Source organism: Pelmatolapia mariae, linkage group LG22 (genome assembly GCF_036321145.2).
Source record: "Pelmatolapia mariae isolate MD_Pm_ZW linkage group LG22, Pm_UMD_F_2, whole genome shotgun sequence".
In the NCBI taxonomy this organism is placed as follows: domain Eukaryota; kingdom Metazoa; phylum Chordata; class Actinopteri; order Cichliformes; family Cichlidae; genus Pelmatolapia; species Pelmatolapia mariae.
Window position 1 is genome coordinate 20715681 of NC_086245.2, and position 142264 is coordinate 20857944.

At 41.3% G+C, this 142264-nt stretch overlaps 10 protein-coding genes across 14 annotated transcripts; 5 read left to right on the forward strand and 5 right to left on the reverse strand.

Annotated features, from left to right (window-relative positions):
- The first annotated feature begins 251 nt into the window (after positions 1-251).
- Positions 252-26056, forward strand: snx13 (sorting nexin 13). Of its 4 annotated transcripts, none has more exons than XM_065471024.1 (25): positions 252-410; positions 10229-10341; positions 10463-10565; positions 10698-10787; positions 14241-14362; positions 14453-14571; positions 14710-14814; positions 14908-14996; positions 15227-15310; positions 15424-15562; positions 15710-15798; positions 15940-16039; positions 17290-17483; positions 17681-17785; positions 17880-18050; positions 18140-18209; positions 18686-18864; positions 19190-19297; positions 19394-19504; positions 19738-19899; positions 20000-20071; positions 20348-20493; positions 20607-20675; positions 20758-20870; positions 22011-26056. In XM_065471024.1, the coding sequence occupies exons 1-25, from the start codon at positions 399-401 to the stop codon at positions 22244-22246; spliced, it is 2901 nt and encodes a 966-aa protein (XP_065327096.1). In that variant the 5' UTR covers positions 252-398; the 3' UTR covers positions 22247-26056. The 4 variants fall into 4 exon arrangements, with proteins under 4 accessions (XP_065327096.1, XP_065327097.1, XP_065327094.1 ...); XM_065471025.1 differs by having other exon boundaries at positions 18722-18864; XM_065471022.1 differs by lacking the exon at positions 252-410 and adding an exon at positions 625-752.
- Positions 26057-30001: 3945 nt separating this feature from the next.
- Positions 30002-34580, forward strand: LOC135932913 (biotinidase-like). The gene is made up of 6 exons (XM_065470663.1): positions 30002-30247; positions 31042-31191; positions 31298-31449; positions 33358-33535; positions 33631-34215; positions 34308-34580. The coding sequence occupies exons 1-6, from the start codon at positions 30002-30004 to the stop codon at positions 34578-34580; spliced, it is 1584 nt and encodes a 527-aa protein (XP_065326735.1).
- Positions 34581-37630: 3050 nt separating this feature from the next.
- LOC135932923 (biotinidase-like) lies at positions 37631-43197 on the forward strand. Its single transcript, XM_065470686.1, has 6 exons — positions 37631-37864; positions 38594-38743; positions 38850-39001; positions 41950-42127; positions 42223-42807; positions 42925-43197. Exons 1-6 carry the CDS (start codon positions 37631-37633, stop codon positions 43195-43197), a joined length of 1572 nt encoding a protein of 523 aa, XP_065326758.1.
- A 4818-nt stretch (positions 43198-48015) lies between these two features.
- LOC135933119 (biotinidase-like) lies at positions 48016-51553 on the forward strand. Its single transcript, XM_065471037.1, has 6 exons — positions 48016-48415; positions 48845-48994; positions 49780-49931; positions 50237-50414; positions 50510-51082; positions 51170-51553. The coding sequence occupies exons 1-6, from the start codon at positions 48179-48181 to the stop codon at positions 51440-51442; spliced, it is 1563 nt and encodes a 520-aa protein (XP_065327109.1). The 5' UTR covers positions 48016-48178; the 3' UTR covers positions 51443-51553.
- On the reverse strand, positions 51536-70012 carry LOC135933117 (serine/threonine-protein phosphatase 6 regulatory ankyrin repeat subunit A). 2 transcript variants are annotated; one of them, XM_065471029.1, is made up of 29 exons: positions 69911-70012; positions 62122-62205; positions 61334-61412; positions 59892-59962; positions 59197-59397; positions 59027-59114; positions 58783-58925; positions 58567-58674; positions 58380-58484; positions 57760-57838; positions 57470-57584; positions 57202-57284; positions 57057-57120; positions 56788-56856; positions 56491-56631; positions 56261-56372; positions 56135-56161; positions 55647-55721; positions 55157-55358; positions 54986-55073; positions 54759-54876; positions 54427-54646; positions 54253-54340; positions 54082-54165; positions 53828-53976; positions 53643-53725; positions 53093-53175; positions 52909-53000; positions 51536-52820 (listed from the first exon to the last, which is right to left on the reverse strand). In XM_065471029.1, the coding sequence occupies exons 1-29, from the start codon at positions 69935-69937 to the stop codon at positions 52522-52524; spliced, it is 3177 nt and encodes a 1058-aa protein (XP_065327101.1). In that variant the 5' UTR covers positions 69938-70012; the 3' UTR covers positions 51536-52521. The 2 variants fall into 2 exon arrangements, with proteins under 2 accessions (XP_065327101.1, XP_065327100.1); XM_065471028.1 differs by lacking the exon at positions 69911-70012 and adding an exon at positions 63886-64573.
- An 8059-nt stretch (positions 70013-78071) lies between these two features.
- Positions 78072-81256, forward strand: LOC135932251 (mucin-2-like). Its single transcript, XM_065469628.1, has 2 exons — positions 78072-78181; positions 78782-81256. The coding sequence occupies exon 2, from the start codon at positions 79698-79700 to the stop codon at positions 80769-80771; it is 1074 nt and encodes a 357-aa protein (XP_065325700.1). The 5' UTR covers positions 78072-78181; positions 78782-79697; the 3' UTR covers positions 80772-81256.
- A 3368-nt stretch (positions 81257-84624) lies between these two features.
- Positions 84625-85499, reverse strand: LOC135932935 (progranulin-like). The gene is made up of 3 exons (XM_065470713.1): positions 85350-85499; positions 84959-85261; positions 84625-84795 (listed from the first exon to the last, which is right to left on the reverse strand). The coding sequence occupies exons 1-3, from the start codon at positions 85497-85499 to the stop codon at positions 84625-84627; spliced, it is 624 nt and encodes a 207-aa protein (XP_065326785.1).
- A 5339-nt stretch (positions 85500-90838) lies between these two features.
- On the reverse strand, positions 90839-93073 carry LOC135933120 (progranulin-like). Its single transcript, XM_065471038.1, has 5 exons — positions 93023-93073; positions 92772-92921; positions 92394-92696; positions 92087-92260; positions 90839-91394 (listed from the first exon to the last, which is right to left on the reverse strand). The coding sequence occupies exons 2-4, from the start codon at positions 92919-92921 to the stop codon at positions 92093-92095; spliced, it is 621 nt and encodes a 206-aa protein (XP_065327110.1). The 5' UTR covers positions 93023-93073; the 3' UTR covers positions 90839-91394; positions 92087-92092.
- Positions 93074-112986: 19913 nt separating this feature from the next.
- LOC135933121 (progranulin-like) lies at positions 112987-113801 on the reverse strand. Its single transcript, XM_065471039.1, has 3 exons — positions 113652-113801; positions 113270-113572; positions 112987-113154 (listed from the first exon to the last, which is right to left on the reverse strand). Exons 1-3 carry the CDS (start codon positions 113799-113801, stop codon positions 112987-112989), a joined length of 621 nt encoding a protein of 206 aa, XP_065327111.1.
- A 24365-nt stretch (positions 113802-138166) lies between these two features.
- LOC135932252 (progranulin-like) lies at positions 138167-139795 on the reverse strand. Its single transcript, XM_065469631.1, has 5 exons — positions 139769-139795; positions 139555-139632; positions 139101-139403; positions 138794-138967; positions 138167-138339 (listed from the first exon to the last, which is right to left on the reverse strand). The coding sequence occupies exons 2-4, from the start codon at positions 139630-139632 to the stop codon at positions 138800-138802; spliced, it is 549 nt and encodes a 182-aa protein (XP_065325703.1). The 5' UTR covers positions 139769-139795; the 3' UTR covers positions 138167-138339; positions 138794-138799.
- Positions 139796-142264: the final 2469 nt, after the last annotated feature.

Here is a 142264-nt window from a genome sequence, read left to right on the forward strand (position 1 = left end):
TGGAAACTGTTAATGCTGTTGTTAACTTGATGGTTTATTCTTTTCTCTATTTCATGAGGCCTGGTGCGAGATAACAAGAGATAAAAAATATTGGCTGAAAATGACTTACAGTTTGGTTACAGTCTGAGAATATATCAGAAATTTGTGAACTAATAATTTATTTAGGTCAGCCAATCGTGATTCTCGCTGCATTTGGCGTCATCGCCTTCCAGCCAATGGCGTGACGACGTCCAGAAACGGGGCACCCACGACGTAAACCTTGCAAACATGGCGACGCTCCGAAGACAGTACGGAGATTGGAAATACGATCGATTTTAACCAAGAAAATCACCTCCTCTTCGCATGTTACAATGTGGTGGGGTTAGCCAGAGCCGCCGCAACTTACAGCCTTTTAGACGATGTTTGCAGAGGTAAGTTATCTCCCGTGAAAAAGACTCGCGTGTGTTGGTACAGTAGTTTGTGGCTGACATAGCTAGTTAGCTTGGAGCAGCTAGCGCCTAGCCCCGCAGGTAAACACGGGAGCCGGGAGAGAGGACGGTTCGCTGCCGCTGTGTTTTCACAAAGCATGTCAGCTATAAGTGGCAGTCAGCGCGGGATTACACCGTTAACGCTAAGTTAATACGACGGGCTTAGGATATCCGCACTGTCAACACTGCGCTGGAATTAGCTCGACACAGGCAATGTCGGTAGTCTGCGTTTATATTATGAGTGAAGACCCTCACAAGCGAATTTCTACATTACAACGAACACAGGTGAGCTGGGCGTTAGATTGACTGACGGCTAGAGAGACTAACTAGGGAAAGTTACATTTTTGTGTCGGCGCAGTTGCGGTCCACTGTTGATCAATCTGCATTGGATGCAAACATTTATGTCGATAATAAACGTGTTGCGCTGTTACACCTAGATGCAGACAGTGTGAATGGTGTGGGAAATACATTTTCTGGCATTAATGACTGATGTTAAGTTGAGATGTAGTCGATAAGCTTGTCAGTCATACCGGCTTCTTCCCTCCTTTCATACACATCTAAACGGCCTAAAGCAGGTTTGTCTTGAAATATTAATAAAGGCCATTGTTGTTGATCAGTGGTTGCAGAGATTTTTTTTTTTTACACCTCACGGGATGCCCCCCAGTTTAACGACCTGAAAGGACAGCTAACAGAGCAGACCCACCTCATCTGAGCTGCAGGTGAGGTGGGCAGTCACGTGTTACACTTAGTTGGCTTAGTTGCTATTTGGAAATGTTAGTCTCTGGTAACCTTAGTAAGAAATCAATGAAAGATATCGCTTTGTTTTATGTAGTCCTTTGTAGTTTAGTTGCTTATGTGAGTGAGTGGCCTGTCTGCACAACTTGATCAATTTACCTTTGTATATTGAGTTTGATGGGAGTGCATGTGTGCTCGTCCACAGTCACACAGCGTTATCTCTGTGCTTTTTACCACTTGCTAAACCTCGTTAAGCTCCCTTAATCAAAGCTTGGTAGATATTAAGTCCAGCATGCTGTCACATCAGGCCTGCTAGTGTACCTCCCCTTCCTTCTACGTGCTGTAGCTGTACAAGTTGTTGTCCTGCCAAAGAGGCTCACAGCTCTCATGAATTAAGCTGTGTTCAGACCTGTTTTTTCCATCCAGATATATGTACAGTGTGTCTAGGTCATGCCGAGACAAGATGCAGCTCACATGATTCATCAGATTTGGAGTTGTTAACAGTCATGATTACTGCAGTGCCTCGATAAGGCTTAAGTTCAGTTCCCACCGCATGCTCATTGGTTGTGTGTTCCAGTTTCAGTTCTAGTTGGGTTACTGCCAACCTGATGATCACTACTAGCTGAATATATAATGAGTATAAATACCCAGTTATTGCCTTCCTGGAGCTGCTTCTCACTGGAAGGTGAAAAGTAGCAGCTGGGGACACTGTTTGTGACAGAGGAGGGGTGTGGCTCACTTTACCCTCCCCAGGGTAATAACAGTATCAAACCACAGCTCAGGGGAACTAGACAAAACAAGCCATGTGCTCATTCAGTTTTCAGGGTCATTAGTATGCTGTTATTAATTTGTAATAAAGTTCAAATCCTGGAGAGAAGTGAACTACAACATTTATTGTCCTCTCTGGAAATTAACATCATTACTACTTCTGCCTTTTTGATCCTAAGGTTAATATAGCAGCTCTTTGCATTTCAGTGGTCCTGGTGGATTAGGCCAGCATGATCAGTCAGACCCATTTACTTTCTCTCTCTCTCAGGCATGATCTCCCACAGGAGAGCTTTAATGGGCTGAGTTAACCTTTCACCTAATGACTACACTGCCCAGGGTTTGCAGCTAAGCACTTGAGGACTTACATTGATCACAAAAATAGAAATAGCCACCCTTGAGTAGTTCTTCATGCGTGTGTGTGCACGTCCATGGTGGAAAGTTAGGGAAAAAATATTCTCAGACACACTGATAAGAGGCTACGTGTGAATATCTGAATGTGCCCGGAGTCAAGGGCATCCAGAGCGTTCTTCAAAACACACTGCCTCTGTGTGTTTGACTCCTTTTAAATTCTAGATTGTCTTCTACTTCTTTGTAAGTAAATTTGTAAGAAATATTAAAACACAAATATATGGATTCATTTCAAAATATTTAATTGGTTATATTAAAGTTTAGAAAATAAAAATATGTCTTTGTTTGAAGCCTAGTAAAGTCCACAATTATATTTTTGTATTTGATCCTTGGCCATCATATTCACACAGGTAATAATTTTTATCACTGAGCATCCTCTCATGATGATGAAGCAGGTTTTGACAGATGTTTTTAAACATGTCTTCTGAAATTCTCTTTGAAGCCATGCTGTAACATCCAGCCACTTTTTAACAATTTGAAATGCATGAGAGCGGTACTTCAGTGCCCATCTGCATCTGTGATCTCGCCCAGTGCCTTAAATACTGTCACTTTTGTGTTAATGAGTGTCTGTTTAGTGTGTATTACATAAGGAATTGCCTAGATATTCAGATGTGAGGATCCCTGATGGGCTTGGGTGTTAATCACTGGAACAGATGGTTCATGTTTTAAGCCCTGTGTAAGCTGTAATGACTCAAGAGTGTCAGTTATCATCTCTTCTACAGAGCCAAGCCTCCACAGTCTCATCACACAGTCCTACTGATAGCGTGCACATTCACTGCTGCTTACTAGCACCACTGACGTCAAACATATACTTGCATTACCCTTTTGAACTCCATTCAGTCTCTTTCTCAGGAATCACAGAATTTTAAAGGGTGTAATTGATCAGACTGTATATGCTTCAGTACATCTAAAAACACTCTTTCTCATAAGTGTACTCATTACTTACCTTTTATGTTTTTAATTTATTAAAAAACATGTTTAAGATGATTAATAAAATGATTTGCCTAACTAACTGCTGGATGCTGCAGTAAGCACAGCATAGCTTGTGGTTTGCTCTGGTGAGTACAGTTACATATGTCACTGTTTTGGTCCTATTTTAGTATAGACAAAGCACAACACATTACACTCTGCACCAGCTGGAGGGAAAACACAAATATATATTATGCATATCTAGGAGCTGAAATGCAAATGAAATGCTTCTAGCTGGCTTCAGCCAAGTCTGATGTTGGCTCTGTGTTGACAAGCTGCTGTAGTTTAGTGAAGCCACTTGATAGGGAGGCACCTTCACCAAATACAAAGTCAGTGGAAAGTTGGTTGGCCCTCCACTGTGGGCTAAATTTAGTTGCACTCTGCCTTTATTCAGATGTTTGTCACAAGCATTAGCTTTGCTAACTTTGGACCCGGATCTTATTTAGAGAAAATTTTTAACAAAATCCGTAAGTTGCTACTACACCATCACACTGTTAGCGTGTGTGATAGTGATGTATTATAATTGTTCTTTATTACCATCAGGCTGAGCATGTAGTTTATGGTAGTAAATATGACTTTGTTGGTTTGGTAAAAAGTTTGCGAACACTCCTGAAAATGTACCTGCTTGGTTCCCTGTGATGTAAGTGTGGGAGGAAGTTGAACAACAGTTCAGACTGTTCCTTTGTTTGCATGGCAGTTCAATTTGGATCTCCTTTAAATGATAAAAGCATTCTGGCTGATATGTTATAGTTCCCTTGGTTGTGTTAGATATCAGGACACGTGGATCTGTTTTAGATGGTCACATTTTGTGGCAACCTTTCTGAAAAGCATTCCTCTGTGTTGCTACACTCCTAGTTAAATTGTAATAATGGTTCTCTCTACTGGCCAGCCCTATTTCTCCTCCCAACCCTGCAATCAGTGACTTTGTTCTCGCCCTTTATGACTTAAGGAAGAGGGTTAGTCTAGCCAGTTTGGACACATCACATTCTGCAGCCTGGACTTCAGCTTATTCATATAAGTTTGAGACATTTTATTATAGTCAGTGTTCGCAGTAGTTTGATTTCTTTACATCCATATAGATCAAAATTGTGCTTTTTTATAGTAGAGGCAAGAAATTGAGGTAAAGGTTGGAAATTGTCCTTCCTGTGTTTGTGTAGTCAGTTAAGGTGTTTCAACAATAAGAAAAACTGCAATGTCTTATGCAACCAAGATAGTGAAATTATGTCACCCTTGGTACAAGACAGGGTGAAATATAGGGTGGAGAACTGCATGTACCCAACAGGGTTATTACACTGCATATAAATGTCCTCTAATACTTCCTGCCTCTCCCATAACCACATTTGTAAACAAAGTGACAGGCAGGTATGCAGCATTTATTCCAAGGCACTCTCAGAGATGCTGCTGTTCTGTTAATGTGACCCATATGTCTTGGCCTGCACACTGTCAGTGCCTGTCTAGTTGACTCTGATGAGTAAGCAACTTCAGGGTCAGAAGGTCCTCAGTGACAGCCATCAGCCTCAGGTTTGAATTTATCCTATTTACTGTGAAACTAGCCTCAGCTGATGTGGTGAGGAGGGACGTCACAAGTTCACCTCAAGTCAGATTTACTTATGTAACACTATTTGTGCGCATATGCGGTCCAAAGTGCTTCAGAGTAAGACTTTTAAAAATGCTTTGCTTTAAGATCTGAACCAGTACTAGTGAAGTTATTGTTTCAAATTGCCCGTTATGAGCTTTTTCAAACCTGATCCAACTGGGAGGCTGTGTTTGTTCTAGTTTTATGTGCTCCAGTTCTGGACCAGGACAAACAATTATGGCCAGTTTTAATAAAGACGTTCATGCTCACAAGGTCAAGTCAGCAAGCACACCCATCTGAATAATAGCAACCAGTATTAGACTACCTAGTTTCAGAATCTATAAATTCAGAGATATTGTATGAAGTAAGTGGGCAGTGCATACTAAAATTGACATATTTCACATTTTTTAACATGAAAAACATTCATAAAAATATTGGGCTCTGTAGTAGACAAAAAAGAGAGTTGTACATTGTACTCCTCACTGAGCATTCCTGCATCTAGGAACTTTGTTTTGAATGAAAAGAAGCGTCACAGTTGTCTTTAAACCTATCATGACCCAGATGTTAGGATATCTGTCCCTTTCTTCTTCTTCTTCAGGCCTGTCCCTGTGGGGTCACCACAGCAGATAATCTGCTTCCATCTCACCCTATCCCCAGCATCCTTTTTAGTCACACCAAACCTTTGCATGTCCTCCTTTACTGCATGCAGGAATCTTCTTCTTTTCCTCCTGCCTGGCAGCTCTGTATAAAATTTTAGCATGTTCAACTCTGCCACCTGCAGTTCGGTCTCCTGTCTTTTTTTGTTCAGTGCAGCCATCTCCAAGCCGTACATCATAGCAGGTTTCACTACTAGCTTATAAACCTTCCATTTAATTCTTGCTGCTAACCTTCTGTTATATATATACCTGTGACTGAAACCAGTCTATGGTCAGTTTACTTCATAGTCCAAATGTCCTGTTGTCCACTGTGGCATCGCTGATGTCATAAAATTCACTGGATCTTTCCTTTTTCTTTTTCATTTATTTATTTAATGAATTTATTTTTTTTAAAATTAGAGTTCTGCCGTACAAACAAAAATGTCAGGCTGAAGTTTGAAATATCCTCCTGTTTCCTCTAATTACCTCCTCAGTACACCGTGCAATAATGTGTGTGCACTTACCTGTGTGCTCTGGAGCTGCATGTGCGACATCAAACTATAGCGAGACAGATTAAATTTATTATGAATGATATTGAGTAATGCATCAGTGGGGAAAAAATACCTCTCCATTGCCAATAGCTCTGACCATTGTTGGTCCTTAACGTCATAATCTGTCAACACATCACAGCAGCTCCTCCACAGTAGCTTGAAGCTTGATTTATAGTCTTGAACTCCTCCATAGAGCCAATATTGCAGTGGGCAATGTGCTGGTGTTTGTGTATTCTTCTGCTATCACAAATGTCACAAACGTAATGAATATTGTGCGGTTTGTTTTGTTGTTGTTGTTTTTTTAAAACTGAAATGCATAAAACCGGTGACACCAGAGCTAATTAAGTTAATAAACAGATCGGTGCCTCACGGTCTTCATGGGCGGTGGCTGTAGCTCAGGTGGTAGAGCAGGTCTTCTGCTAATCGGAAGAAGTGAACAAACATGTTCACTCCTCTTTTATCATAATTTATCTAGATCACCGATTCTGTTCATAGTTGTTATGGCGTAGTCAAGTGGCGGAGGACTTCCACTTGGGTGGTCTCAGAATCTCGTCTCTGCTTTTCATAGATGATGTGATTCTGTTGGCTTTATCAAGTGGTGGCCTCCAGCTCGCACTGGAGCGGTTTACAGCCGAGTGTGAAGCACCAATTCTGAGGCCCTGGGACAGACCTAGAACACGCTGGAGAGATTATGTCTCTCGGGTGGCCCCCGAGTACTTTGGTGTTCCCCCAGATAAACTGAAAGTCTAGGCTTCTGTGCTTGGACTGCTGCCCCCAGAACCAGGACTTGGATGAACTGAAGAAGATGGATGTTTGGATAGCTAAGTTATCTTTTAGCGTTAAGCAAGAAAACTGTGCATTTGCATGTCTGTGGAGCCACAGATTACTCTTCATTATTCTTTTCATTTGTCCATATGCCTTAATAGTATTTGGCACTAATTAGTAGGGCTGTGCGATATGACCAAAATCTCATATCCCGATATAAGACATCTATCATCCGATAACAATATAAATCACAAAGATTTAACATTTTATGTAAATTCTGTGAATCTCGGGCAGCTCGACTTGCGTGAAGTGTTTCCAGCTGGGCGTCGTGTACCTGGAGTCGAGTGTTTTAACCGATACATTAAAGGATGCTTTTTTAGACACAAGTTGTAACGGTCGCCGTTTTCTTTGTGAGTATTTATTACACAGCGTGCTGTGGGGAAAAGCCTGTTCTAACGTTTGAGTCTAAGGTTTATTTTTTAGCACCTGACGGCTCTTTTTTGCTTCTCATCCGTAAACACTCTGTATACTCTTTCACTTGATTCAGTTTATTTTGAAAAGTCTCAACAGATCTTGAGCTTTATTGTGAAAGGTTTATGTGGAATATAAACAAGCGGACACGCGATGGTTTTACCGTCATTGTTGCTAACGACAATGCATAAAAACAGGCGCTTGTCCGTCTGTAGTGTGGTTATATTAAATATAAGAGAAAGAGAGAACTTTAAGAAATTAATATAGCCACTACAGTGACCATCAAAACGATGAAAAAATATTGCCGTAAACAGTTTATTTTGTGACACCATGAAACAAACGATAGCGTAAAATGAAACGATAGACGTTTTTATATCGTCATCCGATATATATCGTTATATCGAACAGCCCTACTAATTAGTCTAGCTCTGTATATATACACAGTAAACTGACTGGCCTCTGTTTATGGATGTGACACTGTTGGCAGCTAGTCTAATGTGTGTCATCCGACTGGTGGCAGTCGACTGTAACAGTGAGAACAATGTCTCAGTGTCCAAAGGAAGCTCTGTGTGCTCCAGAGGATTTGCTTATCTAAGGAACTCTAACATGAATGTAAGGCAGCCAAAGATCATCACCACTGATCATGATGCCCGTCAGTGACTCTGATGACTTCACAGTGAGAACATTTTTGAAGGCTTTTTTTTCCTTTAACATTTAAGGATCCTTGTATAAGCAGCTGTAACTCATAACAACACATTCACAGCCATTTTCTAAGGTGCGCGCGGCCTGGTTTAATATGTGCAGCAGACCCCTCCTGAGGTTTGATACTTGCTATCACGACCTTAAGCATACACTTAGGGGACATAACTTATCAGTATAGCTTATGTTTTTGTTTGTTTTGTTTTTTAAAAAGCTTCATCTGTACCTTTTAATATGATAAGGCTAAAAAAGGAGATACTCAAGTAACTATGGGCTAAAGTTGGAGCTGGAAAAGGGTCGAAACGAGCTCTATTTCCTGTACTGACAACAACAGGAACACCATAGGATGTGATTGTACAGGATTATATACGCACACACACACACACACACACAGTTTCTGTCTGATACTCTTTTATGTAATGTCTTCCTGCGCAGACATCTACCTCCCCTCTGCTCTGTGGAGGACCATTGATGGTCATTATACAGTGGGGCAAAAAAGTATTTAGTCAGCCACCGATTGTGCAAGTGCCCCCACCTAAAATGATGACAGAGGCCAGTAATTTGCACCAGAGGTACACGTCAACTGTGAGAGACAGAATGTGAAAAAAAAAATCCATGAATACACATGGTAGGATTTGTAAAGAATTTATCCGTAAATCAGGGTGGCAAATAAGTATTTGGTCACCTCAAACATGGAAAATCCCTGGCTCCCACAGACCTGTAACGTCTTCTGTGAGACGCTTTTCTGTCCCCCACTCGTTACCTGTATGAACGGCACCTGTTCGAACTCATCATCTGTATAAAAGACACCTGTCCACAGCCTCAAACAGTCAGACTCCAAACTCCGCCATGGCCAAGACCAAAGAGCTCTCGAAGGACACCAGGAAAAGTATTGTAGACCTGCACCAGGCTGGGAAGAGTGAATCTACAATAGGCAAGCAGCTTGGTGTGAAAAAATCAACTGTGGGAGCAATCATCAGAAAATGGAAGACATACAAGACCACTGATAATCTCCCACGATCTGGGGCTCCACGCAAGATCTCATCCCGTGGGGTCAAAATGATCATGAGTACGGTGAGCAAAGATCCCAGAACCACACGGGGGGACCTGGTGAATGACCTGCAGAGAGCTGGGACCAAAGTAACAAAGGTCACCATCAGTAACACACTAAAACGGCAGGGAATCAGATCCCGCAGTGCCAGACGTGTTCCGCTGCTGAAGCCAGTGCATGTCCAGGCCCGTCTGAAGTTTGCCAGAGAGCACATGGATGATACAGCAGAGGATTGGGAGAATGTCATGTGGTCAGATGAAACCAAAGTAGAACTTTTTGGTATAAACTCAACTCGTCGTGTTTGGAGGACGAAGAATACTGAGTTGCATCCCAAGAACACCATACCTACTGTGAAGCATGGGGGTGGAAACATCATGCTATGGGGCTGTTTTTCTGCCAAGGGGACAGGACGACTGATCCGTGTTAAGGACAGAATGAATGGGGCCATGTATCGTGAGATTTTGAGCCAAAACCTCCTTCCATCAGTGAGAACTTTGAAGATGAAACGCGGCTGGGTCTTCCAACATGACAATGATCCAAAACACACCGCCCGGGCAACAAAGGAGTGGCTCCGTAAGAAGCATTTGAAAGTCCTGGAGTGGCCTAGCCAGTCTCCAGACCTCAACCCCATAGAAAATCTGTGGCGGGAGTTGAAAGTCCGTGTTGCTCGGCGACAGCCCCAAAACATCACTGCTCTGGAGAAGATCTGCATGGAGGAATGGGCCAAAATACCAGCTACTGTGTGTGCAAACCTGGTAAAGACCTATAGTAAACGTTTGACCTCTGTTATTGCCAACAAAGGTTATGTTACAAAGTATTGAGTTGTATTTTTGTTATTGACCAAATACTTATTTGCCACCCTGATTTACGAATAAATTCTTTACAAATCCTACCATGTGTATTCATGGATTTTTTTTTTCACATTCTGTCTCTCACAGTTGACGTGTACCTCTGGTGCAAATTACTGGCCTCTGTCATCATTTTAGGTGGGGGCACTTGCACAATCGGTGGCTGACTAAATACTTTTTTGCCCCACTGTATGTGTTTATAGAATATTATCATCAGTCTAGCTGAGTATGGGGTGAATTGAATTGTGTATTGAGTATTTGTTTTTTTTGTCTTGTGTGTTTCAGGCCAGTCTGTCCATCTGGGGATGGGGGGGTCTTGGAGTTGTGCTGTTCCTCGTCACTTTTGGACCCTTTGCCATATTCTACCTGGCCTTTTATATCTTCTGCTTCATTGGAGGGTGAGCAGTGAGACCTTTGAAGCCAGTCTAACCTCTTTAAGCTTCACAGTTAACCACAACATATCAGGAGCTTGGCTCATAAGTTTTTAGCTGATTTCTAAATTGCACTTCTGTTTTGCAGGGGCTTTGCGGTCACTTTGCTTTATGGAAAGATTAACTCGGAGAAACACCTGGAAAAGTGCGAGCACTCGTACTTACCACCCACACAAATTGGTATACTGAAGGTAAAATACACGCACTTCGACCTTGCCTGCACAAACAGATGACCCGGCCTGCCAGATGTCACAGAGGTCACTAAAGTTTTCTCTGATTACTTTACTCCTGTCTCACTGTGGGTTATGTTTTGTCTCTTTCAGACGTTGGATGAGATGAAGCTCGAAATGAAGCCTATAAAAATTGACAGAAGACTCACAGGCTCTAGTTTCATAGATGAACCACTACAGCAGGTGTGTGTTTATGTGCCTGTCTTTGTGATAGGTCTTGTGATTCCCTGTACATGTGACACTTGTTTCATAGGTAGGGAAGCATAGATTACCAGTTTTATTGTATGGGATACAACACATGGCCAAAGCTCTGTGTCAATACTAATTGTATTAATTTCTTTATAAGCACACCTTGCCCCTTTCATCATGTCACTACCACAGCAAGTGCATGTTTACATTTGATTAACTAATGATTAACTAATAATTTGCAAGAAATTGGTTGAGTGTTGATAAGTATTATTTTCTAAATTCAAAATTTTATATTACTTTTAATGCCTTGATAGCACTGCCTTTAAAGGAGCTGGGTCTAACTTCAGAAAATGACACTCATGATCATTAAAGCCTCTTTTCCGCTAGCATCTACTCAGTACTGCTGGACTTTGCTCTACTCAGTTTTGGTTATTTTCTGTTAAATTTGAGTACCACCTCAATGTGGGTGGAGTTGTTCAGCAAGGTGGCCCGAACATCCTGTGACGTCATTTGATAATTACACAAAAACGGAATACATGAAGATGTTATACGTGCTGCTCAGTGTATGGCTTTTTGTCAGACTTCCTAAAATTAGAGAGCCAAGGAGGCGGCATGCATGTCCATATTCCTCAGTGCCAGGTTTGCAGAAATGGCAGGTTTGATTCTTGTGAAGGAGTCATGATTCATGCAGTGACGCCACTCCACTCAGTCTGTTGACATCACATTTTTGGCTCAGCTCATTACATTAATGTCTCCAGCCCACTAAAAAAGGGTCTATTATTACCTCAGTGAGACTAAGTGTCAAAAATCATTATAAGAAATTACATACAAATTAGCCCAAAGACAGTTACAGGAAACTGAAAGAATTATCGTAGAACACTTCTTTTTACTTGTGTAACATTCAGACATTTACAATAAAAAGTTTTAGCTAATGTGGGTTTAAGAGAGGTTTAATCACTGCCCACTTGACCCAGCTAAGAGTGGGTAGTGCACTTGTGATAATGGGACAGCAGCTACAGGGAGAAGCTTAGAGAAGGTCCCTGCCTGACAAATGCTAATACTCCAGACTTTTTGGATTCTGGCTCCTTTAAATCTCTGTCTGACCCATCAGCTCAGTTGGCCCAGGTCAGTGACTTAATGGCATCAAGCCAGAGAGAAGTACTGGCTGTCAAACACTGCATGACCCAGTAGAGCATTTCAGGTGTTTTCTTCTGTGAGCTCTGTGTCTTTCTTGTGATGAAATGTTTTGTCAGAGCAAAATTCATTTTTCCAACTTGCCAAAAGCAGGAAAATGTGACATGATTCAATTATAAAATGACTTAATTAAATTATTTTGTGTACCAGTGTCTTGCTTTGTAATAGAAACCATGTTGGTGGTACATGCTTGCAGAGGCATTCTTCACATTAAGCAGAATGAAGCTCCTCCAGTGTTGTTAAATGTTTATTTTCTGGCACAGCTTGCAATGTTTTGTCTTTTTTTCCCCGGTCAGGTTTTATATAAAAATCCTTACATCACAGTGAGATTCTTTTTATTGTTTTATTAGACAACTAGTCTGACTTCATTGGAAACTCTCTGTACGATTACACCAAAGCTCTTTGTGTAATTTGTCCTTTGTAAACTGTGGACATTGTAGACTGTGACATGTGATGCAACAGTGTTTGTACTGCTTTTTTTTTTTTTTTAAACTCATCTTGACACATTTGCAAGTTGATCGTCTAACTGATGGTTCCTATGCAAGCATTGCAGAATGGAAAGAACGACTTTGTGGCTTGTGTTTATTAGTCAGTTTTTCTTTCCATGCCGCTCTGTGGTTACCACACTTGCAGCAGAAAACTTTTTAGCACGTCTTCAGCAAAGTGGTGTGGCCGGCAGAGTTAAGTGCAGACACAGCAGTTAGTGCCGGTCAGATGACGCTAACGGCTCTAGCATGGCATCTCCCCTCGACCGTTCCTAGGAATTCTCATTTATCTTTTCAGTTCCGTGTGAACCTTGAGATCTTGCAGAGAGAAATGTAAAGTCGCACAATGCTGCATCTTGCGTCCTGAAATAAATGTGTGGTCATTATTTTCTGACACATTGTCTGGGCATTTTTTTCCCTCTCATATGTGCTCACATAAGCACTTTTTTCATTAGTCACGGCTCCCTCTCATCCTGTATTGCACTGATTCATATTGTAGCTTGAGCTGATGGGACTTCCACACCCTTTCATTTTAAAACCTGTAACTTTTTACGTGGTTTGTACTTGGCATCCACAACTCCAGTCAGAAACATTGCTGGTGCAGTTGTAGTTAGAAAAGTCCTGGTTTGTGTTTTATTGCAGAATTGGTGTCTTTTTTTTGTAAATGATTTCGCAGACAATCGTGTCATCAAGGAATTTTAATGTTTGATCTTATCGGTCAGGTTGAGGTTTGGACTTTCTCTGACTTTCTCTCCTGTTGCATGACCCAGTTTGAGCCAGGCTTAAGTGGCTTAGTTGTTGGACAGATGACACCTTTAACTAGAATACTTGGGCATGCAGAGGAGTTCATGGTCGACTTAGTGGCTGCAAAACAAGCCAATATCCTCACCCCTCCACCACTGTGCTGACAGATGGTATGAAGTGTTTGTGCTGATTTGCTGTATTTGGTTTTCGGGGCCAAATGTCTCCACTTTGGTCTGGGCTGTTCAAAGCACATTGTTCCAGAAGTCTTGTGGTTTGTTCAGATGCAACTTTGCAAACCTAAGCTTTGCTGCCTCACATGGCACTTGATTAGCAGCACCTGGGTGCTACTGATCCTCAATAGCTATGAAAGCAGTAAAGTTGTACTTAGTTTTTGGCAGCTGTGAAAACTACCTTTTGCACATGACTGCTTGTTCCCTTTACTGTAGCAATATATATGGTTATTCACATTTCAATCACTCCCAATTTCTTTTATACCAACTGAGCGGGTAATGTGGTCTGTTTGAGTTCAAGTGGCATAGATATTGTCATCAAAGGGTGAATAAAAACCACTATATCTGTATCCATGTACCCCCATCTGTGCATCTTAAGAGAGTATAATCCCGAGCCCTATACTTACAGTAATACTTTCATCTCATTGTTGATTCAAACGAAGAAGTCTTCAGTCTTCCATTAATATTGTGTCTCTGTAATGTTTTCCACAAACAGCCAGCCCTCTGCTTCCTGTTTACTCAGCCCCTGTGTAATTGAGCTGTCATGTGATTTCTGCTTACCGGCACTTTATCAGTGGAGATTATTTCAGAAAATGTGATTAAAATGGTCACCTTGGCATTTTGACTTTTAATCATTGTTCTTATCTACTTCCATGTTTGTTCGATGAATCAGAGGGTTATCCAGGTTTGTGACAATTCAGTCAGATCCCTCTCTCTAGTTCTCACTTCACTCAGTCTGAATTGTCTTTACAGAATTTTGCCTAACTGCTCACTTTTTCCTTATGTCTCTTTAGGTGATCCAGTTTGCACTGAGAGACTACATCCAATACTGGTACTACACCCTGAGCGAAGATGAGTCCTTCTTACTAGAGATCAGACAGACGCTGCAAAATGCCCTTGTCCAGTTCTCCACACGGTACAACACCCACATTCAAACACATTTTCTGTCTAATATATTTAGCAAAAAATCAAGCAATCTATATTTTGTGTATATTTGTATGCAAAGGTCCAAAGAGGTGGACTGGCAGCCTTACTTCACCACTCGCCTGGTGGACGACTTTGCCACACATTTACGTGTTTTCAGAAAAGCCCAGGATCGCCTCGGTGACAGAGAAGACAAACTAAGTACGCGCATACATCACACTCCCTGCAGTTATTAACGTGTTTGCCATGCCTTGAGAGCTGATTTTTCTTTTTAATGAACCCAGAGTGATCATTTCTAAGAATAGTGACGACTGTAACTAAATAGTGATTTCTGAACAGGGGACATAACAGACGAACTGATGGAGTCTTTCTTTGAGGCTGAGGTGGAGATGGAAAGGAAGATTTGTCGAGATGTTGTGTGCACCTCACACAAAGATGAAGAAGGTAAACACACCTCTGTTTCTGGCCTTACATTTCACAGTTATGAGGAACTTTTTTTGTTCTAGCTTGTAACCCTGTTCTGCATGTGTGTGTCAGGGTTTCTTCGGGACTTGTGTGAATTGCTTCTCTACCTGTTACTACCTCCTGGAGACTTTCACAATAAGAATATGAGATACTTCCTAAGGGTGAGTGCATGAAAAAAAACTAGTGTGAGGTGCAAATAAGAGATAAAAAAATGCATATGTATGCCATTAACCAGTGTTTGTGTATTCATCACAAAAAAGCCACATGCCAAATGCTGCCATGTTGGTTGCCAGGCCGCCACGGCATCCCCCTGAATGTGCTGTGCAGTGACATGTTTGTAGTGTAAATTACAGCGAGCATGCCTGGAAATACACTGTGGTGTGTTTTTTAGGAGGTGCTGGCACGTGGTGTGCTGCTTCCTTTGATCAACCAGCTGAGTGACCCAGACTACATCAACCAGTTTGTCATATGGATGGTGAGGTTTAACACCCCTCCAAACTGTCCAAGAAACAGTTTAATTTAAGGGTTGGGAGACAAAATGTGATTTGGTGCTGGTGTTTGTAGCTGTATGTCCTGTTTTATGTGTAGATCCGGGATAACAGCTGTAACTATGAAGCCTTCATGAACATCCTGAAGTTAACAGATAAGCCTGCTGAGCTGGAGGCCGTTAAAGACAAGGTGCTGGAGGAGCTGCAGTTTCTCCGCTCCCTGGACACTGCTGGAGACGGTGGGCGCTCGCTTTTTTCTTTCCATTTGCATCAGGCACACACACTCAAAACTGATTGTTTTCATTCAGTAACTACAGAATGTTTATTGAAACAGCACACTGCTTTCCTCTTCTGCCCTGATGGCTTTTTGTTTCCCTGTCCTTCAGACATTAATGTGATCAAGAACCAGATCAACAGTCTTCTGTTTGTGAAGAAGGTGTGTGAGACCAGGATCCAGAGACTGCAGTCTGGCAAGGTGAGAAACTGCAGGGGAGTAAACATGCATCGCACAGCCTTGTCTGCACAGCTGTCAGCTGGTTTTTTTTCAAAGTCCGCGTTGGTTATGTTAATGCTTTGCTCTCTTCTTCTTTACTTATTCGGTTCCTGTGTTGTGTAGGAGGTTGATGCCTTTAAGCTGGCAGCCAACTTTGGAAAGCTGTGTGTCATCCCGCTGGATCACATCCTCGTCCACAACATAGCCCTGCAGTTCTTCATGGGTAAGTGCATCAACACCTCACGTGTCACATAGACGCCAAAGGTCACTGTAGTTATAACTCTGAACTTTTCTGTTAATCATATTTTTTAAAGCCCTAACACATGAATGTTAGGGCTTTAGTGTATGACTCCAGCCTCTGTTTTTTTAAGACATGCTCTTTTGCTGTCGCTTATGTCGGTGTGAGAGTCTTTTAAAGGTTGGAGAATTTCCATTAGCCTAAACATAATGACAAAAACAATACAATAGAATACAACCTTATTTATAGAGCACATTTAAAAACCAACAATATACCAAAGTGCTTCACATAACAAAGTACCAAATATGCTAACAGGTGAATGTCACTAAAACACAAGAGTAGCATAAAATGCATATCAAGTAAAAACATGTTAAAAGCACAAAGCCATAAAAGATATATATAAAAGGGAAAATAGAGTAAGTGTAGGAATCAGATACAGGCGTTAACGAGCAGGAAAGGCGAGGTTAAATAAATAGGTTTTTAACCATGATTTAAATGATTGGATAGAATCGGATGTGCGGATAGCAATAGGAAGGTTATTCCACAAATTGGGTGCAGCCAAGGCAAATGCACGGTCACCTCTAGACTTCAGCTGATATCTTGGCTGCACCAAGAAACAAAAACAAAAGCATGCTAACGTTTACGCTGCCTAAAATGTTTTAATTTGTGACACAGCATAGGAAAAGTCAGATTGAAAATCCCAGCTGTGCACAAAAACAGCCAAGCAATGATGCAATTCTGAACAGTTGGACTCTCCAATATTTCCAATATCATAACTTCACCGTCTCCAAATATCTCTTAGAACTGTCTGACAATTGATCAGTGTCTGATCCATAAACTGTCAATAAATCACTCGCCTTTTTCACCCCAAATGCTCAATCAGCAAACACTCAGCTGTGAGTAATCTAGAAATTTTGAAGGAAAGATAAAGTTAAAAAAAGTTAACATTTTGTGCTGCTATAGCTTGGTTTTCAAATGCTGTGTAACATTTTTTTACTTAGATCAAAGCAAAACTCAAAACTGTAAACAAGTAGAAGTTTGATATCATAACTTGATCCTTAGAAACGAGGCTGCCAGAGACCAGAGGCTGCCAAAAATACTGAGTATAAAATTTACTGGCCGTGATTGCTGTGTATGTATGTGTAGCCAGAGTCTTAATCATAAGCAGACACCTGTGAGTACACCATTGCATCATATGATTTAGGAGACTAAATGCTGTCTGTGTGTTGACCCAGACTTCATGCAGGCAGCGGGGGCCCAGGCCGAGCTGTTCTTCTGGCTCACAGTGGAGGGATACAGGGTGACGGCGCAGCAGCAGCTGGAGGCCATGCAGAGCTGGCAGAAGGACGGCAATAAGCAGCCTAGTGCCACTAAAGGGCTGCTGAAGGCAGCTGCACTGGGTGTCTATGAACAATACCTCTCTGACAAGGTAGCTGAAAATGTCATGCATCCACAGCCTCCTCAGATATTTTAAGCCAGACTCATTTCAGCTATATTTTACACAGTGTCTGAACTTCTCTTTTAGAAACAGGGACATTTATTTATAGATAAATTTAAAGAGCTGTCTTTCATCTCTGTAGTTATAAATGTGAAAAGTTAACCTCTTTGCTCTGTCTGCTCTAACAGGCGTCCCCCAGGGTGCAGGTGGACGAGGCATCACTAACAAGGCTTGGGGAGAAGCTACGGAAAGACGACCCCACGCCAGAGATATTTGATGAAATCCAGAGAAAGGTACCCCACTCCCTTTCTTTCTTTTTTTTTTTCCTGCTTACGCTGCATTTTTTTCCCCAGTCTAACAAATACTACTGCTTGTACTTTACAACAGGTGTATGACATGATGCTACGCGATGAGCGGTATTACCCGTCCTTCAAGCAGAGCCCTCTCTATGTCCGCATGCTTGCAGAGCTGGACATGTTGAAAGAGCCAAGCTACCGAGGGTCTGATGATGGTGATGGAGAGTCCTTTAATGGTTCTCCAACAGGAAGCATAAACCTAGTGAGTCCTTTTCATTTAATATTTATGGGTTATCTGTCTGTGCTGTTTATTATTACTAGTTTATGATGATTTGTTTCCTGCGATTTCAGTCTTTGGATGACTTGCCCAATTCCTGCCATGATGAATCTATGCACCTTCATGCCTTCATCTCTGACACAGGTACGCCAACCGAGTGGTTTAGTTTTATATCATTCTAACATGTTAAATTGTGTGTGTGTGTGTGTGTGTGTGTGTGATTTTTCTTTTGGATATTGGGTATCTGTTACTTCCTTTTAGTCTTCCCCTGCATGTTTTCTATCAGCATTTCACCTCTAAGCTCATTTCATCTGCATGTGCCTGCTGTCTCGTGCCACACTGTTCCAGTATTCTTTATTTCTATCACTCCATTACCTTCACTATTTTTCTGTTTTTCCTTTTTCCCTCCCTCCCTCCCTCTCTTTTCCTGCCAATCTGTTACACTTTTCCTCCCTTTTATCCCATTCATACACACTTTTTCCCCTCTGCTTGCTCTTTTACTGCCCTATATTACACCTGCAACACTTCCCTTTTGTCCACTTCCTCTCTTTCTGTTGCTCTTTTCAACCCATCCCCCATTTTCCAATTCCCTTTTTTGGATGTATTACCGGATTGGGTAGCTGATGCTTGTCTCCCCGGCTTCTGGGGTGCTGCAGGGGTGTGCAATGACCACGGTAAGACCTACGCACTGTACGCCATCACTGTGGTTAGACGCAACCAAGATGGCAATGATGAAGTCTGGAAGACCTACCGCCGCTACTCAGACTTCCATGACTTCCATATGAGAATCACTGAACAGGTGTGTGTGGGACTTAACTCTATTACACCAATTTTACACGATTTAAAGTAAAAAACAAAGGCCGGTGGTGCCTGGTGGCTGACGTGACCGTATCGCCATATTGACGGCAAAAGAGAAAAAAATGTTGGAGGCAAGTTTGTAAGCCTAAACGTCAGGCTCACTGGAATTACTGATAGATACACTGACCTCATTATTTATATCATAGAAACTCTGGCCTGGCATCCAACATTGTTACAATAAATGTAAACGTGACAGAAAATAAGGGAAAGTCATCAGCTGCATTTTCTTCTTCTGAATCTCAGTTTGTAATCTTGCTCTGCTTTAGTTTGAGAACCTGGCATCAATCCTCAAGCTGCCAGGAAAGAAGACCTTCAATAACATGGACAGAGACTTCTTGGAGAAGAGAAAAAAAGACCTCAATGCTTACCTACAGGTAATGTTGTTATGCGATAGTTTATATATGTTATTCTTTTTTTATTGTCATGCATTTTCCCTTCCATTAATAGTTGTTGGTGCACATTTGTTGCAGTTGCTGCTGAACCCAGAGATGGTGAAGGCCTGCCCAACTCTGATCCCTTACGTGTATGACTTCCTAGAGAACAAGGCCTATAGCAAGGGCAAAGGAGAGTTTGCACGGAAGGTATTTCCTTTTCTCAAATGCAAATACCTGTTTAACTGTTGTGCAGTTTTTTTTTTTGTTTTTTTTTATTTTAATTGCTACATATATTATAGTAGATATTATATGTAGATATTGTGTTAGAATCTTTTAGTATGTTGGAGAATCAGTCATTACTGATCAGCTGTTTATTCACCATGTGACTGGCATTTTGTCTATAAAGTACATTTTCTGCTTTTTTTTTATTCCCCCATCAGATAGACACATTTGTGAACCCTCTGCGGAGCTCCATGAGAAACGTGTCCAATGCAGTAAAAGCCTTCCCAGACAGTTTAGCAGAGGGAGTGAACAAAGTCTCCGATAACATGGGCCGCATGTCAGAAAAACTGGGTCAGGATATCAAACAATCCATACTGAAGGTAGAAACGTTTAATACTGAAAGTGTTTTGAATTAACGTTATGAAGCACGGGCTTCGCTTGATCCTCTGTAGTCGTTAATCTAACCTCTGATTTTCCCAGGTGCCTCCACTCCTCCCCAAGTCTGAAATCGACCCTGAGCACTGTCGAGTCTCTGCTCAGCTCGACGACAATGTGAGCAAAGTCCTTCCAAAGTTTTCTTGAAATGCCTCAGAGTACAAACATCGGCTCATCAGTTAAATATGATGAGAAACTGCTTAAAAAGTTCCCACTAAAATGAGGATTTGAAAAGCTTTTATACTTCTGCCATTATCTTTGCTGTTAGGAATAACCCTGTAGATTTTAATTCAGCATTCTTTGCATTGACATGTCTCTGGAAAAGTCTCTGATGTGAGTCAGTGTGCTGCTGTTTCATTTCTTTAACTGTGCTTTAAATTAAACTGCTTCCAGGTGGATGATAATATCCCACTCCGGGTAATGCTGCTGCTGATGGACGAGGTGTTTGATCTAAAAGAGAAGAACCAGTGGCTGCGCAGGAATATTAAGAACCTTCTGCAGCAGCTCATCAGGGCCACATATGGAGACACAATCAACAGGTGAGTGTCACATTAAACCCGCAAAAAAGACTGACATACAGTTAAAGGTGGGAAAATGTTGTCACTTCTACAAATAGTAGTTTGAAATATTTAAAGTTTGCTTCTTTCTGTAGGAAAATCGTAGATCATGTGGACTACCTGACGTCACCAGAGCAGGTGGCAGATTACGTCAAGAGGTTCAGGTAACTCATCGCCATTTGTTTTAAAGACCTCTGATTAGTCAGAGGAGTATTGTATAACTTTTAGTGCTCCGCCTCCGAACAGGGATTCCTACTGGCCCAATGGTATTCTAGCTGAGACCCCACCCCGCCGGGACAAGAGCATCCGCATGAGGACACGAGTAGCTGCCAAAACCAGCCTTCTGGGAATCATGCCAGGTGAATGCGCACACACACACACACTCACACTTTATAAAGCTAGCACCTAGCCATAAATAGAGACAGCCACATCTACTTACTCATTATCTTTGAAGCATTCATACTTAAAATGAAAAGCAGTTCTCAGTTCACTTTTTTTCCTTAATTTATATTTCATACCTGCTCGTCCCACTGAATATGAAAGTAAAAGCTGTGAGGAGGGAGGAGTCGGTGATGTCTTTCTGGGTGTCACCAACAGCTTTTTAATAAAGGGGTTTCTCAGTCTCATATTAGGAATCCACTGCTCTTCTGTGTACTGCCACTCCAAACTATGACAAACAATTTCGATGTAAGATGATATCTTGTATGTGTGAAGAAACGATTGAAGTACGGCACAATAGTATTCTAGTTTAGGAGTGTGAGAATCTGGAGTAAGTTAGTGAGAACCACCCAGAGACTGACCTCTGTGTGATTTGTCCAAGTCTGCTTTTAAGAAATGACTGAAATGAACTCATTGCCCCCCTCTTGTGTCCAAAGGCGGTATAAATGCTGTTTAACCATCAGTCGTTCAATAAGCTAATTATGAGTCAGTGCACTAGAATGAGGCAGAGAAGGCATATTGGAAAACTGAAAGGGTGACATCAAACTAGACGATTTGCCAGTTACACACTTTCCTTGATGGTTTGCACCTCTGATAAAGCACACAGCTAGAAATATATTTTTACACAGAGAATACAAGAATTGAGTCTGTATTAACAGGTGTCTATGTGAAGGTAGCCAAGCCCTAATCAGGTGCAGTGAGGACATCTGTATGACTCATGCTCACTTTTCTTTAATGCCATCTCTTTACTTTGTTTCTGCTGTCAGACTAAAAATTTCAGTTGCAATATTATTGCGAACCAAAGGAAAGGTGGAATTCTTTGCAGTGCTGTAAACTCATACAAAAAAAATCAGTTACATTCAGTTTTAATTATTAAGCTCCAAATAACTGTCGCCTTAAAAGTAAAGATGCTAAAGCGTTAGAGAGAACAATAAAAAACGACAGTCAGAAAACTCCCCCTGAGCAAGCATTTGGTGACAGTGGGAAGGAAAGACACCTCTGACAGAACCAAACTTGTTCACACTGCTGATATCTATGTCTCCCTCCCCCTTCTTCCTCAGATGAGCTGAAGCACATCATCGGAGCCGATACCACGAGGAAGGGCATCCTCCGCGTCTTTGACATGTTTCAGTACCAACCCATGAACCGTCGCCTAGTCTACGTTTTCCTGGAGGGCTTCCTGGAGACCATGTTCCCTCAGTACAAATTCCCCGAGCTCTTTGTCAAGCTGCACTCCCGTTCGCCACGCATCCACAGATACAACCAGAAACTGAAATCCACCTCCCTCAAGAGGTGACAGGAGAGGACAGAGGCAGCAGGACAAGGGCCGATAAGATACACAGAGACTTGAGAGCTGAGGGTGTGAGTGGCAGTGGTGGGGATTGATATGACTGTTGTTGAGGTGTGTGTGTGTGTGTGTGAGAGAGAGAGAGAGAATTCTGCCCTTCCTCTTCCCTCACACATTGCTGAAGGCGAAATCACTCCATTTTATCTGGCTGATTATTTCTGTCAAGACAGAAACGAAGGATGTGTAACACTCGTACACACGCGCAGACACAAATCTCATAATTTGCACCAAGACTGAACTTGGCTGTGTTTTCTTTTTAGTTCCCCTGCTCCATTTGAGACTTTTTTTTTTTTTAGTTGTGTTGAGGGTCATTCTGGGCCAGCTGATGCTGCTTTTTCATGGCCCAGAGAGCCCAACCACAGATATCGTTGTTTTTAAACTGCAGGACTCAATAGCATTAGACCCACACCTTGCCTTACCTTCCTGCTTCTATCTGTTGGCCAGTGCGGTCCTCCTCCACGTCAGCGAAGTGGCCGCACAGCTGTAATCAAACCCACCCTCATGCTGTAGACATCTAAGCTGCAAAAATCACTTGCAAACTGTGTTTTCGCAACCAAAAAACGTCGATTGCACTGGGTTTAAGAGCCGCTGTTTTTAAAATGTGACAAATATCTTTTTTTTTTTCCTCCTCAGCCTCAGTGCTTGTCTTGACTTTCATCCACCCTTTCTCTCTCTCTCTCAAGTCTTAGATCACCCGTACTTCCCTCGATCATCCAATCAAAGAACCCTTTTTAATGCTACTCTCATATCCTGCAGCAACCAAAGCTCATGCTGTTCGTATGTGTGTGTGTACTGTTCTGACATTGGGGAAACATTACTGTGTTTCATATCACGTAAAGAAAAAGAATGCAACGTTGACCTTTAATGACCTGTAAGGTGAGGCTGTGACGACACACTGAGGTGTGTTATTGTCAGGAACGGCGCGCTGACTATTCAAGAATGTACTCTCTGGTCTGTTCTGTATCTGGCTCGAGCAGAAGTCTGTGTGTGTGTGTGCGTGTGTGTGTGTTTAGCACAAAGATGCAACCCTCTTCTGTTGGAAACTGTGCCAGTGTGAGCTAGGGGAACCAGCCTTAAGTCTATATACAGTGTACACTGACCAAGAGATGCACGCTAGAGGTAGCTCTCCTTCACATGACTGAACATAACAAGGAAATCAGGATAGAGATATGGAGATGTGTCCCTAACCACCTTTGGTCAGAGGAAAAACGACTTGGATTTGGTGCAATATTTTTTTGTTTTCTTTAAGGCATGTGCATTTTTGAATCATTGTATTACTGAAAATTGTTTTAATAGTAGAAAAAGCGAGAGCTCTTTTCCCAGAGATGTCCTCTTACCCCAACAACTTAACATTCCGTTGTTATAAAAGTACAATGTTTAATTTTACAGACTTGTTTTATAAGTCTGATTTTTCTTTTTTAGATTTTTTTTCTTTTTCTTTTCGGTGTGCAGGGGGTTATTTTCCCATTTATCCCCAGCCGAGTCTTGCAGAAATAATCAGAGATGATTATTAGACTGTGGTGGGGGGACAGCTACTTCAGAGGTGGCCTTGAACAACTGCTCTTTCTTTCATGCATTCAAGCCTGTGAAGTGTGAAAAGAGGTTTGTTATTATGAACTGACCGCTGAAAAGACTCCCCCCCACTCACCCCACTTCGACACCCAAAAATTGGGTGAGACAGGTTCACAGAAGAGCTGTGTCTTGTGACCACTAGAATCACTACTAATAAGCACTTACTGTAGCAAGTGTGGGAGTCCCACTCCCCCATTGACTAAACGGCGCCCCATTCTGCTGCAGTCATTGGATGGAAACTTCCTCGTCTGCTGTGATTTGCTTGCACCGAGCTGCCCCGATGGACTCTGATTGGCTGAGCCGGACAACATGGCTTGGACTGGACTGGAGCCTCTCTTACTAGGAGGTGAATAATGTGTCCCTTATGATGGCGAAGGCGGTATCACCTTTAACTTTCTGCACACCTCTCCATACAGGAAGGCTCATGTTTTTTTTAACCCCAGTATATATGAATATGATAATGAAAATTGTGCATATCTGTGTACAGTATGTGTTAATAGTGTGCCTAAACGTACTGTCAACTCTATTTTCATATTTTTCTTTAACCTACAAAAAAAGAAAACATCAGAATGTCATGATCATTTTAAGCGACTGAAAAATGACTTTAGGGTGTTTTGGTTTATTTTGGCATCATGCTTATCAAAATTTTCCTTGTGAGCATTGTGCTCAGAACAGTATAACACTAATAAAAAGGTAACTCAGACTAACTGAACCACAGTGTGCATGGTGTGTAAGTATTTGCTTGCAGCATTTCTTTTTTTGTAAAGATTCCATTCAATTGGATACGGTATGTAACTGCTATTTTTTTTCACACTGCTGAAGGGTTTCCTAACAGCTTCTGGAAGATCAGTCACATGAGGCGGACTTATTGGTGCTCTGGCAATTGGAAAGTCCTCCAACAGGTGTGAAGAGCTGTGTGAGCTGCTATAGTGTGATAAGTGCAGTCCTGACACTTTTGGGCACTGTTTCTTTATCAGTAACACAGATGGCTGCCGCAAAAAACACAAATGCAAAGTATGGAAAAACAAAAGGTAAACAATCACAGGAGCAGCAACTGACGAGAAAGCTACAGAAGTTAAAGTTAAATCAGGGTCATGTGCTTTACTGAATTAACTCCATGTTTAATAATCTTTTTCATAATCACCATGTCGACTCTGTACGGTGAACGCCTAAAAGGTTTTCCAAATCTGCCAGTCCTTGAAATTCCACAACTGAGAAGAAGGGAAAAAATAAAACAGACTGCCTTTTTTTTTTTTAAATCACACAGTAGGAGTCGGCCCTGCTGTCTTTTTAAAACTGGTTATTGGCTTTGTTTTTACAGCAGCTGTTTCAGTGTGTCGTTTCAGGGTAAACATAAGGATAATTATTAACATTTATTAATGTCCTGTTCCACCAAGATGACATGAGACAGCTCACTGGCATGTTAGATATACACAACAGGAGCTCAGTAAATCTTATCAATACTGGTGTTTACCATGCTGGGATAAGATAGAATGTCTGTTGTGAAAAAGGCCTATTTAATATTGCCACACACTGAAGAAGTTAGAGATTAGCTACAGAAGACTTAAACTGTTTTTAATACTTGGGAGGTTGTCCTGAGACATCAAGGCAGTTTGACCTGATTTACTGTTTTTATAGTAACTACTTAGTCGCAAACTGTGTACTACCTGCAAAGGTTTTGAACTGTAATCTCCAGGTAGTGTTCCAGTGATATACTAGTGAACCAAGATGCAAAATGGCACGGTTTCATGCACCCACTGTCAGTTTAACTGTGCTTTTTCTGTTTTGACATTTTAAAAAGTGTAATGTGAAAAAGGTCAGTCAGTGACAACATAATGATGAGAGCTGAGTATGCAAGTAGTGTGCATCACCATTGGTTTCACATTATTGTACTACAATAAATCATCTTTAATGCAGGTAATAAAACGAGTCAACATTATTTACCACACACGTCTGATGCTGACAGAGACTTAAACTCACACATATAGACAAATAGTTGTTTTAATTTAAGAAGTCAGCAGCTTCCAGCAGTAGAGCACATAGTCCAGCCATACAACGTCAGCACACATCCACTGTCATTACAGGTCTCTGCAGGCTGTCGAGAGCAGTGTCTTTGCCTCGGTGTCCGGTGAATGGCCCCACGCAGTCCTGAGCTCATTTCCACGCACGCTTTCTAAAGAGTCCTCAAGTCTTCCTCTGCGCTTTTCCTACAGGATCCGTGATGACAACTATCCCCCAGGCAGCCAAACCTTGAACACAAGTGCGCATTTCTTCATTAAAAGATACCTGATGCAGCAAACAGTCAGAAAACTGATTGACTTACTTGCAGCGAAAGTGATCTGTGCCACTGTCCCCATAGAGGTGGGTCCTCCCTGCCGCATCACCTTCCGCGCTGCGTGAAAGACATAAGCTCCGGACAGGATCAGCCCGCCTCCGGAGATAAGCCTGCAGCTCCAGCAGCTCTTAAACATCTGGCTGGGTTTGGACACGGGGGCATTTGCTCCTCCTGTTGGCGGCTCTGGCCCTGTTGACATTGTACCACAGGATGCTGCTAATGCTAATGCTAACGCCCTTGGTTAAAAACTCCTAGAAACGTCAAACATGAAAAATAAACCGGAAACTGCTCCGGGTTTAGTTCGAATAACTCGCCCAAATGAAGAACAAAGTTAGAGACTTAACAGATTTTCACTGGCTGAAGAAAGGTCGGATTTAGCAAAGCGGTTCCAGGTCATCGCACTAATGTTTCCTATCTGATATTTTCAAAATAAAAGTTGTACTTTACAACCACCACTCAAAACCAATGACTGATTTGTGCTGTTTTGGAAATATGTTTTATTAGGTCTAATTGTCCGAAGACAATTCAACATTGATAACAGATATATGATTAACTTGTTAATTTTAATGGCTAAATTTCATATGCACAAGTCCAAATGTTTAGGAAGACATCCCTCTTTTTATGAATTCTCCTTTGAACTTGTACAGTATCTTAATTCAATTAAGAACTCCACTAACCCAAAAGCTATAAAAACTATGTGTGTTTGTGAAAAAATCAAGATCTTTCAGTCACTTTATTCTTTGGTTTGATCAGTTACTTTTCCCCCTAGCATGTTTATATCGTAGGTTCTGAATATTGTTCATTTATTTGTTTGTCTATGTTATGCAATCTTTTTTTTGTAAGTACAACACCATTAATGTGGTACTGTTTAATTCTATTTTGTATTGTACTGTTGTTTAAATAAAGGTTTGAATGGAAAAAAACAAAACAAACAATGACTGTAGAAAACATGGACGACGCGACAGCTCCCCAAAAATGAAGCCAAAACGTCTCTATCGCCCACTGATTTCTGGCTGCAGAATAGGTCATAAACCCTATACTGCAGCGGAGAGGAGAGCTGATGAAGATATTTTCTACAGTCATTGCTCAAAACAAACGGTGGTCTTTGAAAAAAAAAGGGACAAAGATCGACAGAAAACAGAAAAACATTGTGATAAATATTCAACAATTGTAATTTTCCCATTAATAAAACCAAATTATCTTATTTCATCTATTTCTAATAGGAAATTTCTTTCCAAAAGAAGTTGCAATTTAATTTTAAATGTGAACTTACCGATCTAAAGTTATATTGTATTCATATTCCGTATTCAGTTTGGTGAAGTGACAGATCTCATTATACAGGTGCATGTGATACTAAGAGGAAAAGCCTGACTCACAAAAAAATAACTGCCAGATTTATTGAACCTTCTGCTTATTGAAACAGATGCTGCTTACTTAAGAGACCTGCAGCATAATCTGGAATCATCTAGAGCTAATGTCCATAGTTTAAGACATTTAAGACATAGTTTTTATTGAATCAAATACATACCTAAAGTGGAAATAACTTAAAGTCCTCTAGCATGTTGAGGTCACAGAAACAAGAAAAGAAGCTTGACTTCACAGTAATGTTTGGAGTCTCGGTCATCCTCTGTGAAAAATCCACCTAAACGTTTGACATTTATAGTAATAAAAAAATATTATTATTATTGTTGTTGTTGTTGTTAATAAACCTTCTGCCGAATACATTTTTGACAAGCCAAGGTATGAAAAATTACATTAAAAAAAATAGAGACTCTGAATACACTGAAGAAGAAATCAAATATGAGTTTTTATTCAAAAAGGGAAAGTTGGTGGGGTGACTTGCATATTTGAACATTTCTCTCAAAGTAAGTTTTAGTTTCAAATCAAGGTGAATCACAAAGTCCTCTTAAGTCAGGGACTGACCATATTTAACCAGAATCATTTTAGAGTGGCTACCAAAATGCAGCAAAATAACTCCTGCATAAAATACTGTGGACTGGTTTGTAATTTCTCTAGCAACATATGCAGCAAACTTAAGAATCTTAAGACATACCATGCCAAACAAAACTTACTCTTTCTCTTCTTATTTTCGTGTTGGCCACCCTGATTTAAAGACTGGGAGATGGCATGGCTTGCAGTTGGATGAAGAGATTGCAGAGATGGCTGGTCTGTGGGTTTAACAGGTGGTGGAAAAGTGGTAGAGGTTGTTGGAGAGGTGCTTCTCTCTCTTCTTATTGTTTTGGAAATACTGGGAGCATGGAACAGAAGGAGGAGATAAAGGAACGAGACCTAGAACAAAAAAAACTCTCAGTCTGCTCATCTGACAGGCTCTTTGGATGATCCTCCAGGAGTCTAGAAGCTTGATGCTCCTTGGTGAGGCTCTCTACTTCCTTGTTGATCATGGTCTCTGCTTGTTCTTTGACGTGGGTCTGTTTGTCCCCACTTTGCTCCTTGGTGCCATTCTTTGACTGCACATACTGCTGTTCTGTGGGGTTGTCTAGTTGCACTGGTGTGGAGGTTCCTATGAAACATATTTACTTTTATAAAACTCTTGGACAACAAAAGTCCTCATATTGAATAGTTTATCTTATTTCTCTATAGTTGTATTTCGTCACACTGTATACTTGAGTGTATATTGTTGGGTTGACAATAAAACTCTACTTGACTTGACTTAAACTTGTGCATCAATGAATGAGGAAACGCTTGATAGCCCACTCCAGGGCACAGAGACTGTGGGCGAATGGAGGATAAGACACTGAGAATTTGGCCCCTTGCCCATTGTTTTAAGTGACTTTTTTCCAACAAATGCAAAATACACACAAACACACACATTGAAATCTTGAAACAGAGACAGGTTAGAAATGGGATCAGATTAATCTTTGCACACTCAAAAGCAGATACCTCCTGTGTTCAGTCCGTCATATTAAAAAGGAAACTGTAGCACGCTCCATGTGCTTTTGCATCCACTTCCAAATAGTTGTCAAGCAGCCCCCTCTCAGAAATGGGTCACAGAAATGTGACATCATAAAGGAAACTCTAACATTTATGTAAACCTAATTTGAAGAAAAAATGAACAGACACTTCATAGATAAGAAAGGATCTGAAAACAACACTTTTTAAAACAGCATTGTGTGGTGTAGGTGGTCATCAAAATAGAAAACAGAACTGAACAATTTCCGATAACAAACCTTAGGATGGACTGAAAACACAATTTAGACACTTTGTCCTCCACTCTTCTGAAAGATGTATTGGACATTGTTGGCCCAAGTATCCTCTCCATCATCAACAATTCTTTGTCTACTAGTGTTATGCCATCTGTCTTCAAGCAGGCAGGTAGTTGTTCAGACTCTGCAAAAAATGATCAACATATCTCTAAACTTTAATTCCTTTCATATGTTTTGGAAAAAGTCATTCTTCATTAACTTTGTCCTCACTTACAACAAAACCTTTTTGAGAAGTTTCAGTCAGGTTTCAGGGTCAATCACAGTACAGAGCCCGGCCTACTACGTTTCTAATCATCTGACCTTGAGTGCTGTTATTTATTTTTGCATACACTTAAAGTCTTGACGGTACAAAATAATCTTCTGCTGTATGGTATTGCCCTAAATAAAGTTGTTTTGCTCTTGTTTTTTTCAAGTTTCCAGCTAATGTAACACATCCTCAGGTCTGTTTTTGGAAAATCACACTGCTTGGCACGAGGAGTTTCTTATAACGTCTTAACTAGAAAATTGAGCTGAGTCATCGTGCCTCGTGGAGGACTTTTGCCCTCTTATGGTGCGTGTTAGCGCACAGCCGGCATGCATCGTGTGAAGGAAACTGGAAGAAAGATGTTGTTCGTCGTAGCTGTTGTCAGTGTTTATTTGGCATCTGTCATCAGTCCAACGGACTCCACTGCAGAGTCATCGTATGTTGCCGCTGTGTACGAGCACAAAGTAATCCTGAACCCGGACCCCCACACACCCGTGTCCCGCCACGATGCTCTGCAGCACATGCAGAAAAACCTGGATATCTACGAGGAGCAGGCAGCCCGGGCAGCCCAGCAGGTATGCACACATTTAAATGTTGTGTTTCATGTTTTTAGTCGCATGATAGCATTACTCAGTGAATTGTAGCAACTTCTGTTGAGATGTTCTTCAAATGAATGAACTTGTAATGGACAAGAATTAATATAGTTAAGGCTACTGCAGAAGAAAATCAAGACAAACATCATTCAAAAGCCTTACAGTAAGGCTTCCTTTATCTCTGACTTTTTACTGAACTGGTAATTGCTGTTCATATGGTCTAATATGACAACTGTCCACCCTTTAGTATCACTTTATATCTGCTGGTTGCTCATAAATATGGGCATTATGTTCCACAGCTATTAATGCTTCACCCTGTATGAAGGAGCATTTACTGTCACTACCAGAGGTGTAGTCCTGGCATAACGCATGGGAGCAGACTATTTTGCAAACTATACATATATATGTGTGTATACACACACCTATATATATGTTTGTGTGTGTGTGTGTGTGTGTGTGTGTGTACATACATGCATGTAAAATGTTTGTATGTAAATGTGTTTATGTAAAATTCTGACTTTAACAGTACTGTGAAAAGTTCACGAGAGAATACCTGAGGGAGAAAGATGGAATCAAACGTGGAGAGAGACAGGCAACTATGCCCCAGGAAAGAATGAAAATCAAAAGACATCCAGAGAGGAGAGCTGATGAACATCATCACACAGATCACTTTATGTTGTTAAATTCAGTGTGACATTTGATCAAGTAGAAATAAGTAACTCAAAAGTTACTGCAACAGACCTCATCTCTCTCTGTCATCTTCGTTTCACTCTCAGGGGGCCCAGATCCTGGTGTTTCCAGAAAATGGTATTCATGGATTTAACTTCACTCGGTCATCCATCGTTGGCTACCTGGAAACCATTCCCAACCCTCAGGAGGAGAGCTGGAATCCGTGCACGGAGCCAGAAAGGCACAACAACACTGAGGTTCACAATCATATATTTAGATTTTGTGATGGCAAGAAAACTCTACTCTCACAACATCTCACTGTGTCTGAATCTCATCATATTTGATTATGTTTGTGACTCAAAGGTTCTCCAGAGATTGAGCTGTATGGCTCATCGTAACAACCTCTACCTGGTGGCCAACATGCCCGACCTGCAACCCTGTCCCCTGAAGACCAGCCCCACCTCCACCTGTCCTCCTGATGGGCGCTGGCAGTTCAACACAAATGTGGCATTCGGGTACATGTTAACTCTTAATAATGAAATCAAGAGAACAGACAAATAAAGGGTTTATTTTTCTATGACTTCTTGTCCACAGATGCAGTGCTTGTGCCTAAATAAAAGACCAGTTCTCCACATTTCCATCAAAAAATGTTGGCACTACTGCCAAAAATACCACAGAGTCAAAGTTGAAACTTCTCTTGTCAGTAGCTACTGGAGAAGCTACTGCAAGAAATACCAGCTACACTGAATACAACAACTACAGTGGTGGAAATAATTATTTGATCCCCTGCTGAATGTGTAATTTTGGTCACATCCAATCAAATAAATGGAAAGAGACAGACTATTAACCAAAAATCCAGAAAAAATGTTTAGTAATAAATTGATTTTGATGGCATTAAGTTAAATAAATATTTGATCCCCAAGCAAAACATGACTTTATGATTGGCAAGCAGTGGTACAACATTTGTTGTAGTTGGTTACCAAGTTTGCAGATTTCAGGAGGGGGGTTTGGCCCACTCTTCTATACAGAAACCTTTGAAATCCTTTAGGTTTCTTGGCTCCTGCTTGGCAACCTGCAGTTTCAGCTCCCTCCTCAGATTTTCTATAAGACTGAGGTCTGGAGCCTGGCTAGGCCACTCCCTGACGTTAATGTGCTTCTTCTTCAGCCAGTCCTTTGTTGCCTTGGTTGTGTGTTTTGGGTCATTGTCATGACAAGACGACCCATCCATGACCCATCTTCAATGTTCTAGCTGAAGGAAGGAGGTTATCGTCCAAGGTTTTACAGTACATGACCCTGTTCATTGCCCCCTCAGTACAGTGAAGTTGTCCTGTACCCAGACAAACAGCCCCAAAGCGAGATGTTTCCACCTCTGTGCTTGACTGTAGCGATTGTGTTCCTGGGTTTAGAGTTAACATTTCTCTTTCTCCAAGCACAGTGGGTTGATTTTGCTTTTACATGACCATAGCGTTTTCTCCCAAACGTTCTCTGAGTCAATTAGATGCTCACTCGCAAACTTAAGACAGACCTGTACATACGCTTTCCTGGGCACTATGCTACTTCCTGCCGTAGTGTGTTTCCAATGGTGTTCTTGCTGACATTGGTCCCAGGGGTAGACATCCATACAGGGTGGCTGTGGTTTAGGAGGTAGAGCAGATCAACAATCTTTGAATTAAGAGATAACGCTAACAGTTGTCACCTTCTCACCAAGCTCATTCCAGCCTTGTGCAGGTCTACAATCTTCTCCCTACAATTTTAATCTTGTTCACATTTTATAAACTAAGTTTACTCAGTTGACTAAGAAACAATTCTTAGGAATGACGTGTGCTTCTCATTATGGTGATTCAGAACCAGAATTTTCTGGTTTAAAATATTTCTTCAACATTAAAGTAATCCAGTGACAGTTGTCAGTATTTCCACTGCTGCACAGCAACGATAACGGCTGATAATTAATTTGGCAAACTTTACTTTTCAAATTGTAAACAAATATGGCTTAAAACGGCATTTCTGTCGTTGCCACAGTGTAACTCGGTTTAACGCAGCAGCCTGAAGTGTCCATCAAAGTCACTAATCCCATTAGGAACCCGTCCTCCTTTGGGCTCCGCCTTCAAACAAAGTTAAAAGTGAGTTGATTCGCACGAACAGGATTTCTCTCCGATCGCAGAGAGCTGCCTGCCAGAGATTGAAACAGCAGCAGCGCACGCAGAGCAGACACTCGTGTGTGTGTGCAGCTGCAGAGTTCCACGCGCACAGTTGTCGAATTTACGCGCGAGGAATTTCATTGTGCCCGAAATTATTTGCTCGGATTATGTTTTTGCTCGCACCTTTGTTATGACATAAATATAATTCAGTTATATATCCTGAACTGACTGCATCAGTGAAAAAGAGCTGTTAGTGACCTGTTTAAAATATCCTCTTTCATACAGGTCAGACGGCCTTCTAATTGCACGCTACCACAAACAAAACCTTTTCTTTGAGGAGTCCTTTGACACACCTCCAGAAGTTGAAGTCATAACATTTGATACACCTTTTGCTGGGAAGTTTGGCCTCTTCATCTGCTTTGACATCCTCTTTCATGATCCTGCAGTGGAGCTGGTGGAGATGGTATAAAATATAATCACATACGCACACAGAATATATATCCAACATTGCTGGAATTGACTTTGATAGCCATCGTTTCTTCTTTGTGCCTTTTTAAGGGTGTGCGTCAGTTGATCTTTCCAACAGCATGGATGAATGCGCTCCCCTTGCTGGATTCAGTTCAGTTTCACAGTGCATTCAGTCTGGGTGCCAACGTCACTCTACTAGCTGCAAACATTCGCAATGATCAACGCATTATGAAAGGAAGCGGTATCTACACCCCTTTTTCTGCCACCTACCACCATGCCTGGAAAGGAGACCCAGAGGAGGGCAGACTGCTGGTTGCCAGAGTGCCAGTTTTGGAGCCACTGGAGGTAAAACAAAGTGCAGCCAAAGAGGTGGAGGCTGGTGGTGTTGAGTCTGCATCATCAGTGGCTACAGACTCTGGACGCTGTCATCAAGACAGCTGTGATGATCACTCTCCTGATTCAGTCCATCCCTCTCACCCCACCTTCATCTCCTTCATGTTCCACGACCCGTTTACATTTGTCCTCTTAAACGAGACACAAGGTGACGTTAAAGTGTGCAACGGCACTTTCTGCTGCCGCCTGCAGTACAGGTGGTTACTGCAAGACCATAAAGAGCTCTATGCTCTCGGTGCATTTGCAGGACTGCACATCGTTGATGGACGTTATGCACTGCAGGTAGGAATAAAAGAATTTGTAATATTTATAAACTTTTAGAAACTGACCAGGACCCTGCTCACTTTTATTTGCCACATGTCAAATATCTACAGGTTTGTGCGGTAGTCCGTTGTGCAGGTTTGGATCAGAACTCCTGTGGACAAGTAGTAGAAGAAGCAGAGTCTAAAATGGACTTCCTGTTGGAGGGGATCTTTGACACCAAATACGTGTACCCATCCATTCTGACAAGCCGAATGGTCCTGGAGCAGCCCGAGAGTCTGAAGAAAGCTCCAGATGGGAGAGTGACCATGAAACATTCAAACATGAAGGGTGGCCTGGTCACTGCCTGCCTGTATGGACGAATGTACCACCTGGACAATGAATAAAGTTTGGAGGGATCAGGAAAATAAAGCTCAGTGTTATGGTTAAGAGCTGCTCTGTGTTCTCCATCTGTATCCATTCCCTTCTACTTATGCTTATCGGGGTAGGCTGGAGTCTGTCCCAGCTAAAGGAAAATAAATGTCTTTAGTCATCTGTTACTTGATCTTTTCTGGGTGTTCTTTTCTCAAGGCACAAAATATAAGGAAGAGAATATTCAAATGAATCATTCAAATTGATTTAACAATGTTTGTCTCATGCAACTTAATGCTAATTGTGCATTTTTATTTAACCCCCCCCCCCTCCCAATCATTTTTTTTGCACTTTATTTTAAAATGACCTGACTTTGCCTGTGTTAATAAAAAAAAGCCTAACTTTAGTGAATCACCCATAAAACTAACCACACCTATGACCACCATTTCAGGATTGCGCTCACACTCTATTACACTCCATTTAGTAAATGAGACCCACACCTTACAATACCCGACATCTAAAATTTATAGGCTGAGCATCTTTTAAAGTTACATTATTAGACGCAACTACAGTAATGTGGTCACAAAGAAGACTGCTTCGTGTTAAGAGACAGATGGTTAATATAATTGGTTTTATGGATACTATTTGATTCCTTGCATTAAAATAGATTTTGTTGTTTTGTCCTTATTAGTGGAAACATATTAGTAGTCGTGCACATATTTGTGTAGTTTTTAGTCAAAAGATGACTCGTGTATTTCCATGGACCTGTGAATTATCAAGGAAAATGTTAAAAGCGTTAAAACTGCCCCCAGTCTGAAACTGACTCATTCACTTCACTGTCTGCAGAGGCAGAGGACAGCAGGTGCTCTTGCTTGCTGGAGGAGGTGTGGTCAGGCCCTCAGAGGGCAAAGTATCATGAAGCTTTGTGCTTGTAGTTGGAGATATGGTGGTGAGTGATGTACTAAGAGCCAGCCCATTCCAGTTACCACTGTTCATGCCAAGTATTACTAATGTGGTCCTTCTCTGCGGTTTGAAATACAGTATATAAAGCAATTCTGCAGGGTTTGAAAGCCACTAATTAGCATGACCACCTTTATTCTTCAATGCGCCTGATTCTCTTGTTAGCACCATCCAGCAAAAATGCAAAAAACTTCCAAATCAGTCCCTGAAACTCCATGGCTCAGATGTAAACATGGCAAATAAATAGTCTCATAACACAACAGTAAGAAATACAACAAAGCTTTTTTTGAAATTAATGTCACATAATATATCATGAAATTCTGTCATGGGGTCATTCTGTTACCATGATCCCTCACACTCACGCAGTCCTGCTACACAAACAGGTGATGTTTTTTAGTGTGGACACTGAGACTGGACCCTAGTCTTGTTTTAAAGCTGCTGATTGGCCTTTGTCACAGCAGCTGTTTGAATGTGTCCTTGCAGTGTAAACACAAAGTCACTTATTAACATTTATCAATCCTCTGCTCCACTGAGATAAACTGGTTCACTGGTATGTCCAATGCACTTATCAACAATTTATCGTACCTGTGTTTAAAATGCCTTTTGTTAAAAGAAAAATATATTATGATGAGAGCCGTGCACTTTATTAAATATTCCTGTTTGCGTAGACGATGATTATTTACCAAAATTGTCAGCCAAATGAGCCCTTACTGTCTACATTTACATGTATTTTGACAGTTACATAACTGTCTCATTATTATAGCCACACTACACATTTACAAAAGGAAATTCTTTTATAAATGCTGTCATTTTATTTTTCATTTGCAGTGCATTATTTTTCTATCTGTCATTGTCACCCATTAAGAACCACTGATTAGGTCTGGAGTCATTTCTCAGAACTGAATACACAGTTTGTTACTTGCTAGTTCCTGTTTGACAACTACACTCATGAGTCTAATCTTCTAAATGATAGTTCACAGTGAGACATCAGCTTACTTGGTGACATAAGCTTGGCTTCATTGTGTACTTTAGACCTTTTTTCCCCCATCATGATTAATATTCACAGTGAAAATACCACATAATCAATATAATCACCTGTGTTCTTTTTAAAATATATACACATTTTCATAAACACTCTGGCAAGATGTGCAGCTATAAATTACTTTGTGAAATTATTTGGAAAAATCATAAATACTGGTGGTAAATAACTTTATACCACTATGTTTATTAAATATGGCTAATTAATTAACAGACAATTCATCTCTTAAAAACATTATACATGTATAACTATACATAGGCATTTTTTAAAAAGAAATTCTAGTATACTTCTAAAATTTATGACAGGAAGCTTTTGATTAACAAAATGGTTGAATAATTACTAAAAAAGAAATAATTTGATGATTCCTGAAGCTGGCTTGACATCACTCGTAAGGATATTCACAAACAGCATCAACAACAGCAATATTTCATTCTCTATCCTTAACCATCCCAACCTGCTGCACATCCTTTCCAGCTTGATTTGTGCTGAGGCGATCGACAAAAGTCCTTTTCTCCTGCCCAGCCTGACATACTGTAAGCACTTTTCTTTGCCACCTCTCTTTGCCGTACACCTGGCATCCCAGCGGTCCTGTCTACTTTCCTTATCTCCCTGACTATCCCACTTTTTCTTTCTTGACATTCTTCCTTAGAATACTTTCCTGTACTTTCTCTTCTTTATATCAAATTCAGTGCTGCCTAACTACACTCTTCTGTGACACAACCTTGTAGTCTTCTTCACCTTTTTCATAAGCTGTAGTCAAACTATGCGCACTTTCCTCTTCCTCTACTCTGATAAATCATCCCTTGTTCCTCCCTCTTCTTAAAGTACATGTAAATTATGTGTTTAATTTTTTTTAATCACATTTTAATTAAAATTCATTACTGAATAGTTATTTATTTCATTTTGACAGTCTTGGTACTCCATGATTTAAAAGGATCTGTTTGGGGAAAACCCCACTATTTGGCAACAGGAGCTTTTTGTCACTTTTCAACTAGAAAATTTAAATGACTCAGCAAGATTCACGGACATCCCTCATGGTCTGACCTCTCAGTTGTTATTTACGGTCTGAGCTTGTGCACAGCTGTAATGGCTCATATGAAGGAAATGAGAGAAAAGATGTTGTTGGTCATTACAGTTTTTGCCAGTATTTATGTGGTGTCAGCAGTCGCTGTGGACGCGTCATATGTTGCCGCTGTGTACGAGCACAAAATAATCCTGAACCCAGACCCCCGAACACCCGTGTCCCGCCATGAAGCTCTGCAGCACATGAAGAAGAACCTGGATATCTACGAGGAGCAGGCAGCCCGTGCAGCCCAGCAGGTATACACGCACTAAAATGTGTTTTAAGTCTTTAGTTGCAAAACAGCATGACTCATTAATTTGTACTTCTTCATAATTCAATGTAGTATATCCTTCCAATTATTGTCCTTCTAATGAACAATAGTGGATTAAATTAAGCTGACTGCAGAAGAAAAAAAACTATTCAAAAGCATTACATTTATTTTAAATTCTATTAAGGTACTTGATAGAATTTTTTGCATATTTTTTGCATTTTCCTTCATAAATCACAGACTACTCTAAAAAAGTATTTTAGTTTTTTTTTTAATTTAATTTCAATTTTAAAAAATAATTTTAAATTGAAATTTTATGAAAAATTGTACTTTTGCCCCCAGTTCTCTACAAAAATTAACAAAATGGAGGCTGTTAAGACAAACAGTATTCAAAAGCCATATATTACCAAACACTTTGATCACTTGTCCACTTTTTTTTTCCTCGAACTGTTGAGCTTTTTACTGAACTGCTTCAGTGCAGTCTGTGATGCCACTTTACATTAATAAAATCTGAGCTCCTATGACAAGTGTTTCCCTATAAGTATCAATTTTTGATTCATAAATGTGAAAAAATAAAACTGAATGCTTCATTTTAAATCAGATGGTCAAAAATAATCATTATTTTCTTCAGTAAACAGCCACTGACATGGCATTGTAACGGATAAATAAGTCCTTATCTGTCCTTGACTCTACTCTGTCATCTTCATTTCACTCTCAGGGGGCCCAGATCCTGGTGTTTCCAGAAGATGGTATTCATGGATTTAACTTCACTCGATCATCTATCGCTGGTTACCTGGAAACCATTCCCAACCCTCAGGAGGAGAGCTGGAATCCATGCACGGAGTCAGAAAGACACAACAACACTGAGGTTCACAATCATATATTTAGATTTTGTGATGGCAAGAAAACTCTACTCTCACAACATCTCACTGTGTCTGAATCTCATCATATTTGATTATGTTTGTGACTCAAAGGTTCTCCAGAGATTGAGCTGTATGGCTCATCGTAACAACCTCTACCTGGTGGCCAACATGCCCGACCTGCAACCCTGTCCCCTGAAGACCAGCCCCACCTCCACCTGTCCTCCTGATGGGCGCTGGCAGTTCAACACAAATGTGGCTTTCAGGTACATGTTAACCCTTAAAATGAAAATAAAAGGGGTGGACAAATAAAGACCTTCTTTCCACAGATGCAGTGTAAATGCCTAAAAAAGACTAGTTTTTCACATTTCCACCAAAAACATGGCTCTAGTAGTAGCTACTGGAGAAGCTACTTCAAGAAATACCAAATACACTGAATGGTGAATAATAGCGTGGTGAAAACAGTTATTTAATCTCCTGCTGAATTAGTAAGCTTGCTCACATCAGGGGCGATTCTAGGATCAGAGCTTTGGGGGTGCTGAGCACCCAGAGAGCTGCCCAGCCAGGCAAGATAAACTTTACACGTCACAATGAGACTTCTTCCCTGTCTCTGTGAGTCCATGCATCCTTAAATGTCTCCAGTTGTCCCGAGTTCCCTCTGACTGTCTCCTTGGTGCATTTAAACCCCTGTTCCTCCCTGTCCTCATCGTCTGTTGTCTTCATCTCCGCTATCAGTCATCATAATTTTACCATCTCTGTGCAAGTCTGCAAATTTCTTTATTAAATCATAAGATTCTTAAATTCATCAAGTCTCTCTGTGCCTGGGTCCTCGTCACAAAACATGACATCACTGTTTTGTACATTTTAACACAATTTAACCCCCACATTTGTGAAAGAAAAGCAAAACACTTTTTTGAGAAGTCTGTAACAAAACCATCTAATCTGATAAAGGTTATTTAAATGATGCTCATAGTGAGTAAGAAGTAAACTGAGTGCATGTTTTGGACAGAGATTCACTTTTAATGTGTATGTACAATATAATACAGATACATAAAAAACACTCCCAAAACAGAATAAATTATTACAAAATATTCATAAAAAACTATAAAAATGGAGGCAACTTTGCCTGTGGTAGAATGTATACAATGTATGAAAAAATCTTTACTGCAGATACTAATTTAACTAATTTAATAATACTAATTTTGTGTTGTAAGATTTATGAGTTTCATGCTTTCATAGTGGTACTTGGGAGAGCTTGACATTTTTCTCAGGTGGTACACACTGTAAAAAGTTTGAGAAACACTGATAAGTGTTTCTCTGCCGCATAAGTCTGTATGCGGCAGTCATACAGACAACTGGACGGTCCAAAGGTTGGCCTACCTATTACTGGCTGAGGTTTTAGTAGAGTTGTGGCTGAACCACATAAAAATATATCATTAATTTTAATCTCCCCAATCAATGATAATGTTATGTTGGAATGTTGTTAAAGAGGGTCAAAAATGTTTCAACCCAGTTTGTTTTGCAGATTCTGTATAGCAGCTTTAATATAGGGAGGACACAACTTCCAGACTGTATGAGTAAAATCAGGTTTTTTCTCTTTGTCAGTTTAACAGTTTCTGTTTTGCCTGTCACTGTTCCCTGTCTGTTTTCTTACCTGGTTCTTCCTGACCTTGTACTTTCTCCTCACGTTCCCCTCTTTCCTCTCTCCCTCTTTGGACTGACAATCATACACAAATAGATTGTATTCAATTAGATGAAAAAATTACATTAATATGAAAAAAAAATTATTAAGATCACTAATGAAAAAGTCTTCTCTCAGTGTACTTTCAACCAAAAGGCAAATAACCAAACCACATGAACATCTAATAAAAGATATAAAATATTGAAACACTGAGCCAACATTATCCTTTATTGATGGATCATTTGTTCTTACACTTTTACCTGAATGTGGCTCCTGTTTTTGATAAAACTTCCTTATATCCATTATGAACCTGTCTGTCTCTCTGTACACACACACACACCGGAAGTTATAAGGTTAATGGGCATCCAGTCAGTTAGCTAGTTAGTATCCATTTCAAACAGGACAGTGGTAACAACAGCAGGCTACGGACAATTTTAAGTTTTAGATTTTAAATAGGCTGTATAAATTTCAGTGGGAGCAACAGGATGGTCACATGTCGCTGAATTTACTACAGAGTAGGACGGATTGTAGGGTAGCAAACATCATTGGAAAACACGTTTTCAGCACTGCAGGTTACCTGGGTGTAAGGTTTTTCAGCTAAAAAGAAACATGACTCCTATCTAACTACATAAAGAGTAACTGAAGGTTAAATGCTGCTAATATGTCCTGTTTTAATCCAGGCACGCCACCTCCGCTCCGCTGCGTCTCAGCTACCATCGCTGTGGCAGCAACGACCCTAGAGCCAGAGTGGGGGCGAGCTGGAACAAACCATTTTGGGAGGGGGGAGGGGTTCTCTATACTTTTGTTGTTAAAATGTTCCGTCTCAACCAAGTACTGTATGCTTTTTATATTTTTAGTAGTGTGTCACACAAACAGCAAATATTGTCAAAAAAGTAAGAAATCTTTGGGGGTGCTTTGATTCATTTTGGGGGTGCTGAAGCACCCCCAAAATGGGCTAAAATCGCCCCTGGCTCACATCCAATTAAATGAACAGTCTCTAACTTTATGATAGTTTTTTTTATGAAAAGAGACAGAATATTAACCAAAAATCCAGAAACAACACTTTACATAAGAGTAAAAATCTAGAAAAACAGCCCCAAAGCATAATGTTTCCACCTCAGTACTTGACTGCGTGATAGATGGATTAGGGCACCATCGATGTCAGTGTGAATGCTGTATTGATCTGTTGTGATGATGAGAAACCAGAGCATGAAAGTGAAGCTGTTGATGTACCAGTCAGTCTACATTCCTACCCTCACCTACTATCATGAGGTTTGGATGCTGGTTGCAGATGAAAGCAGTGGAAATGAGTTTCCTTTGAAGGGTGCCTGGGCTGTCTATTAGATATAGGGTGAGCTGCTTTTTCATTTGAGAAGGAACTGTTGCTTCTCCACATAGAAAAGAGCCAGTTGAGGTGTCCCCATCTCAGATACGTGGTAGAAAATGTAAGGATGGATGGCAATAGTGAAATGTGTACTGGCAGCACTGGCTACCTATTAATCTGACCTGTTTAAAATATCCTCTTTCATACAGGTCAGACGGCCTTCTAATTGCACGCTACCACAAACAAAACCTTTTCTTTGAGGAGTCCTTTGACACACCTCCAGAAGTTGAAGTCATAACATTTGATACACCTTTTGCTGGGAAGTTTGGCCTCTTCATCTGCTTTGACATCCTCTTTCATGATCCTGCAGTGGAGCTGGTGGAGATGGTATAAAATATAATCACATACGCACACAGAATATATATCCAACATTGCTGGAATTGACTTTGATAGCCATCATTTCTTCTTTGTGCCTTTTTAAGGGTGTGCGTCAGTTGATCTTTCCAACAGCCTGGATGAATACGCTCCCCCTGCTGGATTCAGTTCAGTTTCACAGTGCATTCAGTCTGGGTGCCAATGTCACTCTACTAGCTGCAAACCTTCGTAATGACAGGCTCATCATGAAAGGAAGTGGTATCTACACCCCTTTTTCTGCCACCTACCATCATGCCTGGAAAGGAGACCCAGAGGAGGGCAGACTGCTGGTTGCCAGAGTGCCAGTTTTGGAGCCACTGGAGGTAAAACAAAGTGCAGCTAAAGAGGTGGAGGCTGGTGGTGGTGACTCTGCATCATCAGTGGCTACAGACTCTGGACGCTGTCATCAAGACAGCTGTGATGATCACTCTCCTGATTCAGTCCATCCCTCCTACCCCACCTTCATCTCCTCTATGATGTATGACACATTTACATTTTTCCTCTTAAACGTGACACAAGGCGACGTTAAAGTGTGCAACGGCACTTTCTGCTGCCACCTGCAGTACAGGTGGTTACTGCAAGACCATAAAGAGCTCTATGCTCTCGGTGCATTTGCAGGACTGCATACCGTTGATGGACGTTATGCACTGCAGGTAGGAATGAAAGAATTTGTAATATTTATAAACTTTTAGAAACTGACTGAAATATTTCTAAAAAGGGTAAAACTGACAACCCACTACTTTTATTTGTCACATGTTAAATATCTACAGGTTTGTGCAGTAGTCCGTTGTGGAGGTTTGGATCAGAGCTCTTGTGGACAGGAAGTGGAAGAAGCAGAGTCTAAAATGGACTTCCTGTTGGAGGGGAACTTTGACACCAAATACGTGTACCCATCTATTCTGACAAGCCGAATGGTCCTGGAGCAGCCCGAGAGTCTGGAGAAAGCTGCAGATGGGAGAGTGACCATGAAACATTCAAACATGAAAAGTGGTTTAGTCACTGCCTGCCTGTATGGACGAATGTACCACCTGGACAATGAATAAAGTTTGGAGGGATCAGGAAAATAAAGTTCAGTGTTATGGTTAAAAGCTGCTCCAACCTTCAGCTGTTACACATTTGTTTTATCTCTTATAAAATAAACCAAAACAAATGTCTTTATTCATCTGTTACTTAATCTTTACAGTACAAACATTGCACCAAGTAGCATTCATCCTCTGTTTGAATGTTGCATATTCCTCAAAAAGGCATATGCAACACCCTCTAATGGCTCATATACATAAGGATGAACTAAATGAACAACGCTCATTTAGTTCATCAGTTGCATAGTATACTCATTATACATGCACTGAATGATTCAACCTCCACCTTTGTGTCAATATGGAAACCATGTCGGTTTCCATATTGACTTTCTCTCCTAGGACTTATGAATGCAGCATTACAAGTGACAGTCAGTGGCTGCTGTAAAAGGTCAAGGAACTCTGAATAAAATCTCAGTACAGTAGGTAATAAAATGCTTCTCCAGCTGGTCACTTAAGATTGTCCCTCAATTTTTTTATTCTCAAAAAAAAAAGTCCTCTGAGCTTTTCTTCACCAGATGCTTCTCTAGTAAATGTGAATCAAAATCTCTAAAAATATTCAAAACAGAAGGAGCTTAATTTAAAAATGAAAACATTACTTTAAATGTAAAAAGACACTGGCCATGTTACTGACTGTACAGCGACGCTGTCGAAAAATGCTGTTTTCAACTTCTTCTATGTTTTAATACCTCATTATATTTGTGCATCTTCTTTGGTTTATGTACCTGGAGGAAATATAACTGACTCTATTCTATTCTTCACAGAATTGGAGCAGCAGGGAGTACAAGTAGAACTGATGTTCTACAGAAACAAGGACATCCGTAAGACTGCTTGGACTAGCGTATGAATATCCTTATACTCCGTATATTTTTGGACATTCAAAGTGATACATAAATGTTCCACAGTCAATATGAAGCTGACATGCTCAGATTCCAAAAGTTATGAAAATACAAAACCTGAATTGAAAATACTTAAACTTAATATCTGGGACATGAAAGGCTAAAAACAACCCCACTGTACATGTGAACCCAAATGATCTGCGTTTCTGGGCTGAATGAGTTCCCTTTAATCTTCCTGAACACCTGCTGATCTAACAACACCACCACACACAGTGTGATTTATTTGCTTGTTTTTTTTTTTCTAAAAAAAACAAGCTAATAATTTTGTCACTGGTAAGTTATACCTGTGTTTACCCCTCTGGGATAAGAGCAAATGGCTGTTGTGAAATGGCCTTTTAATATCACCACTCATTTAAGAAGTTACAGATTGCCTTTTTACAACTTGCTCAATCCTTTTGAACTAACATTATGATGAACGCTTGGCACTTAACGAAATATTATTCTGTTTAGGTATTTTTTAACAAATATCTTGACATTCAAAAAGCACAGGAAAGCACAATTACTTTCATTTACCTATCCCAGTAGCAGGGCTCTGATATGCAGGTACTGTGCATGCAGATTTACTGACAGAAACTTGAGCGGGGAAGTCATTGTTTGATTATTTATCTGTAGTTTCACCTTTTACAGTTTCAGTTTTTATTTGTCATATGCAAGTTAGCACAGGGTCAACATTGCAATGAAATGTGTTTGATGAGTAGAAGACAAGTCACTCAGCAGTATAGTACAGTAAAAAAAGAAATATTACAAATATTAAAAGACTAAATATTACATATGTTAACAGACAATATATATATATATATATATATATATATATATACACACACATATACATATATATATATACACACATATACATATATATATATATATATATATACATATATGTAGTTGTGCTATGGGCCAACTCCAAGCCCATAGCACAAGTCACCATCAAGTGCGGGATCTACCAAGGAGATGCTCTGTCCCCACTGCTGTTCTGCATAGGCCTGAACCCCCTCAGTGAGATAATTGACAAGACTGGCTACGGATACTGGCTACGGATACCGACTACGGAACGGAGCAGTTGTCAGCCACCTCCTGTACATGGATGACATCAAGCTGTATGCCAAGAGTGAACGAGACATCGATTCACTGATACACACTACCAGGCTATACAGCAATGACATCGGGATGTCATTCGGACTGGAGAAGTGTAGTCGGATGGTAACAAAGAGAGGGAAGGTAGTCAGAACTGAGGGGATTGAACTACCAGAAGGCAACATTGCAGACATAGAGGACAGCTACAAGTACCTGGGGATCCCGCAGGCGAATGGGAACCATGAAGAGGCCGCTAGGAAAGCTGCAACCACCAAGTACCTGCAGAGGGTCAGGCAAGTCCTGAGGAGTCAGCTGAACGGTAAGAACAAGATCCGGGCTATCAACACCTACGCCCTGCCCGTGATCAGGTACCCTGCTGGGGTAATAGGCTGGCCAAAGGAGGAGATAGAAGCCACTGACATAAAGACAAGAAAGCTCCTTACCATGCATGGAGGGTTTCACCCCAAGTCCAGCACCCTGAGGCTGTACACTAAGCGGAAGGAAGGGGGCCGAGGACTGGTGAGTGTCAGCACCACAGTCCAGGATGAGACAACGAACATCCACGAATACATTGGGAAAATGGCCCCAACTGACAGCGTGCTCAGTGAATACCTCAGGCAGCAGAAACCCAAGAAAGAGGAGGGAGACGAGGAACCATCATGGAAGGACAGGCCCCTGCACGGTATGTACCACCGGCAGATAGAGGAGGTGGCTGATATCCAGAAATCCTACCAGTGGCTGGACAAAGCTGGACTGAAAGACAGCACAGAGGCACTAATCATGGCAGCACAAGAACAAGCTCTGAGTACAAGATCCATAGAGGCTGGGGTCTATCACACCAGGCAAGACCCCAGGTGCAGGCTGTGTAAAGATGCCCCTGAGACAATCCAGCACATAACAGCAGGGTGCAAGATGCTAGCAGGCAAGGCATACATGGAACGCCATAACCAAGTGGCCGGCATAGTGTACAGGAACATCTGTGCCGAGTATAACCTGGAAGTCCCGAGGTCAAAATAGGAGATGCCCCCAAGGGTGATGGAGAATGACCGAGCTAAGATCCTGTGGGACTTCCAGATACAGACGGACAAAATGGTGGTGGCTAACCAACCGGACATAGTGGTGATAGACAAACAGGAGAAGACGGCCGTAGTGATCGATGTAGCGGTTCCGAATGACAGCAATATCAGGAAGAAGGAACACGAGAAGCTGGAGAAATACCAAGGGCTCAGAGAAGAGCTCGAGAGGATGTGGAGGGTGAAGGTAACGGTGGTCCCCGTGGTAATCGGAGCACTAGGTGCGGTGACTCCCAAGCTAGGCGAGTGGCTCCAGCAGATCCCGGGAACAACATCGGAGATCTCTGTCCAGAAGAGCGCAGTCCTGGGAACAGCTAAGATACTGCGCAGGACCCTCAAGCTACCAGGCCTCTGGTAGAGGACCCGAGCTTGAAGGATAAACCGCCCGTAGGGGCGTGCTGGGTGTTTTTATATATATATATTTACACACTTGTATAAATAAGTAAAGAAATCTTAAATAGAAATGTGACCGTTGACATGTATTGGGGGGCAAATGAGATATTGCACATGGGATAAAGTGGCAGGAGTGAGCAGCAATGCAAACTGAGCAGTACAAGGATTTTGGAGTGTTAGTGTTATTTTGGAGAGTTAGTACAGTATTGCACGGAGTATGGGTTTTTATGTTTATTTAAATACTAATAAAAATGGAGTGACCAGTGCAGAGTGCAGTATGTACTTGTGAAACTGTAGGACAGCTTCTGTGGGCATCCTGTGAAGTGTGGTGTGTGTGTTCAAGTGCTGTAGTTCAGGTGTCGAACGGCTTGATGGTAAAAAAGCTGGGGGGGTTGGAGTCTTGTAGTCCGAGCAGACAGACTCCTGTAACGTCTGCCAGATGGTAACAAGGAGAACAGCTGACGTGCTGGGTGGCTGTGGTCCTTGATGACGATGTGTGCTTTCCGGAGGCACCGTTGAAGAGAAATGTCCTGAATGGTAGGAAGCCTCATGCCAGTTATGTGCTCTGCTGCTTTCACCACCCTCTGTAATGATTTACGGCTGCTGGCAGAGCATTCCGTACCAAACTGTCATTTTTGTGCTACAATAAATTACCTGATATTAAATGAGTCTGATAATAAAATGAGTAATAAGATGTTTTAATTTAAGAACTGGATTTAGCAGAATTATCATAAGTTTTGTCTAAACTTTAACATAACTGCTCCTTTCAATGGCTGGATTTATCGGTTATATCCTAACGTTTCCGCTGTGATAGTTTCAAAATAAAAGCTGCATGTTTATGCCTTTTTTTCTAATGAAATCATGTTTTAGTAAAATAAAATAAAAAAATGGACTCAAATAAACATATATTTGTTGTGGTAAATATTCAATAGTCCAAATGAATTCAGTTAAAATGTTTATTATTATTATTTTAGCCACACTTTAAATTCATAAAAGGAACCCCCATCCTCGTAAAAGAAAGTTACAATTTTTACATATAAACAAACCGATCTAAGCATACATTTCAAACATTTCCATATTCTAAAAGTAAACGATTAATATATGTAATATTTAGTATTATTGGATGGTTACTTGGTTATTTAAACCTCTATAGTTGTCTATTTCATAGATGAACTTTTCTTTGTCGGTACTAAAAATTTTGTTATTTATTATCATTGATACTTTAACTGTACTTTAGTCTTAAAGTTACATGTTACATAAATGTTTAATATTTCTTTAACGTTTTTCTGTCCGGTTACATGCCAATAAAGTTATTTGAAAAAAAGGGGAAAAAAAGAGGTCACGAGATAAACCGCAGCGTAACAGGGGCTGTTTGTGGGGAAATAACACTGCTTGGCACGAGGAGCTTCTTATCACTTTTTAACTAGAAAATTATTGTCTGAGTCATCATGCCTCGTGGAGGACTTCTGACCACTTTTTTATGGTCTGTGTTAGCACATAGGTGTCATGCCTGACGGTGGAGAAACGATGTTATTCGTTATAGCTGTTGTCAGTGTTTATTTGGCGTCTGTTGTCGGTGTAACTGACTCCACTCCAGACTCGTGGTATGTTGCCGCTGTTTATGAGCACAAAGTAATCCTGAACCCGCACCCGCGCGTGCCCGTGTCCCGCCACGATGCTCTGCAGCACATGCAGAAAAACCTGGATATCTACGAGGAGCAGGCAGCCCGGGCAGCCCAGCAGGTATGCACATATTTAAAACTGTATTACTCATTGACCTTTACATAATTCTGTTGGCATGTCCTTCAAATTCACGAATGAATTAAATTAAGTCGACTGCAGAAGAAAGTGAAGACGAACAGTATTCAGAAGCCTTACAGTGCCAACCTCTTTTAACCTTGTCACATTTTTCTGTTTTTTATGAAAACTGTCAAACTGTGCTCTGTCATAGTCAATTTTTAACAGACTTTTTACTGAAGCAGTCATTGCTGCTTCAGAATAGGTATAAAAGCTGTCCACCCTTTAGTACTACTTAAAACAAGAAATTCTTTATATTGTATCAGCATTATGTTTCTAAATAAACAACCACTGATTCTTCCCCTGTATAAAGGTGTTTACTTTCACTGCAACAGATTACTGAATCTTCCTCTCTCTCACTGTTGTCTCTCTCAGGGGGCCCAGATCCTGGTGTTTCCAGAAGATGGTATTCATGGATTTAACTTCACTCGATTATCCATCACTAGCTACCTGGAAACCATTCCTGACCCTCAGGAGGAGAGCTGGAATCCATGCATGGAGCCAGAAAGACACAACAACACTGAGGTTCACAGTCATATATTTCGATCTTGGTGATGGCAAGCACCACAGGCTTAACACCGCTGTGATGTTTTTTTTTCTTGATCAGCACCATGGACTACTAAGCCAATGTTTGTAGTGGTAAAAGCTAAAAAAAAAATTCATAGATCCATTCTTTTCCACTTATCCTTTTCAGGGTCACAGGGGGGCTGGAGCCTTAGGGCAAGAGGCAGGGACAGGTCGCCAGTCTGTCACAGGGCTAACACATAGACACAGACAACCATTCGCACTCACACCTATAGGCAATTTTGGGTTTCCAATTAACCCAACCCCACTAACTGCATGTCATTGGACTGTGCGAGGAAACCGGAGTACCCAGAGAAAACCCACGCAAACACGGGGAGAACATGCAAACTCCACACAGAAAGACCCCGGCCTGATGGTGGAACTCAGGATTTTGGTTTTTTTTGAGGCAACAGTGCTAACCACCATGCCAACCACCATGCCACCGTGCTGCCCTAAAGAAAACGTATACAGGATAAATAAAGTTAGACTTACGTTCACAAGATAGAGTGCTGACTTAAACATATAGTGGAACTAATAATTTGTCCACTTTACTGTAATACTCTGAATATGAGAATCCAGTTTAAAGTATAGGAAGAGCACCTTTGATAGTCTTTGACTGGGCACTCTTATCTTCAGGGCCCCAGGGGAGCTGACCCATCTACTCTGTTGGATGTAACATGCCCTACTCTCACAACAAGCCAATGTGTCTAAATTTCATCATATTTGATTATGTTTGTGACTCAAAGGTTCTCCAGAGATTGAGCTGTATGGCTCGTCGTAACAACCTTTACCTGGTGGCCAACATGCCCGACCTGCAACCCTGTCCCCTGAAGACCAGCCCCTCCTCCACCTGTCCTCCTGATGGGCACTGGCAGTTCAACACAAATGTGGCTTTCAGGTACATGTTAACTCTTAATAATGAAAATAAAGGGAGTGGACAAATAAAGACCTTCTTTTCTATGGCCTCCTCTCCACAGATGGAGTGCATGTGTTTGTGCCTAAATAAAGACCAGTTCTCCACAATTCCCACAAAAATGATTGACCCTAGTGCCAAAAACACCAAACATTTCCTGGAGTCAAAGTTAACACTTCTTGTTTCAATAGCTACAAAAGAAACTACTACAAGAACTACCAAGTATAGTAATTATTACAACTCTGAATCAAATTTGTCTTCCATAAAATATTATGTCTTCTTTCATACAGGTCAGATGGCCTTCTGGTGGCACGCTACCACAAACACAACCTATACTTTGAGGCCTCCTGTGACACACCTCCAGAACCTGAAATCATAACATTTGACACTCCTTTTGCTGGGAAGTTTGGCCTCTTCATCTGCTTCGACATCCTCTTTAATGATCCTGCAGTGCTCCTAGTGCAGAGGGTATAAAATATAATCACATACGCACTCAGAGTATATACCTAACATTTGAAAATCTTCTCTGAAATTCAACATTTCTTCTTTATGCCTTTTTTTAGGGTGTGCGTCAGTTGATCTTTCCAACAGCCTGGATGAACCAGCTCCCCCTGCTGGATTCAATCCAGTTTCAGCAGGCATTCAGCCTGGGTGCCAACATCACCCTACTAGCTGTCAACATTCGTAATGACAGGCTCATCATGACAGGAAGTGGCATCTATACCCCTTTTTCTGCCACCTACCACCACGCCAGGAAAGGAGACCCAGAGGAAGGCAGGCTGCTGGTGGCCAGAGTGCCAGTTTTGGAGCCACTTGAGGTAAAACAAAGTGCAGCCAAAGAGGTGGAGGCTGATGGTGGTGAGTCAACAATATCAGTGGCTACAGACTCCGGATACTGCTACCAAGATCGCTGTGATGACCCTCCTCCTCCCTCCTACCCCACCTTCATCTCCTCTATGATGTATGACACATTTACATTTGTCCTCTTAAACGAGACACAAAGTGACGTTAAAGTGTGCAACGGCACTTTCTGCTGCCGCCTGCAGTACAGGTGGTTACTGCAAGACCATAAAGAGCTCTATGCTCTCGGTGCATTTGCAGGAACACACACTGTCAACGGACGTTACGCACTGCAGGCAAGAATCACATGAATTTTAATATTTCTAAAAAGGGTAAAACTGACAACTCACTACTTTTATTTGCCACATGTTAAATATCTACAGGTTTGTGCAGTAGTCCGTTGTGGAGGTTTGGATCAGAGCTCTTGTGGACAGGAAGTGGAAGAAGCAGAGTCTAAAATGGACTTCCTGTTGGAGGGGAACTTTGACACCAAATACGTGTACCCATCCATTCTGACAAGACGAATGGTCCTGGAGCAGCCCGAGAGTCTGGAGAAAGCTGCAGATGGGAGAGTGACCATGAAACATTCAAACACGAAGGGTGGCCTGGTCACTGCCTGCCTGTATGGACGAATGTACCACCTGGACAATGAATAAAGTTTGGAGGGATCAGGAAAATAAAGTTCAGTGTTATGGTTAAGAGCTGCTTCAACCTTCAGCTGTTACACATTTGTTTTATGTCTTATAAAATAAACCAAAACAAATGTCTTTATTCATCTGTTACTTAATCTTTACAGTACAAACATTGCACCAAGTAGCATTCATCCTCTGTTTGAATGTTGCATATTCCTCAAAAGGCAATATTTAATAGTTTCTCTCTCACACACACTCACACACACAAACAAATCCACACAGTGACAGCCACCTTCTCTTGTCTCCTGTACACAACACAAACATTAAGAAGTTACAGCATTGCAAGTTATCCATTCCTTGGGCTGCTCATTCAGTTCATCAGTTGTACAGTACATTGGTCTTACATCCACCTGCTGTCACAATCCGCTCTCAACGATTCAATCTCCACCTGGAATAAATACGTAGGTTTCAATATTGACTTTCTCTCCTAGGAATCAAGAAGTCGATCCTAATCATGAATGCAGCATTATAAGTGTCCCAGAGTGACAGTCAGTGGCTGCTGTGAAAGCTCAAAGAACTCTGAATAAAATCTCAAGTACAGTAGGGAAAACGCTTCTTCAGCTGGTCCCATAAGATTGTCCCTCAGTTTCTGTGTTTTAACAAAAAAAAAAAAAAAGGAGTCCTCTGAGCTTTTCTTCACCAGATGCTCCATTAGTAAATGTGAATGAAAAATCTTTGAAAAGATTTAAAACCACTCCAGAAAGTATCCTCAAACAGAAAGAGTTCAACGTAAAAATAAAAACACTGCTTTACATTGAAAAGGACGCTGGCCATGTTTCTGATCGTACAGTGATGCCGTGGGGAAAAAAGTGTTGGCAACTTATTCTTTATTTTACCAAATTATTACATTAGTGCATCTTTTCCACTGTGTATGCACCTGAAGGAAGCAAGCATGTGGTTCAGATGAGGATTATTTTTAGATTTGAAGAGACTTACCTAAGAATACTCTGCTTGTATTTACTGCCCTGTCAAGCTTTTGTCAGTGATCTATTAAGGCTCCTGAGTGGCTGGCTAACCTGCCAGTATTGAGGTTCCACTAGTCCTCAGTACGTTTCTGAATCTGAGTCATTCATTTCATCATCTCCAGAGACAGAGGACAGCGGGCGTTCTGGCCTGCAGTAGGAGGCGTGGTCAGGCCTCAGTGGGGCTGGAGTATCAAAGGCCACACCTTTGGAAATGTGGTTTGAAATAGGGTGGTGGTTGATGACTGTTTGAGTAAGCGAGAGAGTGGGCAAAGCTGCTATGGTGACCATGGGCGAGGTGGGCATCATTGAGTTGAGGATGAGGGCCAAGCAGTCAGCTACATCCCGATTGGGAGCACAAGCCAAAGCTGGAGTGTAACCTGGGAATAAAAGGACGAAAAGGGTTCATAGTACACATTAGAATTACACCTGAAGAGTACGTGTGAGTACAGTGAGATGAAAGCTGACCATTCTCATCCACAGCTAACACACTGGCTCCTTTCACCAGCAGCTCCTGGACCACCACTGTCAATCCCTTCCTGGCTGCTACATGCAAGGGCCTGCAGGTAGAAGAGTGTTACAGTAAGTTCACACTGGGTTTTGCAGGTTATCCTGCTGTTTACAGTAGGTGCAACCTTCAGGTTCTACATACGTCTGCAGAGCAGCATTGGTGCAGTTAATGAGATTCCTGTCGCTGATTTTCTCCAGAATTAACAAGGCACTTGTCTCGTGACCCTGAGAAGAACAGAGAGTACCAAAGTCATCTGCAGTGACCACGTGAGATGTGCAACAATCCTGCCTTTGTCAGTATGTTAAAGAGATGACGTTGTGAGCTTCACATAAACGTTAATCTCGCGCAGAGCTTTAAAAAGCTCTTTGTGTGACAGTTACGGACCAGTGCTGTTCTGTGTGGCAAATATTATTGTTCACAATAATATGACATTCTCCAAATTGTGCCTTTTAGTGATGCAAGCAAAATGTGATGATGTGGTTAAATGTGTCTGCCAGATGTGTCCAAAGTGATACATAAATGTTCCAAGGGCCAGGGCCAAAACATACACGTCCCACACATTGCAAAACTATAAAATCTGAATTGTAACTACTTTCAACTTAAAATCTGAGACACTGAGACCACAAGAAAATCGCAACATTTTTAATACTGAATGACTAAATAACATGTCCTGTCTCTGAATAGCCTTTACCTTGCTGCAAGCCAAATGCAATGCTGTGTTCCTGTCTGCATCTTGCAGTGCCAAGTCTGCCTTAGCACCGCTCACCATCACCTCTGTAACACAACACAACAGTGGAGATAAACACAAGTGAAAGGTTAAGAAATCAGGGACCATTATTTCCACAAGTTTATCCCTGTATCAGTTAGTGTACTGACCCACAGCATTGGTCTGTCCATTTAGAGCTGCCATCATCAGTGGTGTTCTGTGCATGTGAGTGTCAACAACATTTGCCTGAGCGCCATGGCTCAGAAGAAGGGAAACGCACTCCACATGGTCAGAAAAAGCTGCAGCGTGAAGAGGAGTCCTGCATCAACATCGACACAGTTATTGTAAATACGTTCCCGCTCACTAAGAACAAATACAAAAAAAAAAATCCCTCCACACATGATTTTAAGTCTGCATCTCTCACCTGCCCTTGGAGTCCGTTGCATTCACAATATTTGCACCCAGGGAGTCAATTAACATCTCTGCCACTCCCTCGTTATCGTTTATCCTGAAACACACAACGCAGCCTGTCACACACCCTCAGAGCAAATCGATCCTCATAAACATTCATGGATACAAACAGACAAAGCCTTACACAGCACAGTGCAGTGGGCTGAATGAGTTCCCTGTAATCTTCCTGAACACCTCCTGATCTAACAACACCTCCACACATGCGTCATACCCTGGAAAACAGAGAAAGTACAGTGCTGTGTCTTAAAAAAACCCAGGTTGACATGGTTCTCGAACATTTCATGTTGTGTCCCAATACCGTTATAGCAGGCCCAGTGCAGTGGTGTGTAGCCCTTGCTGTCAGTGAGGTGTGTGTGACTGTGTGGAGTGCTGGTGGCCTGCAGCAGGGCACCCAGGGCACCCACACGGCCAGAGGCAGATGCCAGGTGCAGGGGGGAGCGGCCCCGGATGTCCTTTACACTCACGCTGGCTCCCCGCTGGAGAAGGGCCTCTACACATTCCTCCTGGCCTGTCACAGCCTATGTGAAACATACAGAAAACACTAGAGAGTATAAATACCAAAAGAAATTTTTAAAAAGCATATATTAACATTGAATATGTGATCTCAGTAGGCACGTGTGCCTATCTCACCCCTCGGTGTAGTGCTGTCCTGCCCCAGCGGTCCTGATTCTCCACACTGGCTCCTTGACTGAGCAGAGAGTACACACAGTCTGTATGTCCGCTCAACACTGCCAACATCAGAGGAGTCCTGAACACAGTGTGGAGATCAGGCACAACTTAGTGAATCGCAAAAAACAGTAGCCTACGATTTAAATTTTTATTTATTTATTTTTTTAAACACACATGCACACACTCACTGTCCGTTGCTGTCTTGTGCATCCACATCAATGTGTTGGTCATTGTTGTTCAACAGCAGGCGCAGGCACTCTGGGTGGCCATTCATAGCTACAGCAAAATGAAATTTTAATTTTAAAAGCCAGAAAATTCACCTCTTCACGCGATGGGAAGGCGACTGCCTGCTTATATACCTGCGGTATGTATGGCTGTCTGTTTGTGAATGTAATCCCGAGTCATGGGTGAGGCGCCGTGGTGCAGCAGCAGAGACACACACTCCTGATGACCTCTTGAGCAGGCCAGAATGAGGGGGGTGCATCCCTCTGGGCTCCGAACGTCCACATCAAGCAGGGATGACAAGAGCACCTCTAAGGCTCCACAGTGTCCATGATAAGCCTGGACAAAGGGGAAAAGCACACACACACTATATTAAATGGGGTGGCTATGACTTACTCATTTGAAGGTTGGTGATTCAATACCCAGCTCCTCTATCTAACTTTCAAAAGGATGAGTGTGTGACATTAAAATTGCTTGAGCATAGGAGAAAGTGCTTGTATGAGTGTGTGAGTGCTCAGATAGAATAGAAAAGCCCTAAATAAGTACTAATCCTTATTTAATGAATGCAGAGTCAAAGATGGATAGAAAAGAAAACATGCTTTAAAGAAAAAAAATCTTAAAACTCACTGCCAGATGGAGTGGACTAATGGGAGCGTGGCTCTCTGAATCACTCAGCATGTCTGTTCCTGATGTCTCCATTAGCTGAAACAGCAATATTACTCATTTCAGATCCAGGTTTGCACAAATGCCAGCGCTATATGTGCTCTACATATACTGATGGGTGAAAACTGGTTGAAAACTGAAAGACTATAAAAGGTAGGAGGGCATAAGATTAGGTAAGGTAACAGGTAAAACAACGTAACATGAGACAAAAAGGGCTTTATTTACATAGACGTGCCATGATTTCAAAAAGTATATCAATCTATATATAAACAGATTTTAGTTTTGTACAAAATACAGATAAAAGCAGCCTTTTTTAAATTGATGACATAATAAGCCAGAGGAGGGTTCACAGCTTTATCTGTTCAGCAGTTGTCGTAGCCACTACACTACAACAGAGGGAGCTCCTCGCAAAGCTCAATGGTGCTACAGTGAGAGACTGAAATTCCTCTTACCACATCAAGCGGCGTCTCAGTTGCCATCTAAAAGAAACAAAGAGACTTTTTGATATAGTGTCAGAAAACAGATTTATCAGCCTTTATGGCCAGTTTTTCCCCATTCAGTGCAGCAACTGTACACACCAGCTCCAGGCAGAGTGTGCGTCCATAGGCTGAGGCATAGTGCACTGCACTATAACCCTGTTTGTCTCTCACACCTGGATCTGCGTCATTCCTCAGAAGGTATTCCACACATCTGGGAAAGACAATAGACAGGGTATTTCTTTTATCTCTTTTAAAGAAACACTTTAAACTTGGCATTAGGGATTCTCTGAAACACAATATTTACACATTGAACACAGAGCAGAACTTACTTCCCATCAGTGTCAGCAGCAGCAGCGTAGTGCAAGGGGCTACAGCCTCTCTTGTCCAGCTCATTGATGCTTGCCCCGGAGCCCACCAAGGCAAACACACACTGGTAGTTACAGTTGGCAGATGCATAGTGTAGCGGAGCTCTGTGAGGGTCAATAAATTAAGTTAGCCACTATTCGCAGATTTAATGTGGTCAAAACTTTACCATTGTCTCCATCTCTTATTTTACTCCATTTCTAGCATCCACCTTTGTGACACCAGCACTGTACTCTTAGTCCGATTTTCACATTTTAGCTTACCTGCCGAAGTTGTCTTTCCTGTTAAAGTCTGCTCCGATGTTTAACAGCAGGTTCAGACACTCCAGGTTCCTGTGTGGAGAGGGGGACAGCTGTGTTAATGTACCACTCACTGGTACGACAGGTACGACCGCATGACATTTACAAAGTACATCCACAAGCTTTCAGTTCAACCAAAACATGTATCAGATTGTTGAAAAGGGAAAGAAAGAGTACAATGACAGGAGAATATGTAAACTAATAATATTGAAGCAGTAAGCAAAAACAATCACCCTCCAGCTGCAGCAGCATGTAGACAGGTCCTTCCAAAGTCGTCGGGAGTGTCTATGACAAACCCTGCACAAATATGCAAGCTGCATTAATTTGGATGTCAACCGGGTGATTCCACAGGCCTGAATGGTGTCAGCATTAATGTACCTGAGGACAGCAGCTTCCTGCAGCAATCTGAGAAGCCGCTGAGAGCTGCCAGGTGTAGGGGGAACATCCCGTGAATGCCTCTCCTTAAAAGACAAGCCATTGCATGCAAGCATTTTTATGACAGAAAAAAAGAAAGAGATTTTATTTATCCTGGCTTTAACCATTTCCAGGCTTAGAGCTGCTCACTTGCATTTGATCCTTTAACACTACTGCACAGATAACATGAAGCAAGCAGACAGACAGATGGTGAATGTCAGTTGTTACTAACTTGGCTGTGTTGGCTCCGTGTTTGATAAGTGCTGTAATGATTAGCTCGTGGCCATAGCGGGCAGCAATGTGAAGGGCAGTGTTTCTGCTCTTGTCCTCACAATCAATTTCAGCTCCTACACCCACATAAAACAGATAGAATTATATTTTCCATTAAAAAAGCCAGAGCAATCTCAAGAAAAAAAGAGCATATTGTGCAACATATGCGGCATACAGCAAACTCCACACTCTGAGATCCAAACTAATTTGAATCCATGCATGAAACAGACAACACTCGGCGAGGGCTCTCACCATTTTGAATGAGAGCCTGAGAGCAGGAGAACCTTCCATGTGTAGCTGCCATGTGCAGGGGAGTCTTCCCATCTTTACTCTGAAGAGAGAGCAGGCAGAGAAAGAGACATTTATTATTGCAAAATGTACATATTACAAATATGAAATCGTTAAAACATCAGCTATTCGACTATGAGTCTAACTCAAAAGTGTTAGAAAGATGAACAGAAGCTATCACAGACGCCACTGTGGACCACCCACACACACACACACACACACACACACACACACACACACACACACACACACACACACACACAAAATGCTTGAGCAGCTTGCTGCCTTAGGGAGTCTCCCTCCCCCTCCATCATCCATATGGCCTTGCATCTTGTTGCTGTAGGGACCCAATATCAGTTTCCATCACTGCTACCAAAGTGTTAACAACACAGTCCCTCTAGCTTTCAACTAAATTCTGAGCAGGATGCATACTAGTAAACACTGAGGACATACAAGATAAAATTAATCATTTTTTAATACATATACACAGGAGCATTATGCACATACTTCCTTCTTTGGAAAGCAAATACTCTCCCTTGGATGAATTTCTAGTTTCAGCTTTTTTAACTGCATGTTAACATTACCTGCAAGTTGATGTGAGCCCCGTGGGCCAACAGCAGCTCCTGGCACAGCGCCCCCTGGCGTGAGGAGGAAGCAAAGTGGAGGGCAGAGAAGCCCCTCTCGTTCACCTGAAGCCAAGGGACCAAGTAACAGGATTAAACACACAATTACTATGCACATGCAACGTGGCAGAGAGTGATGCGCACACACCTGGTTAACACTGGCTCCTGTCTTGATCAGCTCACCGACAACCACATCCTGTCCATTGTAACAAGCCAAATGGAGTGGTGTGTTGCCATACGCATTAGCCTCATTTACCTATGCACAGAGGAACAACATTTTCAATTTAAGCATTACTAACTACAGTAAGAAATTTTGGTGACACAGACGGTATTTTAAGGACACTGTCATTATGTCTGTACTGACGTTAACCCCGAGGCTCAGCAGGTAGTGCACTGTGCTGCTCATGCCACTGGAGGCAGCTGCATGCAGTGGGGTATAAGCCTTCTTGTCCTTACAGTCGACCTCAGCTCCACTGGCAACCAATAACTTCACTACCTCCAGGTGACCTGATACAGAGAGGTGACAAGGAGATGAGTCAAATTCACTTCTGTCAAGAACTACATGCCAGCATCTCCCATTCACATCAACACTATGACCCTAATCTTACCCATGTAGGCTGCCCAGTGGATGGCTCTCCTGTCCTTCTTATCAAACGCATTAATGTTGGCTCCTCTTGACAGCAGCAACTTCACCATCTGACACACAGAATCAGATTAACAAGGAGCTGATGTGTAGTCGCCTCTGTATCTGTGTGTGTGGGAGTGAAGAAAGACTGACCTCTACATGTCCACTGAAGGCAGCGTGGTGCAGGGCAGTGCGTCCCGCCCGATCAGATACGTTGACATTGCTTAGCAACGGGACCAAAGCCTCAGCACAGCGTACCGCCTTATTGCTAGCTGCTACATGGAGCGGCGTCTGCCAGTTCTTGTCGCGAGCATTCACATCCGCACTGTGCTTTAGTAACACTGCCACAGCATCCTGAATAAAGAGTGAGCAAACATAAGCTCTACTGGAAAACAGTCTCAGTGCTCTAAGAATGTAAGCGCCATGGTTTGCAGGTGGCTGTGTGGGTGTTTAGAAAGTTCATATTCTATTCATAGAGGGCTTTCATCCTGAAATCAAAATGCTGGAAAGTAGAAACTACACAAGGGACTATGTTAGTTTGGGCATGTCGCCCAGGACTAAGAAGAATAGGCAGACATTTTGACGTTTATCAAACACAAAGTCATAGCACAGGGGTTATTTCCATTTGTCCCTTTAAGACCAGATTCTGGGAAAGATTCCCTCAACTTTATCACAACAGACCTTTCATGAAACCTTGTCAGTAAAGCAGCTAAAAGATATTCTAAGCAGGAAGTGTTTGCGAAATCTCCCTTAAAAAAGGATTTGTTTACCATTACTTGTGACAGGGTCAAAGTTGTAGCGGATTCCCCAGAGGTCACATTTGCATGTGTGTTTGTGTAATGTGTTACCTCACTACAAGAAGCCACAGCTCGGTGAAGAGGAGTTAACCACTTGTTATCTTTGGCATTAACTCGGGCTCCTTGAGTGAGAGGAAGAGAGTGAGACAGGGTAAGAAAAAGAGATGTCAGAGCAGTCACATAGTGGCATGCGCAGAATCGCAGAATGCGCAAAAAGGAGGGGAAGAGCTAAATATCTTAAAGGCAAACTATGTTGTAAAAAAAGAAATAAAAAAGACTTTTATGGGAAGGAGGATGAGCCAACAGTGGCTGGAGGATATAAAATGCCCATGATCCCCTTTTGGCACGACCCGTGTGTTAAAATAGCCCTGCAGCTGCACCTGTTACTTGCTCTTCATTGAGAAACACTGAATGCACACACAGTCTCACATTTATATGCGCACTACAGCACCCTACTCTCTCGTGTTACACGTATGCTTACACTCAGGCGTTTAAGTGTAAGCTCCTCCCACTGATGTGCTCAGCTTGCTTCACAGAAAATGAAGCCAGAAAAACACTCGTATCAGATTGTTGACAGATCACAAGAGCGGTCACTAGTCACCATGAGACGGTAACTGAGCAGTGAGCACGGCATGGAAATTACTGAGAAACTGCATGTTATGATAAAAGAGATGACAAACAGTCAGGCTTTTATCCCAGTTTAAAATGCACTGAGCTGTATGGAAGTAGGGAACTACAGGGGGAAAAAGGGTAACATGGCATTAATGAAATACAAAAAAAAAAAGTTGTCTGTGAAGGTTCTCAGTCATCCAGGTCAGCGGTCCCCAACTTTTTTTGCGCCACGGACCGGTTTATGCCTGACAATATTTTCACGGACCGGCCTTTAAGGTGTTGCGGATAAATACAACAAAATAAAACCAGTACCGGTACCAAAATAAATAAGATTTATTCATAACACACGTGAAAAGACCCAGGAAAACCGAGTTAACGATAAAAACGATAACAAAATAATGCTAAAAACCAATAAAAACCCTGAAAATCATACATTTCACACCCGAGCCTCAACTCTCGCGGCCCGGTACCAAACGACTCACGGACCGCTACCGGTCCGTGACCCGGGGGTTGGGGACCGCTGATCCAGGTCATCATAGTCTAAGGAGCTTGGAAAGAAAAGTGTCCCTCTTGGGAGGACACTCCCACAAGGCTCCCACAAATTGCACATTTTAATAAGGAGAGAACAGCTAATTATTCAGTATTGCTTTGAGTATCTTACCAATCAATCAGCATGATGTAAATAATGCTTTTAAGACTCATGCCTAAAAAAATACTACAGTTTGAGTCAAGGGATATAAACATACAGAAGAGGTAATGGGGATACAGACATAATGCCTGGGTGGATGGACGAGTACAGTTATAACTAGAGGTCCATATATATTAGGTAGAAATTAAATCAAATGATTAGCTTAACAGGTGAGCTGGGATGTAATGTTTACCTGAGAGGATGAGAAGTTCAATGATCTCAGCATCTCCCAGGTAAGCTGCAGCATGCAGCGGGGTCCGCTTCTCGTTGTCCTGGGAGGACGTTATGAAACAAAAACAATCAGTAAAGAATAGGTTTCACTTCTCGTTCAGGTCACACAGACACACATCCTGAGCTGTGACATCATGTGCTGCATGCCAGAACAGGATCAATAGACCTTACAGTGTTGCAGACCACAGGAAGTGCCATTCAGTAAAAATATCCATCATCGGTTCACTTTTATTCTTCACTTCACTTCATCACTTCAACACACATCTCGCCCTTTCAGTACAACTGAGACCAATCAGTGAGGTGGGGCTATAAACAAATCTCATGTGACTGGAATAGCGGCGGGCTAGTGTAGCTGACTCCAGGAAGAGCTGGTGTTATGACCCCACCATTATAGACCCACAGAAATCATACTGGGAAAACACGCTCAGGAAGACTGGGACACAGACTGAATGAAATTGGGGAAAAAGGAGAGAGCCAGTGAAGGTCGTGTCCTTTCTCATCTGAAAGGTTAGAGTGTTACAAACAGTTCATATGTCCTGTCTGGCTGGCAGCTACATAAGATGCAGAATACAGAAAGCTGCCAAAAAAGCACTCTGCCAGCCAATCGATAAACCCAGATCAGCTGTGGGCTGCCTGCTGCTCCCCTCGCTGTTGTTTATGTGCCCTGTGGCAGTGAAAGGCAATGCTAATGTGTTTGTATAAATTATTCTAAAACTAAACGACCTGAAGCAACAAAAGTGTGTGATTTACCTGAATGTTGACATCCTCTTTCTTGAATATGAGGGCGCGAACTTCATCTGGGTCCACATTGAAGATGGCTCTCAACAGAGATGGCTATAGAGATTAAAAAAAGAAAGAATGATGAGAAAATGCCAGTGTATAGCACTATTGGAAAGGCAGTAATTTTCTATGCTGACAGGTGTGTTATCAGAGAGAGTTATGAGTGTTTCAGATGGAAGAGTCTTGCACACACACAGAGTATAATCCCAGGCTGGGACAGAGCCATAGGTCACATACGGCTGTATATCACTTATTTGTTTATGAGTAGCAGTTTTGGCACATAACTGTTCAAATCTGTAAGGGAAGGGTTAATCCTGAGCATTCTTGCCACGTTGTGCTGCAACAGAAAGTAAATAAAATGTAAATACAGAATAAAATAAAAATGAATAAAATACATTTATGAATAAAGAAGAATTTTGAGTACATTTGCTAAATTTAAACAAGTTATACAAGGTCCTCCTCAAGAAAGAAACTGTGAATGAATGACAGGCACATGGTTTATCTTTAGCCTCCGTTTAATCTATGCTCACGTTCATAAACAGCTGCCATGAGGTTGACAGCATACTGAGCAGGATTTGTAGCCAGCGATGCTCTGCAGTAATGATAAAAGTAAGATTAAGAAAAAACAGCATCCTCCTTTTCCTTGCATCAGCCTTTATTTTAAAACTGCTTTCAGCTTTCAGAAGTGATGACTTCATAATTATGGGTAATTTGTCATCTCTGAGATTTAACTGTTTGTGTCTTTGATAGAGAAAAATAACAAAACTTATGCAGCACAGCAGACATTTGGTATTATAATAGAGTGAGCCTCATCTTTGTTACCAAGATTTGAGCAATGTAGAAATTTTAAATTAATGCTACTGTTCTCTAATTGCAGCTTCCTTCTTTCAAAACCTTTAAATAAAAAAGCGTCTTTCATTTGCTGCAACAGTAGTGAAAGTGCACTGACTAACGCTAATATGATGGAGCTGATTTTGGCGAGGCTCTAATCTTCAAATGCTGCCGTTCGCTCTTTTGCAGCCTATCAAGTATGTCTACAGAGGCTCCATGTCTCTTACTGACAAACCTTTTTCGCTAGAGTGGCTCACCGTGGTCAAACACTGCTGTTCAGTCTATACTTAGTACTATCTAGTGTTAATAAGCACTACAACAAACACTTCACCTTATTTTCAGCCTTCTTCTGTTTTCCCCAACTGCCTCCAAACTAAAAATAAGTAGGGCTGTCTAGCATACCGGCATCCATCTCTTGCCTATTACAATGATGACCACTAAGCTAATGTAAGTGATTGAAGGAGGTCCCCATGCATAAACCCTGTCATCACAGCCGGCACATCTTCTTTGGCTTCCCCCTCTTCAGTGCATGCTTCAAAGAGCAGTTATCATAAGATGAAACGACTTATTAACATGTTCCAGCAGAAAGCTTGCCCTTTATACATCCAACAGCGGAGACTACAAAGACCAGGGCTTGCTTTTAATCTATACAAACCAGAGCAGTTCTCATGTGGCAGGACAATACTAGTGCTATATTTAGTGGCACATATCATGTGCTGAAAGTGCACTGTATTTTTATAGAATGGCACATGAAACAGCACAGGTGTAAACATCAGACCAGAACTAAAAAGTGCAGTGGTCCACCTTAAATCCCAGTTAATGCTGTCATTTACACAAAAAACTGCAGATGGTACCCTCGTTAAAACCAGCAATTTAGAGATTCAGCAAACAGTCCCATCTCACCTTGTCATCCTCAGCGGCTACCTTTCGAGAGGCATGATGGGATCTGCGGTCTGGGGATGATTTGGGTTGTGGAGGTGGGGATGAAGAGCAGGACTCATCCTCCTCTACCTCCTCCAGCACCACGATACACACACGGCTAGCCCGCTCAGACCGCATCGGGAACAAACATTCACACGCCACACAATCACTCACTCACTCACACACACACACGCTCTGTCACTCACGCACATGAATACAGAGTGTTCCTTCTCACATATGTGCGCAATTCAGCGGCACAAAGGTCAGCAGTAAATCCCGCACGCATAGTGTTTTCCTCGTAAACAAGCGCTGCACATCTTCGCAGAAAAAACACACTCTGAAATCCGGCTCTGTCCTCTATCTGTCAGTGTTGCTTTGCGGCATGTCTCTTTATCCTCCTCCTCCTCCTCCTCTCTCGTCTCCACACTCACACTCTGTGAGCAGCAGTAGCGGAGACGGCAGGGAATTCCTTTGCGTAATGGTGGCGGTAAGAGGCATGCGGCAGAATGAGCTGCGCACAGGAAGCTACATATCTGCTGTGCTGCAGCCAGGAGCACATACGCAACTGATGCAAACACACACGCGTGCGCGCACACACACAGATTAGCATAAACGTGGGAGGGGGCAGCAGCACCTAATGTATGTGTGGGTATGCATCGCTCATTTCAGGCAGACTGCTGAAGCCAGCTCTTTCAAAAGAAGAGAGGGATAGGAGAGGGAAAGGAGGGGGAGGGGAGAGGAGAGAGAAAAAGAGAGCCAGGGAAGAGAAAGAGAAGGGAGGGAAAGGGGAGTAGAGATAAAAGGGGTGAGAGACAGAGAGAAATAAAAAGAAAAGGAGTGGGAATGGGAGGGGATGATTGTAGGCAGGTACCTGGAGCACTACAGAACAGCTGTGTAAGTTGACAGTGGAAAAAAAGAAGAGCAGATAAAAGAGAATCAAGTTATAAAAAGAGTGACGAGAGAAGTAAGATTTACTGGGACAAAGGACAACTATTTGATGCGTCACTGTAACCAGGTCACTTCCTGGTCAGGGCTTATCCTGACTGTCCAGCTAACGAGCATGACAATACTTCCACTGTTTAACAGTAAGAACAAAAGCGAAAGTCTAATAATGCTTTTAGAGTAAAAGCTTCCCTCTCAAGGAACAGAAACCATGCTGTTTGTTGGATGTTTGAGCTCAGTCCAGATCCCTGCTTGTTTACAACTCTACCTAACTCAATCTAACCTTTGTCTTATCATTAAGTACCGATCTAATAAAACCCCTGTGTCTGTTATTGCACATTAAAGTAATAATGTCAAAGGTTGCTCATATTTTGTTAACTGGTCATGCTTCAGGCATCTTAAAAGCTATAATCAACATAGATTGTTAAAAGCAACAACAACAAAAAAAAACCCACATACACACTTAAATGTTGTGCTGTTTTTAGCTAAATGGGGTGTAAATTATCTGCATTTTATAAAGCTGGTGCTACAATAGAAGTCCCCTTTCATTCTGTATGCTGGAGAATCAAAGAAAATGAATACCACATTGTTGTTTTTTTTAGTTTGTGTGTGTGCCCTTGTCCTCTTTGGTGTATTGGTGGCATAGCTTTAGAAGTTCCCATCTCCTCATTATAAAACTGGAACCAAATGGCTTTGCCAGAGAATGTGAGGGTAGCTAACAAGACCAGTCTGTGCGTGCAATACTGTGTGTGTGTGTGTGTGTGTGTCTCCTTCATATTCAACGCAGATCCTAAAAAGAGCAATCTTGCCAAGCCACACATCCCTATTAACTCAGTGGGAGGGACGGCGCAAGGCAAATGAGAGAGAGCGATTCATTTAGAAAGAGCCTTTGTGCAGGCCTAAATTTTAAGTCTAATGGTTTTAGCATTCAGAAACTTAATATGAAACACAACATACAATTTCTCTTTTCCTACAGTAATCACTCTGCCATTACAGATTTGCATCAAAAGCACAAAAAAGAATGATTTTCAGGAAGCAAAGCATGTAAACAACCAGTGTTTTGTCTATCCCACTTGCTAGCACTGGGGAAACTCTAAGCAGAGAAGCCCAAAGATATTTACAAAGCAAATTTGTTGTAACCCGCTAAACAGAAGTGGGTATTTCTGTCTGTATCCATCCAAACTCAAAAGCAAAGCCAAAGCAGTGGATGTGGAACAGGCTGGAAAACTCCACATACAGTAAAATGAATGATCAACATCATGTGAAAAACAATCTAACAAATAAATAAACATTTTGTTAGGTTGGTCTTGTGTGGTATGAAAAGTCCAGTGTGACTGCAGCTACTTCACGAGAGACCTGACGTGACAGTGTGCATGTGTAAGAGAAAGTATGCAGGCCTGCACTGACCTCTGCTCTGACCCAGCAATAGGATGCACAGTGTGTAACATAATCCCAGAAACACAAAGGGCAGTGCGTGAGTGTGTGTTCTGGCACAGACAGCAGTAATAAACCTGCTGAAATCAGCTGATACCATGAGATATATTAAAAGGTTTCAAAGATCATCATGAGATCATCTGTAGTATAACTTTGCTGTTTTGATGTGTGTGGTGTAGGGATGTCGCCAGAGCCATCAGAGCTATTATACCTCTAGAAAAACTACAAACAGAGCAGCAAAAACTACAAGTGGAAGATGGCGATTAGTGCAGCTGCTGCGATAGCTCTCCCCTGACTCATTATGTATGAAAGTACTGTGCGTTGCTATCCTAAAATACAGGTTACCATTTTGCCCGAGACAGCTGATCTTACCGTTATGAAATCATCTGCATGATAGGCTGAAATGTTTGTAATGGCTAATGTTGTAAATTGCTTAAGCTAAGATAATCTAACTAACTTTGTACCTCGTAGTATCGTTAACCACCTACTCTGCATCCATTCAACACTTTAATCTGTGTCCCATCAACAAAATATTATGTAAACATTTTAAATAAATGGTCTGCTACCATCACGTCAGTGCTTTAATACAACTTTTGAACTAGTACGCGGGATAGACTTTTTTAATTATTATTATTAATGTGATATTGAACTGGCCTCAAGATATTGATAACGATTACTAACTTTCTGGTAATGTGACATAACTGGTATGGTGTGTACTAGAGATGTCACAATGACTGCGCTGACAATAACTGTGATATTTAAAAATGAAATATCAATATTGTATCAGTGACATTCATATGAATCTAAATAACTGTAATTTGGCTTTGGGCTTTTTTACATGTAAGGTCACAGATTCTCACCATCTCTTTGACTTTAATTCATTTTCCAAAAAATACTAAACAAAAATAAACAGAGTTAAAGAATTTGACTGATTCAGTTATTGCTTTTTAAAATATTTTTGGCAGATTTTCTATAGCACTTGCAATTATATTGTTCTGATTAATTTAGTTTTAAATGGATAATTGTTTAGTGAAAATCTGATGTGATGTGAAAGCTCTACCTTTTTCTTTTAAAATCCTTTATTTGAACTGTAAGAAGAACTCTGCAGATTTATTTTAACACCATCTAACCTTGAGCCAAGATCATCTTTAATGTATTGTTAATGCGGGAGAAACAGGAATGCCGATAAACACTGGAGAACAAGCAAATTCCACACAGAACGGTCAGTGTTAACCACTGGGTCAGCTTACGCTTTGATTATACTCAGACACAGACAGCTGGAGACCCAACAGACAAGGAGTTATTCCCGTTATAATTCTATGAACTGCCTAAATTCCACTTCCTTGGGCGCACATGTAGTTGATGTCACTCAGACACAAGCGGCCTCAAGCGGATCCCAGCTGACTCGCAGATCTGAAAACTCTGATCAAACTTACACGAACTATGACTAAATAAACTAAAGCAAACTGTGACTCCTAATGGTTTTTCTTGTATAAGTCACTACTTTTAGCCAGATTAACCTAGAATAGACTACATACTCTTCAGGACTATAAAACTGAAAACTAAAGCAATAAAGCAATTAAGCTGTATAAGTTCTGCACACACTGCACTTGTCCAAGCAACTTGGTGCATGATGGTCAGAAGCTCTCTGGTGACCGGCTATTGCATGGCACGATTCTGCTGTACAGAGACGGTTCTTTTGAGAAGTCCCAGGCCAGTAAACGCATAGAAGGAGAAACATTTGAAATACTAATGATAGCATTTTAAAAAAAAAAAAAAAAAAAAAAAAAAAAAAGGAAGAAGAAGAAGAAGAAGAAGAAATGATTCAATCACTTCTTAGCTGGGTCAAACAGCCTGGTTTCTAAGCAACAGGACGCCCTCTGCAGGACAAAAATACGACGTTTCCAAGAAAAATGACATTCTTGTCTCCAGTTTGGCCCTCTGAGCACTCTAAGTGTGACTATTTTTGTCCCTTTGTCAACTTGTCAGCAAACAGCACAGAGAACAATAGAGAATAGAGAGGGAGATCTGACCACACACACTCTTCCGCTCGTTGCGTGCTTGATGTAAGACTGGAAGACTGTTCAGGCCAGGACAGGACACTGAGCCCCACAATACCTGACCCACTTTTTCTTGAGCAAACTCATCAGAGCTTCAATCTAAGCCAATTGTGACTCAACATATAACTGAATTTCTAAGCAGTCAGTGTCACTATACTGAACCCCTGATAATTTATTAAGAGTATAAAACATAAATTAAAAAAAATGAAAGATTTAAATCGATAATTTTAGCATAATGCAGAGTTTCATCATCTTTATTATAAAATGTATTATTTAAGAAGTTTAGCACCAGCACTACAATAGAAACACAGTACCTTGAGTCTCAGTAAACCTGTTCTTCATGTATGTTTACAAATTAACAAATTCCACGCCAAAAAATATTCTCTTTTAAATAGATTGCTCCACAATACTATTTCCTTTTTAAATATACATATATATAATTCTATTTTTATTTCTGTTAAGTAAAATGCATACATGTATATGAGCTTACACACTTGATTTCCTAATTTATTACATCTATCTATCAACCAAATGTACAAATACTGCATTATTTTCCTTTCAAATGTTATATAACATACAAACTGCTGTCAATGTGGCTGGCGTCTCAGTGGGCCAAACGTGGAATATAAATAAATAAATAGTGTGTGGCAAAAACATTAATCCGACCTTTGGCAAATGATGAACCTGCCCACTTGCTATCACTACCCTGAAGACAGGAGCGTTTCCAGCAGCTGATCTGAGCCTGAGGATAACGTCTGACCGGTGAACACAGCTGTGCAGACTTGAGGGCCAGCACCAGCTGCTACTTCAGTGTGACAGCCTTTCTTATCTCCAGCAACAGGTGACTGCCCGAAGCTGCCCTCGGGGGCTGAGACGGACAGCTGACAAACCTACTGGGCAACAAATTCGATCTGCAGTCTTTTAATTTGGAAGGTGCAATCCAATCCATGATATCGGCTAACTTTTACGTTATTAACCTGGCAAGGTGTGCCACGCGTTCAGGATTGCGGTTGCTTATTCACATTTAACAGGGCGCAGGAGTTAGCTAGCCACCCAGATAACCTCGTAGCTATCCAGCTGTGTTCATCGGTCCATCACCACCAGCACCAGCAACACACACACACACACACACACACACACACACACACACAAACAGTCAAAAGCACCCAGCTTTTGGCATGAAACAACTTTAACTGAACAAAGTTAATGTAAGGCAACAGATGGCCACACGTTAGCATGCTTCTTGCTGTTTTTTCTTTTTCTTTTTTCTGTTTACGGCTATAGCTAGTTAGCTAACACGTTAGTTGACTTAATGATAAGAATGATGCAACATTAGCCTAGCATTTAGACTTTTATTTCAAAATTAACATTTGCACGGCAGGCTTAAGTCACTATCGACAAACCTAATAGTTTTATGTTACACAAGTTAAAGGAAAAATGAGCAGTCGACGTGACACGCCGCTCCTTATCTCCATACTGTAAAAACTCGAGCAAACTGGCGTTAATCAGTTTTACTCAAAAGTGTCGAGCTGACTACACCCCAGCTAACTGAATTCATAGGTGAGCATTACCTGGTCTTGTATCTTCAACACAGCCATATTCCTTGAGTTAAGAGCAAAGGAGGCAGCAACTCGCCCGGGAGTTACTGTAAATTACCCGGGGTAGACTGAAAGGGAAAAGACGCTCCGCGGCGGCTTCTCCCTCTTCCTGTCACGGACGCACTCACTGGGAATACACAGTAGCAACTTCCCCATATTTTCACCGTTATGTGTCCCACTTATCAGGGAAATCATCATCTTGTTTCCCATAAACACAAAACGCAGACTCCAGCGCCCTCGCCATATGTGAATATGAATTGTATACTGATTGAAAATAAAGTAGTTTTGTATTAACCACATTGAGATAAATTCAAAATCACATTTTTCCTGTTTGTACAGTGTAAAAACAATCATTGTGCCACATAGTGTGAAGGCATGAAGCAACTATAGACAAACATATGAAGTATTTTTTTATTTAATTTTCAGCGTACAATATTATAAAAACATATAGTTAGGTCAATATATAATTGGTCAGAAACACAATACCAGTTTTAAATTTAATTGGTAACAGAAGCTTATTATTATTATTATAAAATGAATTTGAGAACAGAACCCCGGCTTTAGTTTAAGGGTAATCACATCATTGTATGTGTTGCATTTGTTTTCTTGAAGGTGAGGAAGTGGAATATTTTGGAATGACTCGTTCTCAACTCGGTCGAGCTGTATTTCACTTGCTGAAGAAAAACCTTTAACAAAAAGATTTAGATAGGGAAGTTCTGGCCTTACTGCTTTATTTCAAATTTTTAAAGTCTTAAAATCATCTTTAATTACTTTCAGAAATAAGAATCGAGTGCACAAGTTTAAATTTAGTTTTGGATTTTGTCACACAGGCTCAAATATGTACATACACCCCCACAAATATTTGGTAACATTGCTAGGGGACATTGCTTTTAGTAGTCATCAAAAAACTTCTTGGCATAATTCTGTTTGGACCACTCTTATTTGCAAATTTAGTAGAATTCATTAAGATTGATTTCTTTCCTTGCACAGACCCGAATTTCAAGCATAGTCCATAAATTTTCAATATGGTTGAAGCCATTCCAGAAGCTTAATGTTAGCCTGCTTTATCCATCCCAATGTGCGATGTGTTTCAGAACAACCAATTGCATCCAAGTTTCAGTCGTCTTGCTGTTAATTTGGGGTGACGTTGAAGAAGTTTGAGGTATCCCTTCTTCTTCTTTACTATTCCAACCACTTTTTTGTACTGACATGATGCATGTGAGGCATGATGCTACCACCAGCTGGCACAGTGTTCTTAGTTTTATAGCCCCACCTTTAGTCCTCCAAACATACCACTTATCATTGTGGCATCTCAAATTCTGTGTCATCTGAGCATAAAACCTTCTCCCAGAAGGCATTTGGCTTGCCTATGTGGGCAGCTGCAAATTTCAGTTCATCTTGAAGGTGTTGATTTTGAAGCAGGGGCGTCTTTCTTGGTCAGCACCCTCTCGGTCCCTGGCAATATAAAACTCACTTTACTGTGGACAGTCAAGCTGTTTCAGCAGTTTCCAGTTCGTTGCAGGCTCGAGCCTTGGTAGTTCCTGGGTTATTCCTGAAAATCCTAACCAAATTCTTCTCATCTGAGGGTGAGAGTTTGGGTCTTCTCCCAGACCTTGGGAGAACATCTGAATAACTTGTTTAAATTGATGATCTAAACTGTTTCTTAGAAATTTCTCAAAAAATTTCTACAATTTTCCTTCTTAGGTATTCACTAAGTTCACTGGACTTTTCTGTTTGGTCAATCCACTGAGTGCTGTCAAGCAAACCCTTTTTATGCTGCAAAGAGAAGCTACCAGTTGTAGTCAATCATGATCACTAAGAAGTGAATAGAGCTCATCAAGTTGGTTGAACAATATGTATACATATATCTGAGCCTGTATGTATACTTTTAACCCTGTGTGGATTAGAGAAAATCCCAAATAAATTCAAACTTATGCATTAAATTCTTGACCTTTTAAAGTCACTAAATATGTATGCTTTACAGTTCAAATAAATTAAAAATCCAAAACAACCATTACCTTTATGTCCTTGATAAGTCCATGTAAACTTCTGAATGCAACTGTACATATCATTACAATTCTGCACAATCTTTTAAAACATATAAATGTGTCCACTGCTTCATCTCTGCAAAGCTGCAAAAAGTATACTGGCACTCACTGAGACGATCATCGTCCGGTTGCTGGGCATAACACAAGCATATCTCAGCAGAGTCGATTACAACTTGTAAAACAAACTACCGGTACCAGATATTTACAATAAACAATGCATGTAATGATGTTGATGACAGCTTTTATTTTGAACACATAAAACAAACAAACCAATAAATATGCACATATTGTTTCTATCAAACTGGATGTTTTCCAGTCAGTAAATGTCCCTATAGTGATCCATGTACCAAGACACGGCAGGTTTTCGTGCATTACCAGAATTCCATCCAGCTATAACATTCACACTGATCACATGGGATTGAGACCCTTTGGTCTGTAAAACCTCCTGCGCCGTTCTAGACGGGAATTACTGGAAAACTGTTTGCTGCAAGTACTGCACTTGTTACTCTTGCTGTGGCTTTGCAGGTGTTGAACTAAACTCTCTGCAGACGGTAAATGTCTCCCACAGATTCCACAAACATGGTTTTTATCCCTTATACAGTATGTGCTTGCACGTGGGCTTTCAGTCTGTACATGTAATGGAAAATCTTCCCACACAGGAATAGGAAACTGGAGCTTTGATTGGTCGATATCTGACTTCTTTTTGTTAAAGTCACAGGAGGTAACAATCTTTTCAGACAGTTTTGTCTTTGATCTGAGCGCATTTGAACTTGAGCAAAGTGTTTTTGTGTCCTTTGACTTCTCAGTCTTGCTGCGACTTCCGTCGATGGAACCTGCACTGATTCCAGTAGAATGCAGAGTTTCCCAAGTCAGTGCCAATATATCACACACCATGCCGACATAGAGTCCTGGGGGCGGCTTGGCTCTAGACTTTGTTCTCTCATTTGATTGCTACCCTTTTCCACCAGCTCGTCTTTGATCTGCAGTAGTGAGCACTGCGTCTCCATAAGGCTCTCCAAAGAAAGGAAAAGGAAACCATCACAAGCTGGTACTAACATTAGAAAAGTTTGCTTTTAGAGTTACACTGCATATGTGTCACACCTTGTTTGAATAAAGTGATGAGAAAACAGATGATGTGTGTCTGTCACTCAAAGGTTTAACAGATGAATTAAAAGCCTTCACCTTTTCAAAACTATTTAAAGTCCAGTTTAAAACATTAAAAGCACAACACAATAAGACCAGACATACTTTCCCCTTGTTCATGAGTGAGGGGAGAGTGACAAACAGATTGGTGTGATGTCAGCATTGATAAATGAGGTCATATGAGGTGAAGACACACTGCAAGTCTGGAAAATCAATGCGAATTTGAGGATTTAGTTACTAAAGAAGATACTGCAACAGTGGTCAAATGTTGATCGAGGGTGTAACCAGACAAACATTAACGCAGCAAGTGCTGGATGATCTGCTGCGAGGAGTTCATAATAATTTCTGGTCAGAGATTTGTTACATGTGTTGAGTTTTACTTGAATTTGTTTCACTGAGGAGAAGAATTTAGGTGCCCAGTACAACAAGGGAACATAATTTGGAGATAGGGGTATTATTCTGGTATAGCAGCAAAGTATTGCCTAAACCTCAGTGACATATAAATGTGAAATCTTACGCAACCACATTCAATGAAAAATTACATATAAATTTTTTTAAAAAGCAAAGCTTTTACATTTTTTTGCTCTGGACTTTGGAGTCTGAGACAAGATTACTCCAGTGATGTACTGGTCTGCATCACATTTAAAGGCACTACTAACACAGACAATGTCTTTTCACATAAGGGCAAAACACACACTCATTATTGTTCTAAACAAATAGTTTTATAAAATATTTTGCTGGTACATTAAGAATGGCTACATTATGACATTATTTTCTGAGCTGTCATTGTAGGAAAAGCACAGAAAGTTACAAATGAGAATCAGCAGCTGGGTCCAAATTGACCAGTACGTTAAAATCATACACCAGTCACGTGCAAGCCTTTTTTCTACTCCAATGTGTTCTCTGTATAGTTTCAGTCAACTATAACCTTAACTCTTAGTGAAACAGTGAAACTGAGAGTTGAGGAAGGGTAAAAAACAAAACACCAACAAACCAACCCAAAATCATATATTAGATATAAATACATCTTGATCGTGTTACATATTATTTTACCAATCCGGTAAACTGATATTTTCACAGTTGATGTGCTTTGAAAGTGAGGAAAGTAAAGCCTCCTCCTCACAGTGAGGATAAATACAGCTGTTTAGTCTAACACTGGTGTCAGATACATGGAGCAGTAAAACAAACAAACAAACAAACAAACAAACAAACAAACAGCTGGGCCCTGTTTCAGAAAGCCGGTTTAGAAAACTCAGAGTTAAAAATGATACTCAGGGTTGAGTAACCCCGAACTGTCCAACTCGGAATATTCGGTTTCAGAAAGGCTGATAACAATTAGTTCAATCAACGCGGAGTTGCTTTAACCCCAAGTTAAGCGCGCGCATAAAGCCCTGATTAGTGGAGCACAGATTAAGCGAGTCACCATGGAGACGGAGGGAAAGAAGGCGCGGTCAATGTATTTTACAGCGCTTGAGGCCGAAATTCTGATGGCAGCATATGCCGATAACATGCAAATTTTGCGGAAAAAAAGTAACACAGCCTCAGCTGCAAAAGAAAGGGAGCAGGCATGGCAAAACATAGCCGACAGAGTCAATGCGTGAGTGTTAATTTAAACATTGATCTAGGAATTTCCACCCATTTAACACGTTATTTTATTATATTTCATTTTTATGTTATACATTTTATTTTGTGATGTGATGTGAGCGCAGGTGCAACCCAACAGGCCCCAAACGTTCCTGGCAGCAAGTAAAAATGAAATATAAAAATATAGTCCAAACAGGTAAAGTGTAATTGTATTATGAGCCATAGTGCATGGTCTGTTTGTCCTATGTAAATCAATTGCAGTTAGAGGCTACATTAATTTTCTTTCTGTAAGCACTTATTGAAATTATCTGAGCACATTACAAGTACATATTTGCTTACTCAGTATGCTCAAATGTGACCCGTTATAGCCAACAGAAAAAAAGCGGAGGCCCGAAAAACAGGTGGGGGTCCTCCACCACCACCACTCACAGAGGCGGAGCAGTTGGCCCTCAGCCAAAACAGTGGGCGCTCTGTGGCTGCAGGCATCTCTGCGGGGACATCCTCTGAGTCAATAACCCCGCAAGACACAAGTGCCTACATAAGAGGTAAATTACTGTATTCCATTACTATAATGAAATAATTTGTTAGTTTGAAATACTACAGGGAACTATGTACCTGTACATTAATGCTGTGGAAAGACTTCCTGCTCACATAGTCTCCTTCATTTAGTGAAGGAGCAATGATTGGAATGTGAGTGCCATCTACACAGCCAATCACGCCTGGGAACCCTGAAAATAAATGTAAAATCTAAGTAGTAGTTAAAGTATCACCACATCATGAATTAAGTTTTGTTCATCCTGATACCTGCAATTTTGTGGAATCCCTCTTTGATAAATCGTGTGGGTCTATGACCGGGGAACACCACAAACGAGTACAGGAGACGTTTCAGTGCAACTGTCACATTCCTGACTGCCCGACAGACGGTAGCCTTGGAAACGTGCTCAGCGTCACCAGTATTATACAGAAAGCTCCCGTTTGCAAAAAAATGAAGTGCAATACAAATAATATGTACAGAACTGAGAGAATGTCCGCGATGTGTCACATGAGCAATATAAGGCCTGAGGATGTTATTCAAATAAATTATAGATTGTGCTGACAAACGGTAACGTTCACACAGAAAATCATCAGGAAATGATAAAATGTCCAAACGCGCTCTAATCACTCTCCCGGCGGAGAGCTCTGCGGAGAATTTGGGCTTCAACATCTACTGGCTCTTCAAGTAAGGGGCACGCCATGTCTGACACTTCCTACAGTCAGGTTTCCGACAAAGAGGGGGAGAAGGTCAGGGTTAGTTGAAGTAAACCTGCTAGGGGGCAGGTTAGCTTCACGGAGTGTGTCGTCATAGTAACTCACCCAGAATTAATCTAAACTCGCTTTGTGAAACCGAAAACCCAGAGTTTTCGTTAACTCAGGGTATACTTACTCAGAGTTTGCACTAAACCGGCTTTCTGAAACAGGGCCCTGGACTGGTGCACATTCCCTTTAAGTGTTTATTTTCTGGCGCATTTATCATCTGCTAGTTCAATGTACCAACCTGAAGCCCGGGCTAAGTTGGATTTGATGATACTGTCCAGCGGTTATGCTCGTTTTCTTCGTTCGGATGGGTCGCCTGCTCCTTGTAACTTGTTGTATTTTTTCTATAGCACCAAGTACTTCAGAAGCAGGAGCCTGGAGACGTCTGAAGACAAACAACTTCCGTTCTTCCATTTGATTCATCTTCACACCACACTAGTGATGTGTCGGTCGCGAACGAAACGGCTCTTAGAACCGCATCTTTGAAGTGAACGACGCGAGCCGACTCCTTATTGGGAGCCGGGTTTTTTTTTTCTTTCTCTCACCCTCTCTCTCGAACTTTTTCCGCTTCACTCCGCACGCGAGCCTTGTGCTTTGCGCTGGAAAGAGGGGGGATGGGGCGGTAGTTACACTGGCAGTAGCACAGGAACAGAGCGGGAGGGAGAGAAAGAGAAAGAGAGCCAGGGACAACAAGGTCACATTAGAAAGGTATAGTAATCATCCACAACTGTTTTCAGTTGCGGATGATAAAGGATTCAGAAAGTTTATCCATGCAGGCCCATTTGAGAGAGAATATGCATCTTCTTTTTGTTTTCATATTTTAATTTAGATTTAATTGTGTTGTGGTTTGCAGTGTTTTGTTTTGTTTCACTTTAAATTTCTTTAAAAGGAAAAAGCTGAAAATGTAAATAGTTAAAAGTTGAAATGTGAATAGTTGGTTTTTGTATTATATGATTTATTTATTACATTTTATGTGGAGTGAATAAATAAAAGTATATTTACAGTGGCCCCTAGAGACAAAGCACGTACAAACTCCAAAACATGTACAAACTCCAAAACACGTAAAAACTCCAAAACACGTAAAAACTCCATAGCACGTACAAACTCCGAAGCACGTACAAACCCCAAAGCACGTACAAACTCCAAAACATGTAAAAACTCCAAAACGCGTAAAAATTCAGAAGCACGTACAAACTCCAAAACATGTAAAAACTCCAAAACACGTAAAAACTCAGAAGCACGTACAAACTCCAAAACACATACAAAACACAACAGAAGTGCTCCAGGATGCTAGGGGCAGTGTTGAGCTTTTGTTACCTAGTGGCTACACAAGCCAGGAATTACCAATGACCGGATTTGGTTTGTGGTAGTAACAGGTAAATGAACATTTTTTTTTAATTATTTGAATAGATATGAGTGCTTTTGTATAAATACACAAACAATAAACATATGCTTTCAATTGTGTAATTTAAGTGATCTAGGTAGCTCTGTTTTGGAAGTTCAGTTAACGCTAGAAATGTGTTCTGGAATTTGTACGTACTTTTTGGAGTTTGTACGTGCTTTGTTTCTAGGGGCCACCGCATGTATTTATATATAAACATATATAAATAAAACCACTTTTTTTTTTACATTAGTAATTCCTGTTGTGCATAATTTTATACTATTGTTAATAATAAATTAATTAAAGCAACAAAACTATGGGCAGAAATCTGTGCCATCAGAAACTGAATTTGAATAAGTTAAATTTAAATTTGAATTGCTCAGATTGAATCTAAATTGTAACTTGAATAAATGCTTTTGAAAACTGAATTTGAATTAGTCTAATTTGAAATTGAATTTATGGTTTGAAAATGATCATCACTAAATTGAAATTGAATTTTATATTTTGAAAATGAATTGATTTGCTTTGAAACTGCATTTTATCCTTTAAAAATTCAGCTCTCGAATAATTTCAGTTTCACTTCTCATCATTCAGTTTCAGTTCTACAATTCAATTTCAGTTCCAAAATTCAGTTTTTTGAAACTTACATCCGGTTCCGGGTCAAGCGCAGATTAATAGAACTACGTTTTACTAGCGGACCGAAAGTGTTACTGACGGGATTCTACAGCATCTTGAGCTGAATTAAGACTTCAGAAGTCATTCGTCATGTCGAATGACCAGCGGATAAACTCTCAGGTTGGTAATAAATGTATTACATGTATAAGAACAAGCGTCATGTTAACAATTGATAGCCGTAAGGTAACTTTTATGCTTATTGTAGCTGTTAGCTAAAAACGCTAATTTAGCGTAGTTTGCCCTGAATTCATCTTTGACAAACAAATATGATCGACTGTTTCTAGTAGAATTCCAAAGTTTTCATCTTGTACCCTGTCAGAGCCCTGTATGCTTGCAGAGACCCCTACAGTAGGGAAACAGGCAAAACGGTGTCCAAACCTTTGTATTTTAGCTTTATTTATGTCTTACACAGCATCCCAACTCTTTAGCTAACTTAATAACTTTAGCTAAAGTGAATAGTTAGTCTAATTCATTAGTGCAGCATTACTGGATCACCTGTTTAAAGTGATATAATATGATATACAACTATCACTGAAACAGCAAACTTTGTAAATAAACAAACAACACTTCTCATTCTCTAAACGTTTGGCCACAGCTGTAGATTACACTATCAGTGCTTGTTCACTCTTGACAAGAATTACATTTCTAAATTCTCTTTCTGCATTTACAGGTAAACAATATCTAATATTTTATCTAAATGACTGCTTTGTCTTTGAAAAGGTGAAGAGCCTGAGGCCGGTGACAGTCCAGTTCTACTCTAAGTACATCCTTACGGTGGCTCACAGGACAAGGCCACATTCCTGTCCTGCCAGAAGAGAAGAGAAACTTCAGAGTCTTCATGCAGTTCAACCTAACCTGTCATATTCCATATGACAGGGGTCTCAAACTCCAGTCCTCAAGGGCCTGTCACGGTTCTGGGTCAGTTTGGACCCAGTATTTTGAGTTTATTATATTTTGGTTTACTTTTGCATTATGGATTGTTCTTTGTTTTTCTGGCACTTTGTGTTTCAGTTATCTTGGTGTTTTGGATTGTTTTCTCATTTTGTGGTGATGGTGATGATGATTATTGTTATTGGAGTTCCATGTTTCTGTTTATTGGTATTTAGGATTTGTGTTCTCATGTTTTGTGTGGGTTTAGTTCTATGTGTCATGTTCTGTCTGTCTCTGTGTCAGGTCTGCGTCTTGGTGTAGTGTTCTCGTTTCCTGTTTTATTGTGAAGGTCCGCGTCTCATGTGAGTGTGTTCAGTTTTACCCCTGTCTCGTCTTGTTGATTATTCCCAGCTGTGTTCCCCACCTGTGTGTAATCTCCCTGTGTTTCTCTGTGTGTATTTAAGTCGCGTCTTTAGTCATTGTTGTTGCTGGTCCGTCTGCGTATCCACCCTGCTTCATCTGTGTGTCTCCCTGCTGTCCGTCGTCTGCTACCTCCGCTCATCCTCCATGTTCAGGTCCTGGTTGGTGTCAGTAGTTTAGTTGTTCTCAGTTTAGATAAGTTTCGGTCCCGTTTGCTGTTTTGTCCATTTCATTTTGTGTTTAATAAACCACCCTCTCACCTTCATTCTTGCCTGCGATTGGATCCTCCTTTATTATTTTCCACACGGCTCATCTCACTCGCCGTGACAGTACGGACCAGCCAGATATGGATCCAGCGGCATTCACCCCACCCACGGAGCTTCGAAACCTCATAACGGACTCAGCTTCCAAGTTAATCAACCTGTGGCTAAAGCATGAGGGAGAAGCGTTTCTCTATGCTGTGGAAGACAAGCTACAACAGCTTATCTCTGATTATCCCTGGCTGTTGGACTCACTCCACCCGCTCGTTCAAAACTTCATTCTCCACGAACTACACCTTCACCCTCCCGCCGTCACTGCTCGCCCGCTCGCTTCAACGGAGGACGTGCCGTCCGTACCGCCGGATGAGGAGTTACCCGGCCCGTCGGAGACGTCTCCACGGAGGAAGCGACGTTCACGTCGTCGGCGCGGCACCCCACAGCCGGAATTCAGAATGTCAGAGCAGCCGGCTGTGGTGAGTGAAAGGGACACTGTCTCTGCTGCATCAGACTCTGTGACTGTGTTTTCTGGAGCTGTCTTTTGTGTGTCTTCTGTAGATGACAATAATTTTTCCGTCTCTCCCATGGCCACTGCCCCAAAGACTGCCTTGTCTGAGCCTACATTTTGTGTTAATGACTGTGTTCATGCTGTTGTTTCCAAGCCTGGAGTACCTGAGTCTAGCGCTATGAACGTAGGGAATTTAAGTGTCAGGGAAGTTTTTTTGTCTCCATCAGTTCATTCAGGGGAAGCTGTAAACCTCACTGAAACAGTTTTTCCTGACCATATTCCCCCATCCACACCTTCACCACAATTCACTGTGGGGTCTGTAACACAGTTAGCAGTCCAGTCAGCAGCCCAGCTGCCCTCAGTTCAGTCAGCCACTCCACCACCTGTTACACCTCCGCTGCCATCATCTTTGTTACCTGTAGTTCAGCAGCCTACCCACTCGTTCATTCAGTCACCATCCTCACCGTCTTGTTACGAGCAGGGAACACACTTCACCACAACATCTGCTGGTTCTCTTAAGCTGGCCACCTCTGTAACAGTTACTCCCTCTAGGGCCTCCCCAGAGGCTGGGTGTCGCTCACCAGCCAACTCTGGACCCCTAGAGGTCAAGACGCCAGCGCCAGCAGCTCCCCCGGTATTTAAGTCGCGTCTTTAGTCATTGTTGTTGCTGGTCCGTCTGCGTATCCACCCTGCTTCATCTGTGTGTCTCCCTGCTGTCCGTCGTCTGCTACCTCCGCTCATCCTCCATGTTCAGGTCCTGGTTGGTGTCAGTAGTTTAGTTGTTCTCAGTTTAGATAAGTTTCGGTCCCGTTTGCTGTTTTGTCCATTTCATTTTGTGTTTAATAAACCACCCTCTCACCTTCATTCTTGCCTGCAACTGGATCCTCCTTTATTATTTTCCACACGGCTCATCTCACTCGCCGTGACAGGGCCGGTGTCATGCAACTTTTCCATGCCCTCGAGGACTGGAGTTTGAGACCCCTGCCGTATGGTGTTCATGCTGTTTTCTACCCCACAGTTACAGCATGTCTGACTGCCTGTTCAGCATATGCAAAAATATATGATGAGTTTAAGCATGTGATGACTAAGGCCTTCCATTATGGTGTTTGTCATCACGTCACAGACATCTGGATGATCATTTGGAATAAACAAAAAACTAAAAAACTTGTTACTTCATCTTTTATCTTTATTATTATTATTATTATTATTATTCTTATTTTACATTTTTCATTGTTAGGCATTAGGTTTATTTATAGTAGTCCTTTCCAACTTCTTTCCCTCTTCCATGTTACTGTGTCAGCTTGTCAGCATCTATTTGGGTTTGGAAGTGGAACAGAAAGTAAGGAAATCCAAAGTGCCATTAAAACCAGGAGAGGTTCTTATATTTCAGAAGAAGGGATTAATTCAAAAGAAATGACCTCAATGCCATATTTTATTTAGGAACCCTAGAGAGCACTTTGCAAAATAACATTCTTATAATTTCACCCTCAGATGAGCCAAGCTACGACTGTCAGGGAAGGTGATGTAGGTACAGAGCATGTGAGAGTGGTTAAGTTAATGTCTCTTGTCTAGATGAAGGCACAAGAGGGATCAATGGCAAGGCGTAGAGATTCAGTATCTTCAGTCTTCAGTGGACACTCCATTTCTGGCACAAAACACCTGTAAAAGATGGTCGATTTAGGAGGTGACCCGACAACTTCAGCCTGTCAAACATAGCAATGGAGCAGTATGTTTAAAAAAAAAAATTCAAATTAAACATGCACTCAGTACCCTAAGAATTATTATGGTAGTTAAACACAGTGATAGTTGTATATCATATTATATCACTTCAAACAGAGGTGATCCAGTAATGCTGCACTAATAAATTAGACTAACTATTCACTTTAGCTAAAGTTATTAAGTTAGCTAAAGAGCTGGGATGCTGTGTAAGACATAAATAAAGCTAAAATACAAAGGTTTGGACACCGTTTTGCCTGTTTCCCTACTGTAGGGGTCTCTGCAAGCATACAGGGCTCTGACAGGGTACAAGATGACAACTTTGGAATTCTACTAGAAACAGTCGATCATATTTGTTTGTCAAAGATGAATTCAGGGCAAACTACGCTAAATTAGCGTTTTTAGCTAACAGCTACAATAACGGCTATCATTTGTTAACATGACGCTTGTTCTTATACATGTAATACATTTATTACCAACCTGAGAGTTTATCCGCTGGTCATTCGACATGATGAATGACTTCTGAAGTCTTAATTCAGCTCAAGATGCTGTAGAATCCCGTCAGTAACACTTTCGGTCCGCTAGTAAAACGTAGTTCTATTAATCTGCGCTTGACCCGGAACCGGATGTAAGTTTCAAAAAACTGAATTGTAGAACTGAAACTGAATGGTGAGAAGTGAAACTGAAATTATTCGAGAGCTGAATTTTTAAAGGATAAAATGCAGTTTCAAAGCAAATCAATTCATTTTCAAAATATAAAATTCAATTTCAATTTAGTGATGATCATTTTCAAACCATAAATTCAATTTCAAATTAGACTAATTCAAATTCAGTTTTCAAAAGCATTTATTCAAGTTACAATTTAGATTCAATCTGAGCAATTCAAATTTAAATTTAACTTATTCAAATTCAGTTTCTGATGGCACAGATTTCTGCCCATACAAAACAACCTGAAGAGCCAGTTGGTAGCTGAAAGAGTCGACTCTTTTAGTGAGTCGAGCCGAAAGAGCCGGTTCTTTAAAAAGAGTCGGAAATCCCATCACTACACCACACTGGACGAATCCGCTGCCTCTGTTTCTTCTTCTTCTGACTCCGATGAAAACTGCGGGACAAGCGGTGCTGCTGCCCCCACAGGCTACATAGTGTCAGTGTAACAGTTTCATCCTAACGTGCGCCTGATGAGGAGACACAAATGCTTCTATTGTGTTACTTTGTTTGAACTATTTTAAATTTTACGTACATACTTAGTTATTATTTTTTGTTTTATCAAGCTCTTATACTCTGTCTTTCAGTACTGCCAGATATACGCTGGGTAACAAATTTGTTAGACCACTAAATAATTTAAGGTTTATGCCACATCTACCCTGAATCAACAGTACTTTTAATTATTAAAATCGCAAGCGGAAGAGAAGGGATTTTTTTAGGTTTCTGTAATGGTTAATCCACCTATAAGGGTAAGCTCTTTAATCAAATTGGTATTTTTACTGCTAAAATTATATTTATTGTGGTTTTCTGTGACAGAGAAAAAAAACTAATGAAAAAAAAATGAAAGCACATTATTATTATTTTTTCTTTTTCAAAATTACAGTTATTTACTTCAATTTCTGAACCTAAATAAATGAATAATTAAAAAGTTTGTTTGTGGTTGAATATTTTAAGGTGCATCAGCTTCAAATTTTGTGAAAACAAATGTGAATTCAGTCATTAAAAAAAGCAAAATAGCTTTTGACAGATTTTTAAAATATTTGTGTTTTCTTGTTTTTACAACTGTCGTCTAATAAATTTATTAAGCACTATAATTCCTTTTTGTTGAAGGCACTTTTTTTGGTCCATCAGTTTCCCCATAATTATACTGTGGCTCAGCAGCAGGGGAGGCTGACACACTGGAGCTCCATCAGCTCATCACGCCTCCCCTGCATAAAAGAGTGTGCCGGGACCTGAGGTGTTGTTGTTGTGTGTGTGGCTGGCAGCTGAAAAGCTGCAGCAGAGAGAAGAGGAAATAGCAACCGAAATAAAGTGTTAAAAGAACGAACCATGTGGTCGGGTCCGACATTTATGCCACATATACATATGCTGGTAAACACAGAAAATCTGCTCTGTCCCCCAATTTACAAAGGTCACAACAGGTCTTTATTGGTGAGGCAAAATAGAAAACATTCAAACAAAGAAAGACACAATAAAGACAATTGAAAATCATTCAGTCGTATATTTTATTTTCTAGTCTACATTCAGTGATATCCAATTACACAGGCAGCAGGAAATCTTGCAAAGCTGGTTTGTAAGGATGACTCGTGACTGTCCATTGCAACAGCCAACTATGCACACCCATTAGTCTAAAGACAAACAGACAATCTTGTGCACATGTCAGATCATTTGTCCAGCAACTGTCTTCTTCCAAGATTGATCTGATTATATATCAAATGTGATGCAAAATGCATTTCAACAGATTTCTGACCATAATAATAATATAAGGAAACTCTTATAAAAGAAAAAACTATTCAAAAGAATAGCCACAGGACATTTAGGCATGTTTCTGTGATCCTAGGATGTCCCAAGGGTAGGCTCGAGTTTTCTGCATGAGAAGGAGGAGGGCCGTGGCTACATCCATGCTCACAGAGATTGTTCATCTACGCAGCATCGGCCCTGAAATTTTTTTTACCCCTGTTAGACCAAAAGGAACCTAAGTCAAATATTCATTCATCTGTGGAAGATTTCAAATATCTGAACGGTGAGTTGTGCAGAGACATTATCCTAGAATATTCTTCAAAACGAAGGTTAGAGTGTGGCACTTCCTACCTCCTACTACTTTCCTTTGTCTGTGGGATGGGAGAAGCAGGTGCTGAAGGCAGCGCTGGCTTATAGAGGAAGGAATATGTGAGTTTGTCTCTCACACAGTACGTGTAGGTGTGATCACAGTCAAGTCCCAATGGACAGCAGTGGTATCCATCGAGACAACATTTCCCCTACAAGAAACACTTTTAGTCTCTCGAACAATAATAATGGAGCACTTTTTAATTAAAAGCCGCAGACGTTCAGATGAAAGCTGATTTCATGTTAGTGGAAGATAAAAAAGAATTTCATTACATTCATGTGTTGTATTGCAAAAGAGTATTTAAGCTGACTCACGGGAGAGTAGGGACAACAGAACCAGCCTCCTTTTGGGTGTCTGCAGCAAGTAGTGCCATCAGGACAGTAGGTGTAACTGTCACAGTAGACCACTGAACTCTTTATTTGATCTGGGACGTGGCTCTCTTTCAGCTCCTGGAGTGGAGTTCCAGACAGTTCAGGGGGGGTTGGTTTCTCTGCAGCCTCCTTCTTCACCATGGGTATGATCAGCCACGGCTGGTCTAATTTCTCACAATTCATGGTAACCAGGTTACAGCGATATCCCGAAGGGCAGCAGTGGAGCAGGTCGGCGCAGCACATGGCCTGCAGAGCAAATAAAACTAATTTCTACAAGACTTCCAACTACCACAAATTAAGTTACTACACTGGTGTGTGAATACACCTGACTTACATTTGGATATAGACAGCAGCTATATCCATAGGCAGTCTTGCAGCAGGTGCAGTCATCTGGACAAAGACTCTCATCAGGACATGTGATGGAGCATGAAGCAAATCCCCACACAAACATACCAACTGACAGCCACAGAGTGATCCCCGACATCTACAAGGAAGAGTGTCACCATGACTTTTTATTCTTTGGTTACTTAAACTTCAGATTTTTCTGTTGCCTGCTGCGGTAATGTCAAGTTTCAGTTCAAGACTTTAAAGGAACTTTACCTTTTTTCAGTCACTTACCTTCAGCAAGTGAAGAGCTTCAGCAGCTTCTTGTCACACGTTCCCCTCTGCTGAATCAAGCATGCAGGTTACACATTTTATAATGCAGGTTAGACACTCCCACTGACCTAAACTGTAACATCCCTCTGTCACGTGATGCTCGTATTAACAGGGTTTCAAGATTTCTGGAACTGCAGAAGGTCAAATCCACAACTACTGCTCTGCTTGGCTTAATAAACAAACTGTTAACTACATGTGCACAAGCAGTATAGTTAGGAACAAATGCATTTTTCATTATGGCTTACCATGCACTTCTTTTAATCATACTTTGTTTCACTAAAATGCACTAAAATCCAAAAACATAACAGATAAGAACAAGAGGAACAATAACAATAAGGCCATTCTGCATAATGAGCAGTTAAGCATGTTATGATGATTGTAGGGAAGAATTTTCACTGGGGAAGTGTGTTAAAAAGGGAAACCTTTAACTGGATTTTAGTAATGTGATGAAGCACATTTCTCCCTGTGATTAGACTGAACTATTAATAACAGACAGCAGAATACATTATTAAGTAAAAAATAAACCTATGTATAAAAACGGGAATATATAAAACAGTCCCCAGATGAACAATTTGACAAAAAATATTTATGTTTACTGAAGAGGAAATGTGGGGCAGCATGGTGGCATGGTGGTTAGAGTTGTTGCCTCACAGCAAGAGGGTCTTGGGTTTGAATCCACCATCTGGATGTTTGCGTGTTCTTTATGGTTTCTCTCCTGGTATTCTGGCTTCCTCCCACAGTCCAAAGATATGATTATAGTGGGGGTTTATTAACTGGTGATTCTAAATTGTCCTGAGGGGTAAATGTGAGTGCAGATGGTTGCCTGTCTGTCTGTGTTAGCCCTACAACAAACTGATGACCTCTTTGTACCCTACAACTCACTCTATGCCACCACTCCTTGCAAATGTGTTTGCAAACCTCACCTACTTTTTCCACTTCTACATCCCTTCAGTGACAGATCTCATTTGTTTCAATCTGCAGCAAAACAGCGACTCCAAAAATACACTAAAGATCTCAATATCCTCCAAGAGATGGTTTGCCTTTATCACTAAACTCTCTACTGAGAAAAAATGATGCTGTTTGAATGGATCTAATTGATATAAAATGTTTGCATTGTTAGCAAAAGTATATTTGAACACATCCTCATTGCATGCCTTTTCCACAATGCTAAAAAATTTGTTTCTTCCTATTCCTGCAGGAGCTGTGTGAAGTGTAGCTGTTTCAGTTGTTCACTGATGAACACTGAAATGTTAGTGAGGTTCACCTGCTGTGTTTGTTGTGCTTTATAATAAGCATAAACCACTGATCAAAGCAATGAGCGCACTGTGAAACGGAAATGGAATTTCCATTAAATTACAGTAAAACACTAACAACACGACCCGACATTCACTGTGATCACTCCAGTGTGCTGTATCAGCAGTAGGTTTTACAGTTTCATAATAATGATCTCAACTGGCTCATTTCTACTTTTTTTTTTTTTACTGTAACATAGTTGTATGACCTGATTCACATTTCATCACAAGTACTGAGAACTTCCTGCAGGATTCTTGCTACTGCTAGCTAAACCTGAAACACTGGTTTTGCCCACACAGTCATTGGAAACCACTTCACACAACAAAGTCTAAATGTCAAATAACTGTAACAACCATTAAAATAATGATAATGATAAACTTCCATGAGTAGATGTATGTGTAGGTGCAAGCTCAGTACTTTTGTCCATGTAAGGATGAGTTTCGCTGTCACCACTTTAGGTTGCTTCCAACTGAGCTGTACTGAAATTTAATTCCATAACTGCCAAGCATGCAGGAAGGTAGCCACAAAGGAGGAGTTTAGAGGTATTTTAAGCTTGCAACACCAACAGGTTTCTTTGTTTTTTCTTACTAAACAACAAGCGGTGGTGGAGTGAGTAGAATGTATTGACCAAAAAGAATACTTCCCTATCAACTCGTCTCTCTCTCTCTCTCTCTCTCACTGTGACTGTGTGTTTTTCTTTTTTTAAATTATGTATTGTTAATTGTAAGAGTTTTTGGAAAGCTTTTATTTCACTGGGTATTTTCTCACCCCACTAATCTGCTTGCCTGTTTAGGTGTGCAAACTAGAGGTGTAACAATACTCCAAAACTTCTGTTTTGATATAGGAAAATATATCAATTTTACAACACTGATATGCTTTAATAAAGGACTTACTTCTCGATGTGGGTATAAACGTATGGGGAAGAGGGAACTTCCGGATATGAATTGTGGATAAAGCATTTTCTGATTTTTATACATGCTAGACATCTGGTAGAGCTCTTTTAATTAGTTTGTGTGAGATATGGTAAATGGCCTGTATTTGTATAGCGCTTTACTAGTCCCTAAGGACCCCAAAGCGCTTTACACATCCAGTCATCCACCCATTCACACACACATTCACACACTGGTGATGGCAAGCTACATTGTAGCCACAGCCACCCTGGGGCGCACTGATAGAGGCGAGGCTGCCAGACACTGGCACCACCGGTCCCTCTGACCACCACCAGTAGGCAACGGGTGAAGGACACAACGACCGAGACTGTCCAAGCTGGGGCTCGAACCGGCAACCTTCCAACTCTTGAGCCACGATCGCCCCATAGCATGGCTAAAGTGGCTGAAGAAGAGCAGAAAACAGATGCTGTCCAATGTAGCAGGTGATGTTTTTTTAACAAACAATGTGACTAAAAATATTTTTACAAAAACCTCCACAAATCAAAGGCTCAAATGTTAAGGTTGTGCAAATAAATATAACTGAATTTAAAACAACCAAAATTAATACTGAGTGCACCAAGTTACACTGACCTGGTCTTCTCCTCCTGAACAACTGAGTTCTTCTGTTTAAATACTCTCAATCGATCCAAACAAATAGTCTCTAAAGGGATTTTTTATACAATGGGTAAGACTGAATATTATAATCATCCATTTATTGATGCTGCTTTTTACCACCAACAAAACACACTATTAAAGTGTAGCCATTACATTTTACAATAATGCATACATAACTGAAGCAAACAAATCCCTAGAGTCTTCTTCACCTGGTTCCTTCCTGTGATATCAAAAATAAACAGGAAGCTATGAATACATAAAGTGAAGCAGCACGTCTGTAAGTAAGGTAAGTTCACACACAATAAAAATGAATTAACAGTTTAAGCAATAAAGCTAATGTTAACTTAACAAAACTTGTCAAAGTTAATTTAAACCTAGATGTTATATTAACTAATCTGCAAACCATAAGCAAACCTGGGACAGTAAATGTTTGCAAACTACAAAAATGAAGATAAGGTATGGCTAAATCAAAGCAAAAAAGAATGTTAACTAATAATAACAAGACTAAACTGTGTGTTAGCAAATGTGTTCTCGCCTACTTTGTCTCAGTTTGAATTTTTATTTCATTTGGAATTTTTTTTGTCTTGTTTCCGGTTTATTCTGAGTGAGGTTCCAGTGTGTTCTTGCTTATTTCAGTTTAGTTTTACTGTCTGTGTCCTTGGGCAAGATTCTGACATCCAAGTTGTCCCCCTCGCACATCCATCAGTCTGTGTGTGAAACTTCGGTGTAAAAAGTGCTTAGACATAGAAAAAAAATCACTTGTATGGTGTACTTGTGTGTGTGAATGGATGGCTGAGGCATGGAGAGGTGGAGCACTTTGAAAGTGCATAGAAAAGCTCTCTAGAAGTCCTCATTTAAATTTTTATATTTTAGCTGAACTTTTATTTGTCTTAATGATTATAATATAGGGGATTACAAATTCAATAACAACTCATCGTCACAGCAAATACAGTATAAATGCATAAATATATGAATAGTTTTTAAATAATTAAAAAAAAATGTACACTAGTGTCAGACAAAGCCAAGCTATCCACCACACACAGCTAGAGGGACCCTTCAGTTATTTAACATGCCCTTCAGTGTTTCTACGTGACTGAAAAAAGGTAGCCTATAATCTCCATCACTTCGCACCGTGCTGTGAATTTAACTGAACGTGGCCTTAAATGTAAAACATGGCATAAACAGTGTTACACCTAATGATAAAGTGTAAAGAATTAATAATGCACTTCTGTCAAACAACATATTTAAGTGATTTAATGAAGCAATTTAAAATGAAGCGACAAAGCGAGGATGACTCATTTCGTTAAACACCTTCTCGTCTCCTGATCACTCTCCGGTGGGAGGGAGGAGAGGAGTCAAGGAGAGGAATTGAGGATGTGCAATTTGAGAAATGAGTAGAGGGCGGGTCTTACCCATCTATCCATCCTTCCATCCATCCATCCTTCAAATGGCCACTAAGGGTCAGCAGAAGCAAGCTGTAAACAACCTGTCTGTAAATATTCTGATATTTCAGCAGTTCAGTAGCCTGATGGCTTTTGGGTAAAAGCTGTCCTTGAATCTGCTGGTGCGGGTGTGGATGCTCATGTACACTCCTACCTGACTACAGGAGCTTGAAGAGTGTGTGGCTGGATTAAAGAGGATCCTCTGGGCCTTCCTCCTACAGTGCTGTCTGTAGAGGTCCTGGATGGCTGGCAGTTCAGACTTGGTGATACAATGTGCATATCTGGCCATCCTCCATACAGCTTTGTGGTCCAGAGCATTACAACTGCTATACCAGGTTGTGATACAGCCTCTCGATGGTGCCGTTGTTGAGTATTCTGGGGTTTATTCCAAACCCTCCTCATGATTGGCATGTTCATGTGGATAACCTGTCTAGCAACACCAGGCTCCACTCGTAGTTTCTGACCACGTGAGGAATCTGAGCCAAATATTTGCTCCAACTCAAATATCTATGTTGCAAATGGGTGAAAAGGGACAGATTTATTCCATTTGCTGTGATGTTGTTCTGTGTTTTCCACACTAGGTGTCAGCAGCAAACAGCCCGTTTCCAGAAGAGTGACCAAAACATGGAATAAGTTAACAGTAATGGATCTGCAGTTTGGAAACTTTTTAGGCTGGCAAGACCAACAAGGGTTTATTTATTTTGTTTGTTTGTTTGTTTGTTTAAGTTTGTTCATCAACTTCAAAGTCTTATCATAATGAAGTATTGTGATAAAGTTGTAATTCATTATGTTGGACTGGTGTAGAGCAGGCTGTGGTGTTCATGGGCACTCAGACTGTGATGTGAAAAGAAGATAAATGAATGACTCCATGACCCAGTTTGGAAGAAGATGTTATTTTTATTGGTCAAGTGTGAAAAGTACACAAAGGAAGGAAGAAACCATAAAACAAATCAGAAGCCTTTCACCTTACTACCTTAAATTCAACATGCTGGTCTATACTCACTGACACTCAGTCACAGGGGCAATATAAGACAATGGAATAGATAAAAAGCACATTTCCATTACTAAAGCAATAATTGGTGACTCTCCATTACATAATATGCAGTAACATTAACTTAACCCTGTAAAGCTTCATCCATGAAATAATTGCCAGAAAATTAAAATTTTCTGAAAGTGGAGGATTTATTGAACCTTCTGACAAATTAAAACAAAAAGAAATTAAATGTTCATTTGAAAGTATAAGATTTAATTTTCACAATTTTTTACACCTGTGTACTATTCTTCAGCATGGCAAAAAGAATTTTAGGACAATGTTTAACAAAAATAACCAAAAAAATCTATCACAGTGGACTTTAAAGCCATCTCAGCATGTGTTACCATAACGCAGGAGGGGTTGCAGGTACATCTATAGTCACAACAGCTGAAAATCTGCTTCCTGTGTCCCTGAAATGATTACAAATTGTTCAGTTAGAACAAAATATTTTGGTCAGAATGTTTTTTGTACTCTAAACCAGCATCTATTTAAGTTGCCCCTTCAGATCACAGTGTGAGATGTTTAGAGAAGGAGAAACTTAAACCTGGTGGGCTGTAAAAGCAATTTTTGCTGCTCTACGATCGAGCCAGCTTGTAACTCTCTGCCTCATTTGATCACTAAGGGGCAGCAGAAATAAGCTCTACTGCTGACACTGAACTGGAATCAACGCAAAATATTAATTTCTCTGTGGGAGATTTGTGGTTATTTAGCTGCTACATGCTCTTTGCATGTTTGAAGCCAGTGTACTTTGGATTTATTAAAATCTTTCAAGGCTGCAAAACTATGCAGAAAGAATACTCAGTGCTGAAGAAAGCCAATGAGTCAGTAATAACTCTCTGTGATATCATCCCCACAAGGTTCATCATGTGACAGTATGTCAACATCAGTGACCAAGCCCACAACTATCAGTACATTTAGCTGTTGTTAAATCCTGGTTGGTGCTCAGGTGTGCATTGGTATCACATGACTTGATAAAACACCAGTAAACAAAGAAAGGTCTAAAATGTAGCCTTGAAATTTGATCTGAACAGTGAGTCATGCAGTGAAATTATCCCAGGATGTTCTCCACATGTGAAGGTGGTTGAAGTGGGGCGTTTCCTACCTTCTTCTAGTTTTCTTTGTCCTCTGAAGATGGGATGAAGGACGCAGGTCCTGAAGGTAGTGCTGGCTTGCGGAGGAAAGGATATGTGAGTTTTTCCCTCACACAGTGCTGGTAGGTTCGGTCACAGTCAAATCCAAATGGACAACAGTGGTAGCCATCCAGACAACATTTGCCCTACAAGAAACACTTTTAGTCTCTCAAAAGAATAATTATTATAGCTGCAAACTTGCTTCATGTCAGTGGAAGATAAAGGGAATTTTATTACAATCATGTGTCTTATTGCACAAGAGTGTTTAGGCTGACTCACAGGAGAGTAGGGACAACAGGTCCAGCCTCCTTGTGGGTGTCTGCAGCAAGTAGTACCATCAGGACAGTAGGTGTAACTGTCACAGTAGACCACTGAACTCTTTATTTGATCTGGGACGTGGCTCTCTTTCAGCTCCTGGAGTGGAGTTCCAGGCAGTTCAGGGGGGGCTGGTTTCTCCGCAGCCTCCTTCTTCACCATGGGTATGGTCAGCCACGGCTGGTCTAATTTCTCACAATTCATGGTAGCCAGGTTACAGCGATATCCTGAAGGGCAGCAGTGGAGCAGGTCGGCACAGCACATGGCCTGCAAAGTAAGACCAGCAGAGCTTTTAACAACCAACAACTAAGTTACTGCACTGGCAGAAAGTTTCTGACTTACATTTGGATATGGGCAGCAGCCATATCCGATATTAGCCTTGCAGCAGGTGGTATTGTCTGAACAAGTACTCCCATCAGGACACGTGATAGAGCATGAAGCAAATCCCCACAGAAACACACCGAATGACAAACACAGAGTGATCCTCAACATCTGGAAGACAGAATCAACATGACTTTGCAGATTTTTTTCTTTCTGAACTACAAAGGTCAGACTTTGTAACTTTAATGTGACACACTAATGCCCAATGTTACCTTGAAGAAATTCAGTGAAGAAATTCAGCAGCTTCCTGTGATGCCTTTCACACTTTCCCCTCTGCTGTATCACACACAGCTCTATATAGTACAGGTCAGACACTCCCACTGAGTAAGAATGAGAGATTAACTTCACGTAACACCCCTCTATCTTGTGACTCTCATATGAAGACAGACAGGTTTTGAAAATTTCTGGAACTGCAGAAGTTCAAATCCACTACTTAACTGCTGTAATTACTCAGCTTAATATACAGTCTCCACACGTCCTCATATGACATGATTGTGTGTGCACAATAAAGAAGGAGTGGGTCTGTAAGCCTCACCTATCGATCAAAGTACAACAGAGCTGGCAAAAGTACAGACATTCTTCAATATGTAGAAATACAGATTGAAGTACTGAGTACTATTTATCACAGTTGCTGAGCAGTCCTTACGTTTGTTTATAACCTCTTCTTCCCCTCCTGTCGTGTCTTTCTCACATCGTTCTCTATCTCTGAAGTTATTAACTTTTTTTTCCCTCCCTCAAATGTGGAACCTGTACCTTTAGCTAGCAGACACACTTTTGTGATAAAGTGCACACAAACAGTTTGTGTGTTTGCAAATATTTGTTGACCTGTTAGAAATGCTGGATTTTATAAAACACTGCTCCCCTTATGCTCACTTCTCTTCTGTAGTGCTAGCTAGATGCAACTTGCAAACATCTGGTCCAAAAAGTGTTATTTTGGATCATTTTGGCCTGCTTTAAGGGCTGAATATAGTACTTTAAATAACATATAAATCATAAATTTCTGCCTATTTTGTGCCATTGTGTGCAAGAAGCACCAGTGGTGGATGCACCAACAGGACTGTCTTTGTTATTTTCCCTCCATTTATGTTCAAGTCGGTTTGACATCTGTTATGTTAAACAATAGATGGTACGACAACAACAAGAAGACACACCACCTTTGTCACAATTATTGTACCTTCTTGCACAACATGGCTATGTGAACGCTGCTGTCTTAAACATTCTTAGAACCCTGAAGATAACCATCTGCGGGAGCTGACTTCTTCTCCACTTCTTGCCATTGCTAGCTAAACTTGCAACACTGGTCTTGGTTACAGAAAAATCTCAAATCAAATCACATATCTACAACAGTTACAGCAAGGGATGAGCTTTAAGTATGCCTTAACTATACCAAGTGTTTTGATAGCAGTTCATGACAAAGTCATCGCACAGCCCAACAGCACAACAGCCTCATGTAGCAATGGAAGACCTTAGGTAATTAGCACAGCGGCTAACTTGTAGAGGGCTAGCATGGTGGTGAGTGCAGGAAACTGGGGGGGGGGGGGGGGGGAACGAAACTAAAAAAGTTGGTCCATGGTGACCATTAATCTACTGCGTTGAAAAAAGAGAACGATATGTATTGGTAGCCTGTTGTTGCTCCAAAAGATTAACTAGCTAAGGATAGTGCCCTCCAATGAAAATAGGTGCAGCCAATTATTGAATGGACTACCACATGAGAACATTTTGAGAACAAATTGAAGCACCCAAGACTACGCATTAAAGGTCCAAACTCATGCTAAAGATGCAAAATGTTTATCTCCAACTCTCCATAATGTTTTCATTTAAATATAAAAATACCTCACTGGAGCCGCCCAGAGTGAAATGAGCAGTGTGGGAAATAATGTCACACTGGTGTGTGTTTTGTTGCGACATTAGCAGTTCCCATTGTTTCGGCTCCACACTTGGGAAAAAAAAAGTCATAAAATTAAAAATAAATGTATCTCTACTTTCAGCAAAATATTATTGTATATAAAGGCGTTACTAGAGTTATGAGGCACTACGACAATTTTTTTTTAGTTACATCAAAATTGGAGCTCATCCAGCTCACATATTACTAAATGACGAAATGTAGGTGAAGAGCCGTTAGGTGACAGGCAGCAAATGCTTTATTGCTTAATTTTGTTACTGCAGAGAAAAGAGCAGAAAACTACAGGTCTTGTGAGTATTGTTTTTTTTCCTTTTGTTCTATGCTTACAGGTTTACAGACGCTTGTGTTTACAACTATAGCTAGATGTTTTTTTAAAAAAACCTGTCGGTTACTGACGGTTATTTAACATCAGAATGTTTGGCATGCATATATGTGGGTATGTGTGTGTACCAAGTACTGTATCGTACTTACTTTCAGTTTCTTGTGTTTCTTAAACAAAATATATATTATGTGAATGCTGCTATCTTTAACGGTCTTGAAGATACAATGAAGATAACTATTGACTGGAGCCAAGTTCTTCTTGTCTTCTTCTGGTCATTGCTAGCTAAACCTGCAGCACTGGTCTTGGCCCCATAAAGACTGGAAACCACAGCACACATCCACAACAATCAAAGTTTACACATAAAAACAAACTGAAATCATCATTCAAATTGGTTATTTATTAATATAAATGATGTTTAAAAAATCTATCCCTCGGAAGGGCTAGAAAAATATTCTGCATTTTAGCAATTAATTTGACTTTCAATTAATGTACAAGATCGCTAAATTGTGGACTTCAGTCCTGTGTTCAGAACTGCAACTTGGTGACTAATAATGTATAAAAAGGACAGAAAGCTATGTACTGGTAGTTGCTGGTGCCCAACTTTTGTGGCACTAGCAAGAGATGGTGCCTTGCAAAGAAAATGATAAAATATTCTGCATTTTAGCAATTGATTTGACTTTCAATTAATATACAAGATCGCTTTATCCAAGAAAACTGCTTTGTGAACTGTAACTTGAAATTGGAAACATACCTCCATACCTGCTTCATGCCCTGGAGGATGGGACTGTGGCCCCCCACACCCTCTAGCAGATCATTACATTAAGGAACCTTTTAAATACAAGCGCGCTCATGCTCACAGGTGTACACACAGGTGATCACACACACAAACGACACCCTTTTTGGCTCCTGCCTCGGGGCACACTGTGCGCTGTTGATCTTGCGTGCTGCACAGTGGTGTTTGGTATTGGGTATTTGGTGTTGTGTTCCCGTGTATCATTGTGATGTTGTTTGTTCTATTGCTCTCGTTTTCTTCTGCTTGTTTTCTTTTTTCTTTCTCAACAGGTGATCCAGGTGATCGATATATGTATTTTTTGTCTGCTTATTTTGTTGGTTTTTGTTTTTTGCCCTTTATCCCCGTCCCTCTTCTCCGCTGTTTTTTTTTGTTTTGTTTTGTTTTTTCCCCCCTCTTTCTTTCTCCCTTTTCTTTTCCCCTGTCCCGTATCTAGCAAGTAAAAAAAATAAAATAAAATAAAATAAACAATAAAAGGTAAATCAAATGGACCATTACGGCAAGGCTGGGATGGTCCATTTGGTAAAGTAAATCCGTTGGGCATCTTTCTTCGCCTTTAGACAATAATTCTGATGGCAAAAGAACCAAACGGGACAGGTTTAAAAAAAAAGAAAAAAAAATGAAATTGGAAACTATAAGGAACATTTCACAGTGAATTTCTTCCTTTTCTCACTGCTTCTCTTTTTGTTCTTGGCATCAGGAAAAAGTTGAAATGTGACCACAGGGAGAACAAAGAGCACATGTCTCTGAAAACCATTTCACAATAATGGAATTTCTATAACCAGCTGCAACAGCAACCAGCAGTCAGGTCACAAGGTCAAAAATGTGCTAAACTGGCTTTGAACATTGCCAAAATTAAATGTATTGTACTGGCCAACGGGAATGTTCTGGCTAACACTGCGGCACAGAACCCATGTATCCATAGTTTCCACATTACGCTAAAGCTCCTGGGACACGCCGATGTGTCTCAAGTCTTTGTACATCTTCAAGTTTAACTTAGCCAAAATGCCAGATAGTTGCTGTGCTATCCGATGCACAAATCAACATTTATTTACACCTGCCGGAATGGTGCAGAGTATGTCAACAACATGTAAACACACCTCTCCTAACCCTGCCTTACAGTCCAAATCACACCAATCTGACAATTTAATGCTACGAGAACTTTTCTGGCCCTACACTGTAAGTTCAAGTCGACAAAACATAAGATTATGTTTATTAATTACCCAGAAAGACTGAAAATACATGTAGCTGTCTGTACTTTGAAAGCTTTCAAAGCAGCAGTTTAAGGTGAGGGATTCTCTACAAGGTGTACGTAGATGCAGCAAAACTGGAGCTCTGGGAGAGACGTCGCAACTTTCAGGGATTTTTCTTTTAAAGCTGCAGAGGCAGAATATGGAACACAAGTCCCCCAAATTCATATCTTTGTTTTTCCTCCATGGAAGGATGATCTAAGCAGTCTTGGCTCAAGACAAGTGAAAAAAACAACACTCAACTATTGGTCATGACAATGGAGTAATGTTTTGCCCATCAGGGTGGTGAGTCAGTCACATGACTGAAAACTCTGGCTGGTTGGGATCTCAGTTAAGGAGATTTATAAAATTAAATTACTGGGTTTTAACTTAAATAATTCTTTATTTTAGTCTGATCATGTTGAGCATATTGTTTCCAAGATGGCAAAGGGCATTGCTCTCTTAAGGAAATTCTCTACATATCTTCCTATCTCTGTCCTGAATTGTCCAATAATTTGGTCATGCTAAAAACCATCTATAAAAGTTATAGCTTGGAGCAGCCGGAACAGTTCAGCAATTTAAAGGCACATGTTTAGTTACTCATGCAATCAGCTATTGTGAAATCTGTGTCATTCTTTTATTTTGCAATTAACTTGTAAGGTGTGGTTTTAGTCGTGATCATATGACACAGCAAGTGACCTCTGGTCCACTGATTTACCCTGTCCTCAGCTGATTTTAAGAAAGGAGCTTCCAATACATAATTTACAATACAAAAACTAAACCTAATAAATAAACAAGCTTTATATAAACAAAATTTAACAAATTCTACACAAAAGCTGTTGTCAAGAAATCTGACATGACTGCCCTGCACTACACACTTGGCAAAAAAACCCCATTTTAACAAACAACCTGCGTTTACAGTGATTTACTCAATGTCACACTGCAGGATATTACATTTTTATTTTGCCTGTAGTAGTGATGCTGTGCTGGGGGCTACACAACTGTGGATGTTTCTTGGCACATGATGATAAAAAAAGGGCCCAGGGGACAAAAAGGCTGTGGTTTGAAACTGTATTACTCATGCCATGAAAATGAGGAGCAAGGAACTTATCTAACCTTTCTTTTTTTAAAGTATTGTTACATCAAGTGGTGCTGGTTAGTTTAGTGTAGCGTTGTGTGCAACATTTCAAGAGATTTGGAGTGCTCTCTTTGAGAAGCCCTTACTCTGATTTGTGTTGAACATAAAACACCGGCATGCTTTGGTAAAAATGACTTTTAATCAGATAAAGAAAGAAAGACAGACTCGGCCTACAGTGTGAGAGACAGGACAACTTAAACATCTGGTCAAATACATTTTTTTTGGTAAAATGAAACTGAGAATTTGGCTTCTGTTCTGTGGTACAGTTCTATCCAAGTCTGTGGTTTAAAGTGCTACAGCTGTGAATGCCCTCTATATGAAACAAAAATGAATGAGAAATGTTATTCAATACTTCATTGAGTAACATTAAAAACTGTTCAGTTTGACTACTTGAATACTGAAAGTAACTCAAGCAACGGAAAAAGTCGGGTATGAAGCACGGGGACTAACTTGTAGTGGGCTAGCACACTGAAGGTCTTAGTGAGTAGCAGGCACACTGGAAAAAACTGTGGACTTTAGTCCTGTGTTCAAAACTGGTGACCAATAATGTATAAAAAGGACAGCGGTAAACCTGTGAAAGATATGCACTGGTAGTTGCTTGTTAGACGGATTGTTGCCCAACGTTTGTGGCACTGGCAAGAGATAGTGCCCTGCAAAGAAAATGAATCCAACAGTATAAAAATGTGCAGAAATTGTTGCAAGTAACTCTGGGAGTGTAGTTTATCGTAATGAAATAACCGATAATAATGAAAGTGTAATTGAAGTGTGATAACATGTAGAAAATTTAGAGCTGTTTAAGTTATTCTGCGTTGAGGTACAGGAACAAAGAGCATGGGAATAGTGTCTTTTCTTCAAATGTATATTACTGGCTCATGTTCTTTTGAGGCAGCAGGGACAGTTCCCATTGTTCCTTTGGTCACATACTCAAACAGTCATCCAGTTCACAGTGTGTCACAATTCACAGGTTGTCACCTGTGAAATGACAAATATGACCCTGCTCTTGATCACAGTTTGGGTGAAGACACATTAGGTCAGCGGTCCCCAACCCCTAGGCCACAGACCGGTACCCGTCCATGAGTAGTTTGGTACTGGGCCACGAGAGTTGATGCTCGGGTGTGAAATTTATGGTTTCCAGGGTTTTTATTGTTATTTTTTATCGTTTTTATCATTAACTCACCTTTCACTGGGTCTTTTCCCGTGTGTTATGAATAAATCTTCTTTTTTTGGTACCAGTCCTGGTTTTATTTTGTTGTATTTATCCGCGACACCTTAAAGGCTGGCCCGTGAAAATATTGTCGGACATAAACCCGTCTGTGGCCCAAAAAAGGTTGGGGACCACTGCATTAGGTGATCAATGTGTTGAACTCTGCTTAAATTCTCACCTACACTGTAGGAAGAGTAGCAATTGAATGCGTGTTTTCCATACATCTGAGCTAAAAATGAGTCAAATGTTCATCGTGGGTGGAAAAATAATATAGTAAGTAATAAGTAGTAATTAAAGCAATAGTAATAAGAGTAGAAAAAAACAGGTTAAAACTAAAAATCATTTAAATTGATCGCAGATAAGAAAATAAAATGTAATAGCTTTATTGTCAGACCAAACAATAAAACATTAGGAGTGCAACTTTAAAGTGGGGTTTAAAATAAAACATCAAACATAAAAATGCTGAATAACAAATACTATAAATGAGTTATTATACTTAAAAGGAGAGAGTAGCAGCACAAGTTAGTTATCAGTACAGACATTCATTGATGCATTTAAGTATTCAGGACAGAAATGGCACTTAAAAAGAAGAAGTCTGTGAATCTACAGGTGTGTGTTTTGGCTGATCTGTATCTCCCAGAAGGTAACAGTTCAAACAGATGGTGGACAGGCTGAGGGCAGTCCCTAAAACCGTTTATGCTCTTTTGAGGTAGTGAGAGTTGGTGATTTCCTCCATGGATGGCAGCTGGCAGCAAGTGATTTTTTTTCCGCTGTTCTCACCACTCCTTGCAAAAACCTGTTTTGTCTTCTACAGAGCAGCCTGTATACTACACTGGTAGGCAGTATGTTAGACACAACTGCAGCATGGTAGACAGATATAGGCAGTCTCCTCTTCGTGTTTCTCCAAAAGAGAAACACAGAGAGGAGACTTAGTGGAGACTTGGTGTTCAAGGCAAAGTTGTTCACTGAAAATGCTGACACTCGTCGCAGTATCTCATCTGTTTACTGACTCATCTTCGCTCGATAATAACTTGATATGAACTTAATGATGGTTTTGGATTAGTCGACAGGAGTAGAATCAAATGTGAACAGTGTGCACAGCACAGCCCTGTGGAGCTCTGGTGTTCAGTGTATTTTGTTAAAAAGCCATAGATGGCTGAAAGAACGTGCTTACATTTGCTGACCAAAACATCTGGGATAATGGCATTAAAAACAGAGAATAAAGAAGTGTTTCCAAATGGTCCAGTCCAATGCAAATTCTGTGCATGAGTCACATGAAATGTGTTCTGTGGTCAGGCAAAGCAAAATATTAAATTCTTTTTGGAAAAGATGAACACTACATCCTCTGGGCTAAAAAGAAGAGGGACCATCCTGCTCGTCATGAGCATTCATTTCAACAGTCTGCATCTGTGATGATGGTATGACTGTACGTCAGTGCTTAAGGAACTGGCAGAATCCACATCTTGAAAGGCACCATCCGTGCTCTAAGGTATATACAGGTTTTAGAACAACATATGCTCCCATTCTGCCAATATCTTTTTCAGGGAAGGCCTTGATTATTAAATTCAGTTTTATTTATACAGCGCCAAATCACAACAACAGTCACCTCAAGGTGCTTTACATAGTAAGGTAGACCCGATAATAATACATAAAGAGAGAAACCCAACAATCATATCAGAGATTAATAACAAGTAATGATTCAATACAGAGAAGTCTGTTAATATGGAGGACCACAAGAGCCACGCGCATCGAAATAAAGAATTTGTAAATTCATTTTTGAATTCCAATTTAATAAACTGATTTTTAAAATGCTTTTTAAAAACTTCATTTCAAAAAACATTTTTGAATTCCAATTTAATAAACTTAATTTCAAAAACCTTTTTCCAATTGCACTTTAATAAACTGCATTTCAAAATCCTTTTTTCAATTGCACTTTAATAAACTGCATTTCAAAAACCTTTTTCCAATTGCACTTTAATAAACTGCATTTCAAAATCCTTTTTTCAATTTGCACTTTAATAAACTGCATTTCAAAACCTTTTTTCAATTGCACTTTAATAAACTGCATTTCAAAACCTTTTTTCAATTGCACTTTAATAAACTGCATTTCAAAATCCTTTTTTCAATTGCACTTTAATAAACTGCATTTCAAAATCCTTTTTTCAATTGCACTTTAATAAACTGCATTTCAAAATCCTTTTTCCAATTGCACTTTAATAAACTGCATTTCAAAATCCTTTTTTCAATTTGCACTTTAATAAACTGCATTTCAAAATCCTTTTTTCAATTTGCACTTTAATAAACTGCATTTCAAAATCCTTTTTCCAATTGCACTTTAATAAACTGCATTTCAAAATCCTTTTTTCAATTTGCACTTTAATAAACTGCATTTCAAAATCCATTTCCCTTTCCTGTTCGCTCAGAGATTAATTTTTGGATTAGCTGCTGGATTAACAACTTTATTTTAAAAATCCTGCGGGGTTGGACAGACACGGGCTGTCTGCCTGGATTTTTTAGCTCATAGCTTCGCCCTGCTAAGAAGCGTGTGTGCTTGTACAAAGGCCGTTCAGCCTCGGGATTTACACTCGGCTCGACACGGATATGTGAAGAATGAAGGGACCCTGCAGCGAAACGGAGAGCCCAACCTCTGACTGAGTGCCTGTTTACGCAGTCTGACCACCTGTTGAAGGTAATGTGCTAACATGGCTAACGCTAGCATCACCGCATGTAGCCCCGTTATTTTAAGGTCATCTTAGCTTATGAAAGTTTTACGTCGCAGCTGTACGAGCTAGCTACGTGTTTTGTAAGCTGCTGTGCTCTTCACAAATAAAGCTGGAAGCAGCTCAGACTGTTAGAACCAGCACTGAGGCCTGTTACATTTATACAGTGTTAGAGCAATGGCTGCAACCTACAGCCTTTAAACTAGCGATTAAAATGCTGGCAGTAAACTCGTCAGTCCAGATGTTACCACATTACTTTGTGATACTTAGAGTTAAAACAACTGAGACAGGCTGATTAAAATAACAGCTGTCAGTTCTCTCATTCAATATAGCAAGACTGGAGATCACACTACTGATTTCAGTTCATTTAATATGTGAGTGCACAGATTCATTCTCAACTGGACATAAATGATGATCAAAGGTTGTATATATGATGAATCAAATCCCAGCCTCTAACACAGTGCGCTGAATCTTAGCTTTGAATGTCCAGTATATTCTAATCAGTGCAATTTCAGCATTCACTGAACCTACAGTATCTACACCTGTGTGGCAAATGTGTGGTAAAGACACAGATAATGAAATTTAATTATTAATACAATATACATCATGAAAAACGAAAGCTGAAATTGATTCAGTTTAGTACTTTTCTCTGTATGTTCTGTGATTTTAAAGGCCTTAAATTCTGTGATATATACTGTAAATGATTTTCACAGAAGTCTTAAAGTACTTAAATCACTGCTGATAGTCTGGTTGTTTATATTTTCACATGTTTTTGTGTCTGTAGTGCTGTTTGATGACGATTTGGACTCCTCTGGGAGATGAGGACACACCCACATCTGTTCCATACTGCAGCCATTGATGGTGTTACGGCTCTGAGTCAGCTTTGGGGTATCAGACGCACACACTGGAAAACCAGCGCCTGGACTTCATGCAGGAGAGACGGCCTCAGTGATTTAGGTTCATAAGCGAGTTCAAACATTTCTGGCCTCTTATCACTTAGATTTCTTAGTCTTAAAAGTGAATGCATTTAAAGCAGGAACTGCACACCTAGCCATCAAACGTTTGGCAGCATGAGTACTGTAAAGTTTTGTAGGGTCCTTGTTAAAAATTCCACAAGCACCACGCCACATTTGTCATATATAGTTCCATTTTGTACAGTACATTGTTGAAATTATAAACTTAATTATAAACTGAAATTATATATTATATTCTAGTTGTCCACTTGTCAGTAATTTTTGAGTAAATGGGTGTTACTGATAAATCAGTGGTGATTCACCTGCAAATGTTTTTAAACAAACTTTGTTTTTTGTAGAATTCATCAGCAGCTGTGGAGAGATGTATTTGAATAACTTCTGGTTCCACTTTTCCTAACCTGGAAGCTGAGGATGGCTGATTTCTGACAAGGACACACACCTCAGTGCTTATCATGGGTGTTACATCCTCCGTGCAGCAATTCCAGTGAAAACGAGAGAGCAACGACCACTCATTAAGACCAGCCGGAAATCTGTCCCTTTCTGGCAGCTGTGGAAACTTCCAATAAGAAAGTTTGCATTCTTAGAACAATGCTGGGTCGTGTGTGATGTGTCATCATATGAGGATATTACATTTTGACTTAATTCTGCTCAATTAAGTGTTTTGATCATTGATCCAATATGGCAGCTTTGTGTTGTGCTGCAAGTTAAAACTCATTGTCCTCATGAGCACAGCATCTAACAACTCTCCTTAAAAAAGTCGATTGACTTTAACTGGACACAATGGTTTCCAGTGGGAGATACATTCATCACTCATCTGTGACACCGGAGAAATCACCTGGATGAGTGATAAAACAATTTTCCATGGAAAATCCAGAGGAACTAAACTTTGTTGTTGTTTCTTTGGGCTCAATTTCAGCCTCAGCAGCATCTCTCAGAAGAAAACATTTTGCCAATACTCAGATAAAAAGATTATTGAACCAGGTGGTATTCTCTGGAGTTTAAGACCAAAACTGAACTCAAACAGTGAATTGACATTAGATTGGAATCCATAAGATGAATAGAAATACTGCTGAAGCTGAATGATTCATGATTTTTTTTCTCCAATTCACCAGGTCTGTAAAGTTCAGTATGACTGTGATACATGATACAAAAGAATAAATACAGAAGAATAAAAACGTTATGTGAATAACTTTACTTTTCTTAAATATAACTCAGAAAACAAGTACAAGTACAAATGTGTACAAGTTAGAGACTTCCTAAGTTTACACTCTTTTGGAGTGATTTTAATTGTGTGTTAAAGGAGAAAGAGATTAGGAGGTAAAGTAGAGGATGCAGAGTCCATCATCACTGAGGCCGTCTCTCCCGCACGAAGTCCAGTTGCTGGTTTTCTAGTGTGTGCGTCTGATGCCCCAAAGCTGACTCAGAGCCGTAACACCATCAATGGCTGCAGTATGGAACAAAAGTTAGCGAACAGGAAAGGGAAATGGATTTTGAAATGCAGTTTATTAAAGTGCAATTGGAAAAAGGTTTTTGAAATGAAGTTTACTAAATTGGAATTCAAAAATGAATTTACAAATGGAGAATTTATTCTACAATTCATTATTTCAGCACAGAATTCTTTATTTCAATGCGCGTGGCTCTTGTGGTCCTCCATATGTTAACACATAGTGAAAATCATGGAGAAGCTTGCGACTCTGCAACGGGAAATTGATAGATCTCGGGACCAGTGATGGACATTAGATCAACTGCAGAATTGGAATGCAGTTTTTCGCCCTAAACCAAACCAAAACAACCACTATCTTCACGTGGCCTTCCCTCACCAGCTAAAATTTCCCAGGCCAAAGCTGGAACAACAAATTCTCCCAGATAACAAGATGGTGTATGACTCTACTCTTTCCTCCTACTTCTTCAAGGTTACCTGCGTTGGCTTGTTGACTTTCGCTTAAATCTAGGTGAAAGGGCTCTCTCTCTTGAGTTGGACACAAGATACACACACATACGCACACATACACATGTACTCAGACAGAAATATACAATATAAATGACTACTTCTACTCGATGCAGCCAGGCGGGTCTGTCTAGCGCCGGAGTATGGCTGCAGGACCAGATGGCTGTTGTTTCCTGTTCTCAGACTGCTCTCCTCCAGTCAGTCAGTCAATCAATAAATCAATCAATCAATAAAAAAGATGACTGAAGAAGAAACACTCAATGCATCATGGGAATCCCCCAGCAGCCTATGCCTATTGCAGCATAACTAAGGGAGGACTCAGGGTCCCCTGGTCCAGCCCTAACTATATGCTTTATAGCAAAAAGGAAAGTTTTAAGCCTAATCTTAAAAGTAGAGATAGTGTCTGTCTCCCAAATCCAATTTGGAAGCTGGTTCCAAAGAATAGGGGCCAGAAAGCTGATGGCTCTGCCTCCCATTCTTTTAAATACTCTAGGAACAACAAGTAAGCCTGCAGTCCAAGAATGAAGAGCTCTAATGGGGTGATATGGTACTATAACGTCAGTCCAGACCTTTCACCCTATCACTGAAAACATTTGGAACATCATGAAGCAGCTGTTGTAGATAAAATATGTGTTTATGAGCTTTTAAAATCATGGTAATCAAACAGTTGTATTGGCAGTTAAAGTCTGTGCAGGCCTACCTTTTACCTGATCAAGCAGCAAGAAGGTAAAAGTTAGGCCTTAATGAAGAACTAGAACTAGTATAAAAATTGGCAAACAGTATCCATCCCTGCAGCTGGCAGAATCGACAAATGTCCCAGTATTTAGGATTTTACATTCCTATGAGCTGGTATCACATTAATCACCAGCAGTGGGATGGAAGACTAAAATATACTGAATGAATGGTTTTTATGCCAAGGCAGAAATGCACCAACCTGATATTTGGTTTAAATACAGTCTCATACTGACTCAAATATCAGTATTGGTCACACAGTGGGCTGATTTATTAGATTCACTGTAATTTTATTCAGTTATGTTTACAGCATCATGTGTCCTTAGTAGAGGGCTCATTCCTAAATGGAGCATTAACATAGCATGGGGCAAGCAAACAGATTGGGATGAGCAATTTGGAGATTATTTAAGCTGGCAAGACCAACAGGTTTCTTTGTTTGTTTGAACTTTCTGTCTTAACTGCAATCTGTGGTTGACTGAATTGTCAGCAGCTGAAAAGTTTCTTGTCAGCTTATCTCTTCTTGTCTGATTAAGTTCATGGAAACACTTCCTGAAAAGATTTAACTGCATATAAGGTAACATAATGATAAGATAACATAAGGTAATTCACAAAGCTTGCTGTGTGGCAGACCCAAATGCAAAATTCAGGATGCAGGTGGGGAACATAAAAAAGGATTTAAAAAATGGATGTTAAAAAAGGTCAAGAGTAATCAAAGAGGTAGGTTCAAACCAGTGAAAACACACATCTATGAAACAGGGACTATGGAATGAGGGAACATGGAAAAGACGAGCAAACATCATTAAGAGGGGACATGACAAAGGCCAAGGGGAGACTCAAACAATATATACAAAGAAGAATAAGGCTAGGGGAAAACAGCGGGGAAACACAGAGGGAAAAATCAAGGATAGCAAACTAAACTCAAAACAAGGTACACAAGACAAGAGACTTTCAAAATAAAACAGGAATTAACTTACACCGAGGAAAAGACAAACAGACAACATGATACAAGAAAAGACAAACAGAGATACGGAAACACAGGGGATGCAGGAATTCCCAGGAACTTGAGAAATAAAATAGAAACTGAACCGAAACTTTGAATGGAACTAGATATATAAATATAAATATCACCTGTCACTGTCTGCTTAACAGTGTGTGAGAGAGTAAGTGCAAAGCACACAGTATAACAAAACTCCTGTAACCTCATTTCATTTCATACTTCAATTTTTTTCTAAAGGTGAAAAAAATGTTTTTTTTACCACAGATGAAATTGCTTGACCAGAATTGGATAATAAACAAAAATAAATGAATAAACACAAAGTGTATTTTCCATTCACTTTCTCTTTAGTTTTTATTACTTTAAATTTTTGTAAAGCTTTTTGCTTAGTAAAAATAACTGATGCACAGATATGTAGATCAGTGGTGTTGCCTCAGGGCAAGCAAGGCGGGTAGTGCTTATCTACGAATATCAATTGGAACATGTCAAAATGAACGTGATCTGTCCTTTCACCTCAAACAGCTTTCTGTCATATTTACATCTTTCTTTTAAATTACTACCATCTGTGGTTGGTTATCGTCTCCAGAAGCAGGTTTAACTCCCCTTTACTATATTTCCACTGAAATCTGTTGCATCTCTGGATTTGACTTCATATCCATGTCCTGACATGTAGAGATGTGGTTCTCAATAAATAAATGGACCAATGGCTCCCGTGCTTAATGTGTTTACAATGTGCTTCTTTCACCGCTAGTTTAAGCATTTAGTTCGTTTCTGGTGGACTATATTAACCTTTGTCTGTGATGACAGCAAAAAACATGATAACTGGTGCTTCTGTCAGTTCTCCTTTCATGGGGCTTCTCTCTGTGTTATAAGCTGTTGAATTTCATTAAAGCCTGATTCACTTCATTTGTGTCTGTCCAGGTGCTCACAAACTACTGCTAACACATAAATGAGTGGAAAGAGACCCAGTCTTATCCAGTTACTACCACAAGGACACTCCGTTTCACATTATTTTCAGTGTTGGCTGTAAAATTGAACCTGTCTTTGTTTCACTTCCCTATTTTCTTTTTACCGTAACTTTACCTCCTCCTTCCTTATCTAAGTGTGTTGCTCCATCAGCTTCGTCATTTCTCCATAATTCTAAATGTCATGCTGCCCGCAGAAACCCGGCTGTGGCGCCTGACTTGTTTATTTGATCAAACTCAGCATGTCAGTCTTGGACTTCTTTATGCCCAGAGCAGTCTGATCTGGCAACCAGTCACACCAATAGATGAAAACTCACATTACTATCATTTTTGTTTGCAAATGTCCTTATATTTTTATTCTCCACACCAAACACCATGACTTGACTGGAGAATAGTATGACCTTTCAGTTTTTGAAAAAATCCAGCCACTGGACATTTTTAACAGACAACATGACCCAAGTTTAAAAAAACAGCTCCAGGAAATCATGTTCAGCTAATTTGTGATGGTAAAATCAATATATGCAATATGTGCAACATTCTTCAGCAAATCTTGACTAAACTAATATTAGCTCCAAAAAAAAAGAAAAAGAAAACTGTTACGGTGCAGTTTCAACATTCAACATCGTGTTTCAATATTGTTTGTGTGGCCCCGAGAAATCTCAAGAGTAATAATTACTGCGCTTCAAGAAGGAAAGCAGTGCTGCCCATCTGCACAACACTGGGCCTGAAATCAGTACAATCAGTACAAGTGTTTGTGTTAGAACAGCTGCTTTTCTAGGATTGTGGTAAAAAATAATCATTTGCTGTTTTCATGCTTTAAAGCTGTAAAATTTGTAAAATTTACCTCGAGATCAATGTGCTGCTGTTCATAGAGCTAACAATTTTTTCTCACTTCACATCTAAAACAATCAAAATGTTAATATTTTGAAACTTGAGTATTCAAAATAAACAAATGTATTAATATATAAATAAATAAAAATGTGCATACATGTTTCATTAATGTTTCTAGATCTGGAGTTTTTTGTGCAATTAATTGAACCATATGAGAAGGTTAAGGTTAGGGTAAAATATCACACTCAGAATCTCGTGTTTTTAAACTCATATTACACACGGTGTGTTACAGGGTTAAACAATTTATGTATAATCCTTACCACTGGGTGGGGACAGTAGATACCTTGCAGCAAGACATCCCCCCCTGGCAGTAATGTAGAGAATCACAGTGAATGACTTGAGCCTTAGGAGAGCCGGCACCGTCTTGTGTTAGAGCTGGCTCTGGTGTTTGCAAAATGGGAAAGAAAGCTAACTATTAGTCTCTGTCTCTTATCCAGAATTAGCTGGAAATGTTAGCTAGAAGTACATGCCTTGAAAAGGAACTGAATACATCAGAGTAAGAATAAAGTGTAATAAACATTTTGTCTGCACATTAAGTATGGCAACGTTTTTTTTCTGATGTGTTATTGCAAGAAATGTGCAGCATGCTACAGTTTAGAATTAAGAAGTGCTTCTAAATGGTCCAACTCATCAAAATCAGCACTTTCTAAACTGTACAACAGTTACACTGAAACTCTATGTAGACCTGTCTCTTTAGACTGCACAGAAAACTCATTAAACACACGCTACATCACTACAGCTTCCTCTTTACAGTCAAGGCAACCCTGTTTTTTCCCTCTTTAAAGTAAAAAGAAAAGAAAAAAAGGAGAGAGAGAGTCACCAACATTTACATGGAAGCTTGAAATATGCTGAATGGCTTTTTTCAACTTTGTGAGGCACTGATGTAATATTTGGTTCAGATATGAACTCCACACCTACTCAAATTTGTATGCTCTGAATGGGTGAGCAGGGGCAGATTTATTCCATTAGCGCTGATGTTGTTCTGCATTTTCCACATTAGGTGTCAGCAGAGAGTTTCCAGAAGAGTGAACATAACATGGGAGAAGCTAACAGCAACAGATCTGCAAGAAGCATTTTAAGCTTGCAAGACCAACAAGGTTTTTTGTTGTTGTTTTGTTTTCTGTTTTCTGTCATGATGAAGTTTTCGTCTGCAGAATATTTTCCTGTCCCTCCCTCTCTTGGATTATAGCAGTTGTAACACTTACTAAGAAGCTTTTACTGCAACACACACTACCAGTCAAAAGTTTTAGAACAACCCAATTTTGCCAGTTATTTATTGCACTTCAAGTCCAATGAATAGCTTTTAATGGTACAAAGGTAAATGGTGAACTGCCAGAGGTTAAAAAAAAAAGGTAAGGTTACCCAAAGCTGATGCAGAGAAAAAGGCAATTAACAATGGACGAGAGACAGACCATCATAACACTTAAGAATGTAGGTCTTTCCTACAGAGAAATTGCAAAGAAAGTCAAGGTGACAGTGCGTACAGTTTCCTTCACCATCAAAAGCACTCAGAAACTGGGGCAATCTCTGACAGGAAGAGGTCTAGCAGACCCAAAGCCACAACTGGATCAGAGGAGAAGTTTCTGAGAGTTAACAGCTTGAGTGATAGGCAGCTTCAAGCACAGCTTAATAGTGGTCGTAGTAAGCAAGTCTCAGTTTCAACTGTGAAGATAGGACTTCGAGCTGCAGGTATCAGAGGACGCGTTGCAGCAAGAAAGCCATTGCTAAGACATCAGAATAAGACAAAGAGGCTTGCCTGGGCCATGAAACGCTGCCAATGGACTACTGAAGACTGTAAGAAGCTATTATGGACTGATGAATAAAAGTTTGAAATCTTCAGTTCATCACGCAGGATCTTTGTATGCCGTTGAGTAGGTGAAAGGATGGTTCCACAGTGTGTGGCATCAACTATCAAATATGGAGGAGGAAGTGTAATGGTCGGGGTTTTTTGGGTGGTACAGAGTGAGAGGTACCCTGAACCAAAACTGCTACAACAGCATTCTGCAGCGTAATGGAATACCCTCTGGTATGTGCCTAGTTGGTCAGGGGTTCATCCTACAGAAAGATAATGACACAAAACATAAGTGCAAGCCAGGCCAGAACTACCTCAGGAAAAAATAAAAGATGGTAAGCTTGAAAACATGGAGTGTTCAGCACAGTCTCCAGACTTAAACCCCATCGAGCTGGTTTGAGATGAACGGACAGAAGAGTGAAAACAAAGTAACCTACAAGTTCCACACATTTATGGGAACTTCTGCAACAGATATGGGAAGAACTTTCTGAAGAACATTTGATTTCTATTGTAGAAAGAATATGACCAGTGTTTTCAGCTGTTATATCTGCCAAACGTGGCTACATTGATGACACAAAAGTTTAGAATACATCTATCTCTATGAATTGATTACATGATTTCCTTTTTAACTCCAGCATAATGTAGTTGTTTCTGGCCTGGATGTAGTTTCCACTTCACAATAGTCCTCCTTTTGTGCAATGAAAATAAAAGTAATGTACATATCCACCGTGTAGACTGCGCCACCATTTTCCTCCTCCAGCACACAAACTAAAATCTGCTGTGTAGCACCCTCAAAGATTGACGTAGGCATGATGTAGAGTTATAAAACAGGGTTTGTTCTGGTCTTGACAACCTGTAAGAACTGTTCACGGACAAAAACAATAAAATAAAAACATCACATCAAAATGCACTCTTGTACTTAGTGTCAATCAATCAAAAGTCCTTAATCACAGAAAATAAAACATTTAAAATACACAAACCTCGTGAGCTGGCATCCAAGAGGGGCTAAATAGTCCTTTATGGCCTTATTATTTTATTCTCCATCTTCTTTCTCATTTATTTCTTCTCTTTCTCTAACTTTAAACATTACTTTCTCCATGTGTGGAGCTAACCGCAAGCTTAGCAAAAGAGTGCAACTGCAACCAACTGTACCCTACACAGTTCACCACCAGAGGGTGCAAAAGAACAAAATCCAGACATAGAGCTTAACAAAACATCAAATGCAAAAGGATTTTTCACACTGTGTGCAAGTGGAACCAATAACCTGGATTGATAGGCAAAAAAACTGAAAATTCCAAGGAGTTGGACTACTGGGAACAAGAACCGGTTCTCAATTGCCATTCCAATCCACCATTACGCATGGTAACATAATTAGTGTCTGTTTGTGTATATTTCTTCATATTTTGATAGGAAAATAGGAAGTAGGTACAGCAATTCTTGTTTTAATACTGGAACGTGCAAACATACATTGAGATACAGAGTTTGAAAATCAATATGTGGTTTGTTCAACTTTATTCCTCAAGTAATGCATTATGCTGGACTGGTGTTGAGCAGGCTGAGGTGTTCATGGGCACTCCGACTGTGAAGTGAAAAGATGATAAATAAATGACTGCATGACACAGCTGGAAGGACGATGCTATGAGTTTTTTTTATTGGTGAAGCTAGAGAAAGGTATACAAAGGAATGGAAAAGAAAATCATAAAACAAATCAAAAAAATTTCACCTCACCATCATAACATCATACTGGTCTATATTCACTGACACTCAGTCACACAGGCAGTATAGGAGAATGGAATAGATAAAAAACACATTTTCATTATTTAAAAAATAATCGATAAGATGATTTGAGATTAGCTTGAAATTCTTAAACATTTCCCTATTTCTACAATAAATCCAGATTAGGCATTTTCAATACATGATGACCTCAGTGAAAAGTTTGCTTAGCTGGTCTGTGGAGATGACTGGTGACTCTTTCTCCAGTGGGCCTGAAATTAGTGCAAGTCTTTGTGTTAGAACAACATATTATAGTCATCTCACTAAGTTTCTCCAGAAAGCCTTTCTATCTAGCCACTCTTCATTTGGCCACTAAGGGGCCGCAGAAACAAGCTGTGATTTCTGGTCCTTGGGCTGCTACATGCTTCACTATGCTTGCAGGCTAGTAGCTGAATTAGCTTGTCTGCTGTGTGTTTTGGGAAGCCAGCATACTTCGGATTTATAGGAATCCTTCAAGACTGCAAAACTATGCAGAAATACTACACAGAGCTGAAAGATCCAAATTTGGTAATAATACTCTATGACCTCATCAGCACAAGAAACAGCTGGTTAGAGCAGGTTCATCATGTCACAGTAGTCTGTCAACATAAATGATCAAACCCACAACTATCAATATATTTAGCTGTTGTTAAATCCTGGTTGGTGATCAGATGTGCACGACATCATTTGATATAACACCAGTAAACAAAGAAAGGTCTAAAATGTAGCCTTGAAATTTGATCTGAACAGTGAGTGAAATTATCCCAGGATGTTCTCCACATGTAAAGGTTGTAAAAGTAAGAGTGTGGCATTTACCTTCTTCTAATTGTCGTCTTCCTCTGAAGTTGGGATGAAGGACGCAGGTCCTGAAGGTAGTGCTGGCTTGCGGAGGAAAGTATATGTGAGTTTTTCCCTCACACAGTGCGTGTAGGTGTGGTCACAGTCAAATCCAACTGGACAGCAGTGGTAGCCATCGAGACAACATTTGCCCTGCAAGAAACACTTTTAGTCTCTCAAAAGAATAATTATTATAGCTGCAAACTTGCTTCATCTCAGTGGAAGACACAAGGAATTTTATTACACAAGAGTGTTTAGGCTGACTCACAGGAGAGTAGGGACAACAGGTCCAGCCTCCTTTTGGGTGTCTGCAGCAAGTAGTGCCATCAGGACAGTAGGTGTAACTGTCACAGTAGACCACTGAACTCTTTATTTGATCTGGGACATGGCTCTCTTTCAGCTCCTGGAGTGGAGTTCCAGGCAGTTCAGGGGGGGCTGGTTTCTCTGCAGCATCCTTCTTCACCATGGGTATGGTCAGCCACGGCTGGTCTAATTTCTGACATTTCATGGTAACCAGGTTACAGCGATATCCTGAAGGGCAGCAGTGGAGCAGGTCGGCACAGCACATGGCCTGCAAAGTAAGTAAGACCAGCAGAGCTTTTAACAACCAACAATTAAGTTACTGCACTGGCAGAAAGTTTCTGACTTACATGTACATGGGGACAACAGGCAAAGCCAATGTTAGCCTTGCAGCAGGTGGCGGTGTCTGGACAAGTACTCCCATCAGGACACATGATAGAGCATGAAGCAAATCCCCACAGAAACACACCGAATGACAAACACAGAGTGATCCTCAACATCTGGAAGACAGAATCAACATGACTTTGCAGATTTTTTTCTTTCTGAACTACAAAGGTCAGACTTTGTAACTTTAATGTGACACACTAACGCCCAATGTTACCTTGAAGAAATTCAGTGAAGAAATTCAGCAGCTTCCTGTGATGCCTTTCACACTTTCCCCTCTGCTGTATCACACACAGCTCTATATAGTACAGGTCAGACACTCCCACTGAGTAAGAATGAGAGATTAACTTCACGTAACACCCCTCTATCTCGTGACTCTCATATTAAGACAGACAGGTTTTGAAAATTTCTGGAACTGCAGAAGATCAAATCCACTACTTAACTGCTGTAATTACTCAGCTTAATATACAGTCTCCACACGTCCTCATATGACATGATTGTGTATGCACAATAAAGTAGGACTGGGTCTGTAAGCCTCACCTATCCATCAACGTGCAACAGAGCTGGCAAAAGTACAGACGCTCTTCAATATGTAGGAGTACAGACTGAAGTACTGTTTGAACTAATTTACTGAAAGAAATGCAAAAAAGTATATACTTGGAAATTTACTTAACGAATAAAGGGAAAAACTGCTAATAATAATAATAACACGTTTTATTTAAAGACTTTCTAAACACTCAAGGACACCTCACACACAATTAAAATTGCTTGTAAAACATAAAAACATAAAGTAACTCTTCTGCAAATTTTTTGGTGCTAACTGCGCTCTCACTTGCCATTTTAATGTAATAATAAAATAATATTAAAACATGGGAATACAAGCTTTATTTCAACTCGCATTGTAATTGTAATGATATACTCAGCTTGAACATTTGCGATGGAGAACACAAGCAGGGAAAACAACAGCTATATTTGTTGTTGCCTACAGTGTAGATGGGTGACTTTGCATCCACACTTAAACAGAAAAATCGATGTACTCCAGGGTTAAAGTGAGGGACATTAAGCTTGGTTCTAGTGGTGCAGTTTAAGGAAATAATCAGAATAATTTCTGTTGTGAGCTCGAGTTGATTTTGTGTTCAGGCTGCAATCAGCTGGCCTGTGCTGCTGCTTTTTGAGGATTCACACAACTGAACTCATCAAGACATTAGCTAATGTTACACAAGCTGACATGGCTGATTTATAAAAATAGAATTCAGTGAGTGAATCTAAGCATCATCAGCTTAAATGTAAATTGATGTCTGTTTTTTTCTTTCTTTTTTAAACCAAAACACCGCAGCTTCTCTGTGCGGGTTCAATTTTGTGCTTTACTGTAAATTTGACCACATTTATTATACAGTGCTCAGCATTTGTCAGAAAACTTTTAGTTTCCTTTCAGAATCAACATTTTCTATGAGATGCTATACTACAAAATACTCCCACAAATGTGGGCCATTGACTGCAAACAAGATTTGTGAATTTGCACAAACAAAAAAGTGATTTTCCTAACAAATTCATTTAAGCCCATGTCGCAAAAATCAGTAAACCCCAATTATTGTAAGTGATTCAAAAATTTAAGATGGAAGTGCAACCATCTTACAGAGACGTCCAGGCCGTCCACGGAAGTTAACATCTCGACAGGAGCGTCTTCTGATGAGAAGGGTCGAAGAAATTCGCCATGCAAGTTCACTGCAGTTAGCTAAAGCAGTAGAAAGCCAAACTGGAGTGACACCATACGGCACACTGCAGAGGAATGGCATGCATGGGTATCGCCAAGGAAGGAAGCCTCTCCTAAATCCCATGCACAAAAAAAAGCACGCCTAGAATTTGCTAGGGCCCATGCTGAAAAAGATCAAGACTACTGGGACTCTACTCTGGAGTATTGAGACAAAGATCACTGTTTTTGGAACTAATGGTTTCAAAACTGTATGGCGTCGTAAAGGAGAGGATTTCAAAGACAAATGCACGGTGCCTACAGTGAAACATGGTGGTGGCAGTGTCCTTATGTGGGGCTGCATGAGTGCTGCTGGTGTTGGGAAGCTGCATTTCATTCATGGTGTCATGAACTCAACAATGTACTGCTCAATACTGAAGGAGAAGATGCTGCCATCACTCCGTGCACTTGGTCGTCGTGCACTTTTTCAACACGACAATGATCCAAAACACACATCTGCAGCTACTGTTGCATTTCTGAGGAAGAACAGGTTGAAGGTGACTGAATGGCTAAGTATGTCTCCTGATCTGAACCAAATCGAACACCTGTGGGGAATTCTGAAGCGACAAGTTGAGCATCACTCTCCATCCAGCATCCAGGCTCTAAAAGAGGTTGAAGAATGGAAAAGATAGATGTTGCAATATGTCACAAACTTGTTCATTCCATGCATAGAAGACTTGGTGCTGTCCTTGAAAATCACGGTGGTCATACAAAATACTAGATGTAGTAGTTTTTGTTGCGGGGTGTATTCATTTTTGCTTCAACCAAGTTGAGTAAAACTGAAGATTTTGTGATCTAAGTTATATTATTAACCTTAATTTCATATTATGGAGTTAAAATGGAGGTAAACAAGTGTTCAATAAAACCTAGCCTTGTGAAAATTTGGGAAATTGTTCTTTTGTTCTTTGAGCTACTGATTGACGTACTTTTTAAAGGGGGTGTACTCATTTATGCTGAGCACTGTAGTTAGGTTTAAAGTTCCTATTTACCACAGTTGCTGAGCAGTAATTATGATTGTTTATAACCTCTTCTTCCCCTCCTGTCCGGTCTTTCTCACATCGTTCTCTATCTCTGAAGTTATCAACTTTTTTTCCCTCCCTCAAATGTGGAACCCCATATAAATCATAAATTTCTGCCTATTTTGTGCCATTGTGTGCAATAAGCACCAGTGGTGGATGCACCAACAGGATTGTCTTTGTTATTTTCCCTCCATTTATGTTCAAGTCAGTTTGACATCTGAAAGGTTTCCAGTGGTGGGAAATAGTCACTCAGTTCCCATGTGTTAAATCTACACTAAGAAGCCTGTTTTGGAAATGCAAGTAGTAGAAAGTAGAGATATTTGTGTTATTAAAAAAGTGTTATTAAAAAAAGTAAAAGAAAATTCTACTTTAGTACAGTAACAAAGTATTTGTACTTTACTACCTCCACCTCTGAACATTGTAGAATTTTATGCTACAAAACCATCGGTAACAAATTTCATTTAGTTCATTTTGCAGCATAAATGTAACTCCAACCACACAGTCATAAAGATCTCTTGTAATGTTAAACAAGAGATGGTACGACAACAACAAGAAGACACACCACCTTTGTCACAATTATTTTACCTTCTTGCACAACATGGCTATGTGAACGCTGCTGTCTTAAACATTCTTAGAACCCTGAAGATAACCATCTGCGGGAGCTGACTTCTCAACCTCTTGCCATTGCTAGCTAAACTTGCAACACTGGTCTTGGTTACAGAACAATCTCAAATTAAATCACATATCTACAACAATTACAGCAAGGGATGAGCTTTAAGTATGCCTTAACTATACCAAGTGTTTTGATAGCAGTTCATGACAAAGTCATCGCACAGCCGAACCACAACAGCCTCATGTAGCAATGGAAGACCTTAGGTAATTAGCACAGCGGCTAACTTGTAGAGGGCTAGCATGGTAGTGAGTGCAGGACAACGGGGGAGGGGGGAACAAAACTAAAAAGTGTGAACTTCCATGCTGCCCATTAATCTACTTTATTTTAAGAACAAGTTGAAGCACCCAAGACTACACATTAAAAGTCCAACCTCAGGGTAAAGGTGCAACTCCATAATGTTTTCATAATATTTCAATTTACATTTAATTTTTATTTAATTTATTAAATTTAATTTATTTATTTTCATTTAATTTTTATTTTACAATATAAAAATACCTCACTGGAGCTGCCCAAAGTGAAGTGAGCAGTTAGGGAAATAATGTCTCACTGGTGTGTGTTTTGTTGCGACATTAGCAGTTCCCATTGTTTCGGCTCCACACTTGGGGAAAAAAGTCATAAAATTAAAATGTAGCTCTACTACTCTACTTTTAGCAACATATTATTGTATATAAAGGCGTTAGTTATGAGGCACTACAAAAAATTCTTTTGTTACATCAAAATTGGAGCTCATCCAGAAACATAGTTCAGGTGGCCGGCCTGGGGGCCGATAGCACAGAAGGCCAGGAGGAGACAGTTCAGGACGCCGGCCATGAAGAAGGCAGTGGCGGCGTGCAAATAGTTCAGGAGGCCGTCCACGCGGAAGGCGTTGGCGGCAACAGAAGTCCGGAGGCCGGCCACGCGGAAGGCGTTGGCGGCAACAGAAGTCCGGAGGCCGGCCACGCGGAAGGCGTTGGCGGCAACAGAAGTCCGGAGGCCGGCCACGCGGAAGGCGTTGGCGGCAACAGAAGTCCGGAGGCCGGCCACGCGGAAGGCGTTGGCGGCAACAGAAGTCCGGAGGCCGGCCATGCGGGAGGCGGTGGCGCCAACAACCCCATTCAGGAGGGCGTCCACGATGGAGATGATGATCAGCCAGCGGCCTAGAAAATGGCCGGTGATGTTGAGGCGCCAAACGCGGACCGGATGGCGGCGTGCCAGCAGCAGTACCAGGCGAGGACGAGCAGGAGGATGAGGCTGAAGCCGGACCAGGCGAGGCTGAAGCCGATGCCGAAGCTGCTGCTGCAGGCGAGGATGATGAGGCTGCGGCTGCAGGCGAGGGTGCAGACACGGAGGCTGGACCAGACGAGGATGAAGTTGATGCCGACGCCGCAGGCGTTGATGAGGCTGATGCTGATGCCGCAGACGAGGATGAAGGCGCAGAGGCTGGACCAGACGAGGATGAAGGCGCAGAGGCTGGACCAGACGAGGATGAAGCTGAGGCGGAGGCTGGACCAGGCGACGCTGGAGCTGAGGCTGGACCAGGCGACGACGGAGCTGAAGCTGGACCAGGCGACGACGGAGCTGAAGCTGGACCAGGCGACGACGAAGCTGAGGCTGGACCAGGCGACGGCGTGGGTGAAGCTAAGGCTGGACCAGGCGACGGCGTGGGTGAAGCTGAGGTTGGACCAGGCGACGGCGTGGATGAAGCTGCTGGTTGCTGGACGGGCTCCTCGGGCCCCCCAGCAGACGAGGCATGAAGCTGGACGGGCTCCTTGGGCCCCCCAGAGGACGAGGCATAAAGCTGGACGGGCTCCTCCGGCCCCCCAGCGGACGAGGCAGGTTGCCGGAAGGGCTCCTCGGGCCCTCCAGCGAAAACAGTCCCAAAACCAGCGGGCACCGGGATCCCTGGCACACACAGGGTGGAACCAGCAGGCACACGGGCCTCTGGCAGTGACAGAACAGAACCAGCAGGCACACGGGCCTCTGGCAGGGACAGAACAGGATCAGCAGGCACACGGGCCTCTGGCAGGGACAGAACAGAACCAGCAGGCACACGGGGCTCTGGCAAACACAGAGCAGACTACAGCTGCGCGGAGCACCGACCCTGCTCAGGCAGCAACAGCCGGGTGCAGTCCTCAGCTGGGTTCTTAGCCTCCAGGGGTCCAGAGTCAGCTGAGGGCTGTAATTTAACCTCTGGTGAGGCCCTGGAGCAAGTAACAGTCTCTAAACCAGCCAGCTGTTGAGGAGCGATTACATTTTCAACGTGTTTGTCTCTCTGCAAAAAATACGTACTAGAAAAAGAGTCCAAAATGGGAGGCACAGACACAGCCTCCCGTACAGAGGGAGTCGGTGAAGACGGAGATTGCATAGATGACTGGGCTAGCGGGGATACCGGAGGCCGAGCTGAATGCTGCTGGGCAGCTAAACGAGCTTGTGGCTGAGCAGCTAAACGAGCTTGTGGCTGAGCAGCTAAACGAGCTTGTGGCTGAGCAGCTAAACGAGCTTGTGGCTGAGCAGCTAAACGAGCTTGTGGCTGAGCAGCTAAACGAGCTTGTGGCTGGGCAGCTAAACGAGGTAAAGACAGCTGAGCAGGAGAATGAACAGGCAACAAACAGTTCTCCTTGTTATCTGCTGCACAAAACAAAGCCCCTGAATAAACTGTCCCACAGTCCAAAACAGAAAAAGGGTCCTTCTCACTCACCACAGCCGGCAGTTCTGAAGTCCCAATATCCGGCTGTGGGGTGACGCGCCGACGGCGCGATCGTCGCTTCCTCCCTGCGGACGGCTCCGACGGGCCGGGCAAAACCACATCCAGCGGGCCGGGCAAAACCTCCGGCAGGAGAAGCTGACGCGACTGTTCCGGGGCGACCGTAGTCCGCTGCTGCTGGACAAAGTCTGTGGATTCCCGAGCTTGCGCCACCTCCCGGGCTTTATGCAGGTTGCCAATTAAGTCCGAAACTCCCTTGAGCTGGCAGAGGTAGGGATTTCCTTCCAGGATTGCCTCGATGGCTTTTAACCCCACCACTTTCGCCCTTGCGTTGGTGGTGTGGTTTACCCAGTCCATCAGGCGTTGGATGCGTGCGAGGTCGCTCTCCCCAGACAAAGCTGCTGGATCCATCTTGTGGTCGTGTCGTACTGTCACGGCTGGGGCGGCAGTCGTGTGGAGGTGAGAAGGAGGATCCAAATAGCAGCCAGTGGGTGAGGTGCAAGTGAGATTTATTTACAATGAGCAATAACCAAGAAGTGAGCAGAACCAAAACATAAACCTAAACTGGGAAAACTAACACAAAAGGAGGACACGGGGCGAGGAGCAGAGAGACACGGTGAAACACGGAGTAATGCTGAGTACACAGAGGATTCACAGAGAAACACAGACGACGCGACGAGGAGCACAGGCAGACACGCAGTATAAATACACACACCAGGTAATTAGGAAATGGCAGACAGGAGGGGACACAGCTGGAACTAATGGGCATAATGAGACACAAACCTACAAAGTAAAACAGGAAACTCACAGACTGTTTCCTGTGGCGTGTCCAGCGGGGTGGCCTGGGGGGGCACAGGCCACCCCCCCAACCAGACTGGCCACCCCAGGTGCCACCCCGAAGCCAAAACAATAAAATCCAATGAAATATCAAATGTACGATTATGTTTTCACAGTGAAGCTCAGATATCCGAGTGTAAGTGAATGCAGCATCGGCTTCTGCGCTATGAGCATCATGTTAGCAAAGGTAGGAGAGCCAAGCAAGAAAGAGGCACCGCAGAAAACAGTTTTTCGGCGAAAGATTAACAGTTTAACATAGCTGGACTGGCCATCGAGCATGGTGGAGCTTCTACAGCGGCTAGCAGGTGGATGAGGGAAGGGGAGGCAGGAGGAGGAGAGACCCGAGGCGGCCGTCGGTCCGAGTGTCAGGTGAACTGAACTTCAGGTAAGAAGTTATGACCTGCAGTCTATCCGGGTCAGATATAAACTAAGTTTAGGTGTAGTTTATTTTCGTTGTGCTGACTTTTTACAGTCAGTTACAATAACTCGTACTGGTGCTAGCTAGCATGACGGAGTTTCTATACAGCTGGGTGGTGCTATGATGTTACTGATAGTGAACTTTATTTTATTCATAAGTTTAGTTAGTAGAGTTGCCAACCGCTCCTTAAAAAATGGAATGGTCCCTCATTCAGAGAAAATATTACAGGTTTTGTATTGAGCTGAGAAGAGACGCAGTTTGTCCCGTACTTAAGCTAGAATGAAAAAAAGACACAAAGCTGGGGTTATTCTGTGTCTTTGCTGCACAGCTGCCTCTTCTTCTCTCATCGTCTCTCCTCCCTCTCCTGTTGCTACTTCAATCATGAAACTGATCAGATGTCGCGCTAAACAACAGCAGCATGTTTAAGCTTGATCAGCTGTTGTTAGAATTTATTTAATATTAATTTCTAGTATCAGCTGATGTTTGCTGGAGCCACAGCTGTAAAAGCTGCTGGTCATGATGTCTGTTTGGTTATCTGGTGAGAGGGAAACATGAAGATGAAACCAGGAGATGTCCTTACTGAATCATCAGAGCTGAACAGGTGATGGAGAAACAGGTTTACCTTTTAGGTGACATGGATGAGTTGAAGTTATGAACTGTTTCTGAGAGACAAATAACACCAGGATCCTTTTCTATGTAGCTGACAGCCAGTAACTGTGCAGGGGCGGATCTAGCAAAGTTATGCCAGGGGGCCAGGTAGAGCATTAACAGGGAAAGGGGGGCACAAAGAAATACTTTTCTTTCTTATTCTCATTTAAAATATCTAGCTTTTATTAAATAATTATCTGAATCTTGCAAACAAAGTTTTTATCTGATGTAAAATTGATAGAAATCATACATATACCAACAAGACAGTGTACATCACTGTCACAACAGCGTTTGTTTTCATTCAAAGGCTTTATGGCTTTAATACCTGGTGGGCTGGTCTCTAGTCAAAATGCCCGGGCCAATTTTTTGTCCCAGTCCAGCCCTGCAGGTTAATACTGGCAGTGTCACCATGCCAGCTGACTGTATTTCATCATCAGCCAGTGTTGTTCTTTATACATCAATATTACCAAAGTTTATCATAAGGCAGCATAGAAAGTATTTACTTGCTTTCAGGTTTCATTCAAATGTTAGTCCTTTCATTTGTTTCCCCACTTTTTTCCTGTTTCAAAATCAAACACCAGTTTGTGAGAAGATTATCTTCTTTTTTTAATAGGCAGATAAAGTTTTGCATTGGCTAATTTGCCAATTGTATGTTAAAAATGTTCGTATTTTAATATTTAAAAATGTTTTTGCCCAAAACATACGTGCACTATATGTCAGTAAAAATACTATGCAAATATTGCTGCACCGTAGTGGTTAAAACCTTCTAATAAGAGTCAAAAGCAAATTCAGTTATTAGGTTTACAGGGTTATTTAATGATGGTTAACTGTTGGTAGAATTTTTTTTAACATTATCTGCCAATTACATCTGCCACCCTTCTCCAAATCTGTGCCCCTACCTGGCCCCCCCAACAAAAATTTTCTAGACACGCCACTGACTGTTTCACAATACCAACTCGGGGACACGAACAGGACACAGAGGAAAGACACAGGTAGGGATGATAGAAAACACCCAACTCAAAACCCTAAGAACAAATACAAAACAGCAGAAGGTGGAAAATAATAACAATAAACTCAAAACACTGGGTCAAAGACCCAGGACCATGACACATATATGTGGGTATGTGTGTGTACCAAGTACTGTATCGTACTTACTTTCAGTTTCTTTTGTTTCTTAAACAAAATATATATTATGTGAATGCTGCTATCTTTAACGGTCTTGAAGATACAATGAAGATAACTATTGACTGGAGCCAAGTTCTTCTTGTCTTTTTCTGGTCATTGCTAGCTAAACCTGCAGCACTGGTCTTGGCCCCATAAAGACTGAAAACCACAGCACACATCCACAACAATCAAAGTTTAAACATAAAAACAAACTGAAATAATCATTCAAATTTGTTATTTATTAATAAAAATGAACACCCGATGAATCCAAGGTCCACTACTGACGATGTGTCCCAAATCTTAATATGATAATCTAGATCAGATCTCTAATTCCCTAAACCTAACCAAGGAAGAAAAAATGGTAGATTAGCTTGGGTAAAAGACCGAAAGTTGAGGCACACAATGATGTGTGCCACTGGTAAAGTTTCTGGGCTGCCTTTCCTCATAACAGCCATCCCTCAAGATTTTCTGCATTTAAAGCAATGCATTATCAGGGATTGTAACATCTAGTCATTTTACTGAATCAGAACTCTGGAGTGATCAGTGACTGTTGCGAAAGGGCAGCTGACAATTAGGGAAAGACCAGATGACAGTCTGGGAAGGCTGTTGACAGGAGGGAATAGACCCTAATGGGGCTGGTGTGGGTTAGCGCCTCATACCAGCAGGACCCAGCGCTTTTTAGCATATATGGGTACACCCAATATTGCTACGGAAATCTCACAGGAGAAGATACCCCTAGGGTCTGCGAGAGCAAGGGCGGAAGACGACCCTTTCCGGACAGATTTAATGGCAAGGAACCACGGAACAGTACCAACAATGAATAGATCAACCAGCATTGCAAATAATGGACCATCAATGATGGTAGGAAAGAAGTTGCAGAACTGCATTTGTGGCTGGTCTAAACTAAAAACTACTAACAACGACATGGGCCTTAAAATCCACCAAGGCAGGAAGAAGTACCTCACCGAGCTGAGAAGGGGCCTCGCATTGACACATACGTTTTAAGAAGTAAGTCAAATCAGTCGATTGAAGCCCAGAGGCAGGAGAATCCCCACAGTCCTCAGGGTATCAGCACCCCGATTGAAGTTCATTGTCGTACGGACCCTCCCATAGTCTCCAGATTGGAACTCAATCAACTCCAGCCAGTAGCAGTTCCCAGTCTAGAGCTTAGCCAGCCACACCCAATAATAGATTCTAGTTCAGGGCCCGGCCATTTAATATCAGCCCCTAACTTGGAGTTTAGCCACCGACGGCTAGCAACACATTTGTTTTGTTTTTTTTGTTTTTTTGTCTGTCCCATTTGGTTCTTTAGCCGTCAGAATTGTTGTCTGAAGACCAACAAGGATACCAAATGGATTTATTTTGCCAAATGGATCATCATGGCATTGCCTTATTGGTCCATTTGATCAACTTTTGTTGTTATTATTTATTTTATTTTCAGTAGTTACAGATGAGACAGACATGATTGGGGGATAGGAAAGGGAGAAAGAAAGAGAGGAAGGAAAAGAAAAACAGAAGGGAAGAGGGACAGTGAGAAAGGGCACTTACAAAGACAAAGAGAAAAAAAAAATCTCCTGGATCACTTGTTGAGAGAAAAAGAATAGAAAACAAGCAAAAAAAAAAACAAAGCAACATACTAAACACAACACCATCATGTTAATCTAGCTAAGTGTAAACAGCAATAAATACTAAATATTGAATGTTGTTGTGCAGCACAGACAGCGCACAATGTGCTTTGAAGTAGCAGCTAAGAAAGGTGTAGTTTATGTCTACGAACAGTGAACACCCATGTGCACACCCGTGTGGATCAGCGCGCTTGTATACAGAAGGTTTCCCCATGTAACGGTCTGCTAGAGGGTGTGGAGGGCCATAGCCCCGTCCCCCAGGGCATGAAGCAGGCATGGAGGAGATCCAGGCTCCAGACATCCAGGGACCCCAGAGTGCGAGAGCCCAAGGAGTACCACCGGAGGGGCATCCGTGCCACCCTCCTGGGAAGGGCTGAGGAGATCCCCAGACGAGGGGTCACCCAGTAGCCACGGAGCAGAAGCCAGAGGGGGCTGCACTGGCGCGCCCGCCGGCTCTGCCGGCAGCCAGCTGTGCCAGAGTGAACTGAGCTGCAGGCCCCGAGGCCGGAGGTTCGAGGGCCCCCTTTGCCCCGGAAGAGGCCTGACCGAGCGACAGGCACCAGGCCCCGCCAAGTAGCCACCGGGAGTGAGCTGGTGCATACCTGAGCGCCCAGCCCCGGACACCAAGAACCACCAATGCACCGACCCCTGAGTGCATCAGTTACCGGCAGGGAGTGTGGTGAGGGGAGATAGGCCTCCACACTTTGGAGGGCCTGGGTGTTCCCAGGGAGGTGGAGTCTAAGACCTGACCTGACATATAAACACAGACAAACAGGCACACACAGACACAAACATGCATTCCCACCCTCATGCACACATATACAAACACTCAGCACTCATCCAACGTAGGAATAGACATATATGCACATGTACACACAATCGCACTCCCCAAACATACTCTATACCCCGGGTCCAGGTACCCTCGCCCCCAGAGGGGGAAACGGCACCCAGACCCAAGAGATGTGACCCTTTCCCCCAGGGTGGAGGCAAGCAGACCGCCCCAGGCCTCGCAGAAGCAGGGAGGCCAATCTGTCAGCCAACACCTCCTCCCAGCCCCCCGCCCCGATGGCTGGCAGAGAACGGGGGTGTGTGAAGACCCCATACCTCCCTCCTCCCGCTCATGTGTAGTGTTGCTACGTGTTGTTCTAAAGTGCATTTAAAACAGGGGAGGGCATGGTGCTGCTGCCGGAGAGCAGCAGGTGTTAGCACGGCCCCTCCCGAGAACCCTCAATGTCTACATGGATTTAAAATTGAGAGGTGGGCACCGGCGCCAGAGGTAGGGTTGAATACTCAGACCATTCACTGGACGCCGTTGGCGTGGTCACCCTCAAGGCCCTATATATATGTGTGTGTTATGACAGTGTGAATAATGTGGATGTCTAAGTTGTGGAATAAAATTGAGGCACAGGTGGCCAGAAGGGGACAGAGGGGGGGGATGTCTCCCCTGCACCCTGGTGACACACCCACACCCCAAGGCCCTACCTGTGTGGGTGGGTGTGGTGGAGCGGGAAGAGGGAGGCAGCCGGGGATGGGGAGGAAAAGAAAGGAGGGGCAAGATGCTCCTCCCTAGGGCCAGCTCCCCCGCTGACCCCAGTAGGCACCCCCGTCCTCTGGCACCCACCAAGGCAAGGGAGTCCAGGCCCATCCAGACCGGGGCCTACGGCAGCAGCACCGCCAAGCCCCACAGGACCCAGGGAAGCCCACCCTACCCCACCGCAGAGGAAACTGTACCCACCCTAACATTCAATCATCTCCCAGACTACACAAGACAACAGACACCCAGGTTAGGTTTGTTCTCCACCTCTCCTATGTCTCTCCCCCACCTGCAGAGTGGACTTCTGCAAGGATGGAACAACCTCCCCGCCAGTTAAAGAGCCCCCCAGTTAGGCCGATGCACCAGAGGCCCCCTGCGCCAGGGCTGAGCCCCCGTGCACCCACCCGCCCACAACCTCGGCGACACACCGACTAGGACCGAAGCCCCCAAGGCCCAGCCAGAGCCCCATCACGGAGACGAAGCACCCCCGAACCCCAAGCCCCCCCGCCTGCCCCGGATCCACTCAGGGGCAGCCAGGCCACCAGGCCAGTAACCTACGTCCGCCAGCACAGACCATCCCCCAACCCCCGCTGCACGCAGCCATGAGGAGAACACCCTCTAAGAGCGACCAGAGCCACTGACCAGGTTATGACCACAGCCCCCCGGGTTGAGCCCTCCCGGGATAACGTCTCTAGGGGTCCTCCAGGCGCCCTAAGCCCGTCCCAACCTCCACATCAACCACAATAGCTAAGACGGGACCAAACCACGACCCCCCACCCCCTCTAGGTGACGGAGCCGATCATGGAGCCCAGAGGGATTGATCTAATGTGGTGGCAGAGGCTGTATCAAGACTAATGTGATCTATTAGATGGTTTCTATATTGGCTAGAATTAAGATTATTTTTATTTTTCCAGTTCATGAGGATCGTTTTCTTGGCGATGCATAGGGCAGTAAAAACCATGTGGACTGTATTAGTTTCTGTAGTGACATCATCCAATTTTCCCAACAAGCACACTAAAGGGGAGGCTGGAATTTTACATTTCAGACACTTTGATAAGTCTTCACATATCTCACGCCAAAACTTCTGAACTGGTGAACAGAACCAAAGAGCGTGGATGTAATTGTCTGGTGTATTGCCTTGACAGTGTGAGCAACACATTTGTGTATAGAGTTAAGGCAGCCACAATCAATACCATGTTCCAGCCCAGAGCCCATTCAGAAACTGCTGACAGAATCTTCCAACACTGAGTCTAGCCAGCCACTACCAGCAAGGGAAAGGAAGATGAAAGGTAGTAAAGATCAGATTCTGTGGCCCAGATCCAGTGAGAAAAGAGACTGGGAAACCATTGACTCGGAACTGGCTCTTATACTAGATCAACAAAAGGGTCCAGTTGAAAGTAAGTTGGAGAACCTGGGAACCATCATCTACAGCTATGGAGCCGAGCGGTTTGGGGTAAAGAACAAGACTCAGAGACAGCAGAAAGGCCCTTTAAACCAGTTAAAGTCCAGGAGACAGCAGGAAATTGACAGATTAGTGAAAGAGAGAAGACAACTGAGGAAACAGTGGAGGAGGACCTATGAGACAGAAAGGGAGGGACTTACTGCCCTGCAGGAGGAAATAAAGCAACAGCTTACTAAGCTGTGAAGAGCAGAAAACCTCAGACGACAACGTAAGAAGAAAGAACGGACAAGGACCCTTTTCTACAGCAACCCATACAACTTTGTTAAGGGCCTTTTTGTCGAAGAGAAGAGGGGGTGCCTCAAAATGCCCATAAAAGACCTAGAAGATCATCTGAGGAAAACTTACTCTGAGGATGGGAGGCAGGAGCCAGTTACCATCCCGAGTGATATGCCGCCTTTCCAGGCACCTGAACACCAAATGGACATAAGACCACCTACATGGAGTGAAGTGGAGAAGGTAGTGAAGCAGGCAAGAGCAGCATCGGCTCCAGGACCTAATGGCATACCTCCTGCTCATCTGGCGAAGAGCAGGAGGTATTCTGATCCCTAAGGAGAAGAACTCCTCATCCATCAGCCAATTTCGCCAGATCAGCATAGAGGGAATATAGAGGGAAAGATCTTCTTCAGTGTCTTGGCCCAAGACCAAGACACAAAGAAACAACTATATTGACACATCAGTGCAGAAGGCCAACATCCGGGGCTTCTCGAGATATCTGGAGCATGCCATCTGGCACCAGATTCAAACTGCCAAGGAAGAACAAAGAGACCTTCATGTGGTCTTTTTAGACCTTGCAAACGCCTTCAGGTCAGTTCTGCACGAGATCTTGTGGATGGCCTTCAACTATTTCAGCGTACCAAACCACATCACAGGACTGGTCAAGACCTACTTTCAGGATTTACAGTTTTGTGTGACAGCTGAGAAAACCACCACAGCCTGGCAGCACCTGGGAATTGGAGTCATGGCAGGCTCCACAATTTCCCCTCATGTGGGCATCCCGGTGGGTAGTGGGAGGTGAGAGACTCAAGTGTGGCCTTCGTCTTCCGCCCATTAGAGCCTATCATTACAACAACAAAACCATGTAGGCGATTGCTACAGAAGCTCCAAGAAAAAATTGAATGGGCAAGAATGGAGTTTAAGCCAAGTAAATCTCGCAGCATCTCCATCATAAAAGGAAAACTGACAGCCGAGCAATTCTATATCAGTGGAGAACCAATTCCAACAGTCTTAGAGAAGCCCTTAAGGAGCCTGGGACGGTGGTATAATGCAGACCTCAATGATACGTGGCAACTAGAACAACTAAGGCAGAACTTGGCTAATGACCTCAAGCGGATTAACAACACTGCACTCCCAGGGAAACTGAAGCTCTGGTGCTTCCAGTTTGGGTTATTACCCAGACTACTGTGGCAGTTGACAATGTACGAGGTCTCACTCAATCATGCCAATCGACTAGAAAAAGTGGCTCGGACTTCCCAAATGCCTCAGCGGCGTTGCACTCTATAGCGATGGGATACTGTCATTGCCTATCCCTAGTCTAGTAGAGGAGTTTAAATGTGCAAAAGTGAGGCTTGAGATGTCACTCACGGACTCCCAGGACCCCATAGTGAGAGGCACTGCTCCCACCCTAGCAATTGGGAGGAAGTGGTGGGTCACGTCCGCAGGGCAGAGGAGGATTTGTTCGGTGGCAACAGGCATCTGTAACCGAACGTCAAAAAATGATGGTGGAGGAGGTGTGTTGACAGGAGGAAACAGCACATATGATGTGCTACCCTCCCCAATAAATCTGCAGCTGTGGCTTGGAAAGGACCCAGCCTGCCCCCTGTGCACAGTCACAGCCACACTCAAGCACATCTTGGTTGGTTGTGGGACTAGCCTTACTCAAGGCAGATACACATGGAGACACAACCAGGTCCTCAGGTGTCTAGCCGAGAAAGTTGAGTGCAAAAGAAAATCCATCAATGCTCAACCTTTCACGAACCAAGAGGAGCGTCAGTTTTCATCAGCATTTGTCCGGGAGGGAGACAAGCCGAGGACAAGCCCCTCAACCCCGGACCTGGGCCCGCTGAAGGTTGCCAGGGATTGGCAGATGCAAGTGGACTAGGATCAGAGGCTAATTTTTCCCTCAGATATCGTAACAACTACTCTGCGACCAGACCTTGTCCTTTGGTCTAACTCCCAAAAACTTGCATACGTCATTGAGCTGACGGTACCATGGGAGGAAGCAATTGAGGAAGCGTTTGAGCGTAAGAAGCTGCGGTATGCCAACTTGGCAGCTGAGGCAGAGAACAGAGACTGGAAGATCAAGGTGCACCCAGTGGAAGTGGGGTGCAGGGGCTTTGTTGCCAGTACAACAGCAAAACTGCTTAGAGAGATTGGGATCAGAGGACAGGCGCAACGGCAGGCTATAAGAGAATTAGCTAACACTGCTGAGAGGACCAGTCACTGGCTATGGCTAAAAAGGGCTGACATCACTTGAGCAGCTACGCCAGTCAGCTAACCACGAGACACACGCCCAGGATTGATCAACCCATGGTGGGCCTGCTTCAACAAGGGGTGTCAAAAGGTTAAAACATAACATTAGAAATTTTGCTGGTTGACTGATACAGCTCAGGGCCTCCTGGGGACTGTGCAGTTAACCTCATTGTAATGAAACCAAAAGGAGGAATGAAAGAAAATAAAATACAAATGTTCCGCTCTTCTTCCCTCTGCTCTTCTTCCCTTTTCTGGGAGGCAGTAGGAAGGTAGAGCGTACAGCCCGATCTGGCGGGGAGGTGTGGGAAGCCAGATCGGGCGCGCCCCTTCCGGCTCTCCTCTCTGCTCTCTCCTATCTTATCCCTTTTGTCTTACTTCTCTCTATCACCTTTTCTATCCCTTTGAAGAAGTGAGGCTCCATAAATCTTAAAGAGGTAAGTATTATTTCTCAGTTGCAGTGAATAGACAGAAGAAAATAAACTGTAGAAAACTAAACAGAAGAAAGAAGAGAAATAACAATTTAACATAAACCAGTGGCACACCTGATGAACCCTGGCAGGGCCTCCTTGGATGAGGGTGCCTAGTGATACTGACCGAAACACCCAATGAATCCAATTCAATTCAATTCAATTCAATTCAATTTTATTTATATAGCGCCAAATCACAACAAAAGTCGCCTCAGGGCGCTTTATATTGTACAGTAGATCGCACAATAATAAATACAGAGAAAAACCCAACAATCATATGACCCCCTATGAGCAAGCACTTTGGCGACGGTGGGAAGGAAAAACTCCCTTTTAACAGGAAGAAACCTCCGGCAGAACCAGGCTCAGGGAGGGGCAGCCATCTGCTGCGACCGGTTGGGGTGAGAGAAGGAAAACAGGATAAAGACATGCTGTGGAAGAGAGACAGAGATTAATAACAGATATGATTCGATGCAGAGAGGTCTATTAACACATAGTGAGTGAGAAAGGTGACTGGAAAGGAAAAACTCAATGCATCATGGGAATCCCCGGCAGCCTACGTCTATTGCAGCATAACTAAGGGAGGATTCAGGGTCACCTGGTCCAGCCCTAACTATATGCTTTAGCAAAAAGGAAAGTTTTAAGCCTAATCTTGAAAGTAGAGATAGTGTCTGTCTCCCGAATCCAAACTGGAAGCTGGTTCCACAGAAGAGGGGCCTGAAAACTGAAGGCTCTCCCTCCCATTCTACTTTTAAATACTCTAGGAACAGCAAGTAGGCCTGCAGAGTGAGAGCGAAGTGCTCTAATAGGGTGATATGGTACTACAAGGTCATTAAGATAAGATGGGGCCTGATTATTTAAGACCTTGTATGTGAGGAGCAGGATTTTGAATTCAATTCTGGATTTAACAGGAAGCCAATGAAGGGAAGCCAAAACAGGAGAAATATGCCCTCTCTTTCTAGTACCTGTCAGTACTCTTGCTGCAGCATTTTGGATTAGCTGAAGACTTTTCAGTGAGTTTTTAGGACATCCTGATAATAGTGAATTACAGTAGTCCAGCCTGGAAGTAATAAATGCATGAACTAGTTTTTCAGCATCACTCTGAGACAGGATATTTCTAATTTTAGAGATGTTGCGCAGATGGAAGAAAGCAGTCTTACATATTTGTTTAATATGTGCGTTGAAGGACATGTCCTGGTCAAAAATGACTCCAAGGTTCCTCACAGCATTACTGGAGGCCAAGGTAATGCCATCCAGAGTAAGAATCTGGTTAGATACCATATTTCTAAGATTTTCAGGGCCGAGTACAATAACCTCAGTTTTATCTGAATTAAGAAGCAGAAAGTTAGCGGCCATCCAGGTCTTTATGTCTTTAAGACATTCCTGCAGTTTAACTAATTGGTGTGTGTTACCTGGCTTCATGGATAGATAGAGCTGAGTGTCATCTGCATAGCAGTGAAAATTTATGCTATGTCTTCTAATGATGCTGCCTAGGGGAAGCATGTATAATGTAAATAGAATTGGTCCTAGCACTGAACCCTGTGGAACACCATAATTGACCTTAGTGGGTGAAGAGGACTCTCCATTTACATGCACAAATTGGAGTCTATTAGATAGATATGATACAAACCACTGCAGTACAGTACCTGTAATACCTACAGCATGTTCTAATCGCTCAAATAGGATATTATGGTCAACAGTATCGAACGCTGCACTAAGGTCTAGCAGGACAAGCACAGAGATGAGTCCACTGTCAGAGGCCATAAGAAGATCATTTGTAAAATCCAAGTAGCACTACTGACGATGTGTCCCAAATCTTAATATGATAATCTAGATCAGATCTCTAATCCCTAAACCTAACCAAGGAAGAAAAAATGGCAGATTAGCTTGGGTAAAAGACCGAAAGTTGAGGCACACAATGATGTGTGCCACTGGTAAAGTTTCTGGGCTGCCTTTCCTCATAACAGCCATCCCTCAAGATTTTCTGCATTTAAAGCAATGCATTATCAGGGATTGTAACATCTAGTCCTTTTACTGACTCAAACAAGATCGCTAAATTGTGGACTTCAGTCCTGTGTTCAGAACTGCAACTTGGTGACCAATAATGTATAAAAAGGACAGAAAGATATGTACTGGTAGTTGCTGGTTAGAGGGATTGTTGTCTAACTTTTGTGGCACTAGCAAGAGATGGTGCCTTGCAAAGAAAATGATAAAATATTCTGCATTTTAGCAATTGATTTGACTTTCAATTAATATACAAGATCGCTTTATCCAAGAAAACCACTTTGTGGGCTGTAACTTGAAATGGGAAGTTATAACGAATATATCACAGTGAATTTCTTCTATTTCTCACTGCTTCTCTTTTTGTTCTTGGCTTCAGGAAAGAGCACGTCTCTGAAAACCATTTCACAATAAAGGATTTTCTATAATCAGCTGCAACAGCAACCAGCAGTCACGTCAAGTAGTGCTTATCTACGAATATCAATTGGAACATGTCAAAATGAAAGTGATCTGTCCTTTCACCTCAAACAGCTTTCTGTCATATTTACATCTTTCCTTTAAATTACTACCATATGTAGTTGGTTATCATCTCCGGAAGCAGGCTTAACTCCCCTTTACTATATCCATCCAGCCATTCGCTTCCGCTTATCCTTTTCAGGGTCGCGGGGGGTGCTAGAGCTTATCCCAGCTGTCATAGGGCGAGAGGGGGGGTACACCCTGGACAGGTCGCCAGTCTGTCACAGGGCTAACAGATAGAGACACAGACAACCGTTCGCGCTCACATTCACACCTATGGGCAATTTGGATTAATCAATTAACCTATCTCCACCAGCTGCATGTCTTTGGACGGTGGGAGGAAGCCAGAGTACCCGGAAGGAACCCACGCAAACACGGGGAGAACATGCAAACTCTACGCAGAAAGACCCCGGCCTGATGGTGGAATTAAACTCAGGACCTTCTTGCTGTGCGGAAACAGTGCTAACCACCGTGCCACCCTCCCCCCTTTACTATATTTCCACTGAAATCTGTTGCATCTCTGGATTTGATTTCATATCCATGTCCTGACATGTAGAGATGTGGTTTTCAGTAAATAAATGGACCAATGGGTCAATTGCTTAATGTGTTCATAAATTTGGTCATACTGGTGAAGCCTATAAGACATTTTGTTTCTATTTGACATTTATTTATTGTAGTTTTGACTAAAATGTTTTTTCACCGCTAGTTTAAGCATTTAGTTCATTTCTGGTTGACTATAATAACCCTCGTCCGTGATGACAGCAAAAAACATTATAACTGGTGCTTCTGTCAGTTCTCCTTTCATGGGGCTTCTCTCTGTGTTATAAGCTGTTGAATTTCATTAAAGCCTGATTCACTTCATTTGTGTCTGTCCAGGTGCTCACAAACTACTGCTAACACATAAATGAGTGGAAAGAGACCCAGTCTTATCCAGTTACTACCACAAGGACACTCCGTTTCACATTATTTTCAGTGTTGGCTGTAAAATGGAACCTGTCTTTGATTCACTTCCCTATTTTCTTTTTACCGTAACTTTACCTCCTCCTTCCTTATCTAAGTGTGTTGCTCCAACAGCTTCTTCATTTCTCAATGATTCTAAATGTGCTGCTGCCCGCAGAAACCCGGCTGTGGCGCCTGACTTGTATACTTGATCAAATTCAGCATGTCTATTACTTGATCTGGTCAGCCCTCAGTTATATTTGTATTGGTGACACATAAAGGAGTAAAGAAAGACTAAAACAAAACAAAAAATCTTTCATCTTACAGTCTTGGACTTCTTTATGCCCAGAGCAGTCTGATCTGGCAACCAGTCACACCAATAGATGAAAACTTACATTACTATCATTTTTATTATTATTTTTTTTATTCATCCTCTTATCTATTCATTTATCCACTGACAGTCTTCTCCTGATCTGATTCTGTCTCAGATGTCGTAGTATGTGCAATATTCTTCGGCAAATCTTGACTAAACTAATATTTGCTCCAAAAACAAAGAAAACTGTTACGGTGCAGTTTCAATATTCAACATCGTGTCTCAATATTGTTTATGTGGCCCCAAGAAATCTTAAGAGTAAGAATTTCTGAGTTTCAAGAAGGAAAGATCACAGTTGTATCCATACTCACAGCAGTGCTGCCCATCTGCACAACACTGGCCCTGAAATCAGTACAAGTGTTTGAGTTGGAACAGCTGCTTTTATAGGATTGTAAAAAAAAAAAAAAAAATCATTTGCTGTTTTGTTAAAAAAAAAAGTAATATTTTGAAACGTGAGTGTTTAAAATAAATAGATGTATTAATATATAAATAAATAAAAATGTGCATATATGTTTCATTAATAATTGTTTCTAGATCTGGATTTTTTGTGCAATTAATTGCTCACAGTTTGGTTATCTTAAGCAGGCTGAACCATATGAGAAGGTTAAGGTTAGGGTAAAATATCACACTCAGAAACTCGTGTGTTAAACTTATATTACACACCTTGTGTTACAGGGTTAAACAATTTATGCACAATCCTTACCAGTGGGTAGGGACAGTAGTCTCTGTCTCTTATCCAAAATTAGCTGGAAATGTTAGCTAGAAGTACATGCCTTGCAAAGGAACTGAATACATCAGAGTAAGAATAAAGTGTAAAAAATTTTTGTCTGAACATTAAGTATGGCAACGTTTTTTTCTGATGTGTTATTGCAAGAAATGTGCAGCAAGCTACAGTTTAGAATTAAGAAGTGCTTCTAAATGGTCCAACTCATCAAAATCAGCACTTTCTACACTATGCAACAGTTACAGTGAAAATCTATGTAGACCTGTCTCTTTAGACTGCACAGAAAACTCATTAAACACATGCTACATCACTACAGCTTCCTCTTTACAGTCAAGGCAACCCTGTTTTTTCCCTCTTTAAAGTAAAAAGAAAAGAAAAAAAGGAGAGAGAGAGTCACCAACATTTACATGGAAGCTTGAAATATGCTGAATGGCTTTTTTCAACTTTGTGAGGCACTGATGTAATATTTGGTTCAGATATGAACTCCACACCTACTCAAATTTGTATGCTCTGAATGGGTGAGCAGGGGCAGATTTATTCCATTAGCGCTGATGTTGTTCTGCATTTTCCACATTAGGTGTCAGCAGAGAGTTTCCAGAAGAGTGAACATAACATGGGAGAAGCTAACAGCAACAGATCTGCAAGAAGCATTTTAAGCTTGCAAGACCAACAAGGTTTTTTGTTGTTGTTTTGTTTTCTGTTTTCTGTCATGATGAAGTTTTCGTCTGCAGAATATTTTCCTGTCCCTCCCTCTCTTGGATTATAGCAGTTGTAACACTTACTAAGAAGCTTTTACTGCAACACACACTACCAGTCAAAAGTTTTAGAACAACCCAATTTTGCCAGTTATTTATTGCACTTCAAGTCCAATGAATAGCTTTTAATGGTACAAAGGTAAATGGTGAACTGCCAGAGGTTAAAAAAAAAAGGTAAGGTTACCCAAAGCTGATGCAGAGAAAAAGGCAATTAACAATGGACGAGAGACAGACCATCATAACACTTAAGAATGTAGGTCTTTCCTACAGAGAAATTGCAAAGAAAGTCAAGGTGACAGTGCGTACAGTTTCCTTCACCATCAAAAGCACTCAGAAACTGGGGCAATCTCTGACAGGAAGAGGTCTAGCAGACCCAAAGCCACAACTGGATCAGAGGAGAAGTTTCTGAGAGTTAACAGCTTGAGTGATAGGCAGCTTCAAGCACAGCTTAATAGTGGTCGTAGTAAGCAAGTCTCAGTTTCAACTGTGAAGATAGGACTTCGAGCTGCAGGTATCAGAGGACGCGTTACAGCAAGAAAGCCATTGCTAAGACATCAGAATAAGACAAAGAGACTTGCCTGGGCCATGAAACGCTGCCAATGGACTACTGAAGACTGGAAGAAGCTATTATGGACTGATGAATAAAAGTTTGAAATCTTCAGTTCATCACGCAGGATCTTTGTATGCCGTTGAGTAGGTGAAAGGATGGTTCCACAGTGTGTGGCATCAACTATCAAATATGGAGGAGGAAGTGTAATGGTCGGGGTTTTTTGGGTGGTACAGAGTGAGAGGTACCCTGAACCAAAACTGCTACAACAGCATTCTGCAGCGTAATGGAATACCCTCTGGTATGTGCCTAGTTGGTCAGGGGTTCATCCTACAGAAAGATAATGACACAAAACATAAGTGCAAGCCAGGCCAGAACTACCTCAGGAAAAAATAAAAGATGGTAAGCTTGAAAACATGGAGTGTTCAGCACAGTCTCCAGACTTAAACCCCATCGAGCTGGTTTGAGATGAACGGACAGAAGAGTGAAAACAAAGTAACCTACAAGTTCCACACATTTATGGGAACTTCTGCAACAGATATGGGAAGAACTTTCTGAAGAACATTTGATTTCTATTGTAGAAAGAATATGACCAGTGTTTTCAGCGGTTATATCTGCCAAACGTGGCTACATTGATGACACAAAAGTTTAGAATACATCTATCTCTATGAATTGATTACATGATTTCCTTTTTAACTCCAGCATAATGTAGTTGTTTCTGGCCTGGATGTAGTTTCCACTTCACAATAGTCCTCCTTTTGTGCAATGAAAGTAAAAGTAATGTACATATCCACCGTGTAGACTGCGCCACCATTTTCCTCCTCCAGCACACAAACTAAAATCTGCTGTGTAGCACCCTCAAAGATTGACGTAGGCATGATGTAGAGTTATAAAACAGGGTTTGTTCTGGTCTTGACAACCTGTAAGAACTGCTCACGGACAAAAACAATAAAATAAAAACATCACATCAAAATGCACTCTTGTACTTAGTGTCAATCAATCAAAAGTCCTTAATCACAGAAAATAAAACATTTAAAATACACAAACCTCGTGAGCTGGCATCCAAGAGGGGCTAAATAGTCCTTTATGGCCTTATTATTTTATTCTCCATCTTCTTTCTCATTTATTTCTTCTCTTTCTCTAACTTTAAACATTACTTTCTCCATGTGTGGAGCTAACCGCAAGCTTAGCAAAAGAGTGCAACTGCAACCAACTGTACCCTACACAGTTCACCACCAGAGGGTGCAAAAGAACAAAATCCAGACATAGAGCTTAACAAAACATCAAATGCAAAAGGATTTTTCACACTGTGTGCAAGTGGAACCAATAACCTGGATTGATAGGCAAACAAACTGAAAATTCCAAGGAGTTGGACTACTGGGAACAAGAACCGGTTCTCAATTGCCATTCCAATCCACCATTACGCATGGTAACATAATTAGTGTCTGTTTGTGTATATTTCTTCATATTTTGATAGGAAAATAGGAAGTAGGTACAGCAATTCTTGTTTTAATACTGGAACGTGCAAACATACATTGAGATACAGAGTTTGAAAATCAATATGTGGTTTGTTCAACTTTATTCCTCAAGTAATGCATTATGCTGGACTGGTGTTGAGCAGGCTGAGGTGTTCATGGGCACTCCGACTGTGAAGTGAAAAGATGATAAATAAATGACTGCATGACACAGCTGGAAGGACGATGCTATGAGTTTTTTTTTATTGGTGAAGCTAGAGAAAGGTATACAAAGGAATGGAAAAGAAAATCATAAAACAAATCAAAAAATTTTCACCTCACCATCATAACATCATACTGGTCTATATTCACTGACACTCAGTCACACAGGCAGTATAGGAGAATGGAATAGATGAAAAACACGTTTTCATTATTTAAAAAATAATCGATAAGATGATTTGAGATTAGCTTGAAATTCTTAAACATTTCCCTATTTCTACAATAAATCCAGATTAGGCATTTTCAACACATGATGACCTCAGTGAAAAGTTTGCTTAGCTGGTCTGTGGAGATGACTGGTGACTCTTTCTCCAGTGGGCCTGAAATTAGTGCAAGTCTTTGTGTTAGAACAACACATTATAGTCATCTCGCTAAGTTTCTCCAGAAACCCTTTCTATGTAGCCACTCTTCATTTGGCCACTAAGGGGCCGCAGAAACAAGCTGTGATTTCTGGTCCTTGGGCTGCTACATGCTTCACTATGCTTGCAGGCTAGTAGCTGAATTAGCTTGTCTGCTGTGTGTTTTGGGAAGCCAGCATACTTCGGATTTATAGGAATCTTTCAAGACTTCAAACCCACAACTATCAGTATATTTAGCTGTTGTTAAATCCTGGTTGGTGATCAGATGTGCACGCCATCATTTGATTTAACACCAGTAAACAAAGAAAGGTCTAAAATGTAGCCTTGAAATTTAATCTGAACAGTGAGTCATGCAGTGAAATTATCCCAGGATGTTCTCCACATGTAAAGGTGGTTAGAGTGTGGCGTTTCCTACCTTCTTCTAATTGTCGTCTTCCTCTGAAGATGGGATGAAGGACGCAGGTCCTGAAGGTAGTGCTGGCTTGCGGAGGAAAGGATATGTGAGTTTTTCCCTCACACAGTGCGTGTACGTGTGGTCACAGTCAAATCCAACTGGACAGCAGTGGTAGCCATCGAGACAACATTTGCCCTGCAAGAAACACTTTCAGTCTCTCAAAAGAATAATTATTATAGCTGCAAACTTGTTTCATGGCAGTGGAAGCTAAAAGGAATTTTATTACAATCATGTGTCTTATTGCACAAGAATATTTAGGCTAACTCACAGGAGAGTAGGGACAACAGAACCAGCCTCCTTTTGGGTGTCTGCAGCAAGTAGTACCATCAGGACAGTAGGTGTAACTGTCACAGTGGACCATTGATTTCTTTATTTGATCTGGGACGTGGCTCTCTTTAAGCTCCTGGAGTGGAGTTCCAGGCAGTTCAGGGGTGTTTGGTTTCTCCGCAGCCTCCTTCTTCACCATGGGTATGGTCAGCCACGGCTGGTCTAATTTCTCACAATTCATGGTAACCAGGTTACAGCGATACCCTGAAGGGCAGCAGTGGAGCAGATCGGCACAGCACATGGCCTGCAAAGTAAGTAAGACCAGCAGAGCTTTTAACAACCAACAATCAAGTTACTGCACTGGTTGAAATTTTCTGACTTTCATGTGCATGAGGACAGCAGCCAAAGCTGATTTTAGCCTTGCAGCAGGTGGCGTTGTTTGGGCAAGTACTCACATCAGGACATGTGATAGAGCATGAAGCAAATCCCCACAGAAACACACCGAATGACAAACACAGAGTGATCTTCAACATCTGGAAGACAGTAGCAAAATGACTCTGTAGATTTTGTCTCTTTGGATTATCAAGGTCAGACTTTGTAACTTTAATGTAACACTAACACAAAAGCATAATTCACTGTAGAAGAAGTGAACTTTTTTGTAACCTTTACCTTTAGATAGTGGAGAAATTCAACAGCTTCCTGTGATGCCTTTCACTATTTCCCTTCTGTGGTATCAAACACTGCTCTTTATATTAGAGGTCAGACACTCCCACTGCACAAAAATGAAAGTTTCACTTCACGTGACACCCCTGTGTCCTGTGACTGAGACAGGTTTTCAAAACTTCTGGAACTACAATAGCTCAATTCCACTATTAAACTACTGCTCGGTTAAATATACAAACAGTCTCTATGCATGTTCTTATGCCATGATTGATTATACCTATTAAAAAAGAACTGGCCTGTAAGCCTCACCTACTGATTAAAGTACAGCAACGTTTGGAAAGGTACAGAGATTCTTCAATATGTAGAAGTACAGACTGAAGTACTTCTTCAACTTATTTACACAAGTAAAAGTGAAAAAGTATACACTTGTAAATGTACTTAAAGTATAAAAGTAAAAATACATAATAAGAAGAACAGTTTATTTATAGACTTTCAAAACACTCAAAGACACCTCACACTCAATTAAAATTGCTTGTAAAATAATAACGAAATAAAAGTAAGAAGTAGCCCTTCTGCAAGTTATCTTGTTCTAACTGCACTCTCACTTACAATGTTAATATTATAATAGAATATTATTAATACAAGGGAATACGAGCTTTATTTCAACTCACATAATATAGTTCATAATATTTTCTCTTGATCTCTAATAGATGGATTCACACAGCTGAATTCAACAATACACAATTAGTATCTGTTATAACACCTGCTGCACATTACTGCAACAGTCATTACAGCATATGGCCACAGTTGCTTTGTTTGGTAGTGACCCACAATTTCGTGCCATGTCTGAATATCATAGTTAGTACGACACCCAGCATTATGTCAACAATATGTCTTCATGCAAGTGTACACTCCTGTGGCACATTTCTTCAATGCTACACTTGATCTTGCTGCAAAACTGAATATAAAATCATTTAAAGGCCTCATCAAACTCATTAAACTTCTTAATGTCTGTTATTATGTGTTACACTGTCCCAGTATAAACTAGAAGCCCTCTTTGTTTCAGTCCACAAACTTAGCATTCACTTAATTTGAATGCAGATGTGTTGTTGATTGTTTGTTTTGCATTGTTCCTCTTCCTTTGTCTGCAGTTAGAATCTTTATGAGTGAAGCATTTACAAAAATGTTACCATTGTTTCTGTCCTCTGCTCTCACGAGTGCGCTATGTTCTTTTTGGCCACAGTTATAGCAGGTTAATATTAGTTCAAAGTCCTCTTTGTCTCTCCTCCATACTGGGACACTCGGCTTCATCACAGTGTTGTTAGTGAACCTGGAATTGAATTGTTCTCTGCTTTTGTAACTTCTTAACTTGATTTTAAACTCTCTAAAAGTTGTCTTCTTATCATTCTTAATTATGTGTATTGCAAACGGCTGAAATTACTGGGGCAAATCTTTCAGGATCATTGCCATCAATAGCCCATCACTTAAAGTCTCTTCAGCATTACTCAGTGCAGTCAAGCCACACAAAGGTTGGAAACAACATCAGACATCCACCAAAATCAAAGTTTAAACATAAAAAAAATGAAGTAATGATCAAAATTGATGATTTTAAAGTTCCATGGGTCAAAAATACAATTATGTTCTACATCGGGCTTGCTTAGCATGGTGATAAAAGAAAATATGCAACAAGCTGTTGCCAGTTTGAGGGTTCGGCACCTCCCTGCTGGCTTCTTTTTCTTTTTTTTTCTTGGACTTATCCTCAGAAGGGGTATATAAAACATTCAGCATTTTAGCAACTGAGTTGTCTTTCAAACAATATACAGAGCTACATTGTTTTATCCAAAAAAAACCTATTTGTGGACTGCAACTTGAAACAAGAAATTATAAATAGAATGAACATCTCACTGTGGATGTCTCCTTTTCTCTACTGCTTCTCATTTTCTCCTTATGTTTATGTTTTTGGCTGGTGAATTTTTGTGAATCACAGCTATGTGGACCACTGATGTTCCCCCCGGGCAGAGGTTCCCAAAGTGTGGGGCCCGCCCCCTAGGGGGGCGCAGAGCCATTGCAGGGCAATATGAAAAAAAAGAAAAAAAGAATGCTTGGACACTGCTAATGGACAGGTTTTTTGACGGGGCTCCCACACAAACGCAAAGCAGGAGATGAAGCATCGCCAGATATGTTTCCAAACCAACTTCCTTCCAAGCCAAAGACTAGAAAATATGGTGAAGCATATCTTCCCTTTGGCTTCACCTGCACAGGTGCCAAGGTAGGTCTCCCCTGCAGAATTACTTTCCCCTGCGTCGGGAGCAGCGCTGGGCTCTCCAAATCATGGATAAACAGTATCCCACATTCTTGATTTTTAGTTCACAAACACTTCTTATAATGACTAACTACTCCTGACATTTTGGAGATGTTAGGCCTTTATACAGTAAAGTTACAGTGGGATACAAATAACATCAGGCTGATCCTGCTAGGATTTATTCCGCCTGTCCAAATCAC

Bases quoted from the DNA above. Each gene is read 5' to 3' on its own strand.
- LOC135932252 (XM_065469631.1), bottom strand. From the start codon at position 139,632: ATGTTGAAGATCACTCTGTGTTTGTCATTCGGTGTGTTTCTGTGGGGA. The intron at 139,404-139,554 runs GTGAGTACTTGC...CTTACTTTGCAG, and splicing joins GCTCTATCACATGTCCTGAT to GCCATGTGCTGTGCCGATCT. The intron at 138,968-139,100 runs GTGAGTTAGCCT...TGTTTCTTGCAG, and splicing joins TCTGTTGTCCCTACTCTCCT to GGCAAATGTTGTCTCGATGG.
- LOC135932913 (XM_065470663.1), top strand. From the start codon at position 30,002: ATGCATCGTGTGAAGGAAACTGGAAGAAAGATGTTGTTCGTCGTAGCT. The intron at 30,248-31,041 runs GTATGCACACAT...TTTCACTCTCAG, and splicing joins CAGCCCGGGCAGCCCAGCAG to GGGGCCCAGATCCTGGTGTT. The intron at 34,216-34,307 runs GTAGGAATAAAA...AAATATCTACAG, and splicing joins ATGGACGTTATGCACTGCAG to GTTTGTGCGGTAGTCCGTTG.
- LOC135932923 (XM_065470686.1), top strand. From the start codon at position 37,631: ATGGCTCATATGAAGGAAATGAGAGAAAAGATGTTGTTGGTCATTACA. The intron at 37,865-38,593 runs GTATACACGCAC...TTTCACTCTCAG, and splicing joins CAGCCCGTGCAGCCCAGCAG to GGGGCCCAGATCCTGGTGTT. The intron at 42,808-42,924 runs GTAGGAATGAAA...AAATATCTACAG, and splicing joins ATGGACGTTATGCACTGCAG to GTTTGTGCAGTAGTCCGTTG.
- LOC135933121 (XM_065471039.1), bottom strand. From the start codon at position 113,801: ATGTTGAGGATCACTCTGTGTTTGTCATTCGGTGTGTTTCTGTGGGGA. The intron at 113,573-113,651 runs GTAAGTCAGAAA...CTTACTTTGCAG, and splicing joins CCTGTTGTCCCCATGTACAT to GCCATGTGCTGTGCCGACCT. The intron at 113,155-113,269 runs GTGAGTCAGCCT...TGTTTCTTGCAG, and splicing joins CCTGTTGTCCCTACTCTCCT to GGCAAATGTTGTCTCGATGG.
- LOC135933119 (XM_065471037.1), top strand. From the start codon at position 48,179: ATGCCTGACGGTGGAGAAACGATGTTATTCGTTATAGCTGTTGTCAGT. The intron at 48,995-49,779 runs GTTCACAGTCAT...TGTGACTCAAAG, and splicing joins AAAGACACAACAACACTGAG to GTTCTCCAGAGATTGAGCTG. The intron at 50,415-50,509 runs GTATAAAATATA...GCCTTTTTTTAG, and splicing joins CAGTGCTCCTAGTGCAGAGG to GGTGTGCGTCAGTTGATCTT.
- LOC135932935 (XM_065470713.1), bottom strand. From the start codon at position 85,499: ATGTCGGGGATCACTCTGTGGCTGTCAGTTGGTATGTTTGTGTGGGGA. The intron at 85,262-85,349 runs GTAAGTCAGGTG...TTTGCTCTGCAG, and splicing joins GCTGCTGTCTATATCCAAAT to GCCATGTGCTGCGCCGACCT. The intron at 84,796-84,958 runs GTGAGTCAGCTT...TGTTTCTTGTAG, and splicing joins TCTGTTGTCCCTACTCTCCC to GGGAAATGTTGTCTCGATGG.
- LOC135933117 (XM_065471028.1), bottom strand. From the start codon at position 64,041: ATGCGGTCTGAGCGGGCTAGCCGTGTGTGTATCGTGGTGCTGGAGGAG. The intron at 57,839-58,379 runs GTAATGTTAACA...CTCTCTCTTCAG, and splicing joins GGGCTCACATCAACTTGCAG to AGTAAAGATGGGAAGACTCC. The intron at 56,857-57,056 runs GTGATTGTTTTT...CTCTCCACACAG, and splicing joins CATGCTGCTGCAGCTGGAGG to GAACCTGGAGTGTCTGAACC.
- LOC135932251 (XM_065469628.1), top strand. From the start codon at position 79,698: ATGGATCCAGCGGCATTCACCCCACCCACGGAGCTTCGAAACCTCATA.
- snx13 (XM_065471022.1), top strand. From the start codon at position 681: ATGTCGGTAGTCTGCGTTTATATTATGAGTGAAGACCCTCACAAGCGA. The intron at 16,040-17,289 runs GTAAGTGCATCA...GTGTTGACCCAG, and splicing joins AGCCCTGCAGTTCTTCATGG to ACTTCATGCAGGCAGCGGGG. The intron at 19,900-19,999 runs GTAGAAACGTTT...TGATTTTCCCAG, and splicing joins TCAAACAATCCATACTGAAG to GTGCCTCCACTCCTCCCCAA.
- LOC135933120 (XM_065471038.1), bottom strand. From the start codon at position 92,921: ATGTTGAGGATCACTCTGTGTTTGTCATTCGGTGTGTTTCTGTGGGGA. The intron at 92,697-92,771 runs GTAAGTCAGAAA...CTTACTTTGCAG, and splicing joins GCTGCTGCCCATATCCAAAT to GCCATGTGCTGTGCCGACCT. The intron at 92,261-92,393 runs GTGAGTCAGCCT...TGTTTCTTGTAG, and splicing joins CCTGTTGTCCCTACTCTCCT to GGCAAATGTTGTCTGGATGG.